The following is a 144,179-nucleotide window of genomic DNA, read 5'->3' on the forward strand; positions in this document are numbered from 1 at the left end:
AATTTCTGACTTTACGAATTTAATTTAGAAATAAAGTCATGAAAATGCACTAAATTAGGAATAATTTACAACTAGATAAACTTTGAAAATACGCCCGCTAGAAAAGTAAATTGTTAAATATTAAGAATTATATAAAACTAAACATAATTCCAAATAACTGCCGTTAAAAAATAGTGATTTGGTAAATAATATATTGAAATAGTTTCTCACAGTGCAAATTAGATTTAGAAATAAACTGATGTAAAATTGACTAACGTAGAAGCTATATAAGACTAGATAAACGTCAAGATAATGGCCGTGAAAGAAAAGTGACCTTTCTTAATTAATGAAAATTATAGGAGAAATGATTAATTTTCATTATGAAAATGGTCTTTCTTTAATTTATTCATTTGGAAGGAATTATAAATAGGATAAAAAATACTACTGCCGTATCCACTCAAAAAGTGACAAAATATCATAAGTAAACAGACAAAAAATGGTTTATTTTAAAGGAAGATAAAAATACTACAGTATTATTTTTATTTACAAATACTGTGTTATTTCGCTGATCACTATGTAAAATATAATCACCCTGCTCCGAGTAATCTGAAATCTGTCCTCGAAGTTACTCGAAGGCCCATTTAAATTTGTATAGGTAATTTATTATTCGTCTCGGAGTCACTTGAAGGAATTCCGTCAAGTGACTCGGAAACAAAAGAAACCAATATAGGTGTGTATTCCGTTAATTGGATTTCATCTCGAGTCACTTCGAGGATTTCCTTCGAGTGACTTCGCATAAATCCTCGAAGTCAGATAGCGAAATTCCTTCACGGAAAATGGCAGACTCGAAGAAACTTCGAGTCGGAGCATTGGTACTCGTTTTGGCCATCCTCCGAGGATCGAGTAGAATGGGGTTTCCGCGTGAGCTGATCTGTATTAGTATAAAAACATCAGCCTACATATTTGTATGTGCGCATGTACTGGTATAAAAACATCTGCGTACGTATTACGTACTACAAATTCTCAACAAAAATATTACGTAGTATAACAACTATTTATAATCTATCACAAGAACGTCCTCTAATAGTTTTACAATATTACACCCTACATACAGCATATGAAACAGGTAGAGCTTATCATAACTGAGCCAATATGAGAAAAGCAGGGTCCTTCGATTGATTCAAAAGAGAGGACCAAGACGGTAAAGTCATTACCATTAGACTTTTAATTGACGCCATTTTGTTTTGCATGAAAACTATATATTACAATAGTTTTCTTATTTTTTACAAAAATATCATTTAAAAAAAAAACATGTTCATGTTAAAACCAAGACGCACGATGCCGATGTACGAATCTTTGTAGATTATAACGATACTTTGGGCTTATTCGTTATTGTGTACAAACAAGTTCTTGTCAGAAGTTCGGACAATTTCCAAAAAAATATGCGAAAGTCAGATTAAATAAAAGGGTGAGACTTTTCTTAAACTGTGGATTATTTATGCAATAATTGTAACAATTCATTTGCTGGGAAGTCGGTGAATAGTTGTTTGCGAGCACGAACGTCAGTTGTAAACCGCAAACAATTTTGGAAAAGAATAAAACGAGACATGGGGATGAAACCTGGATTGAGAGACATTCTCTCGAACTAAACACTGTCTCTCGTTTGAAAGACAGACTGGATTTAGCTTATGTGTTGAAAAACCATGAAATCTTTGTTAAAACATTCGTTTCATTACAGAATTATTATTTATTCATTTAACCAACTTGTTTTTTTCAAATAAATTTTACAAGAAGCATGGTTTCATAAAAGTTTGCTCGAAAAGTATAATGCTTAAATAAAATTCCCAAATAATTTGGATTTTGAAAATTTGATAAAAGAAAGATAATTTTCTACATTTGAAATCAATTTGCGCATTCTAAAATGAGTGTTTTAATTATTCTTTCATTAATTGTCATTGCTTAAGCTAATTTGAGTCTTTCGACCGAAAAACATTTTGTCTTTCGAATGAGATCAAGAGCATGCCTCTCAATCCGGACCTGATAAAATGTGATTGGTTGGTTGTATTATCTTGATCAACACATAATTATGTGTACAATTTTGTGTTTTGTTGCCTGCAGCCTACAAAGAAACTACATTTAAAGCAGTTTCTAGCACGGCTCAAATGATAAGATACCCGCTACAGTAGTGAAAATAAATAGGATAAGTTCCAGTTATTTCTGATTATGTTGAAGCATCCCAATATCTCTCAAAATTATTCAAACTTACCTGCAAACAGCCCATTCTGTTTTACTGGCTACATTATTAAAATGCTTAAAACAAATTTTTGAGCTTCAACATGCATAACTGCCGTAAGGTAACTCAAAGAGTTCTTATGGTGTTTCCGCCAACATTTGAAAGTTGAATAATAAAATCATCATTAATCAATCGATTTCATATTGACCTAATGTTTGTCCTCGGGAAGTCGTATTGGACAAATAACAATCGATTGATCAAAAACATTGTATATTAGTTCGATAGTGATGAGGTGTTCAAGTTTATTTGAACCACTGACGAGTCCGCTTCCTGGAAAAAGAAACAGTGCTGGTATCATACGAGAAGGCGTAGCAGTGACCCAAACTGGGCTCGAACCCACGACCCCCATTATTGAGCGACTGACACCTTAACCGCTATTACATTTACTTTTGGACTCAGTATTGTAATATTTTCTGAACCTTTGGGGTCTGGAGTCCTTTTAATCTTTATACATAACGAAGTTCCGCGTGGGCCGTTAGTAGAGGACATTGTGATGTACGTTAAATTACCTCTCGTGATCAAACTCTTTTGTTGTATAGCTTTGTTACGATCTGTCCTTCCATAATATTACATAGTTTTTTATTGAGTCGGCTAAACGCTGAAAGCGTTTGACGAGTCCTTGCTATCGCCCGATTTCTCATTCTCATTAAATGGCCTCACAACACAGCGAATTGATGTAGTTCCATTAGATTGTCTCTAATTTCAAAGAGTTCATTGATCGGATGAAGTTCAATTATGTCAATCCCATTTGCTATGACCAATATACGATGTAATCTGTCAAATTTATCCATTTGTTACCCTGTCCGTTTCAAAAAATAATCTTTAAAATCATTGCGCAAATAACAAATTTATTGCGCTATGCATTTCACGAATTGCGCAGGCTTACCAAGCTTGCGTAACATCCAGCGAAAGACAAAATATGGTTCCAAAACATACTGCTAGTATTTTCTTGAGTCGGGTACCTCTGAAAGCATTGGAATGTCTCTTATCAAAGAGTTTACCACATCGATGAAATTAAATTATGACAGCTTCATTTTATATGGCCCGAATAAGATATGTGCAGTACGTTACTTCTTCCGCGAGACTTCGCGGATAAATCCTAATTATATTCTGGGCACTTGTCGGCGAACACACGTAACCTGTTTATAACAACGCTTCTACGTCTTCGCGTTTCGGTTCTTTTGCAGTCAGTAAGCGGATAAATTATCGAGAGAAGAAGCTCTTACTGGTTAGTTTAACTACTGATTTTAAAAATGATTTTATTTCTTATTTTACGAGAAATAAACAAATCGGCGAAACATTAAATTGTATTTTCTTGTAGATTTTGAAATCGAAAGTAGATTGTCTATGTTAGACTGCTTTGACGAAACGAAACAATTTTTTTTAATGAAATAATTTAAATAAGAGGTAATTTCACCGTAAACTTCAATGTCAGATACTGCCAATTGCTGCTAAACTGTCTTCGTATCATCACAATTTGTAAAACATATTGCTGAAAGTGGAGGTTTTGGCAGTATAAAGAAATGTGTAATTGTATCCGGATATAATATTTTGGGTAAATATCGAGCTGTGTTATGAACTTTTAACATTAAAGTAACAGACATGATAGATATTATTGTAACAAATGATTCTATAATTTATTTTTATAACACGTACATAGAACCTATATCAGACTTATATTCTAGTCCTGAGGCATGACCTGAAAGTAAAAATATGAAGTGACAGTCATGCATCCATACTTTGGATATTGTAATACTAAAAAGAATCTAGGTAATAGTTAGAAATTGAAACATAACATTTTGAGTTAGAAATCGCACCAAAGGCTGAATCAAGGGTCTACATTTTCAAAATTTCCTATTGGTGATACCCCAAACCCTACTTGCAGGAGGGGGTATCCCCCTACACCCTTCCCCTATATTGCCACTTTACAGTTTGATACATTTGCCCTTTTACCACCTGCCACAATGCCTGTTTCAAAATCTGACTGCAGTTCAAAGCGGGAAGGAACACCCCTCCCCGCACCCACCCTGTTACCGACCACGTAAAAATGGCTCAAACATTTTTCAGCCCTCTCTGGGCCTGTCTGTCTACATGAATCAAAATGGATAATTGAAAGTGCATGGACTTGGGGACTACTGACATGGTTTTGAAGGGGTTAACAGGTCTGAAATAGAGTAAACGATGGTTTTAACTAAAAAAGAACTGCACTTATTAATATCGGTTATCTTTTCCGAAATTGGTAGCTAGTCCGAGTAATTTCCCTTAGTTTCGAATGCGCAATTTTCCTGTCAGTGTAAACATTCATGACACTATGTCTATATCGACACTCATTTACATATCTTTAAACGCAGTAGTAAGTATACTTTAAATTCACATCCCTTATAATATGATTGAACAATACCTAGCGTGTGACACGGTTATCGCCAGGCCCGTTATCTGTAAAATATCTAAATAGTTCTTTCGTCCATCCGTTACAAATTGTATGTGGCAATCCGCGTTGTAAAATTTCAATATACACATTGTCATATTCAAATTTTATCATGTGCAAATATATACCAGCCAATAATTGCCTGTTTTGGTAATGCCGGAGGCAATGGTTTACTAGGAAAATATTTATAGTCATGGGCAGTATCAGCTGTCAAGTAGTTTGTACTTTCAACATTTTTATTTTTTGCAAACCACTCTTCAATTTTAGAGAAATATATTGGGTTTAAATACTTGTATAACGTCAATCAAAGTTTTACTAGGCATCGATTGAATGTCCATTTCATCTATTGTAACAAAATCTCTGTTCAGTTGGGGAAAAAAACTAAACACAAACTGAAACTGGTAGACTAAACTACCAGTACATCAATCATTAGCCGACTCTCAGGCCCTTCAGGCCTTTGATTCAAAATCATGTCATTATTTTTTTTTCAAGAAGTCAACAAGTTAAGATTGAAATCTAACACATTTTTCCGATAATATGAACATTAAAACCGTCTTCTAATAATGGGTAGCATTTTACTGTATTCAAAACGTTGGTAGTTGAAACCCGATATATTATTATCGATTTTTGAAAATCACATGAAGTTCAATTTGTAAACCGCCTAGTGAAGAGGTTAATGTTTAAATTTAAGAACAACAAAACCGAAACTACTCTGTATATGCAGGATATTTGACTGTTCTGGAATTTATTTTTTACATTTTAAAAATGAATATTGCCGACCTCTTTAATAAAGACTCAGAATATGGGAACTTTGTATGTGTCTACTTTGGATTGGCGTATGTAAGTCAGATTTTAGAGCCATACACTAGACATGGACTTGGACAGGTTTATCAGAAGATACAAAAAGTGCTGGCAGGAAAACCTCCATGTGCCGGAAAATGTGGAAAAAATCAACCAGGGTAGGCATTTAAAGTAAATATAAAATAACAATGATGAATACAAAGAAATCATTGAATACCTAGACATTTACAAGTCCAGACAAGTTGTATTATTGGCAAAGTTCAGCGGTAATGTATTTGAAATAAAATAGAGATGTTTTTGATTGTAAGCAATACTACCTTTGTAAATTAAATTAATTTTAGTAGTTAATTGATACCCAGCCCCTAATGTAGCCTTTACGTAGACTGATGATGTATGGAGGCGGGATTCATTGACCCCTCTGATCACGTGTTTCCGTCTTTAAAATCCATTTTATTTTGATGTAACAGACGGAATGCAACGTACAATGAAAAGAGGAATTTACTTCTGAATTAAATTTTCTTAATTCCAATTTACTGCATAAACTTATTTTAAGTATATTTAAAAATGTAGGTAAATTTCATTCAACGTAAATTCCAGTAAACTTTATATATTTCACATTTGCTTGAAATTAAATTTGTCAAAATGTAACATGTACAAAACTCCAAATGTTTACTGGACATTTGACCCAGATAAGAGAAAAATCAAAGCCTTGAAATGTCTGATGGTTGCGGGTTTTTGGTAGATTAATTTTCTGTTTAAATGCGAGTGTATGAATATACATGAATGAGACACAAGTACAAGTTTAATGTGCCTCATATCTAAGATGAACTCTGCCTGACCTAGCTTGTGATGTAACCATGGGCAGGAATACCTTATCATTGATAGATCTTATATAATCAAATGGTCAGTGTGAGTGGATACAGGTTGAATAAGAACTGCTTGTTCATTGATAATTCATCCGCATTGTTCGTGAATGGGACTATTTTGTGTAGCACATGAACATCATTTGGATGTGATTCAGAATAAAATAAAGATGCTATGATGATCAGAAATACACTTTAACTTTGGTAGCGGGATAAACCCGCAACCAAAAATGACTGAATGAATAATCAAATCAACGGTTGATTGATTGATTGATTGATTGACTGATTCAATGAAAAAATGTAGGAATGAATACATGAATAAATGTTTGAGTAAATGAGGTTAAAATAACTTACGCATTCTTGTGGGAACTAACTGTGAAATACGACTAATACATAACTGATGATCAATAAAATTGAAATAAACGTATATAATCAACAAAAGAATAAACAAGCAAACAACTTGAAAAAAGTGAATATGTATATTAACAAAATACCATAATATTCAAAGTCATATAAAAGTTAATTTTGCTAAAGATTCCCCGATTACTGTGAAACATAATTGCAGTTAAATATTCCCACGAGCAGAATTTCTTTAAACTTCGTGAACTCACTAAGAATCGTTTTTAAAACGGAAATATGTATTAAAAATCATAGGTACCCAGGCTTGATCTTGAGTTTTCTGCCCTTGAAAATAAGAAAATACTGAAAAAATCCCATTTTCAAGGGCAGATAATTCAAGATCAAGGCAAGAGAACTGTGTATTTTAATTTTCATTTCTTTTTCAGACTTCATTTGCAGTCAGTATACAAAGTTTAAAGAATGTCGGTCCATGGGAAAGACTAGGACTTTGCGGTATCATTTTGTCATGTTCATAGTTAAGGACATTTGCAGCAGTCTCTATATTGACATTGGGCAAATATTTTCTACAGAAAACATTTATTTTTAAACTTTTTAACTGACAGAATATAAAATTAAGAACAGAAATATGAAATAAAACAAACCATAGGAACCCAGCCTTGATCATGAATTATCTGCCCTTGAAAGTTTGAAAAAAATCTGGGAAAAAAACTACTTTTAAGGGCAGATAATTCAAGATCAAGCCTGCATGGGTACCTAAGATTTTTGATATATATATATCTCCGTTTTAAACTTCATTCAGTATACACACCGTTTAAAGTAATTCACGATGTATTGACGTGAAACACGATGCTATAAAGCGAAAACATGATGCCAAAAATATCGCGTTTTTCACGCTATTAATACTAGTATCGTGTTTTCGCGTTTTCGCCCTTGATCTTCCATCGTGTTTTTGTGTTGGAAGTGTCTAGGGGTACGGATCCGTAGTTTTTCTGACCTTCAGTCTCGGTCACAAACAAGCCCGCGGGCTTCTGCAGACGTTAAACCACAAAACAAACGTGTATTGTCGCTATTCGTGCATAAAAAACATTACACGACGACTTATGTATTGTTTTCATATGTGCTGACTTGACGATTCCGGTACATTTTTAATTTACCATTCTGTTGTTCTTGGAAACGGTAAACGTGTTTAGATAAACGTATTCGGGGCCCAGAAATAAACAACACTATCAAAAGCACATCCTGAAGTTTTTTAAACGATTTTTTTATCTCTCGTTATTGTTCCTTCTCTTGAGAAGGAAAACTTTAATTCAGTAAGTCACACTTGACTGAGCTACTGATATCGAAAGCTGTTGTCATTACAAGCTGACCAATCAAACTCCGTGACCTTAGAAATAACCGCTGACGTTAAACTATTGTTTCCTAATTGAGGCGGCTCTCTGACTGAACGCGCTCCGTGGATTACATATTATAAAACCCGAGGATGATTGATTGATTCTTTTATTTCCTCCATTCTTAAAGAACATAACATATGTACATTCAGTCGACAAGATAGACATATGTCAGCAAATACATGTAAACAACTAAATTTTATCGTTACCTTCAAATGCATGGTTAATATGTGAAAACAAACCCCATTGCGATCCTCTAATTATGCGCAACAAATTCACGCATCGAATCATAATGGATTGACCGGGTCAATGTCTTATTGTCGTATTTACTCAACCGAAAGTGGTAACAGAATTAATTTGTTGTTGGATTTAACAATTTATGTTAAATGACTAGCGTAAATACTTAATTGACATTTTTGGCAGTATAAAACAGACATTGCAACCAAAATTTTACAATTTTTGATCATTATATATTTATATAGATGTGCCCTAGAAGGAACTTTTGCTATGCTATAACTTGTTACAAACATGAAATTACCAATAATTGTTCACATAACTCCACAGTTTGGTGGATGTGAGGATAATTCCATGAATAATAACTTTATATTCGAGTTATGTTGAGTACGGACACAGTTGGAGTACGGATAAGTACGATCTTAGTGTCAAGCTTCCAAGCTATTTATATAAATTCTTCCAGAAATTAGATTAAATGATGCCGACTAGAAGAATTTATATAAACAGCTTGGAAGCCTGAAACTACGTTCGTATTCAGAATGGTAAATAAAAAATGTACCGGAATCGTCAAGACATCACATTTGAAAACAATACACTCTGATTAAAATCTCAGACTTTAAACAAGTTGGCTTCTTTTAAAAAAGAAACATAGGAAAGGTCCAGTGTTGCATCTTTTATAAAGTTATATCAGAGACACAGATAACAATTGTTATCTATGTCTCTGGTGATATGATAGGTTGTGCTACAGGTGAAAAACAGTTTCACTGTTGCAGGTCGCTGTGACCTATTTGGGGTGATAGTCACTGTAACCATGACCTAATGACCTCAAAATAAGTATGTTATCTTCAGGTTATGATCAACCTCCATCAATCCGAGGACTGCATGCCCAAGCATTTCCTAGTTATTGAACTGCATTTAAAAATGTTCAAAAGCTACCACTGCAATAATTGTACACTGGACTTGGCCCTGGTGAAAGCTGTCAAATTGGCATCATGGTTTACCATTTTTTGCGAGAACCTCACCTGATAGGCATGTTTGTGGACTGTCCCTTCGCTTGGGCCCAAGAGAATAGCTTCCGAGCTTTAGAAAAGCTTAGAAGAAAATCCCAATCGAACGGACGTCTGCCGGAAGTGAAAAAATATACCGGTGATACTGCCAAACTTGCTCGGTCAATTATCTGGGACTTATACATTCGTTAATATGAATTTCATTTGATACGAGCACATTTCCCAGGTCCCGAAGAGTTCGTATAAAGCGAGTTTGACTGTATCATTCTTTTTACAATGTATTTTTTCAGAGATTTTTATTATTAATGTGCTAATTGAAAAAGAAATTCGTTCAAGTTTATTACTCAGTTTGTAAGGTTTATATGTCGAATTGCCGCCTTCTTTTGATCACGGCATAAACATCTCCGACTATTGGGTGGAAGACACAGAAGCTCGGAAGAACTCTTCTTATTCCGGCAGATCTTCCGAACGGGGCAAACGAACCCGCCAGATAAACAATAAATTCATTTAATTGAACAAAATACATTTAACGTGTTTCAAGTCATATGTATATCTTTGAATACTGGGAATAAAGAATAGTTAGTATATATCTAGATCTATATATATTTTTTAAAATATAATTGAACCGTTTCCAACATTTGTAACAATAGTATTACATTGTATTTCTTTATTTTAAACGAACAATTATTTTCGTCTTAAAGGATTTCAAAACTTACTTTTGCGCAAGCGCATTGGGGCATTTTAGACTGGCTCACCGTAATTTGCGTTAGAAAGTGAAATCTAACGTCGTAAAGTTAGTAGGTTAGTCATCCTAGTTTGATAGCCAACACCATGGGGAGGTCTTGATAGACCTCTCCAATTAAAAGTATTAAATCAATTCAGTATTTAAATGAAACTGAAAAGTTTAGTATTTTGTAGCACATATTAAAAACAACTGAGTTTTATGTCTAACTGAGTGTGAAACTTGCCTTTGAACTCAGTTTGTTCATTGTAAATTTGCCGATACTTGAAAATGCAGCTCTCTTTGTGGACAGTTAGAAACGCTAATGTCATGTTAAAATTATGTATAGGATATAAGACGAAAACGATCCAATATCATGAATATGTAAAATACTGGACTGCCCGAAGCTCGTTGGTGCTGAAGACCGTCCAGTATTTTACATATTCATTGGATCGTTTGAGGCTTACATCTTACTTAAAATATTGTTTTTATGACGTAACCAATAAAGAATTATGTATAAACCATTGACGTAAAATATTCAAAAATTAATTCGGCTTTTATTCACTTTACCGCATTTAATAACAGTTGCTATATGATTATGAAATACCCTGTAGATCCTCATGACAATTTTTCACACGTTTTTCTCATAATGCACGATTGCGTTTTTCTCGTGTTTCTCGTGTTTCTCGTCTTCGTAATATAGGACTTTCGTTAGGCACTGTCGTCCGTTGTGATAATAACTTAAATAAGGGTAGTTTTGGGTGCACAATTAAAATTCATATTGAAAGCAAGTTTTCCTTAGTTTTCAGCTTCCGCCTCGCCGTTATGCGCCGTGTATTAACCAGTTAACAGGAACGAACATACTATCACAAGTTTGGTTTAAATATATATTTTTTTATTTTAAGTCATTACATGAATAATATACAACAACTGAGATAAGGGAATTAGACAGAAAGCTAATTAGCTTACGGTTGTCCTTTCCCTGAATAAAGATGTACATAAATAAGCATTCATGGCACGACTGTTTACAAGTAAGCAATGTAATTAAATAATCAAGAAATAAGAAAAATTTAGTGGTAAATCGAAAATGAGTTAAGTAATAAAGGAATGAAAGAAAATGAAACAACTTAACTATTATTGTTAACCCTTAAATCTAAAAGAGTTGTGGAATTCCTATGTATATAGATCTATATAAATATAAAAAACATCATGAACACTGGATGTATAGTAAGGGTAACCAGAAAGTTTAAGGGTATTCGTAGAAATACAAATAGGAAAAAAAATAGGAACAGAAGGATGAACAGAAAAACGTGTAGGTAGATGTTGTTAATTTTTGTAGCTAACTGTATACTAATTGAGTTTATAGACTGAAGTTATGACACTTTAAAAACGCACTGGAATGAAGTCTGTTAACTGACTTATAAATTATATCATTACGTAAAACGTCTAGACTCTCTGATATAAGTTTGAACCGCTCTAAATATAGCAACATTGGCTTCTAAGGAAAGCAAATTATTTCCCCGTAGAATGACATCAAGACTAGGGTTGCAATACTGTGACATAGTGTTTAGTAGTTCTATTCTGGATTCTGTATACCTCCGACAAGGGAAAAAATAATGATATGAATTTTCTACCCCTCCGCATACACAAGTGGGGGAATCAGTTATGTTTTTATCATATAAATCGGAAGACAAAGAGCTGCATAGGGTGCGCAGTCTTGTACGAAGTATTTGCAATTTGCGATCCCCTGAAAAGAAAAAAGCAGGGACCGTTGGTATATCACTGTTTAACAGACGTTTAAAGGATGTGAGCGTGTCAGCATTCTGAATGTGATCAGGGAGGGCGTTATAATTCCTAATAACTGATGGAAGAAATGATTTATGATAATGATCTGTATGAGTGAATATGTTCTGTATGTCATTTGCGTTCCTAAGTGGATACCTATGCTCGCTACCAATAGTTGAAGGGACTAGATTTGAGAGGTAATCAGGAGTAAGGTTATTTCTCATATTATAAAAGAGTATAAGCTTATGTTTATAGCGCCTGTTCTCCAAAGACTCCCATCCAACTTCTTCCATAAGTTTTTTAATTGAAACAAGTTTCGTGGTCCCTGTTACAATTCTTGCAGCTTCATGTTGGATTTGTTCTAACTCCTGTTTTTCAAATTGTGTACAATTTTCGAATAGAATATCACCATACTCTAAAATTGGTCGTATGAATGATGTGTATATGATTTCGAGTGACTTTCGATCGAATTGAAATTTTAATTTTTTCATGATATTTATTTTTTTCCATGCTTTACATTTTATATGTTCTATGTGGATAGACCAGCGAAGATCGTGTGAAAGAATGATGCCTAGATGTTTATGGTTACTGACTTCATTTATATGTTGGGCTTGCATTATAATTGGAGGATGAACATTATACCGATGATGCTTACGACATATAAGGAGAGATTCTGTTTTAGACGGATTAAATTTCACAAGCCATTTATCTGCCCATGAGCTAATTCTTTTTAGGTCTGAATTTAAGATACAAGATGCCGTTACTGGATCCTCTACCACAATAAAAAGATTGGTATCGTCAGCGAAGAGTCTAATATTAGCTTGGATGTCTAAAACAATATCGTTGATATATACGAGAAAGAGAAGAGGGCCGAGGATAGACCCTTGTGGGACACCAGCGGTTATGAAATCATCACTAGATTTACAGCCAGGAAGAACAACTCTTTGCTTTCTGTTCTGCAAGTAAGACGAGAACCAAGATAGCATGCGCCCAGAAATGCCTATAGACTGTAATTTAAAAAGAAGCCCTTTGTGCCAAACACGATCAAATGCCTTACTTATGTCACAGAAGACAGCTCTTACTTCTTTACCAGAGTCCACAGCTTTTGCGAATGTGTCATGAATATATGTAAGTTGTGTCACGTGTACCGAGCGTAACTAACTATTAAACTGTTTATATATATAATTTTCCTTAAGCTATCTGCTTTTGATTGGTATAAAACTTGTATAATGAATTTTACTTAAGCTGCCTTGCTTCTGATTGGTTTGACCAATGATTTGTAAATGATTGTTTGAAACATAAATTAACTAAAAATCAAGCAGATAATCAATTTACTATGCGGTCCTTATTGTACACAAGCTGGTTTCCAACAACCTAAATTTATGACCTTTAACCAGCTGTTTCAAACCGTACGTTTCAACACTCTGTCATGAACCACTCGACCTAGAATGAGTATATGGATTGGAAACCCCACAAGTATGAGCATACGCTGCAAGGATGAGGGACTGACCTTTCCACAACCTACCTAGGTCCAAACCTTAACACTATTTCAAACCAAATGTCTCAAACACCTAACAATTTTGTCTTAAACCACTGTTTTAATTCTTGTCTCAAACTATGTTTTAAACCTTGTCTCAGACCTACCAAGGTTCAGCACTATAACCTTAAACCATCAGCTTATACTGCGACCCGGACCACTAAAACAATATAGCTATCAAGAGGACCCAGCAAGGATGAGCCGAAGCTGCAAATATGAGGGTGCCTCACCTAAATTATTTATTACCAAAGTCCCAGTTATAATTACGGCTTATTTATTATAAATTATTTCTCCAATTTCTCTTCGATGTGCACTCTTTGAGCTCCCAGGACGATCTGTCCAAACTGGATGCGCAGTGTGTATTTATATGGCCGTATGACGTCACTCGCCTACGGAAATACCTCTGACTTTTACATAGACTGCTGTATAGTAATACAATTTACCGAAATGCACCTAAAGCGCGAAAGGACCAATTTCGCGACATTTGGTTAACGGTTGAGTCTCCCGGGACAAAGCCAGATTGTAGAGGAGTAAGAATGTTGTTATTATGAAGGTGACTGAATGTAAATTTAAACACAATGCGTTCGAGTACTTTATTTACGGTACTAATTAAAGATATTGGCCGATAGTTATTGACCAAAGAAGGATCGCCAGATTTGAATAGAGGAGTAACATTTGCTTCTTTCAGTTCACTCAGTTGATTCCATATTCCTAAAGGAAGGGACTTTAGTATAGACAGTACTTCGTCAGGAGAGATGACAATATCTTGCAATGGGGGAGGGGGGGGGGGGGGGGGGGCTACGCAAGATTTGGCAAGTCAGGCAGCCGTGTGGCTAGACTTTCGTCAATTTTTGCTTGATTCAAAAAGAACTCATTCAAGAGATTTGCCTTACCAATGTCATCTGTTATGATATCGTTTCCTGAAACAAGCGGAGGTATAGAACGTGAAGAAAAGGGTTTGATGAATGATTTAAGGCATGTCCACCAGCTCTTAGAGGATTGGCTTCCGGACTTTATCTGTTCTGCTAAGTTATTAATGTGTTGTTGTTTCGCCTCACGAAGTTTGGATGTGACCTGGTTTCTGACGGCACGAAATCGTTCCCAGTGATGTTGAAAATTTGTTCGCTTCGCTTTTCGATAAAGTCGTCTTCGTTTTCTAATAAGTTGTCTTATTTCATTTTTAAGCCAAGGTGGTTCGTTTTCTCTTATTAAAACTTTTCTATTTGGGATGCACTTTTTAGAAATTTCTATGATTTTATCAGTTACATTTTTAGCATAGGCATTTATATCATCTCTTTTCAAAGAAGCCCGCCCGCTTAGCTCAGTAGGTAAGAGCGTTGGTCTACGGATCGCGGGGTCGCGAGTTCGATCCTCGGGCGAGGCGTATGTTCTCCGTGACTATTTGATAAACGACATTATGTCTGAAATCATTAGTCCTCCACCTCTGATAATTCATGTGGGGAAGTTGGCAGTTACTTGCGGAGAACAGGTTTGTACTGGTACAGAATCCAGGAACACTGATTAGGTTAATTGCCCGCCGTTACATGACTGAAATACTGTTGAAAAACGGCGTTAAACCCAAAACAAACAAACAAACAAATCTTTTCAAAGATTCCCAATCGCAGTCCGAGGCCATTTGTCTGAGCAGATCATAATTTCCTTTATCAAAAATCCAAATATGGCGATAAAAACATGCTCGCTTTGGCTTTTTTAAATTAAGAAGACCGTAAATGGGACAGTGATATCTGACGTCCTGTTGGAGAAAGGGGTCACCAACTCCACTTGAATAAATAAGATTTCTATTGGAAGTGAATATCAGATCAATTATTGAAGAAGATGTTTCCGTATAATTTGTAGGAGAATCAATTATTTGGTGCAAGGAAAACTGAGTACATATCATGTGAATTGTTCTGAACGAAACGGTATCAGATACGTTTAAATTGAAATCGCCAGTAATTATGATGTTTTCAATTCCCATATCAGATGCTAGATGGATTGAATCAAGAATTAAAGAGTAATGGATAGGATCTGTATTAGGAGGTCTGTAAAATACTCCAAACAAAATAGTTTTATGTGAAATTTTTACTTCGATCCAGATGCATTCAACGCCGATGATTTCAAGGTCATGACATCTTTTATAATGAATACGAGGGATGATCAATAATTACGTAGACTGCCTCTATATCTTTAATACTATAAGAAAAGCATTAATAAAAATATATATCAATAGAAACGTTGTTCTATCCTCTACTACGTCTGTAAATATCAAAAATATCTGTCTCTTCTACATCAAATGACGGCGACTTGAAAATGCACACTATCGCGCTGCCGGTCCGCGTCGTGATCAGTTCGACGACGTCAACGACGTTGTCTATCCTAAATGTGCTCGAGATACGTCTGGTGTGATCTCATTTCTTCTCAAAGGAGGCACCGGAACATTGTAAACAGCGTTCGTGTCTCTTTGGCTATTGATTGAAGATGATAATTATCCCAATAGTACTCTGCCGGGTACTGACGTATCAATGCGTTTGCAGCCGTCTGTAGCTTCCGTAAATTTTCAGATCGGCAACCTTTGAGGTGAGACTTCAACTCCGGGACCCAGCGCCCGTGTACCTGAAAATACATGTACATTGGCTATCAGAATAATAAAATATAATTTTGTGATTTTGAAAATGATAAAAATTAACTGCTTGCGGCCCAACTTGGGACAATTTATAAAATTTTAGTGTTCATCACAATAATTTGTAGCAATTTGAATATTCTCCCATCCAATATTAAAGTACTATTATACTACTGTATATTAAATATCATTGTACAAGAGAAGTGAACACTGCCAAATACCTTCCGCATGTTTAATTTGGTGGTCAGAATGCTGTGTGCGGTTCCATAGCTGACATTGGCAGCCTCTGGCAGCTCCCGTACGGTCATTCTGAAAGTCCGCTTTCAGTTTGTCTTCTGTTGACGTCGTGGCTGGCGGTGGCTAAAGGGATTGTTGACTTCCGTCCACGACCTGTATCGTCTTCAAGGGACTGTCGGCCATCAGAAAAGCATCGAAATCACTTGAATACCAGCGCACGGCAAACGCAGTTTTCTCCCCGTGTCCGCTTCAGTAGCTTATACGTTTCTGATGGTGTTTTGCCTATTTCTTTGCAAAATTTAATGTTTTCGCGAATTTCTAAACATTCTTGTGACGACATTTTTAAATTCATAGCATGCGTCACTGTCGTAGAGCAAAAGTTGTTTATTTTACAATGCAACGGCCGAATGACGTCATATTTTCAGATAACGTGTCGCAAACGTCGTCAAACAGAATCGCGGATTTTTTTTTAGAATTTCTGCGGCTGATATTTATTTTATTAAGGTTTTACTTCAGCATGCGTATGTAACGTTTCAGTGCCACACAAATCCCGTCAGTGAAAAGCTAGCTCATCACCAAAGGTGATTTAATGTGCATATATACTGTCATCTTACTCCAATGACAATTGACAGGTTTACAAATTTGCATATTAATGGAATTACTTCCCTTTATGCATTCAGTAATCATTACATTACTTTCCCCTCCGAGAAATCTCGTCCCGAGATTTGGGCTAGGAAATTCATGGGTAAGGCAACTCCAGTCCGGCAGTTGACTTCATCCCACCGCTGCCACCATTTGTAACGTTTCAGTGCCACACAAATCCCGTCAGTGAAAAGCTAGCTCATCACCAAAGGTGATTTAATGTGCATATATACTGTCATCTTACTCCAATGACAATTGACAGGTTTACAAATTTGCATATTAATGGAATTACTTCCCTTTATGCATTCAGTGTAACGATTACTGAATGCATAAAGGGAAGTAATTCCATTAATATGCAAATTTGCAAACCTGTCAGTTGTCATTGGAGCAAGATGACAGTATATAAGAGCGATAAATCACCTTTGGTGATGAGCTAGCTTTTCACAGACGGGATTTGTGTGGCACTGAAACGTTACAAATGGTGGCAGCGGTGGGATGAAGTCAACTGCCGGACTGGAGTTGCCTTACCCATGAATTTCCTAGGCCAAATCTCGGGACGAGATTTCTCGGAGGGGAAAGTAATGTAACGATTACTGAATGCATAAAGGGAAGTAATTCCATTAATATGCAAATTTGCAAACCTGTCAGTTGTCATTGGAGCAAGATGACAGTATATAAGAGCGATAAATCACCTTTGGTGATGAGCTAGCTTTTCACCGACGGGATTTGTGTGTGTCCGTCCATGTGGATGCCAACACATGGCACTAAAACGTTACACGTATGACAAAACGCCACCTGGGCCGGTAGCGCGTTACTATGGTTGCATTATATACTGTTACTTCGTATAGAGCTACGTCATGCTAATCTAATCAAGTCAGTCAATAAAAAAAGGTTTACTCTTTCAAATTGTACCATTTTCAACATGTTGCAAGTACTGTGAAAAAAAGTTATGCGTCCAGTCTACGTAATTATTGATCACCCCTCGTATAGTCCTTAACATATAGTATTACTCCTCCATAGTTGTCGACACGATCTTTTCTCTCCGGATTGCAAAGGAATTAAGAAGTAAATCAGAAGTTGGGATATGAAGACCGAGCCATGTCTCTGTAAAACACAGAATGTCAAAGTCCTTTAAATCGGAGTAAAGATAGTCCAATTTTGAAGCTAGACTATGAACGTTGTAGTGTACAAAGGAGAGATGCTTAGATAAATCGATGTATTCGGAATCAGAATTTACAGATGATGACGTAGAATCAGGCCCAGGATTTTCATGGACGTCTCCGGACAGCAAGATAACATAATATAAGAACCAGAGTTGAATCAGTATAAAAAATACTACAGTTAAAACGATGAGATAGAGTGAAAAAACAACACTGATTCGGTGTATTCTGCTAGCCGGATGTGAACGACGTTGTGAAGGAATATATATATTTTTAAACGTAAAGTCGTTTTCATTAAGTGCACTGTTAATTCCAACAGGGACAATAAAGTCACAGAGCGATATGAATATCATTAACTGTATGAGAAAAAATCTAAATTTGAAGGGGATGCGAATAACTCTCATGTTGGTCTTGGACAGATTATAATCTACGTTACTGCATTTAGAAGTAGCAAGAATTCAAGCGTTACCAACATGAGAGAGAAATGTTTCATCGGTGCTTTTAATAAGTGTCAAAGTCCGATAACATATAAAAATGATGTGTGTGTTCATCCGAAGGAGAAAGAAAAAAGAAGAAAATGATAACAGGAATCTGAAGAACATTCGTGAAAGGTCTGTTTCGGAAGGAAAACAAAATTATGTGCATCAGATAGGTACAAAAATGTAAATGTGCGAATGGATAATGATAACCATGTACACCGTACACCAAGTGATTTGTAACAGTAAGGTGTATAAGTGAAAATTTTATCACAAATTGATAGCCCTTTAAAAAAAATAAATGTATATATATCTAAACTTACACTACTCAAGGTATGATTTCTTAAAATTTTAGAATAAAAGTGGCAGTGTATTCACGAATTGTTAAATTCTACATATACAATGGGGCTCGTTGAACTTATGTTCTATTTTCACAGGTATTGTGTAAAACTATATGAGGTATTAATTAATAAAGGAAATGATTAACATCTCAGCCGTTATAGGTACAAAATAGAAAACAACATACAAGTAATAATTCAACTTATGATAACAATGTGAAAGAATTAAGCCAAAATAATGACAGTTCTACATCATGTCAAATATAATTCAAGAATAAACAGGCGGCTACTGATAATATTCCTGATTTGTTATGCGCAAAGAACTTGCGACAGATAAACATATATATCGCCAAAAATACCTGTTATGTTTAAAAAGATTGTGACAATGCTTGCAGTTTAAAGGTCCAATACTAAGGAAAGTGAACATTTTAATTTCTTTTAAAAAGCACAGAAACTATTTCATTTTATTGGAAAATGAAAGTTGGTATGTAGAAATTTGAAATAAATCGCAGTATATGTACAATTATTTTTCTATGAAGTATGAAGAAAGTTAAAAAGACCTGGGGGGTCATTCTGTCGATTCATTGAAATTTCAACATAATACACATACATTTCTTTGAGTTCCAAAGACCTTATGTAAATTATGACCTGCCAATCTTCATTATTTAGTGTCTTGCAGAAGTCTATGCACTGGCTATGAAAAAATTGCCAACTCACTTTCCCTTAGTAATGGACCTTTAAGGAAGGTTACCAGTATTTTACTCCATAAACCTACTATAAATTGTTAAACCATAGTCTCTCGAACATTTTAGATACCGCGTATACCTTACATATTAGATTTATTTTAGATTCGCGTATACCTTGCATATAGCGGTTTAATACAGTCGCAGAGCATAATGATTGTAAAATGTATTGACAAATGTAATAATCAAAAAAAGTTTCAACTATAGACTATACAGCAAATTTGGTGTAGAAGCTACCTATTTAAAAAAAAAGAAAAAAAGAAAACAATCAGGGTTTGCGACATCTTCTAAAATACATATTAATATTAAAAAAGAAAATGTTTCTCCACAGCTGCAAGCTGTACTAAATTTGAAGGAAAAATGCATGTACATTTTTAACACACATAGTAATTTGGATTACTGACTTTACTGAAATACATGTACTTTTCAAATGCTCAAGACGTCAAGATATAGATATTCAACAGGTGCAGTTATTCAACAAGATACATGTGTCCGTGCGTAGTACATAGACTATAGTAAACGGTACTACAATCACGTTCAGACCTAACTGTTTGTAAACTATGTTAAAAAATTTTACCGCAAAAAATAAAAATATAGCGATAACAGAATTATTTTGGATCCGCGTACACCTTTCATAAAGTGGTTTAATACTTTCGCAGAGCATAATGCTTATCATACAAAGGTTTGCAACATATACCTATAAAACAAGTTTAACATAGAAGCTACCTGCAACAAATGTATTTTACAAATGCAGTAATAAAAAAATGTTTGAATTATAGACAATACAGCAAATTTGATGTAGAAACTGCCTATTTCAAACCTCAAGCAGTGTTTACGACATCTCCCAAAAAATGTTACTATATGTATATATTCACGACTATATATGATCACTGGCGTGTGAAAATAACGTGGGAATTATGAATATTTCAGATGATGTTATACTATCAAAGTTTTCATAAGTTCAAGATAAATCATACTTCTCATCAAATTGCCATATCCTATTAAATATCCTGCACAAAATTTATCCTCCGAAACGTCTAAAATCACTGCATTTTCAAAGTTTTGATATCCCACGTGCTATTTAAGTATGGTATTTTCGCATTTTCGCCCTACTCAACGCAAAAGCGAAAACACGGAAACACGATGGGAGATCAAGGGCGAAAACGCGGTTTTAAGCCTTATCGCATCGTGTTTTCTCTTTATCACATTATGTTTTCGCATCAATGCATCGTGTTTTCGCAATTTCGCCCAAGGACGACAGCGCGAAACCACGATGGCTCTAATGGAACACCGTAGTATTGGAATAAGGTCAGTAATTCGGTTGAAAATGTGCTTCCGTGGTGTAGTTGAAAGAAGTCGATAGTAAATAGATCCTAATTTTCCCATTTTTTGCGCAAATTCGTATAGAACGAGTGCTTTAAACACACTTTTCACTACTAGAATACATCCTGCATGAAATGAGACGGTTTTCATGTTCATACACTGATCCCATAAGGCAAGTTTTGCAGATCGAAACCGGAAGTAGGTGTTTATTGTGAGGACAAGAGCAAATATGCGCCATTTTTAGGGTAGCAGACAATAAATGACTGGCATTTCATTAGGAACTATTCAACCTACTATTTTCTTTTCATGTTTTCGTTAATTTATGATAGAACTTTCATGAAAAAATCGGTGTAGGAAAAGGTGATGTTCTATAAAGACACGTAAAGACGACACGTAAAGACGACCTGAAGTTGTCATTTTTATATGAAACAAAGAAGGATTTGACTGAATGACTGACCTTCAACCTGTTGGCTGATTAGACAAATTAGTTTGAGAATCTTGAAAGGAATATATCACCATGTCTAATTATTACATGACCTGGTGCTAATATCATGTGGGTACCGTTATATTATCTCCAAGAGCCTGATGATATCACTCTCAGTTTTATATATTCATTTAGACTGTGCAGTAGCCGGATTCATTACGTATTTATTTCTTAAAAAACATAACTTGGAGGAAATTACTTCTAATATTTATATATCTTCTATGACACAATACAGAAACCGTATTATCTATTACTTTTATACGGTATGCAAACTTTACGAGAACCATAGGAATATCAATCCTTAAACTCACGTAAGAGACTTTGATTAGATTTACCCGTGTGGTAACCTCAAACTGGGCACGGACCCTTGTGAGGCATTCCGAACCAACCACACCCCACTTTCCCGCCTTTACATCATGATATTAAATTTTACGCCGTAGACATATTGCGTAAATTATAATTCAATGACATTCACATTTACTTGTGTGAAGACTTCCTGAATTCATATAAATCATCAGATTTATTTTCCTATCGTTTCATTAAATTTAGGATTACTAGTATATGAAATTGTGGTTGATTATATTTCTTTTTATACAGACATGTTGTTAAATTTGGTCAATGGCATTCAAAATTTACTTGCATGAAGTTCCAATAAATTCATTTAAACAGTCAGATTTATTGTCCTAAAATTTCATTAAATTTGGGATTACATATGCCATACTGGTAAATTTTGTAAAATACTTACAAGAAGAACCACTAAATTGAATTCTAATATACTTGTCTCTGTTAATACGCTTAAATGACGTCACGTTAACGTGCGTTGACGTCAAAGTTTTTGTTGCGACCAAGAAAGAGCGCATCTATATCCTCGAGTGTCCATCGTTCGTTACCTTAAGCATTTACACACGCATAAAAATAATTATCGAACTTTAAGATAAACTAAGCACTTACCAGTAGTTAATAGCCTTTAATCCATTGATTTATCAAGTTTTAGCTGCAAACCATTAAAAATAAATTGTCCCCATTCCGCTAAAAACAACACACTGCAGAAAATATCTGTCACATTTTTGCCCCAAGGTCGTTACCCCACCACTTCCTGTGACGTAACACCACAAGAAAGGGAAATTATCGGTCGCATTGCCTTCATTTATTTGTAAACAAAAGCAGATGAACTCTCAAATTCATTTTGAGGATAAAGTTTCTATAAAAATGGGATTTAATTAGAAAAAGCTGCTGGCAGAAAGGTAAAATATTACTTTTTTACATTTTCTTAGAATATAGTGAAAAATAACCTGTTTTTTGCACATTTTGATGCTGTTGTGAGAAGGAACACTTATGGTGAACATGTCTCACTTGACTGAGCAGGTAATCGATACAAGGGTATCATCAAAGGCATCCGAATTCCAGTAGGGCGCCGCCATTTTTTACTCATGCATATTCATTACAAATAGCCTCCTTGCTATGTGTTTTTACGCATCTCTAAGTCAATCTTTAGTGAAATACAACTACGTAATAACAGACCTACAAAAAGCAATAATATAGTTTAAACGATCTAACTCCTAAATCTTACATGTCATAATGTAGAATCGAGATTGACTAAATGAATATTCATCATCTAAAAATAGACTCCCGCCCAAAACTATCGTCTACTATTATTCTTCTCGGCTGCATTCTTTTTAGCTCACCTGAGCAATGCGATAGAGGCTGTATTTTTCAACTGATCTTCATGAAATTTGGTCAAACTGATAACCTTGATGAAATCTAGTCGAATTTGAAAATGGGTCATCTGAGGTCAAACACTAGGTCACTAGGTCAAATCAAAGAAAAACCTTGTGTATGCGATAGAGGCTGTATTTTTCAATTGATCTTCATGAATTTTGGTCAGAATGATTATCTTGATGAAATCTAGGTCGAGTTTGAAAATAAATTATCTGGGATTAGAAACTAGGTCACTAGGTTAAATCAAAGAAAAACCTTGTGTATGCGATAGAGGCTGTATTTTTCAATTAATCTTCATGAATTTTAGTCAGAATGATTGCCTTGATGAAATCTCGGTCAAGTTTGAATATGGGTTGTCCGGGGTCAAAAAGTAGGTCACTAGGATAAATCAAAGGAAAAGCTTGTATATGCAATAGAGGCTATATTTTCCAATTGATCTTCCTGAAATTAAGTCAGAATGATTGCCTTGATGAAATCTAGGTCAAGTTTGAATATGGGTTGTCCGGGGTCAAAAAATAGGGCACTAGGTCAAATCAAAGAAAAACCTTGTGTATGCGATAGAGGGTGTATTTTTCAATTGATCTTCATGAAATTTGGTCAGAATGATTGCCTTGATAAAATCTTAAATTGTGGGTCATCTTGGATCAAAAAGTAGGTTACTAGGTCAAATCAAAGAAAACCCTTTTGTATGCAATGAGGCTGTATTTTTCAACTGAGGTTGATGTAATTTGCTCAAAATGATTGCCTTGATGAAATCTAGGTCAAGTTTGAATATGGGTCATCTGGGGTCGAAAATTAGGTCAGTTGGTCAAATCAAATAAAAACCTTGTGTATGCGATAGAGGCTAAATTTTTTCAACTGATCTTCATGAAATTTTGTCAGAATGGTTGCCTTGATGAACTCTGGTCAAGTTCGAATATGGGTAGTCTGGGGTCAAAAACTAGGTCAAATCAAAGAAAAACCTTGTGTATGCGATAGAGGCTGTATTTTTGAATTGATCTTCATGTAATTTGGTCAGAATGATAGCCTTGATGAAATCTAGGTCAAGTTCGAATATGGGTCATCTGGGGTCAAAAACTAGGTCACTAGGTCAAATCAAAGAAAATACTTATTTATACTCAAGATTTTTGCTCCAATTTTAACGATAATTGGTCCGAATATTTTTTTCCATGAAATCACTAGGTCAAACATGTTTACACTGTTATGGTGTGTTATGGTGTGTTTCTCAGGTGAGCGACCTAGGGCCATTTTGGCCCTCTTGTTATGATTTAATTTTATACCAATTTTATTATTTTGACATTCTAAGTATTACCATCAAAACATACTGTACTAAATAAGTAATTCGAGATTTTTCGCTTGTCTTTGAATGCTAATGCACGATATGTACCGTCACCGGATTACAGCATTTGGTTTAAACTTTATTTCCAGCAAGTTTGACATACATGGTATACAACAATAAATACATGAAATTAATGGATCGGAAAACAAGTTATTTAAAACTTATATAAATTCCTCTCCATATATGAAATAACTACAAATCATCAAATACCATATTGTCAGGAATCATGGCTAGTGATAACTAATTTTATATGACAAATAAGAATTATATAACATGGTTGTAATGCTATCTGTTTCTACTGAATTTTGTAAAATAAAAAGGAGTGTTGCTTGAATCAAGTATATACTCACGGTACCGGGGTGCAAATCGACAGAGCAGGGCCGAATTAGGTAGTAAACCTTTTTGTTGCGAGAATGTAACGCTGAACATCAACGATTAGAGATTTATTCTGCTCGAAAGAAAGCCTATCGTTGCCATTGAGAAGATTGTTTACTGACAATGGACATGGAGTATTTAAGAAAAACCTTTCACGAATTGTTTGATATTTACGACAACGAAGCAGGTAGTGATCGACAGTCTCAGTGTTTCCACAGGTGCAAAGAGCGGATTCAGTTAAAGATCTTCTTTGGATGTCATAATTCAGAGAACTGCACCCAAGACGCAATCGAGTATGTAGAATTTGTCCCTTTCTAGAGCAACAGTTAAACAGAGGAGAAGATTTAGATAAGTTTTTGTTTAGTGCTGATTTGAAAGCTGTTAGGGTAGCTGCTTCTTTTGTCGTTTGTGGTAATGCATTCTAGTCACGGATTGTTTTGGGCAGAAATGAAGAATTGTAAGACTGTGTCCTGGCGTTTACACTTCTTATGTTTCTTAGATTGTAGCCTTCATCGTTAATTTGATCACGACCTGGAATGAGATCAGACATGTAAGATGGAGATTGTGAGCAGAAATACTGGTTAAGAAGTTCTACTTTTCCCTGGTCTGTGGACGCTTCCATGTTGCCTTCGTATAAGGTTGGGATAGTTTTGGATGTTTGTTTGTGTGTAAGTTGTTTTGCTGTTTTGAACCATGATTTGGCTGAAATATTGGATGAGTTAACTTTTTCAATTAATTTATTTTGATAATCTAGTTTTGCTTTGTGTATCTGATTAGTGACCTCGTTACGTACTTGCCTAAATGTAGCCCATGATTCAACTGTATTAGACTTTTTTGCCCTTTTATGTATCTTATTGCGTTTTCTAATGAGTTTACGTAATTTAGTGTTTAGCCATGGGATGTTATTTGGTCGGATGGTTACTACTTTATTTGGTATAGATTCTGATGCAGCTGATAAGATACTCTCTGTAATGTCTTGAGTAACCTTTTCGAGATCATTACTGTCCATCAGAGTCTCCCAGTTTGTTGCTTGAAGTTTTGCTCTGTAGTCATCATAGTTACCTCTGTCGTACAGCCAAATCTTGCGCTTAAATGAAATATGTTTAGGTTTGTCTAATTACAGCATTTCAATTGTATAATGCATTTTTTTCACTTTATTGAGCAATAAAATATTTCGAACTTTGTGATTTTATGCCTATTGATTAATTGTTTTGTAAGATTCAAGCTGTGAACTTTTTGTACGCACTTTTTGCAAATCCATTAGTTTGTTGTTACCTACTTATATAAAAGCCATTTTTCTCCTGGCTTAATCATTCTTGAGCTGTAAGTATCCATTATGCAATGCAATTACTGGCATTTGGCAGAACTTTTCTGACATTGTATTGCTTATTAGAAAGAGGCAAACGTACGACCAAATTCTGATCTGTGCTACTAGGACAGCTGTCGACAATGGTTCCCGAAATTTTGATAGAGTGATGGTCTTTATTATTTTTGTTTCGGCTGATAATATTTAGATAGAATAGCGCATCTAAAGGTGTTTGATTATTATTTAAAGTTAAATAAATGTTAAATTTGTGTGAAATAACTTTAAATATTCCTAGAAAGATAAGAATGCACGTAAACTAGTAAAACACATAGTTCATAATTGTTTTATTAAAGATCCCTTCAAAAGATATTTAATATGCGTTAGAAGGAACCTTTTGGTAAGCTAAATCTTGTTTCATTTGACATTTACTACTACGGTTATAAAATATTTCCCCACGGTTGGTCACGCGCACCTGTAAAATCTCGCGAGACTACATGTCGAATGAAAGGCAGTGACGAATGATGGACACTGTACTATTTCAGATTAACGGCACATTAGAACCGAAATAACAATATTTATACACTCGGGCGGTAATACGTCGTACAAATCATTTCGCACGACGTATAACCGCCCATCGTACATAAATAGTGTTAAAACACTCTTTTGCTGTAAATTATTTTTTAAATAAATCATAAGACTTATTTTCCTAAAATTACAATAGAATAAAAAAATTCATAACATTTGAGAGCAACTTAAATGCAAAGGAAATTTAGGAATTTCATGAAAAATTAAACACCAAGTAAACTGAAAGTAAATTTTGAAATTTAACTGCATTCAAAATCTACATGTAATTTAAATTACATTTAATTTTGTATTAAATCCCAAAATGCATGCGATGGTTATTATATTTTCTTTAGCAGAATTGCCGTGACGCCTCCGAATCCATTGCTATAAATTTATGCAGACATAAAATTATTATAAAGTTTTCCATAGACGCAAGAGGGTCAGGAAGACCCCATCCCTGCCATCTTTTAGCCAATATCTTTTAACTGAGCATAGATGGGAAGTATTAAAGGCCGGAAGGCATAGAACATGTTGTGTTACAATTTCAGGATGTTAAAAAAACACGTTTTTTTTTTACATCAATGCTCTTAATATTACAAGAACCCACATCTGTGAGGGGCAATTGATTCAAAGTGAGCTGCCTTAACTCGGCCACGACTAGACTCGATGACGTTGACACAGGGTTGTTATCATGATTCCTGGTAATAACAACATCAGATTTATGTAGACTGTAAGACCGTGTACATACTGATGTATGAGCATCGGTAGAGAATGCGATCAATTGCCTAGCATTACGACTACGCATTCTTATTAAATATCAAGATGACAGTTCAGGTTTCTTGCAATGACACACTGTCCTCATTTGTCAAAGTATTGCATACCTGGCCATGCAGAAGCACAGTTCCTTCTTTATAACATAATAGTCTTGTATCATTGCTTCTTCCATTATGTTTAGTGTCATTAAGTCTGTGCAAGAGTTATTGTCCGCTATCTTTTTTTAGGAGACTGATTTAGTTCAAGAGTCATAACTCTTGTATACAGGTTTGATATTGTTGATTATTGAACTTGTTGTAGAAATACTGATAATACGCATTTTGTCAGAGTTTGAATAAGTTCAAGTCAAAGAACACCATAGTAATTTTTAACTATAAAAACGTTTAATAAGTTTAGAACAATATCCGCATTTTATAAGGCTTTTAGTGAGTCGTTTTTAAAATTATCTACTGATTCAAAGATATAAATTGTTGATTAATAAAATTTATATAACTATATGTGTGACAGATGGTGTAATTCGTGTAAAGACTGGAAGAGGGAGTTGACGAAATTCAGCAAATCTCCAAACAAGATTGATTGGAAAAATCAGGAATCGTCGAAATGGCCAATATCGTACGAACACATTGCAAGCGTTTTTACGAGCACACCAGAAGACGGAGGACTCGTTAATCTTCGAGATATCTCAAACGCATGTAAGATATGGAAAAACTGCAGCGTATTTAACATTCAGCCATTTGCACGAATAAACGCGAAAAATAGCAGAAACAATTACTTTGCACATAATCCTAAGCTACGTGTTACTAGTGATCAAAAGACAGATGCATTTGATGCACTGAACGATCTTCTAAAGCAGGGAGATGTACAACATTACATTAATAAACAAGAATGTTTAAACGAATTAGAAAAGATTAAAAATGGTAAAAATGATCTCCCAAATGAAATCGCATCAATCAGTGAAAATATTAAAAAGATTAGTAATGACGAAGATAAAATAGTTAAAATTCTAACAGAACTAACTGAAAGCGGTACAGAAGAGAGGAAAGTACTAAAGAGAATACAATATCTGGTTATTGCGCTGCATGAAAGGCAACGACGCGAACACGCGTTTGTCACAGCTCGCCTCGATTTTATAATGAATATCCTACTAAGTATCCTTTTGTCTGCCGCATTTTGCATCGTCGTCGTGAGTTTGCTGGTATATATCTCACCAAGTTATCCGCAAGGCGAAGAACAGAGGCCGAATGTCATCCCGACCAGCATTGGCAGCAAATATTCTGGTGAGTATGTATCATTGACTAAATACTCTCATTTCAGTTCTTAGCACCTGTGTTAATCAAAGTAATGGAACGGCTGGTGGGACGGGGTTTGTAGATGTCGTCTGTTTTATGGCAATGATAGCGTACCATAACAGTACACGTTTACAATTTCTGTGAAGTAGATGATTACTGAATTTACAGTTTGTCTACGAACAGGTAAAAAGCCACACTTACAAGAACAGAACCCAATTTTATTAACTCAAGAAATGAAAAAAAAAATCATTTTGAAATGTTGAGACAAATAAAATAAAACCTGTTTCAAAATGATAAATTATGAATAGCGCAAAACTCTCTGCACTTTTATCTTTCTGAAAAGTTATATAGTTGTAAAGTTATGGTTCGAGCAAAATTTTAAAACCGCCAAGTACAAAAAGGAAGTACTAACCCTAACCCTAACCTTCGAGGAGCATAAAACTATTTACCGATAGTTTATTTATTATTTAACGACATGGTTTATTTCAAAAAAGCTAGATAGAATGTCGCGTATAAAGTGAAGATGCAAGCTCAAACCTCGCAATACATGTATGAACAATCTTAGGCCAGCCGATGTAAATTATAACTATATTTATAATTCATTTTTACAGATAATTCTTATAACTTACATTAAGGGCATTTTGATACCTGCGCATCATTTCTCGAGCTACAGGAAGAGATCGTGTAGTCGAATTTTACATTAACCACAAAGTGATCTGAACGAACAATCTAGCTTTCAGTAACATTTTTAGAATTTTTGTCCCAATTATTACACGACATTTAAAGAACCTTAAAGTGGTGATAATCAGCATTGTGAAACAATATTGACACAAGAACTTTAATTCTGTCTCTTCTTTATAGTAGGTAAATAGAGGATATTTGTTTGTTTTGAGTGAATATGGAATATATCTCACTGAGAAGTGAGAAAATTTCAAATATTTTCACGAGCGCGTAGCGCGAGTGAAAATGTGAACATTTTCTCACTTCGAGGTGAGATATATTCCATATTCACGAAAAACAAACAAATTTTCTTTTTATTTTATGCTCAATTACGTTGAGATGTGCATTTTGCAATTATTTTAATCTCAGCGCGGGAAACAGACGCGCGTAAACAGTCATGACGTCAGACGTGCTGTGACGTTATAAAGACGCATACAACATAAAGTTCCATTTTATTTTATTTTTTGCTGCATAACGTTATGAAATTCTCTTTAAGTAAAATAATTTGAATCGAGAAAATACTATAAAGAACAAAGCGCGACTACAATTTTCATCCTGTTTTAAGCAAATAATTTAAAATTCATACACAATGTAATGAGGGGCGGAGCTATATCTCTCACAGTGTGAAAATATAGATTTTTCATATTTTCACAGTGTGAGTGATGAGATAATAGGGTTATTATAACAGTAGCTCGATCTGGGATGCAGTATTCGGCTCGAGTGGATTTTGCAAGATCGGATCTCACGAGGCGCGCAAGCGCCGAGTGTGATCCGACCTTGCAAAATCCACGAGAGCCGAATACAAAGTCCCAGATCTAGCTAGTGTTATAATAACCCTTTTATTATATACCTTTACCTTTTTGTTTGTTGTTTTGTTCTTGAACGAAATCTTCAATGTTTATCGATATTAAATGGAACTTAGTGAAATTTTTTGTGTGCGCTTTTTATAGTAATGTGTCGGGTCATGCATATTAATGAAAATAGTCCGGCAGCATACAATACGGAAGGTATAATACGGAATTTAAAAGGTACAATACGGAATTTTTGTCTGACTGTTCATATTTAATTGTGAAATACAAGCCGATTTTTTACAGAATTTATATAGGTATATAATAAATGAAAATATTTAACTGATAGAATACAGTATTTCATCAGTTAGCATAAAATAAACCGCATTATTTTTTTCAAATGAATGTCAAGATTGTTTTAATATAAAAACGCATTTATAGATTAAAATATCAAAAAGCTGTGGTCAGCACTTTTTCGGGGAGATAACATCAGGTCCCAATTTCACGACAAAATCTTTAGTAATTACTTAGTTAAGTATGTTATTTTGAAATCGTGCTATTGCTTATGTTAGTAAGTTATTGTCATTTAATGTTGGTTTTTATATAACGAGGAGGTATTCATAACTAAATTATACTACGGTTAGTAGTATTTGTCAGCAGTACTTATTTCAGTCACGCAAATGAGACATTTCTATTCAAGCAAAATATAAAGAACTCTAGTATTTACTTAAGTATATATCTAATTTCTATACCACGTTTTCTCTAAAAATCAGATTTGCTGTGTTTTGATCTATGAAATGGTCATATATGGTTCAGATATAGATGAAAAAGTCAACATTGAAGACGCATAAAGGGCAAAAACAAGCATTTGAATTAACAGACTTAGCTAAGCAATAACTTAAGTTTTTTCTTGATATTGGGCCAGGACCGCTGACGTTCCCCTTTATTATCATGGAACTAATGCATGGAATTCATTTTCATGGAAACACCAGAAACATAATTTAAGGAAATATAGAAATGCCTATGTTCAAAATTTCCATGAAAATTCGCCAAACACTTTACTGAAATAAATAAAATCCCGTGTACTTCATCACTGATATTGTATCGTCAGTCTTCGAATATGAGGAAATAGTTCATTGTTGGCGTACATTAGCGTAACTGACGTTTTTAATTATACTTATATATACCCCTTAGTTTAAGTTTTAACCATAAATATGTTATAAAGAATTTATATAATGCAACATTTGAGTAAATTGTTTTCGGAGCCCCTGAAACAGCCATATTAAAGCGCTTTTCGATAGTTGTTTATTACCAATTAACAGCTTTTTGCAAGTTTATTGCTTATCAACACCTTTTTTATTAGGGGATTAGGGACGATCAGGTCTTTTTATTACACAGATAATAATCTTCTCGGTGACTGCGTAAGAGCATTTTGAAAATTGTAACATGTTTAATGAACGAGACTTAAATACACAATAAATATATTGTTTCATTTTCAAGTACAAATGTTGTTAGATACATAAGATAATGGGACAGTGATTGAGTATTTACTTGTATTTGATTAACAGTATTTTTTCCTGAATACAGGTTAATTGTTCGATATTAAAGTATAGATATATAGAACACGTGTTAAAAGTTCGCCTAAAAGTGAAAATATAGTATAGAAGTTTTGTGACAACATCGCGAAAAATTGTCGTTTATTAATTTATTAGTTTATTCAAAGAAGTATAAAATACATTTTTATTTTTTTTTTATAGCTCTTTGGTTTATTGTCTCCCCTGAAAATTATTATGTACTTTCTCTGCTCCATATTATATAATGCTTTCATTTGCTGTAGGCATTGTATTTATGCAATAAATCGAAATTGAATTGAACTGAATGTATGCACAGCTAATCTCAAGAAGGTATAGCACGCGCTAAAAGATATGAAAAATCTGTAATCCCCTGTTCATATAGTAAAAATATTCGTGATAGTTATTATGAATAACCTTTACACTACATTAGTGTCACTTTATCCTAAATCTTTTCTAAAAGACTTTTTTCTATGGTGTGCTTGTTTTATTCTTAGGTTTTCCACTTTTTATTTTAAAAATCTGACATTTATTAAATCAGTCAGTCAGTCCCTTTTGAGAAACTTGAGAAGTCATAATTCGCACATACTTTATTACACAATGACTGGCTCGGGGGCAAATAGGTCACACTTCCAATTAACAGGCTCTGGTGTCATAAAAAGATACCTTTTACATTGTCAAGTATGTTTGCTAGTTTGTTTTTCTGTTCATTTTTCATCAGTGTGTGACAATATGTTTTTCAAATGTTCATTACATAGCAAAATTAATTTTAACAAGTTAAATATGATTAATAATAATAATAGAAATATTTTTTTCCCTGCTTTCTATTTTTTAAGATAACAGTAGTTTCATGTACATGTATGTTATGCTCGATTTTGTGTATTTATATTTGTTTTTATGTCTCAGTTTCTTTAATGTAGAATATAAAGAAGATAATATAGTGTTGATCATATTTTCATATACTATGCCAAAGAAGTATAAAACATTTTTTTATAGCTCTTTGACTATGCAAAATAAAAGAATAAATAACGTAGTGTCTTCTTTTTTCCGTTCCGTATTTTTACATTATTGAAAAACAGAATTAAACCAAGTTGATGACTATATTTGCTGTTGTTGTTTTACCGGTACTTAAAATTGGTGTAAAATAAATCACCCTTCCCACTACGTTTTTACAGGAGATCTCTAATCTATAATCCTTGTTTTTTTATGATCGGCAACTCCCGTGATACGATAAGCGGAGATAGTCGAACCATAACGATCTAAAAAATATCCGATAGTGATCGATATTTAGCTAGACGGTCGAAGGGAGACAACAAGGTATAGCGTTGATCTCAATAAACAAGGAAAGATAATAGAATCGATTTTTGCCCAATTCTTCAGTATGACCGCTTTGACGTTACAGGGATTACTTGGGGTGTTTGGGCTACAGTTTTCATAAATCATATCGTTCCGATATTTAAAAGAAATATTTGATATAGATGTCGAATGATGCTTATTCAATCAAATTATTTATCAGACAGTGAATTACATTGCAATGTTCGGATACAATTTTAATGCGTATACGTTATTTAGTTTTCAAACATAACGCCGACGTTACATTAATTTCACGGTTGTGACATTTCGGCTAGATTTTGCAATTTTCATGTGATAAATTTAATTTATATTCAACGTTAGACTTATGCATATCAATTTGCAGACAATTGTATGTACTTTCAGACTGTAGTGGCAGATTTGTAAACAAATACATATTTCTGTACATATTTCGGCACGTAACAACTTCGTAATTTTATTTTTTTGCATTTTTTGACACGTGTGACATCGCGGCTAGATTAAAGTATACATATATTAAACGCCATTATCCAAGTTAAAACAGGACAACAACTTACTAATTCAAAAGTAGAATTTATGTACTTTTTGTCAAAATAAATATTATAGAAAGCATACGATAGTTAAAGAAACTACAGAAGTTTTAATAAATCCGGTCGAGGAAAGACATAAAATCTTACGTTTTCAGTTGGAACTGTCTTTCGCTTCCGATTTGTTACAGAAAGTATTGAAAAGCAAATGATTGAAATGACGTTAAATATAGTTGATATCACGTCACCGAGTCTTCTTATTTGACGGAAAAAAATAATTTTATGAATTAACTAAGCCGTTAAATAATGCGCATTGGTAAATTTTGTTACATCTTACATGACGTTTTTGTGTTCTTTTCTATTATACTATGTCGAATTAAATTTTTACTAATTATTTAACGCAGATGCGATCACATTTACTAAGAGGGCGATTGTTTTGCCTTTCTTGTGATATAAGCATATAAACAATCGTATTTCTAAAACGAATTTCACTAAACATTTAAGTGTTAGAAACTTACAAATTCCCGATGTTCGCCAACAACGTACGCAACGTCAGAATTATTTATGAATTTCTTGTAATTTTCAATATGCTTATTTTGGGGATATGCTGATGATTAAAAATAAATCATTTTTATGTCCACTTTCATTCTGTCGAAAATTACAGTAACAACATAGAACATAAAAGATCTATCCGAGATTTTGCTATATATCGTGCATGTGTATTTTCACTTTATGAAAAGTTTGTCGTATACCTTTTTTCTAATTCATTGCCAAAACACGTAGAAGGAGCTCAACAATTACACCATTCTGGATGTACACGTTTCAAAAAAATAAACAGTGCAACTAATATATATAAACATATTTTGTATATTTTACATACTTCTTCTTTTGTTAGACAAAGGTCTATATTTTTCTCTAGACCTCTCTGAACAAAAGAATTCTTGTGAAGAGGTCTAGCTGTTCTGACCCAGACCTGAGCACGCGAAAAAGTGGCGAAATAGCATCAATTAAATACATAAATATGTTTCAATAACATGATTTTTATGGTGATTTTATCATGATTACCTTATAAAATAGTCAGTGGTAAATAAACGGATTTTCAAGAAAAGCGTGCATCATGTTATTAACATTTCTTGTAGAAACAAATCCTAATTTCCACACAAAACAGTAAAGGATGAGAGCAAAAAAAATATGTATGTGAAAATCAAAATGATATCAAAATTAAAATTAAACGGCTCTACCACTGAGGCAGACAAAAAAGTTTTACAATTCGCCATATTCCACTCAAAACATTATATTCAATTGAATAAATTTGAGCAATTGAATTTTAAGCAACACAGAATTTAACAAGCAAATTCAATTAATTGGTATCCCCGCAAAATCGGTTTGTGGTGAGGAATGTCAAGGAAATATATCCGGCAAATAGTTAAGGTATAGGTCCATGTTTCGGAGAAAAAAGTTCGAACGTTTTACTTGAAAATTTAACAGCATATAAAACATTTATATTATTCTACAAAACCGTGGCAATTTACTGATATATGTATTGAATTCCGGAAAGGGACTGCATGAAGGGGCAACACTTCTGGACAGTTCAGCGCCTTTAAAAACTCACCATTTTTTAAAAAGCTGTTACACGTCTTCGTTTTGATGCATTTGCAACATCGTGCGAGTGTTTAAACTTTAAATAACTAGCTAAAACATCGTTTTTGACAATTGTTTACATTTATTTCTTTACAAATGGCATTCTTATTTAAAGGGGGACAACTCATTAAGAATATTTTAATTATCCAACTCTGTGGGACAGAACAGTAAAACATGTATTGGACAGATAAGTTGTGTGTCAAGATGCTGTTCATTCGTTAAAAAATCTGTTGTTTTGTGATATACTGCTAAACCTTAAGAATGTTACTAAGAAGCAAAGGATTTCTTTAGTCAAGATCAATTTAACACAGAAAACGAATTTTTAAGTGTGCATAATAAATGTATGTTAAGTTGATTCTGACTAATGAAATTATTTTGAACGGAATTATAATTACTTAGATTTAGAATGATATATTCACTGGTTGATGCGATTTCCATAGGGAGATGATTAAAATTGTGTTTCCAATACATGTGCTCATTAGATAAATCCTCAATATTTATGTGAAAATAAGGGATGTGTTTTGTATGATTGCAACACTGTGAGTTGCTCTAATTAGTGACAAATGACTGAAACAATAGGAATTCATACGTGATTTGGATAGACAAAACGGCAGCGAGGTAACAATATATTCTTATATTGTTTTTTTTCACGAGTTGTAAGCTACAATATAAAATAATGTGCGTGTAATTAGCAAGAGCAGCCAGAGTTCAGCCAGAGTAGCCAGAGAAGTCAGAACTCTGGTTACTCAGGCTAGCCAGAGTTCAACCAGAGTAGCCAGAACCGTCTGGTTACTCTGGCTGGCCAGAGTAGCCAGAATTCAACCAGAGTAGGCAGAGTTTCTAGATTTTTAGCATGTTCTGGCTACTCTGGTCAGCAAGAGTAGCCAGAGTAACCAGGTCCCGTGTTCGCAAAACATTTTCAGTCTTATAGTAAAGGCCATTTATGGCCAAAATGACAAGTAAAGGAAAAAACTCGCAAAGAATTGATTGTTTTGTGTAAGTATTATTCAAGATGTAAAAAGTGTAGAAAAGTATCATGATGCAAAATGTGTATTTTTGGGGTAAAATGTTAAAAATATATATAAAACTGCGGATTTCTGGAATCAACCCTTAACAACAGAGTTATGCATCTAAAGAGGTCCAAATTTGGCACAACATTAGATTACTATATTGTGCAAAATATTTCTAGTTCTGGATACTGGCTGAACTCTGGCTACTCTGGCTAAACTCTTGCTACTCTGGCTGGCCAGAGTAACCAGAGTTCTGACTTCTCTGGCTACTCTGGGTAGGTTAATGAAATGTTTACCTGTATAGGATCATATTGGAAATAAATTAATTATGTCTCCCCCAGGAGACATATTGTTTTTGCCCTGTCCGTCCGTCCGTCCGTCCTTCCGTCCGTCCGTCCGTCCGTACGTCACACTTCATTTCCGAGCAATAACTGGAGAACCATTTGACCTAGAACCTTCAAACTTCATAAGGTTGTAGGACTGCTGGAGTAGACGACCCCTATTGTTTTTGGGGTCACTCCGTCAAAGGTCAAGGTCACAGGGGCCTGAACATTGAAAACCATTTCCGATCAATAACTAGAGAACCACTTGACCCAGAATGTTGAAACTTAATAGGATGATTGGTCATGAAGAGTAGATGACCCCTATTGATTTTGGGGTCACTCCGTCAAAGGTCAAGGTCACAGGGGCCTGAACATTGAAAACCATTTCCGATCAATAACTAGAGAACCACTTGACCCAGAATGTTGAAACTTCAAACGATGATTGGTCATGAAGAGTAGATGACCCCTATGGATTTTGGGGTCACTCCGTCAAAGGTCAAGGTCACAGGGGCCTGAACATTGAAAACCATTTCCGATCAATAACTAGAGAACCACTTGACCCAGAATATTAAAACTTCATAGAATGATTGTACATGCAAAGTAGATGACCCCTATCGATTTTGGGGTCACTCCATTAAAGGTCAAGGTCACAGGGGCCTGAACATTGAAAACCATTTCCGGTCAGTAACTTGAGAACCACTTGACCCAGAATGTTGAAACTTAATAGGATGATTGGTCATGCAGAGTAGATGACTCCTAACGATTTTGGGTTCACTCTGTGAAAGGTCAAGGTCACAGGGGCCTGAACATTGAAAACCATTTCCGGTCAGTAACTTGAGAACCACTTGACCCAGAATGATGAAACTTCATAGGATGATTGGTCATGCAGAGTAGATGACCCCTAACGATTTTAGGGTCACTCTGTTAAAGGTCAAGGCCACAGGGGCCTGAACATGGAAAACCATTTCCAATCAATAACTTGAGAACCTCTCGACCCAGAATGTTGAAACTTCATAGGATGATTGTTCATGCAGAGTAAATGACCCCTATTGTTTTTGGGGTCATTCCGTTAAAGGTCAAGGTCACAGGGGCCTGAACATTGATAACCAGTTCCGATGAATAACTTGAGAACCACTTGACCCAAAATGTTGAAACTTCATAGGATAATTAAACATGCAGAGTAGATGACTCCTATTGATTTTGGGGTCAATCTATTAAAGGTCAAGGTCACAGTGGCCTGTTCATGTAAAATCATTTTTTGGAAATAACTTGAGAACCACTTGACCTACAATGTTGAAACTTAATAGGATGATTGGACATGCAGAGTAGATGACGCCTATTTATTTTGAGGTCACTTGATCAAAGGTCAAGGTCACAGGAGCCTGAACAGTGACTTGAGAACCACTAGGCCAAGAGTGTTGAAATTTAGCGGGATGACTGGACATGCCAAGTAGATGATCCCTACTGCAGCAAACCATCAGTGTCTCTTTGACTTTCGCTCCTGACCCCTATTGACTTCTTGCCTATAGGACTTTGCATTGGGGGAGACATGCGCTTTTTTACAAAAGCATTTTCTAGTTGGAAGGGAGATTATTAGGACAAAAATGCCAACTTATGCTTGGTAGGCTTATCTATCTTGATATAACGAACTGTACTGTATATTTTTATTTTGTCTCTGTTTATCTATCTTGCTATTTCGATTTGCAGATTAATAATTTTGAAAACGAATGGAGATAATTAAAGAAAAGGGTACTTATTGTTCTTTCTCGCCTGATACGGCTGGCGTATATAATATACTATATACTCAGAATGATATGATTTGTAAACATGTACTACTTATTTATTTTATTCGTTGTATAAGTATGTGATAGATTGTTCTTTATATTTTTGTAACAGTTGAGGACTTTTACGTGTAATATCTGAGCAAGATTCAACTGAGTAGACTTTTTTTAAACTAAAACTACCATTTAGTATTAATTTAAGGTTTAAAAGTAATGATAAGCGTAAGAAATATCCAACTAGTAAAATGATAATTTATTTCCAGTAATATTTCAATCCTTTTTTTTCTCTCATTTCGGGTTAATGTTTGTTTTCTCTTATTTCTTTCTAATTCAATATTTAATATTGCAATGAACTGTGTAACAAGCGTTCTTGAATCGTGCTGTCCCTCATGTACTCCTGCTGCATCTTTGTGTCCCTGCGTCCTGGTCTGTCTTGGTTGTTTTCTGTTAACCATCTTATGCATCCGTTCGTCATTCTTCGACCTCACTACCCTGACATTGTATCCTCATAGGTAACGAATTAGGAGCCTGGAGAATGGCGATCGGATTGCATTACTTTAGGGGGCGTGCTTGTATAAAAGCTGCATTTTTATGCCCCCACTTTGGTTGGGGGGGGGGGGGGGGGCATATAGATTTGCCCTTGTCCGTCCGTCCGTCCTTCCGTCTTTCCGTCCTTCTGTCCGTCCGTCTGTCCGTCCTTTCGAGAATGTTGTGTCGCGCCTAGCTCCAAAAGTATTTGACGTAGAATCACAAAACTTTACAGGAATGTTGGTCAACATGTGTAGTTGTGCACCTGGGGTTTCGCGTCCGGATTCATTCAGTCATGTAGAAGTTATGGCCCCTGACTTTGTAAAAATTGGTCATTTTAGTGTTGTGTCGCGCCTAGCTCCAAAAGTATATGACTTAGAGTCACAAAACTTTACAGGAATGTTGGTCAGCATGTGTAGTTGTGCACCTGGGGTTTTGCGTCCGGATTCATCCAGTCATATAGGAGTTATGGCCCCTGACTTAGTAAAAAATTGGTCATTTTAATGTTGTGTCGCGCATAGCTCCAAAAGTATTTGACCTAGAGTCACCAAAGTTTACAGGAATGTTGGTCAGCATGTGCAGTTGTGCACCTGAGGTTTCGCATCCGGATTCATTCAGTCTTGTAGGAGTTATAGCCCCTGACTTAGTTAAAAATTGGTCATTTTAATGTTGTGTCATGCGTAGCTCCAAAAGTATTTGACCTAGAGTCACCAAAGTTTACAGGAATGTTGGTCAGCATGTGCAGTTGTGCACCTGGGGTTTCGCGTCCGGATTCATTCAGTCGTGTAGGAGTTATGGCCCCTGACTTAGTTAAAAATTGGTCATTTTAATGTTGTGTTGTGCGTAGCTCCAAAAGTATTTGACCTAGAGTCACCAAAGTTTACAGGAATGTTGGTCAGCATGTGCAGTTGTGCACCTGGGGTTTCGCGTCCAGATTCATTCAGTATTGTAGGAGTTATGGCCCCTGAGGGGCATCTGTGTCCCATGGACACATTTCTAGTTTAGTTACAATTTATGTTCGATTTTTGCGAAATACCTGCATTTTCTCTATCGAAACATCATTATTAAGTTACACCTTGTAACTCATCTTGTATGTAACTCGAGTTTGAAATTTTCGTATATTGCTTTCATTTTCATGTACGTGTCTTTGATTGACACTTCCGCTCGTTCAAATATTGATTATTTTGTTGATTCAAAAATGTACCCCCTATTCTTAATCTTAGACAATATTCATTATGCAATGATCATGCGATTGATTATTTTTTTGTCTGGTGATGTCCATCCCAATCCTGGGCCTTGTCAAGAATCCAATGGTTGTTTTTCTGTACTACATAAGAATATAAGGAGTATTCGCAACAAGTTAGATTATATCAAAGACAATTTTCTTGACTTCGATGTTATCTGTTTTACCGAAACTCACTTAACGCAAAATATTTCTGACTTGCAGATGAAACTTGAAGGATTAGAAAATATGTTTCGGAAAGATGTTTCATCACACTATCCTGGTATCCTAGTATATTGTAATTCAGGATTACAGCCAAAACGATTAAATGACCTTGAAACTATTTTACCGGAATCTCTGTGTATTAAAATAAAAGATCATAATTAAAAATTTATTATTGCTACAGTCTATAGGCCATCAAACTCTGCTATCGACTTCTGGCAAAGATGTGATGTTCTTGTTGACCAGGCCATAGAAATATCAGATAATATTATTTTAGTTGGCGATATAAACGAAGATCAGTTAAATGTAACAAACCGTAAATTCAGAGACATACTTATTCTTAATAATATGACAAATGTAATTAATAAACCAACTCGAATAACACACAGTACAAGCACTTTAATTGATGTAATTGCATTAACAAATACTGTAATACCGCTGGATTCTGGAGTTTTTGAAACGCCGTCAGATATTAGTGATCACTTTGGTACTTATGTTTATGTAAAAAGCAGTTTCCAGGCCAGGACATGTTACACCCGCCGAGTGTGGAACTACCACCAAGCCGATTTTGAAAAGTTAAATAACTCGATAAACGCCACTGATTGGTCAGCTCTTAACTCAGACTCTCTAGACGTAGCCACATCTTTTTTCATAAAAACATTTTTAGATCTAGCTTAAACATGCATTCCTACTAAAGTTGTACAAATCCGCCCCAACGACAGACCTTGGTATAACTCATTTATTCGTACTACATCTAGGAAACGTGATCGTTTAAAGCGAATTGCTATCCAGTCCGGGAAACCATCAGATTGCAATGTTACAAGAAAATAAGAAATCGTGTCAATAATATGAAAAAGCACCTACGCGAACAATTTTATAATACTCTTGAATTTTCCATGAATGATTTAAGTTCTACAAATCCTAAACAGTATTGGAAAACAGTAAAAATGCTAGTCAAAGAAAATTCTAAAGCCGAAAAAGAAATTCCGCCCCTTGAAAACGAAAATCATGACACTGCTATTTCTGACGTAGATAAAGCTACATTTTTGAACGATTACTTCGTGTCAGTATCAACTCTTGACGATTCCAATTCTGTTCTACCTGAGTTTGTTGCAAAGTCTAATACAACTCTTTCCCACTTTACTATTTCTGAGCAAGACGTTATTGACGTGTTAGATAACTTAGTTGTCAACAAAGCCTGTGGGCCTGATGGTATTAGTCATAAAATGTTAAAGGGATGTTCGAAAACCATAGCTAAGCCACTTTGTACTTTATTCAATAGATCTCTCATCTTAAATAGATACCCGTCTTCATGGAAAATTGCTAATGTAATGCCGCTTTATAAGAAAGGAGAAAAATCTTTACCATCTAACTATAGACCAATTTCTTTGATCAGTTGCGTAGGTAAAGTAATGGAACGAGTGATTTTTAAGTATTTGTACAATCATCTAAACTCCAATAATCTTATATATAAGAATCAGTCAGGATTTCTTCCTGGACACTCCACTGTATACCAACTTGTAGATATATATATATAACCAGATCTGTACATCTCTAGACGAGAAGAAAGCAACTTGTATGGTTTTCTGTGATATATCGAAAGCTTTCGACCGAGTTTGGCATAAAGGCCTTATATTTAAACTGAAGCAGTATGGTATTTCAGGAAACTTGGTCAATTGGATAACAGATTACCTGGAAAATAAATCGCAAAAAGTATTTGTAGGGCAATCGTTTTCAAATAGTAGGTTATTAACTGCAGGCGTACCTCAAGGATCGGTCTTGGGCCCTCTTTTATTTCTAGTATACATAAATGATATTGCTGATTCTGTCATAAGTACCGCTAGACTATTCGCTGACGATAGCTCACTTGCTATATCTTCACCAGACTCCGTTTATATAGAAGCTGTTTTAAATTCAGATCTAGAAAACATTTCCAGTTGGGCAAATCAATGGCTGGTAAAATTCAATCCTTCTAAAACTGAAGTCATGTTTTTCTCCTTTAGAGATATAGCTCAACCATCGTTAACCGTTGATAATACCCCTCTAAACTTCGTTGACGATCACAAACATCTAGGTCTTACAATAAGTCATGATGGCTCTTGGCATACCCATATAAACAATATCACTTCCTCAAAAGTACTCGGCTCGATGAGAATGTTAAAATTTAAAGTTAAAAGGTCTACTCTTAACAACATTTATTTATCGTATCTAAGACCTCTACTCGAGTATGCTTCAGTTGTATGGGATAGCTGTACTCAATATGAAAAGGGCACTATAGAAAAACTTCAGTATGAAGCAGCTCGCATTGTTACTGGTTTGACTCGTTCCGTTTCCATTCAAAATTTAACTGAAATTGGCTGGGTTTCTCTTGCATACCGTAGAATTATGCAGAAATTAATATTAGCGTATAAAGGAAATAACGGACTACTTCCGGATTACCTTATAGACATTTTTCCACCAACAGTTCACAATTCTAACAACTATGAACTTAGAAACAACACTAATTTTGTAACATTGCCTAGACGTCTCGAAATTTACTCAAAATCAGTTATACCCGATTCAGTAAAACTATGGAATAACCTTGATCTTCCGACGCAATGCTAACACACTTACATCTTTTAAGAGCAAATTGAAGAGTAAATTTAAATCTCCAATTGTTCCGTCTTTTTATCTAATAGGAGAACGATTCTATAATGTAGTTCAAACTTGTATTAGAAACCGATGCAGTTACCTAAACAATGATTTATTTTATAACCATTTACGAGACTATCCCGATTGCTCTTGTGGACATGGTATTGAAGATGCGGAACATTTCTTTTTTAAATGTAGCCATTATGCCAATGCTCGTCGATTGTTATTTATTAATACTCGAAGGTTTTATCCTCTTAGTACTCACAAATTACTTCACGGAATTGATTCACTTACTATTGAGGAGAACAAATCTTTGTTTTTAGAAGTACAAACTTATATAAAAAAATACACATCGTTTCTCTAGCACTGCCTCCTGGTCGTTTGACTATATATCTGTTTTGAAGGCTCTGGGTTGGGCTGGGTGTGGGGATTCGGCAGCGGATGCGATGAGGTGCACTGATTTATTTTACGCTTGTCTGTGTTAGTTTTATTGTTGTTGTTTTTTTCCGATTGTTTTTTTTCCCCTGCTTTTCTTCTATTTAATTTACTATCTTAACTCTTCTACTATATAAGTAAGTTTATATCTGAAAATTATATTTTGTTAAGCATATATTTTTTTCCATTCTAGTCCAAACAAAAATCCGCCATTTAGTTTAATCTAACATTAATTTGACAGCCAGGGACGGACCGATTTCTAATGTTGGCAAAACTTGTGGTCCAACCCCTTTTGTATTATCTCACAAAAGTTACTGAATATTTCTTAATGTACATTAGTAATATATATGTCTTGATGTAATGATAGTTCGCTGTTGTATATATATTTACATATGTATCTGTATATTATTGTCTTGATGTACATTTACCATAATATCTTGTGTGATGATTACAATAAAATATGATTAAACTAAATCTGGCTAAACTCTGGCTGAACTGTAGCTACTCTGGCTACTCTGGCTAATTTCACGCACATGAAAAATGTTTTTGGAAAGAACTGAATATTCTTTGTTTTTTTTTTGTTATTCATCGGAAATTTAAAACGTGACATTACCTTAAATTTGTTTTAAGGTGGAAGTAGGGGGTGGGGATGTGAGGGGGGGGGGGGGGGGGTGTGTCCGGAGGGTACAAAACTTCACATGTTGATAAAATAAATACTGATGGAGAAAAAAAGAAGAAAAAAATGCAGTGGGGTGCATGATCGGGCTGGTGGGGGTGACTAGGTGGAGGAGCGAGTTAGGAAGAGGGTACAACTTTGCGTGATAAGAAATTGTTGGTAGGGGAGCGCGGGAAGAGGTGTGACCAGGGCGGTGGGTTGACCGAGTACACAACTTCAGATGTTGATAATAAATGTTTATGGAAAAATATGAAAGAAGTGTAATGAAATTCTACCAATTGGTTAGTTTGTTATCTTCAAATATGTGGATTTAAAACAGTTAAAGGGCAATAACTCTGAAGTTACTAAAATATTATATGAAGCAGAAATTGCCAAAATTATAGTAACCTATATAGTTACCACTAGAACCTACTAAGGGCCATAACAACCTGACGGGCTCCATGAACTTGTATAATATGAAATTTTATTTAAATATTCAAAACCACTTCCTAGATATGGCTCCGGACGGACGGATCTGTGTGAACTTTGTCAAATTATATCAAATTGTCTGTATGTGTTTTTTGACCAAAATGCGCATAATTTTCTCTACAAAAAATGAAAGTAATTTTTACTTTTCTGAGGTTGCCTGTTGTCTACCGATATCGAAGTACTGTTTTGGTAGGCAGACGATTATTATTCTGCATAAATCTTTCAGGTAATATTTCATAACATACCTTCCCGGCCTTACATGTACACTTTTTCCACTTTCTACATCTATATAAAAGTACGAGAGCGATTATCACGCCATAACTTTACGAATAAACGTAATTCTAAAAGTAACATTAATTCCTTACGTGTCAGGAAAATCTTTCTGTCTTCAAGTTCATTATATAGATCTAATGCCTGATCAGAATTGTAACCGCTGGACATTTTGAGAGAGAAGGAATAACGGTATGTAAGTCGGATATCGACCTCGTACATCGGCCTTTCTCTGTAGAAAAGGCTTGCGCACGGTGTTCACAAGAAGCCCGTTCGGAGGTCTTTCCTATACTTACATTGATGGAACAACGTACTTGTGTATTACCCTTGCATTACATACCTCTTTCACTGTTAGTCAGAAGTCTATATTTTTCTGAGAGACCTCTTTGAACAAAATAATTCTCGTGCAGAGGTCCAGCTGTACTGACCCAGACCTGAGCACGTGAAAAAGTGAGGTAATGGCATCTATGAAACACATAAATATATTTCCATAACATGCTCAAGAAAAACGTGCTTAAATGCACCTTACATGTATGCATGATTAAAATTAGATAAAAAATCCAAATTTCCGCATAAAGCCGTAAAAGATGAGAGGAAAAAATATATATGTGAAATCAAAATAATAAGTGAAAATAAAAACAAAATAACCGCTCTACCTCTAAGGCAGACAAAAAATGTTATAATTCACCATTTTCCAGCATATTCTAACTAAAACATTATTTTCAGTTGAATAGATTTTAAAACATTGAATATTATGCAACACAGATTCTAATAATACTGGCAAGGGATGGTTACGATATGAGCCTTTTCACTTGTCTTCAATGTGTTTTATAACTATGAACATCTCTTATAGTAGTCGCAACTTAACCGCGATGGTTGACCTTACGCCGCTTATTCATATCGATTATTTCATTATAGAAATCAAGGGTGCTTAGGGTAGCCGGGTATAATTTTATGGAATTAGTTTTATGGAATTTATGGAATTGTATAAAGTGCAGTATCAAAGTATATACACTTACATTCGATCATTTAAAACTTTCCAATACACTAATATATATTTACACAAATTTATATTTCCTTTTTCTCGTGCAGCTCGTGTTTTATGTACACTCCTTTTCAGTAATAGGTTGTGCCTCATTGTGTATTATAATGCAAAGGTCAATCATCGGGGTCAAGTTGCGTCCACTATATACTGCACAAGTAATGCTCCATACAATTTTTAAACATCTTTAAAACATGTCAGCTGCATTTATGATACGTTGTCACTGCACACCCTCTTACTTACGTCTTTAAATATTTGAAGTATCAAGTCAACTATTTACGTAGTTTTCTTGTTATACTCGGTACGATCTTTTATACTAAGGAGATATATTTCAAAACTTGAGACAGGTTCTTGAAAACTTCACTTCTTTCAAAGTGTGTGTGTGTGTGTGTGTGTGTGTGTCGGGTGGTAATGGGGAGGAGGGGGGATGAGTCTCTTACATAATTTTCAAACCGGTACCGGACAAACGTCCTACAATTCTCTTGCCTGAACATGTAGACACACATTTACGAAAAGAGAATTAAAACGCTGTTCTTTCAATTAGAGAATCGTACCTTCAACACACTATGTGCATACATTTTCAAAACATTACGACCTTTGACTTACCTTTGATACTGATCTTTGAACTAAAAACCTTGGTCTTACGCCCGACACGTCAGATCAATGTGATGAACACTGAGAAAAGCTATTTTAAAATCCAGCCATAAATGACAAACACCTGGCAAGGAAAGGAAACTGTGTCCCGTTTGTTCTTTGATAAGCTAATCAGAAATGCCTTCCTGGAAAGACTTGCGGCCGTAGTGAATACGGTTGTATGGTGCTAATTGTACACGATACTTTCATTTTTTTTTTATAAATAAACGTCATTAGACGAGACTGAGATTAGTGTGACCTTTGTCAATTTATGTCAAGTTTCATCATGGACGATTTCAGTAAAAAGTTTACACAGTTTTCGCAATGTCTTTTGGTGTTTTGTCACAAAAATGTGCATAATTTGCTCTACAAAACTGAAAGTAATTTGTACTTTTCGGAGGTTTCATGTTGTCTACCGACATCGAAGTACTATTTTGGTAGACAGGTGATTATTATCCTTTATAAACCTGGTAGGTAATATTTGATGGGGTAACATACCTTCTCGGCCTTACACGTACACTATTACCACTATGATGGCATATTTCTGCCACGAGATGGCTAGGTAGCTATCGCGATACTTAAAAAAATAATCTTGATAAAGCAAAGTTTTCTGAAAAGATTTTCTCAATAGTGGAAGATTTCATGCAAATATTATTGCGATAATTTACATTATTTTCTCGAAACCCTTTGTGTTAGTGCCCACAACTGCCATTTATTAGCTAGATAAGCTTTCTCGATACTTTCCGAAATTATCTTGATATTTCGAACTTTTCTGAAAAGTTTATCGCAATAGCCTAAAGTTTCCTGGAAATAAAAAGCACATCGACAAAAAATAATTTATTGCGATACTGTTTTCAGAAAAATGCACAACTTTGTTGGAAAGTTTAAAATATTATCGTTATAATAACTGAGCATCTCGTAACAGTTCGAAGCATTAACGCGAAATTTTGCGCTAAAACCTTTGCAGGAAATAAATAAATAAAAATATCTAGAAAATATTATGTATTTGCTGAAATGTGTTCACAAAAAGCACACATTTCCTGGAAAGTTTACAAATTACAGTGATGGCTACATAGCTATCTCGTGACAGAAATATGCCACCATAGAAAACAATTATCACGTCATAACTTCTACGAATAAACGTATAATTCTAACAGTGACATAAATTCCTTATGTATGAATACTGTGCCAGGAAAACCTTTCTGTATTTAAGTTTATTATATCACCTGTGGTAAAATTTCGTCAGAATCGTAACCGCTGGACATTTTGAGAAGAATTGATGGTATGTAAGTCGGATATCGACATCCTCTGTACGAAAGACCTCGTACTCGGTCGATATCCTATACGTATACATTATACAAAAGAATGTCCATTGCTTACTGATAAAGTGCCAGAAAATCATTTCTTATATGCCAGACAGGATTTTCCAGTGCTTTTCCGGTGCTGGAAAAAAACGGGGAGTAAGATGACTCATGTGCTGATATTTATGAATGAATGCGTAAATTTATTCGCTACTATAATAGCATAGTGCTTAAAAAGAAAATTTTAGTTTTATTTCAGCTCACCTGTCACATATAGTGACAACGTGAGCTTTTGTGATCACCCTTCGTCCGTCAATTTCTTGTGAAGACGATAGAGACCACATTTTACAACCAATTTTAATCAAATTATACACAACTTGTATTGGCATAATATTTCGGTTCCTTTCGAAAACTGGCCAGATCACATCATTGGTTCCAGGGTTATAGGCCCTTAAAAGGCCAAAATTGCTATTTTGGCTTGTTAACACGATAGAGACTACATGTTGTACCCGATGTTAATCAAACTTGCACAAAACTTGTATTGGCATAATATAGATCCCTTCATGGGTTCCAGGATTATGGCTTCTTAAAGGGAGACTTCATTTATGGTTTTATTTGATACAAACTTGCAAAATATCTTAAACAACAATAGATCTTGGATTCCATGATGAATCTATCAGATCTAATCATAGGTCCAGAGTTACTGTCCCTGATTGACCCCTGAAAGAGCCAAAATTTGTTAATTTTTGCTTTGTGAACACGATAGAAGTGACATTTTACATTCCATTTTAGCCATACTTATATTCAGCTTAAGCCACATTAAGATCTTGGTTCCTTTTATAAACCGGCAAGATTCCATCATCGATTCTAGAGTTACTGCCCCTGAAAGGGCCAACATTTTCTGTTCGGGCCCTTTCAGCTATATAGAGGTTTAATTTATGTTTTGATTTAATATAAACTTGCACAAAATATTTATCTTGATGATCTCTAGGCCATATTCGAAACTGGGTCATGTGGAATCAAAAACTAGGTCACCATGTCATATCAAAGGAAAAGTTTGTTAACACCATAGAGGCTACATTTATGATCTTATCTTTATGAAGCTTGGTCAAAATGTTTATTTTGATGATTTCAATGCCAGTTTTAAAACTGTTAAAACTGGGCTATGAAGGGTCAAAAACTAGGCTACACGCTCAGATCAAAGGAAGTCTTGTCAACACTCCTCTTAAGGCCACATTTATGAACCTATCCTCATGAAACTTGTCAGAATATTTATCTTGCTGATTTCTAAGCTAAAATTGAAACTGGGTTATGTGAAGCCAAAAACTAGGTCACCCGCTCAAATCAAAGGAAAAGCTTGTTAACACTCTAGAGGCCATATTTATGCCCATATCTTCATTAAAATATGTAAGAATGTTTATCTTGATGATTCCTAGAACGAGTTTGAAACTAGGTCAAAATCTAGGTCACCACTCAAAGGAAAAGATTCTTAACACTGTTAAGGCCACTTTCATGACCCTATCTTTATGAAACTTGGTCAGAATGTTTATCTTGATGATTCCAAGGCCAAGTTTAACAGGTGAGCGATATAGGGTCATCACGACCCCCTTTTTTACTGTACTAATTGGAGAACATAGCATGCAAGAAAAACCATCTGTCACTAACTGAAAGTGCGGATGGAAATATCTAGCCCTCGGTTTACTGTTTTGCGGTATCGAGGCTCCGCCTAAACCAGATATTTCCATCCGCACCTTCAACCAGTAAAAGATTCTCATAGTCTAGCCATTTACTATCTAAAGTTCCCCTGTGCAAAACATTAAAGGTGTAAAAGAAATAGCCACTTTTCCTACAAAAGTATATATATGGTATGTAAATGATAGATATTTACACAAAAGTACATAACAAAGTAAAACAAAAAGACAACATAGAAAAATGCATTTAGGCGCCGGCTTTGAACAATAAGTGGCAGTGGCAAAAACACCACTTGGAGATTAAAACAGGTTAACTACGCCCAAGCCGCCACCCTTAATATCTGCAGTGATTGAACACCACAAGTGAGTGTTAAGAATATTTACCCGCACCCACTCATACTGGTAACAAAGTGTTCGTGTTAAAAATTACCAAGGAAGTCGTAAGAACCATGTGCACATGTATCTAGTGTCGTTGCATAAAACTGAGAAACAAGAGAAAAAAGGGCCTGACAAAGCCTATCAGTTTTTGCTTCTTCTCAAAATAAAGCGAAAACAAACAAATAATCATTGAAAGGTCCATCTAGGCACGTTGGTGGGTCTGCTATTACACTAGGCAGACCCGCCCGTGTGCACAGACAGCCCTTGACATGAGCAGGAAAAATTTTCTGAAACAGTTTTACTTCTGATCAGTAATTAAGTGTATATATACAAATTGTTACATTCTCAAAATTTATTACATCAAAACCTGCAATACAGGATGAACGTTACTCTTTGATAAATGTAATAAAAATTGACGTCACGTTATTCTGTTTTTGTCAGTTGCGTTAATCAATTTCATATTCAGAAGCTAAACTATATTAATCTAAACATTTTGTAAATATACCACCTATGAATTTGAACGTTTAGAAATGTTTCATGTATTTTAGCTAAGATATGCTATCAATTGCGCTGGAGTTGCGAACATTATTTTCCTAATTTAATTTTGAAATCATTCATGCATAAAACCGGAGAAATTTATTTAAGGTTTATATCACGATTTAATTTCTACAATATATTCGTTATAATATGAGCTCAAAATCCCTTCTATGTCGACCTGTAAAACATTTTGTAAAAAGATTTTGAGATGGATTATGTCGATTTTTTTCCATCTCAAGGCACATCCGGGGATTTTGTTACGACACAAAAAGAAATTTCAAAGTATCACATTCTAAATGGCTGATTTCAGTTTAACACGGAATGACATGTTATTTAGGTGAAATATTTCATAGCGAATTTTTAGGCTCTTTTATTAAACTGATAACAAAACAGCCTTAAAGAAAGCTCTTTTTACTACAAAATGCACGCGTAATGACTGGTTTATTTGACAAAGTTTCAAAAGGCAATTAAACCTACAGAACAACTAAATTTGATGAAAAGTATTCGCTGAATTGATATAAGACGAAAGTCCTTGTTTTAAGGAATTTGTGTCATATTATGACTTTCATTTTTGAGTGCATGCATGTGTCTTTTGAAGCATACAATAAGTTCTGCGTATAAGCATTTCGTCATGATATGATGATATGTAAGTCAACTGTTAGCTATGTAACGTTGTTAGGAAAGTTTATTCGAAACCTAACCCAAAAAAGAAGTTACTTGTTTCAATTCAGTTTTGTAATTCTTAAGTTAATCCGACTATAACTTATTATATCAATTTGCGTGATTCGTACAAAAATAACGTTCGCTTCCTTTCTTTACTTCAGGTTGTCTAAATGAGTCTTATAAGTATCCGTTTCCTTTGAAAGTACCGATGCTAGGGTTTTTACCAACACAGAATCAGCTTGTTGGTAGGGAATGGGTCTTTGATGAACTTGAGAAGAAAATGTTTGAACAGAACAGCAAGTCTAGAGGTACATTGATGATTGCAGGATATGGATTCGGTAAGTCGGCAATTGTTGCACACCTACTATGTGCACGAGAAAATGAGAAAGGTTGGAAATTGAGACAACACATTGTCGCCTTTCATGTTTGTAAGTTCACACACGAAAGTACAAAGAATCCTGTTCAGCTTATAAAACGTTTAATATGGTTTTTATCCATTAAAGACGCAGAATACGGATCACATATTGCTTTGCTTAACGATTCGATTATAACTGATGACGAAAAATGTAAGGAGGAAACGAAGCTATGTTTTGATCTAGCCATTACAAACCCTTTGGATAAATTAACAGTGCCAAATGATTCTCCTTGGATAGTAGTAATTGATGCGTTGGATGAATGTGAGGACGACAATGGACGAAACCGAATTTTGGAGCTACTTGCAGATCGCCTGACCTCTATGCAGCAAGAGGGTCCTAAATGGTTTAAATGGTTAATTACGTCAAGAAATAAGCCTTCCCTTAACAAATTAAACAAATTGGATACAGTGCATCTTCTATACGATGATGAAAGAAATTATGACGATATACGACACTTTATTATCAATCAACTGAATATCATTGATAAGGATACAGTAAAAAGGTTTGTTTCTAAAAGTGGAGGAAATATTTTGTACATAAAACATGCTTTGGGATATATTATTGAATCTGGAAACGCAAGTATACACAATATAGTTGACCTACCTAGCGGTATAGAAGAGATATATGAACTAAACTTTGATAGGCTATTCAAAACTAACAATGACTTTGAAGTAGCAAAATCCATTTTAGAGGTGATAAGCGTTTTTAATGGACCCGTCAGAGATAAAAGACCCATTTTTTACATTTTTAAAGTTATAGAAGTCAACAAAATCACTAATAAAACCGAGTTTGTACGAATTATGGACAAACTGTCAGACTATGTATCATCAGATGGTGCTGTTACGTTTCGTCATAAATCGTTGTATGAATGGTTGTTTAGTGACACCAAATCAAATTACAGACTTTCTCGAAGTTTAGGTCATACGATGGTATCTGAATATATTTTTTTTGGTGTTAATAGGTTAGATGCCACCGATACATCACCCTTTATATATAACAATGGGTGTATGTATAATCCGATAATATTTCAAATGTTAACCTACCACGTTTCCGAATCACAGAACAGTTCTATCCAAAGAAAATATTTTTCCTTTCAGCTTTTACATGCCAAATATAATTATCCATTTGAAGACGTAAATGCATTTTGTTACATAGGAGTTGTAACTTATAACGATATACATTCTATAAAAATGTTAAGTCTAATAGTGAATTTTGTGAAGAATAAAACTGTTGAGAACAACAGGTTTATTCGCTTTATTCATAACGTTTACGAAAATTATGTATCATATCGGTTTCTGTTATTTAACGTAATGGATGCTGTGTCGTTTATATACGAAAACGTAACAAACGCGAAGGACATTCTCAAATATCCTTTACATACAGCAGCAAGGTATTGCCGTGAAGACGTAGCTCTATATCTTATTAATGTTGTGAAAGTTTCGCTTTTGGAAAGAGATAACAACGACATGCGTGCAATTGACGTAGCAGCAAGAAGCCACTGTGTGCCTGTGATAAAACTAATAACCGAAAAGGACAGATCAGTATTCGACTTAGAGTGTCTTATGAATGTAGAATGTATAAACAGTGGGGCAGCTATTGAAATATATAAAATGCTTGAAGCTAATAAAGTAAAACCGACTTGTTTTGATACATCTTTACAGAAAGAGATGCTGATGCGTATCTATTTTAATAGTCCAAGAAGACGTCGGTATATCTTCTCCAATGAAAACGTTTGTACAGAAGAAGAGTTTCAGCCCGAGCTTCTATTTTGTTTAGATTCTTTTGGATATACGCTAGCTTTACAATTTATAACTATTGACGCTCGTTATTCGTTTTTAGCTGTACTTGACAAACATATCAGTGACAAATGTCAACATGTGTCAAGTAGCATGTTATACATGTTTTATCTCATTATGTATAGGTCTACATTAAAAGACTGGTATCCTTCCCACAGTTGGAAGCGTTTGTCTCATAGGCCTATTTGCCCAGAAGGTGCATCAGTTGAACATTTACTAATGCAGTATAAGAGAATAGAAATGATCGACTTAGTAATCGCAAAAGGTCACATAATGAACTGGACAAAAACTGACAGGAAAGGAATGACACCATTGAACTATACCGACCAGATGTTTATTTCGCAGCTGGAATGTCGGTTTGGTGATGTTGACATTCATGTATTATCAGATAAAGATAAACTCGTTAGGTTATGTTTGTGTGACTGGCTTTATTTTTACCTTCTGTTGGTTCTGTACGCTATAGCTTGCTGTATTGCATCTTTTTATTGTGTTGTATTGTATTCTATAGAGACAATTCTGTATAAAGTGGTATTCCTATAAAGTGGTGTGTATATATTGTAATATGGTCAAAACAGTCAAACTAAATTGGAATGCCTCTGTTTTAGTCATTATATTCTCAAGGCATATTCCTTACAACAGTTTTTTTTTTATAAAATACTGTTTATACGAGGGTTGTTTTATTATACATTCTAATATGCCCTTTCGCTGTTAAGGTAGTTCTGCACGTTTGGATCGAAATTTTTTCTACAATGTAGAATTTGATTAAACTCTGATTTTTCAAAACTTCAGAATATACCTAGAAAATTCAGCAAATAAAAAAGATAGGGTCGTGTGCTTGATTTTTTGCTAGACTAATTTGAAAAATTTGGACCTCACGCAATATTTCATAATGGGAGTATATGGGAAAATCATAAATTTCATAACATTTTCGCGAATAGAATTTTTTCTACAATGTAGATTTTGATGAAACTTCTCACAGTTGTAAATAAATATATGGGCTATAATTTGGTGAAATAAAATGTATAGGTCCATGTGCTTATTTTTGAGGTATTTGACCAAGATTAAAGTGAACCGGACTTTTCACGCTAATTTTAAGACATTTTTTGAATTTTTTAACGTGTCATATATTTTAATGTCATATTTTGACTTAAGTAATATAGCAGCAGTGCCATTGTAATAGATTTACTCACAGGTTTCGATTAAATCATAAAATTATTTTCATTTCCGTACGCCGAATCCAGGCTTTATTCTACGTTTTCCGGATAAATGACGTTACGCTATCACTTCCGGTTTATCAAACGTGCAGAACTACCTTAAAACACTCTTACGCTATAATGACGTCACGTTAACGTGCGGTGACGTCAATGTTTTTGTTGCGACCAAGAAAGAGCGCTACTATATTTTATCTACTGTTTTAGATTCAGGGTAGAGAGTCTATATTAGAATCGAAATAGTTCATAGCAAAAGAGTGTTTTTACACTATTTATACACTCGGGCGGTAATACGTCGTACAAATAATTTCACTCGGGTTGTGTCCTCGTGAAATTATTACGCCCGACGTATAACCGCCCGTCGTGCATAAATAGCGTTACAACACACTTTTGCTATAGATTATTTCTTAAATGTTAATGCAAAATGCCAGTATGAACTAAAATTTCCTGATTTGTTACTGGAATTAATTAGTTCTTGTGCGTCACATTTAACTTACTTTCATGACTACACAGTAAATTAGTTTTTGTTTCTGTATCGGATTTTTTTTTTATTAATAACTAAGTCAACCATATATGTGATTAACGGAATGTTTTGTAGATAACGTATTTAGCCACCCGTGTGTGAAAGGTCAGATTTTTTCTACTTGCATGTAGATCTAAAATATTGCTTCATGTGCACGATATTGCATCGACATTTTACCATCGTACCATCGCACCATCGCGATTTTATCATCGTACCATCGCGTTTTCACCATCGTACCATCGTTGTTTCATCATCATGCCATCGCGCCATCGCGTTTTCGTCATCGTACCATCGAGCATCGCGGTTTAGTATTAAATAAAAAGTCACGTTTGTCCAAACGAAATACCGTATTGTCCAAACGGAACACCGTATTTTAGCCTTCTTTGTTTAATAGGAAAATGAATCGGATCGTGTTAGTGCCATTGATACATTGTGTGTCTTAAAAGTCTTATTCTCGCTGTTCTATATTGTAACAATTTTAAATTACACAGTTTTTAATCGTTATTTTGTTATAACTATTTAATGCTACAAGTTGCATCATTTGTAAGACTAACAGAAGAATCCCAGACCTTGATTCATTCGTCAAGTGTCTGAAACCATGCCACACTAAATTCCATTCAACATTCCATGTTCGAAATCTTAACATTTCAGACGCTAGTTGAAATATATAGTAAAACCCTGAATGTATAATGTATCCACAGAAGTATGTGAACAACAGTCAATATTGTCAATCTGTTGTTTATATCTTATTATAAATTTATGCTGTAGTGTCAACGTATAACAGTTTACTACGTACAATTGTCCGATAATTCACTAAGAGTCAATATTTATAATGTTCCTCAACGTAACATATGTCCCGGTTTGAATAAATAAGCATTATTGCAGTACACAGTATGTATCAATATTGTGTTACAAATATGTATGCCCCTCCCATCAGATTAATCCTCAATATATACATGTATTTGAAAATATAAAGGATCATTCTCTTTTGTCTAACAGAATCGTTGTGAATTGCCGGTGAATGGAACAATAAAATTCTTACGATGCTTTTGATACAGGAAAAGGTATTAACTGAACAGTTGATTTATTTTTGTTTTAATTTGTGAGTTGTAATTTACAATATACAAAAGTCATTTAAAGAAAATCGAACTGGGAGGTAGAAAATACAGCAAACGTTTTAATTAGTTATTAGTTAGTTATTAATTAGGTTACAATCCACCGTCACATTTTGTCAAAAGATTTCACGATTTGTCAAAATTTATTTTTATTTCTTTTTTTTATTCATGTGTATTGTTTTTATGCCCCCGAAGAGAGGCATATAGTTTTTGAACCGTCTGTCGGTCTGTCAATCTGTCAGTCTGTCCGCAATTTTCGTGTCCGGTCCATATCTTTGTCATCGATGGATGGATTTTCAAATAACTTGGCATGAATGTGTACCACAGTAAGACGACGTGTCGCGCGCAAGACCCAGGTCCGTAGCTCAAAGGTCAAGGTCACACTTAGACATTAAAGGATAGTGCATTGATGGGCGTGTCCGGTCCATATCTTCGTCATCGATGGATGGATTTTCAAATAACTTGGCATGAATGTGTACCACAGTAAGACGACGTGTCGCGCGCAAGACCCAGGTCCGTAGCTCAAATGTCAAGGTCACACTTAGATTTTAAAGGATAGTGCATTGATGGGCGTGTCCGGCCCATATCTTTGTCATCGATGGATGGATTTTCAAATAACTTGGCATGAACGTGTACCACAGTAAGACGACGTGTCGTGCGCAAGACCCAGGTTCATAGCTCAAAGGTCAAGGTCACACTTAGATGTTAAAGGATAGTGCATTGATGGGCGTGTCCGGTCCATATCTTTGTCATCGATGGATGGATTTTCAAATAACTTGGCATGAATGTGTACCACAGTAAGACGACGTGTCACACGCAAGACCCAGGTCCATAGCTCAAAGGTCAAGGTCACACTTAGACGTTAAAGGTCATTTTTCATGATAGTGCATTGATGAGCATGTCCGGTCCATATCTTTGTCATTCATGCATGGATTTTAAAATAACTATGCATGAATGTGTGACACAGTAAGGCGACGTGTCGCGCGCAAGACCCAGCTCCGTAGGTCAAAGGTCCTAAACTCTAACATTGGCCATAACTATTCATTCAAAGTGCCATCGGGGGCATGTGTCATCCTATGGAGACAGCTCTTGTTTAATGTACCTTGATATCATATTGTAGATGTTTAACGCTACAATACATTTTATTTTAAACTGTTGTCGAGTTCATTGATGCCACGTAAAGCATGCTAATTGCTCCATATGAGGGGTAAAGAAATTGTTATGCTCTTCTTATTAGTAATAACTGAATAATGTCATTTTTGTCATTAGCTGCAAGTCAAGCTGCAACTTGAAAATATCGCCACATAATTCCTGCAGAAATAAATCTGAAATTCGAATACGTTTAGATTACGATAGTGTGTGCTATTTGTTTGTTTAGAATAAGAATAATTTTAATGTACATCCCTTTTAAAACACATTTTAAAAAGGTCTTTATATTCTTATGTTAGAGTTTGTTAACAAAATAAAATGTGGAAACAGACAAACATTTGTTTTAATTTCGTTTTTTTTCTTTTGTACTGAAGCAAATATCTATCTATTTATTTATACTGCAGCACTCCTCTTTGCGAGTATTATGTGCATAAGAAATTTAAAAGTAGAATGGATAGGAGGATAAAAGTAATACACGATGTGTATTGCAAGCATGAATACAGATGATATGTTAAAAACCAGAAGGATTTACAGATAAAAGCAGTTTAAAAACAGGTCTATCATGTTAAGCATTGTGTGCAAGTTTGGTCACACACTGCTTGAACTGGTTTAGGGTGGGAGCTTGCACAAGTTGTACTGGGAGGGAATTCCAAAGCACTATGGTGGCTGGAAAGAAAGAGTACTTATAGTAATTACATGGAGTGAGGATCTGAGTATAGGAGTGGGGATGCATATTGGGTGGACGGATAGCTCAGTGGTTTGCACACTGGCCTTCCAATCCTGAGGTCGGGGGTTCGATCCCCGGCAGCTACTCGGGAATTTTCAGAAACGCTTTTAAGTGTTTCCCACCCAACTAGAGGTGTACTGGTCAGAAACCCAGGCAATCCTTGCGTGTATCAGTGCTATACACTGGGCACGTTAAAGAACCAGGCTGTCTATTCGAAATGAGCTAGGCTAAGTTAGCCGGAAAAGCCTGTATCTGATTTCTGATCTCTCTGTCGTGGGGGCTTTGTCTCACTCTGTCCCTCTGGTCAGATCGCTCTGTGTCTGTACTAGTAGAGGATGAATTATGCGCCCTGTGTGGCTGCATTTGAACTATGTAAAGTGCCTTTGAACGTGAAATTGATCATGAAAAGGGCGCTATATAAATCTGGTATTATAATGATAATAATATTTCTTGTTAAATTGGGGGGGGGGGGGGGGGGGGGGGCGGGGGGGGAGCTGACATAGGGAGGGAGTGGTACTGCAACCAAACCATTCACTATTTTGTAGAACATAAGGAGGCGTGAATCAGATCTCCTATCTTCAAGGGTACGCCATCTCAGCTGACATAGCATGTTTGTGGCACTGCTGTAAGGGGAGTAGTCATGATTAACCCATCGCGCTGCCCTCCGCTGAATCATTTCGATCTGGTAGATATTTTGTTGGGTATAAGGGTTCCAAACACAGCTAGCATATTCTAGCTGTGGCCTGACTAGGGCTTTATAAGCTACTTCTCGAACTTTTGGGTTTTTGCATGGGATATTTCGCTTGATAAGGTCAAGTGTTCGGGTAGCTTTGGACGTGACTAAATTGATGTGTTTATTCCAATTAAGATCTGAGGATATAGTGACACCAAGGTACTTTGCATCAGGAACTGTTTCCAAGTGTGTACTTTGATTTGAAAGGGTTTTTGACCTTGTTATGTTCATAACAGTGCAAATATATTGACATCTTCTAAAACAAGTGATGGTAAATTATATTCCACTACAATTTTTTAGTTACGGACGGCCTTGTGTAAATTTTGTTTCACTTTATTTTTTCCCTTTTTATTATAAATCCATTGTTAATGCTTTGGTATTCTGAATATATATAACCAACAAACCTTTCCTCAAAATATTGTCGGGCTGGGTCATTCTATCGAAAATAAAATGATTAAATGAAACTCTGGTCTGGTCTAAAGTTTCGTGATATTTAGCAATAATAAACCACTGATTTTCCCTTATTTGGAGAAATGGCATTTTATGACAACACTAACCCACTGATTTGCCCTTAATGAAAGAATTGATTTTCGACAATACTAGACCACTGATTCGTCCTTATTTGAACTAGAATGGTTATCAGAAAATACTAAACCACCGATTCACCCTCTTTTGAAGAAATGGGTTTCCTGATAATGCTAGACCACTGATTCCTTCTATTTTTGAAATAGTGGGGTTATATGAATATGTTAATCCACTGGTTTGCCCTTATTCGGAGTATCAGCGTTGTCTGATAATACTAGAATTTTCCTTATTTGGATAACCGTGTTTGAATGACAATACTAGACCACATTTTTGATCTTATTTAAAAACAAAGAGCTGTCGGAGGACAGCAACGCTCGACTATTCAACAGCATTGTCGATTGAATGAATACGAAAGTCGAAAAACTGGCATTATTTAGTAAAAAAGCAAAATAGGGTTATGGAAGCTGTATAGTGCTTATCAGCTCATGACAGTGGACAAGTGTGTGAAGTTTCAATCCATTCCCATTAGTGGGTACTGAGATACCAGCTTACATATAAGAATTTAACCCAAAACTCCCAAGTTGAAAAAGGGGCATAATTTTGTAAAATGCAAAGTTGAGTTATTGACCCTTTGCATTGCATGTCATATCATGACAGTGAACAAGTGTGTGAAGTTTCAATCCTTTCCCATTAGTGGATACTGAGATATCAGCTTACATACAAAATCCTAACCAAAAATTTCTATGTTGAAAAAGGGGCATAATTTTGTAAAACAGCAAAATAAAGTTATGGGACCTGCTTTGTGCATGTCAGATTATGACAGTGAACAAGTGTGTGAAGTTTCAATCCATTCCAGTTAGTGAGTACTGAGATACCAGCTTACAAACAAAACCTTAACCAAAAAAATTCTAAGTCGAAAAAGGGGCATAATTTTGTAAAAAAGTAAAAATGAGTTATGGAACCTGTGCAATGTAGGTCAGTTTATCACAGTAAATAAGTGTGTGAAGTTTCAATCCATTCCCACAAGTGGTTACTGAGATACCAGCTTACATACAAAATCTTAACCAAAAATTTCTAAATCAAAAAAGGGGCATAATTTTGTAAAAAAGCAAAATAGAGTTATGTAACATGTGCATTGTAAGTCAGTTTATCACAGTGAATAAGTGTGTGAAGTTTCAATCCATTCCCATAAGTGGTTGCTGAGATACCAGCTTACATACAAAAACTTAACCAAATTGGGACGCGGACGCGGACGCCGACGCATGGGCAAGTCCAATAGCTCTACTATTCTATGAATAGTCGAGCTAAAAATCTTTGTTATCGGGCGATTGGCCCTTTTATTTGGAGAAACCTATAAAGATCATTTCAACTCTAAAATAAAGTACATATATCAATATAGATACGGTATTATGAAAAAAAGAGACATTCTGGATAACAAAAAATATTTCGATAATTATTTCTATCCAAAGTTATAAATGACTGCATTTTATATATCTGTATATTGTAGTATTAATAACGTCAAAGAAGATTTGTCACGTGATGGTAGTACATGTCAGACATGTTCGGTCTGACAGTTCTATTTGGAATATCTTCCGAACATTTCTTACTAAAGGAATGGTGTCCATTTGAACATCTCTTAAAACTTGTCTGATCGCCGCAAAATCCTCCGTAATAATGACTCGTGTTTTGACGAGGTTCCGCCTGTAGCTGAACAGTTTGTATTTCCATAGCATTTCCAGGATTCAATGAATTATTTTTGTCAGAAAAAGTCTTACTGCCCGCCATGTTTGTTAATCCCGATGACCCCATTTGTCCTGTTGTTGACCAATCATTGCAGGCGTATGAGTTTACTGCAGTATTATTTGACGAAACAACATCCGGTACTTGTGAGGAATAAATGCCGTAAAAAGAGTTCGTTCTATGACGGCATGTCGTTGGGAACGCATTTTCGAATGGAGGTGGTTGGTTCAATGATTGTCCAGAGGAACTAAAAGTAAAATATTTTGAATAATTCGACTGCAGATCGATAAAAAACTAAAATGATTCAGCAATACGGGCTTTTTTTTTCAAATAAAATTCAGGGTAATGTGTATTAGATCTCCGTTAACGTTCTGATTAACAATAACATAGCCAGCAATCTAAGGTTACCGAACAAAAAGTAAACAAACTATTTTATAGTTGCCAAGCCACAGCAGTTTCAACACATTTTGATAAAGCTACAAACAATAAACGATTGGGATAAGTAATATAATGAGAATGTGTCTGCAACGATAATTAAAAGGGTTTCTCTCCATCCATGTCTCTATCGAAGATAACGACTCACCATATCATTCTTTGACTGGTACACATAACTGGCTGTTGAAAACATACTGATTCGTTTTGAGAGTAGTATCCGGAACTTTCTTCGATTTCTGAAATTAAACAAAAAACATGTTTTATTGGCGACAATGTAAAAGTACACCCGAATACTCTGCCACTAATGAGAATGAATATTACAGAAATATGTGAGAATCTTGTTACATTTAGACTGAATTTATTACATACAAGCAACACTATGCATATCATTATGAAAAAAAAAAGAAAGGTCAAGCTCAGATGTTAGTGAAATATATGTGTCTAGTTATAGAATATAAAAAAACTATCTTATTTCATTAATTAGATTCAAGTTCATTTAGTTCAATTGTTTGTTCATGTATTTTTATTGGATAATTATCTGTACATTTGTTTTCAAGAAGTATATAAGAAAGTAGGTCAAAGTCATAACTCCTCCTCTTCCATTTTGTAATAACCCCGGCCTTTTGTGCACCTCGAAAATGTGAAGTTTGGTTAACGTTTGTGTACATGTTAACTGTTCTTGAAACCAGTCTATTACACAGTATTTTAAAATGTCGACTGACTTGTTGACCAGCATTAAACAAGTAAGTTTCAAAAGAACCTAAACTCTGTCTTCAATCTTAACAGAATTCTCTTTTCCTGTTGGCACCCTGAGGCAATGCTTTTCTTTAATTTATCTACACTATCTTTTCTAACCTTATCTGAAAGATACAAATTTTTGATATACCGCCATTTTGGTATGGTAATTCAGGTCCCCGTATAACAGTTGTTCTTTGTGTATCCATCGAGTCGGTCAAAATACTGCTTTTGCAAGGGTATTGTACAGATAGCAGAAGTTCATCTAAAAAATCTGAAATAGTATATATATAAATAAAAACAAAATTCTGTAACTATGACATTTTAGTTAAATAATATAAATAGTTCTAAGTATGTACATGCGCTGAAGTGGTAATACGACATACTTCATAAAGGCCACCCAAAGGTAAATATAACGAAGTCATTTTAGATAATTTACATAACTTATTAAAACAGATACATGTATACATTACCCATTGCTATTTCTCCTTTGACTGCACGCAGTAAGTCGTTTGCCTTGTCATGGTTGTGTATATTTTCAACCATATAGAGTACATACTCATCAAACATGAGATGTAACAGGTGAAATGAACCTGAAAATATGAAGTATGAATTTCGGCGAAACAAATAAAAATGACTTTCAAAAAGCATGTCTTTACAACAAAATTTAACAGAACATTCTAAATGCAAAATACAAGTAAAATTAAGTATTATGTCTTTTAGACTAACGAGAGAGAATGACATATACACTTTTAATACTAAAGGAACAGTCATGTTTAAACAACACAGTCCAAACAAACTAAATTTTAAAGGGAATACGAGCGAGTTGTGAGATGGTAAAAGTGCGAATTCCTTCCCAGCACATCCTTTCCATCGTTTCAGAAGTTTTTCTTCAAAGTAAATGCAAGTCATAATAATTCAATCTATTTATGCAAGCGTCAATGCATTTAGTACCAAACATATAACATATTATTTCTATTTATGCATACCAAAGCTTGGTGCACTATGCAGAGTCATGTCCCGTATCACTCGTGTCCCAACACAACTCCACATCAACAGGAACTGTCTTGCTACCCGAGGAGTACCATCGCCTTGTTGTTTGCATTTCTAATAAACATTTCAAGATAACATATACCTTTTCATTTGTTAATAGCAAAATAAATAATAGTGCATTTCTTGGAAAATCTAACCAGTAACTTTCCATACTCCCGTCCCCAAGCATTCCCATTTGCCGTTTAGAATAGTGTATGAAATTTTTCGTAACATTATGTTTTATTTTCTTTCGTTTTCTTGATATTCACTTTATAGAAGACATAAAAATGAAATTAAAATCTTTATGAATTATATGAAATTAAACCCATTAATATCTGTTAAAAACATAATTGACGTAATAAGAAAAGACTGCACTATGTAACTAGATGTGTGTCCATAGGACACTGGTGCTCCCCTTCCTGTCAATGTAAATGGTTTTCCGACTCTTATAGGATAACTGCAACATAAACTTATGAGCACTTCAGGCGTATTTTTAACTAAGTCAAGGACAATAACTCTGATCTGGCTGAGTGAAAACCTAAACAGAATATCAGGTGAACAACACATGCTTTATAACTATCCTCTAAAATGTTTTATGACCCTAGGAAAATTCTTTTTGAGATACATGCGACACATTTTATACCCTTAAATAAGAATGGTGCTGTTTTATTTTCTGGTCCTTTTAGACAATAGAATCCATTCCATGTTTATAGATAATAGAGTTCTGACTACGCTGTTGCTTGTGGGACGGGGGCGAGAGTGAGCATTAAGGGTGTTGCAAATTTCATTACCTCTCACAAACAGACTCATTTAAAACGAGTATGTTATCATTTTGTTTGGTTGATTGTAGTCTATGCTCATAGATTTTGAACAATAAATATTAGAATGGGATGAAAAATTTTTGTTACAAAACTTCAAGCAGCCCTCACCAATTTCCGTCATTATGACATGAATGATTTCTGGAAATTCCCAGCAGCTCACCTTTGCAACTGCGCAATAGCGTCGGCCCTACTATGCAATTTGAAATAACATCCCACGTTTTAAAATTTAGGAATCGAAATTGTCGAATGAAACGCCGATATTGATATTTAATCTCTCTCATTTTTTCTTACCTTAGAAACACATTGTTCTATCATTCCGTCAAGCCATTCGATGTAGGATTCCAGTGGCGCTTGCTCTTCCAGTAGTATTTCAAAATCCCGCGCAACTGGAAAATGTAAAAATATGATTAAATGAGCCGCGCCATGAGAAAACCAACCTAGTGGATTTCCGACCAGCATGGATCCAGACCAGCCTGTGCATCCGCATCTGGAAGCGAACAGCATGGATCCTGACCAGACTGCGCGGATGCGCAGGCTGGTCTGGATCCATGCTGGTCGCAAAGCCACTATGTTGGTTTTCTCATGGCGCGGCTCATATTATAATTAAATCTGCTTTTCACTAGAAATACGTAAAGTGGCGAAAGAAACACGTTCAAAGACACGTTTTAGTTATGTATTGTAGTAGTCACAAACTCGCGTTAAAGTGCAGTATGTTTGATGTAGAATAAAACCACACTGAACAAAACGCTTGCAGTATTCCATAACATTCAGCTGAATTGTTAGCAGGTTTATGCCCATAGTAACATTTACACGCCTCGGTAGCCTAGTGGTAGAGCGTCCGCTTCGAGTGCGGGAGGTCGTGGGTTCGATCCCCGGCCGCGTCATACCAAAGAGGTAAAAAGTACTAGTAGCTTCCTCGCTTGGCGCTCAGCATTAAGAGGGTAGTGCTAGGACTGGTCAGCCCGGTGTCAGTATAATGTGACTGGGTGGGGTATCATGCCACGTGTCTACGGCATGATATTCCAGTGAGGCAGCACTATAAAGTTGGGCATTGTGCTCACTGCTACAAGTAGACACTGTCGTTTATATGACTGAAAAATTGTTGAAAAAGACGTTAAACCCGAACACGCACGCACGCACGCACGCACGCACACACACACACACACACACACACGCAGAAATAAAGTGTAGAAACATCGGTACCATTGATGCATAAATGAAAAAGGCTCTACAATAAAAATTTGATGAAAAGGCATCCTGCGGGACGAAAACGCTATGGGGGTTTTACGGGGGACACATGGGGAAACAACCAGAAAAAATGCGTGCAACCATGTACCTAAAAATTAAAAGGCATTTTGAAAATTTTAAAAATTTTTTAAATTTTGTTTTAATCTCCCAATTTTAAAAAAAATTTCATGGCGACAATTTGTTAGTGCAGGCAACATATTGGGTACTAATAGTCATTGATGTGATTGTTTTAAAACATTAAACTACATATTGATGTCCAAGAAGAAAAAACAGTTGAGTTGTTTGAAGTTGTAGATAAGACAAATAAATAAAGGTTGTGTTTGTTTTTTAAAAAAGAAAAACCTTCATAGGTTTTGATGTTTTAAATAGCAATTTGACAGAATGGGTTTGTATGAGGGAAACGTTTTTGTTTTTATTTAAAATCGGGCGGGTTTTCCCCAGGGGCATCAAAATTTTTCCCTAGACTTAAAAAAATCAAACAATCCCAAAAATTTTTAAAAACCGATGAAAAGTTATTTTGTACTGTATCGGGGTTTAAAAACCTAAACCCATTCCCGATGGCTTTTCACAAAAAAATTACTTTTATTTAATCAAACAAAATAATTTTTTACATCATTTTTTCATAAAATCCCCATTTGTATGGGAAATCAGTTCAATTTTTGAAATTTAAAAATTTCGCCCCTTTTAAAAGGGGTTCTTTACATTTAGAAAAGTAAATGCTGTCTTTGGGACGCTATCGGGGTTTGGGACGTGATTTGGGGGACTGTTTTTTAAAGGGGGCATTTTTAAAATTTTAAAGCCCAAAACTCCCCCCCCGCTTTTGATTTTTTAAGGCTTTTAAAAAAGGCGTAGCTTCCTCTTCTTTTTAAAATGACGATATTATTATGTTGCGTTGCTCTCGGTGGTAACAGAGTCTGTTTGTTTAATACTGTTGAGGTAAAGGGAAAAACCCAGTCATCAAAACATCTGTGACGTAATTTCCGCGAATTAATCACAGTTCGTGCTGTTTGGCCCCAAAGGTGATTCAGTAAACGTTTGTCTCTTTAATACTTGTAAAAATCGTTGGAAACCCTCAAAAAAATTTTTTGATCGTAACAACTGAAAATTTTGATCAGTTTTCAGAAGTTGTGTAAATTGGGGGGGTTTTAAAAAAACGGGGTGGAAGTTCCAGAAAATTGTTGCCTTCTAAACGGTTTAAAAAAAACCTCTAACCTTTGTTTAAAACTATTTTAAAAAATTTTAATAATTTAAAAATAAGGTAAAAAACATTTTTGACCAAATCGAACAAAAAATTTATTTGTACTGTAAATTTAAATTTGGCCCCCTGCCCTTTTTAAAAACAACATGTAAAAGCAGCACAAATTTTACGATAAAAATTTCACTCGTTGAAAGGGTTTCCGGAGAGAATCTACCCCTGTGAAACCCAAATCATAAAGCTGAACGGGAAAAATTCCGTATAATTTGGTGCAAAATTGGAAATTTAAAAAAAATTTTTAAAAATAAAAAACTATTGTTTGCCCCCTTTTTGGTTTTTAATTTCTCTTTAGTTTAAAAGACTATAAAGCAAATATTATTATCATTCTAAAAAAACCATAAACCTGAAATTTTGGAATTGGAGCTCCCAAAAAATACCGTGATTTTAGTTTTGAATTTATCTTTCAAAAAATCTATCTTTTTTGGGTTTTTTCCCCATCGTAAGTTTGGGCCCTTTTTTTGGGCCCTATTTTCCCTTTTAAAAGTTAATTTTAAATTTTACTTGATATAAAAGGTATTTATAAAAACAACTTTTCCCATTAAAAAATTTTTTGCTAAACCCAAAAAAAAGGGAAAATCAAAATTTTCAAAATTTGAAATTATTCCCCAAATTTCACGGGTTTTAAAATTCTTTGGGCCCATAAAAAATTCCCACTATTAAAGATATGGGAATCTTTACAATTTAAAAAATAAAAAAAGGACCCTGCTCCCCAAACAAAGGGAGTTTTTACTTTTGTTTACATTCAGTTGGACTTCCCAAAATAATCCCAATCCAAAAAAAAAATAACCTGCAAGGGGATAAAATTAAATTATTACTAGTGTTTACTAGTAGTAATAAAATGAAATTATTAGTTTTAAAATTTAAAAACAGTAAAACGAAGATGGCCCGGGTCAGAAAAAAAGTATGATTTTCATCTGTTAGTAAGTCAGATGCTGATCATCCATTATGGGCATCTTGTTGGGAAAATGGTTTAATACGACAATATGAATGAGAGCAACAAAGCTACCAAAGTAGTGCCGAACTAATGGAACTTGCAAATACACTGCATATGCCAACAAAATTTCAAAGGCACCCCAGATGATTTCAAATATTGTGTTCTATTATCAGTTAGATTTTACCCTTTTTAAAAAGTTTTTTTACTTAGAAATACTTAGCCTTTACAAGACAGATTGTTGTGGTTATCTTCGCAAAATGTACCCCCCCGGGGGCCTTTCCCTTTTTGGGGAAAAGGGCTGTAATACAGGGGGCATAGCACGTTTGCAAGGGCTTGTAGAGGAGGGAAGCCCAACACTCCTCCCGTGTAAAAAGGTCTTGCTCTCCAAATGATTTGATGTGGTTGGAAATCCCTTCCCAAAAAGTGAAGCGGGAAAACCCTTTGCCCCTAAATAGGATAAAAAAAAATTTGTTAAGCTATAAAAATTAGCACAAAGTGTGGGGTAAAAAGTGCATGTTTTTTTTCTAAACCCTTTTCCACCCAATGCGGTACGAGTGTTTTTGGTATTTTACACGAGAAAATTAAAATAATTTTTTTTAAATTACCCCTTTTTTAAAGGTTTTAAAAGCTTTATTCCCCTAAATGTCGGTATTTGCAGTTTGGAAATTTTGAAAACTTACCCCATTGGGAAATTGTTATCTTTCCCCTTTTTTAAAAAAAGAAAAAACCCAATATAAAAGGAAACCGTTTCAAATTTTATTGCCTCGTCAAAATTTGCTCTTATTACAGAAAACCCCAAAAATCCTTTGACGTGGGTCTGTACATCATTGGGGAATGTTAAAACCTTCGAGTGAAAAGTTTAGGGAATGCGATCATTTACAGATATATAACCTTAAAAACATGACATAAGTGAATACAGAAAAGAAGACATGGTGCATTAAATTAATAAAATTAGGTGTTTTAAAGTGCACTTCATTCCCATTCAAATTAGATATAAAAAAAAAAAAAAAAAAAAAATAAAAAAAAAAAAAAAAAAAAAAAAAAAAAAAAAACCTTTGTTCTATATTTCAAGTTTTCCCTTAATTTGGATACAACACGGGACTTTTCCCCCCCCAGTTTAGCAAATGTTTAATACGAAAATAGAAAGATAGTACAGTGTATTATTCATTTTTTGATTTTGTGCTTAAAAAAAATCTCTATACATGAGACGTCACATGTGCCACAGTTTGCGACTTTCCCTTACCTTTTCCTGCGCCAGGGTTGGAGGTTTTCTTGATGTTTTGTTTGGGGGAAGCCCGGGGCAAAGTTCCAAGCTTAGACGGGCGAGTATGCAATGATTGAAATAAATGAAAAAATGGTTTGTTTATTGTTTACTTTTTTTTTTAACTATTCTTAGACCTCCTCGGTGGGCCTGATATAGGGGGCGCCCGCTTCGAGTGGGCAGGTAGTGATTTTCGATCCCTGGCCGCATTTTACCAAAGACGAAAACAAATGGTACTATTTTGTTTCCCTCGTTTGGCGCTCAGCATTAAGAGGATGGGTCTGGGATCGTACCCCGCTCAGTGTCAGTAAAATTTTGGGATGGGTTGGGGTTTTCATGTCCTGGGGTTACAGCGTGATTTTTTGGGTTTTGAGGCAGACTAAATTTTGGGCATTGTACTCACTGCTGCAAGTGGGCCCTTCCCGTTTATTAATAAAATGAAAATTTTTTTAAAAAAAAAGGGGTTAGACCAAACACACCACAAAACTATTCTCAGTTTTTTTCACAAACCCAAAAAAGATACCATTTCTTTTTCAAAAGCTCCAAGAGTTTAAAAAAAAAGATCATTAAAAAATAAATTTTTTTTTTAATTAAAAAAATAAAAAATTTTTTAATTTTTTTATAAATCGGGAAAAATACTTATTTGTTTTGTGTTGTTTTCCCTTTAAAACAGCGAACTAAAAGAAAAAACAATAAAAAAAATAAGCCGATGTTTTCTCCGATAGGTTTAAACCCTACATTTGAAAAAGTACTCAGTAAGGGCATAATTCATTTAAAAAATTTCAAACTAAAAAAAACTATTTGATTGCTTTAAAAGGCCTCCACCCCAATAACATTTTTTTACAATTATAAAAAACTAGATCCCCAAAGGGGCAAACATGTCGAGCCCCCAGTGTAAAAAAGGAGGGCCCAGTTCCCACACAAAACCTCTGTCTCACTGAAAAAAATTTTTTTTTTTTTTTGGCCAAAAAAAAACAATTTCCCGGGTTTTTTTTATAATCCCACATTAAATGACGAAGTTATTGTCCGGAAAAGGGTTTAAATATGCCATATTTTATTTTTAAAATTCCCAAGGTGACCTTAACCTTTAAGTATTGAAAGGGGTTTTGCGCGCGACACGCCGTTTTAAAGGTTTGGGTAAAACAATTGTGCCAAGTTTTTTTAAAAACCCCAAATCAATGACAAAGTTTTTTGTTGGACTAGGTAAATTTTATAGCCATATTTAAACTTTTAAACTCAAAGTGTGCCCTTTCCCCTTTAAGATTATTGACACGGGTGTTGCACATGACACTCCATCTACGGTGGTAAACCAATTGTGCAAAGTTTTTAAAATCCCCAAAATTTAAATAAATTTCTTATAGCCCGGACAAAAAAACCCGGAGCAAATACACCGAACAGCCTTTTGGACAACTATGTCTTCGCTTCCTTACGGGTCGACAAAAAACTAAAAAGTGTGTGTGACTACACACAGTTTATAACTAAAAAGGATAAGAAAATTATAAGAAATAGAAAAGTACCATTTCCCATTCAAAATTTAGAATTTCGATTATGTGTTTGCAGAAAAATTTTATGGGGACTGATGAATAAATACTTTTAGTTAACCTGTACAATGCAAAATTACCCATTTAATAAGAAAAAAATACATTCATATTTTAGGTGTGTAATTTCTCTAGCTTTGAAATTAACATTAAATAGACTTTGAATGTAAGGAATGTATGAAACCCCTACTTTAAAAAAGGAAATGGAATTTTTTCCAAAAAATACGGGAAAATTAATATAAACAATTGAAAAAACCTATATCCCAAAAAAATGATTTTTCAAGGTCAAGTTTTCGGCTAACGTACCTTTGAACCCCCTTTCGGGGAAAAGCAACTTCTTTAAATACTTAGAGGGGTTTCCCGTAAAACCAAGGGCCAAAATAATGGTACCTAAAAAAAAAGGGTTTCATATACTAGAAAAATGAAAACAAAAAAGAAAAGGGTAGCCAATGGTGTAATTGACTTATGCCGATTAAACTTGGGGCCAGAACTTTCTTTTCACATCATTATTTTTTAAGCACTTCTCCCCTGGCTTTACATATGTTAAGTAGACTGATTTATGTAAAACATTTTTTAGCTCGACTATTCATAGAATAGTGAGCTTTTGGGACTCCCCCATGCGTCGGCGTCCGCTTTCGGCGTCCGGTCCCGTTTTTTGGTTTTAAGGTTTTGTATGTAAGTGGTATCTCGTAACCATTTTGTGGAATGGATTGAAATTCAAAATTTATTCACTGGGGCAAACTGATTTAAACTTTGAAACGGTTTCATAACTCTATTTGTTTTTTTAAAAAAATTATCCCCCTTTTTCGATTTTAGAAATTTTTTTTTTAAGGTTTTGTATGTAAGCTGGTAATCAGTAACCACTTGTGGGAAGGATTGAAACTTCACCCCACTTATTCACTGTGTAAAATTTGATTTTAACATTGACGGGGTTCCATAACTCTATTTTGCTTTTTTACAAAAAATCCCTTTTCGATTGGGAAATTTTTTGGGTTAAAGGGTTTTTGTAGTAAGTTTGTATCTCAGTTTTTTACAAATTGGGAATGGATTAAAATTTCACATACTTTTTCCCCCTTCATGATTTTCCCATGCACAAAGCGGGCCCCAATAACTCTATTCTTTTTTTTTTTTAAAAATTTTAATCCCCCTTTTTTCATCAATTAGCATTTTTTTTTTAAATTTTTAGTATGAAATCTGAACCCTCATTACCCCTAAATGGAATGGTTAAAAAACCACATTCCCCCCCCCCCCCCCCCCCCCCCCCCCCCCCATGTTCCAATTGATATTCAAAATGCACGGTGAAGGCCCCTTTAAATTTCAAATTGGCATTTTTCCCAAAAATTATCCCCTTTTGACTTGGGGGCGGGTTTTTTGTTAATTTTTTTGTATGTAAGCTGGTATCTCAGAAACCCCCCCCTTCCCCCGGGATTAAAAAACTTCCCCACACTTGTTCACTGTCATGATATGACATGCAGTACAGAGGTTCAATACCTCACTTAGCATTTTCCCAAAATTTTATGCCCCTTTTTTTCAATTTTTGTATTCATTCTTTTTGACAAGGCTGTTGAATAGTCGAGCGTTGCTGTCCTCCGACAGCTCTTGTTTTATAAATTGTCTATATTCCAACATATCTGCAATTTTTTCAAAATGAATACCTTATGATAAATATATGCGTATATGGTATTAATGTTTTCGTATTATTTCGGGTTTTGAAAAAGTAACAATAAAAATGTCTAAAAGTTTTAAAATTAAATTTACATGCATGCATTTAAAAATCTTTTCATTTAAGGGATCGTTAAGTTTTCGATAAAGAAATCTTACTTTAAACTGCCCCGTTTTCCCTAGAGGCCGGGTTGTAACTGGGGAAAAACTGTTGTTGATGATCTGTAATATTTCAAAAAACTGTCGAATTATTTTGTTTCCAGAAACGGATTTAAGAACAATAAATCTACTAGGTTGATGTTTCTCTATTCAAAATACATTTGTGAATGAAAACAAAACTGCGGGTAAAAATGGCGTGCTCGTTCAGATCAGGTCACATAGCATCGTTCAAGGTCTAAATGGTGGACGGAAATCCCCCAAGAAAGGCCCGGGAAAGAAAATTCATGGGGGAACCCCCGACTTCCCCAAACCAGAATGGGGGAAATTGATTCAAAAGCGGGCCATAACCACCCAGATGATGTGTTTTCTTGCAGTATACCAAATTTAAGGTTTTTTTATATATAATTTTTTGATGGTTACGCAAAAATGAAAAGTAAGGGCTCAAAAAGGGTATTGATTATTTTATTAATAACCCCTCACCCAAAAAGGCTTTTTCTGTAAAGAAAAATACAATTTTTTGCTGTATTGTTCCGTTAAGTAAAGTACATGTCTTATTAGAACAGTTTAAATACATATACTCTAATGTATCAACAAAAACCTGGAAAAGAACTTTTTTAACAAATTCCCTTCCCAAAACTAGCAGCTTTTCAGGGGCCCCTGGGTGTCGTGTTTCTCAAATAATCTAGGAAAGGGACTTTAAAATGTATCCGGGGAAATTTACATACCCCCTTGCTATCTCATATTTCTTTCCCAAACCCTGGTTATTTAAGTTATAGTTTTAAAAAATGATTAATTATTCTCTTGTTCGGGTCGAATTATTTGATCTTTGTAAGATATCAGCTATTAAAAACTTATTATAAAATTTTTTGGGTTTAATCCAAACAATTTTTTTTAAAAAATTTAAAGAAGAAAAAAAAATTGGGGAACATTTAACTTTTTTTTTAAAAAAATTCGCATGATTTTAGCCCATTTTAAAAAAAATTTTCCCTAAAATTTTAAAGATACAACAATATGGCGTTTTTATTCAGAAAGTGTGAAGGGTCAGAGGGAAAATTATATTACCATTTTAAATTGAGGTGTAAAATGGGGCTTTAAACGCAGATCTGAGTTTTGGGTATATGTGCCTGAAAAAAAATGGGCTCTTGTTATACTCTTTAAAATTGGGGCCGCCCCCACGGGGGGGAAAAAACCAAAAATAGTGCGTTTGCGCCCGGGCATGAATCCAGATACCCCACGCCCCCGCGCAGTCGGGTCGGACCCAAGTTGTCCGCCTTTCAAAGTTATTGCAATACGGGCTAGCGGACAGCATGGATGTGCCGGGGATTTGCGCGGATGTGCAGGCTGGGTGGATCCATGCGGGGTCGAAATGCACTAGTTTGTGGGTTTCCGGGTTTCAATATTAAGATGTTTATTTAGCCAGGGGCCCGGGCCCCAGAGGGTTATATGAAAAAAAACCGGACAGCGTTCGTTTACTTTACAAATTTTTAAAGGGTCGGGGAAATTTCAGTCAATTTTGAGCCCATAGGGCAAAGAAAAATAAGACATCCCCCTTATGAACGTGTAGGTATGAGTGGGGACCAAGTTTCAGTACGTGGGTAGTTTCTCACTTTGAGAAGAGGTCAAAAAAGGTGCCGGGTGGAAAAGTGTTTGAACTTGGAACAGTTTGCAGTTCTGACCATATCTGGAAGTTTTTAAACCTGTTGGGCCCCCGACACCAGAAATATTTGTTATTAAAATGTTGGTATATATCCTGGATACAATGGTAAAATTTCAAGCTGGGGTTTTTTAGGGTCTACATTGAGATGGGGGGAAAATTTATAAGTTCCTATATACTTAGTACGTTCTAAAAATTTTTGAGACCTGGCACAAAATCTCGCCGTAACGATTTATCTATGATATAAACAAAAAATTTGTACGGGTTCTGGTAAATTTGGGAAATTAGTTTTTCTTGAAAACCAAACCTAAATTTAATTTTAATAAGTTCCCCTTTGGTTCTTCGGGTGATTCGTTCCCAAGGGGAAACTGTTTCCCCGATGTCATCGTGACTTTCTTTGAAATCAGTTTTTTGGCCCTTGGGAAAGACAAGTTCCGGGCCAGCTGTAAATGTACCCCGGGCATTATTAGGGGAAATTGTAACAGATCTGCATTTTTAATCTTTTTTGCGAAATGTTTTTTAAATTTAAGATGGGGTTTTTTAATGTGGATTATTAATTTATAAAAATTTTAAAGTCACTGTACTTTCAAAATTTTTATAAATACTGTAATAACAATGCCTTGTTTTACATGCCAAAGCGCAAAAAATTGCGGCTTTAATTTTTCTGCGATTTTTGACTAGACTAAAATGCAAGTTTAAATTGACAAAGGAAAAGATCCAAAATTTAAAATCCATTTGAATAAAAAATATTTTTCAGAAAGCCTTTTTGTGTTTTTGTTGAGGACTTTAACTTAAAATAGAATATAAATAACACCCACAGGTTAGCGGACATCATAAAATAAAAGTTATAAATAACTCCCATTTGTACCATCAAATACGTTTTTAAAGGGATTTTTCATTTGTTTTTATAGGGATTTTCCCCGGGCCTTTCCCAGGTCCTCCCCGTTTCCCGGTTCCCCAGCAACGGTGCTCGTCCCGTTAAAGGGCAAAAAACAGAAATTTTTAAAAAAACAGTGTCGGAAATTGTTTACGCTCGGGGAAAATGAAAAATTGGGGTTTTTTTGCTGGGGTTTTAGAATAGGGAAATTTTGTTGACATAAAAAAATAAATGTGTCTAAAAACAGTCGCCTTTTGGGCCTCTGTCTTGCTTTTAAAATTTTCCCCAAATAGTTCTCCAAAAAATTTCTAGACAATAGACTGCCAAAATTTTAAATATTGTTGCACTGTTAAAAGTGGCTACCTCCTCGTACAAATTATAGTGTATATTAACCAATTTGGGATCGTTTTTGGGTAAAATTTGCCCAAAAGTTCAGAAATTCCATTTAAAGCTTCCTTGATAGGTATTCAGCGGATGAGAAAAAGGCAAAACGCCCTGCCGGGAATTTTGGTTCATATCAAAAAATATCTTGCGGATGGGATTTATTTAAAATTTTAAATTTTGTCTTCTTGTGGGGGCCCCTTTTAAAAATGTGTGGATTGTAACCACTTGAAAGCAAGCTATGGAAAGGGCATGCAGTTTTAAAAAAAACAAATGGTATATATATAGGTGCCACAAAAAAAACAACCTGTTTTTTTTTTTCGTTTTAAAACCATCAAAATGATTTTAAATACTTTTTTTAATGTGAAAAACGTTCCATTTAGAAAAAGTTCGAAAAGGGTAAAAAAAGATAAAAATGATATGAAAATTTTAAGTTGCCCCAAAAACCCGTTAAACCCTAGAAAGGAATGCTTTTGTAAATCAAATGCAATACCTTTAAAGGGGGCACTATGTTTATTTTTCACTTTTATATTTTATCATCAAAAATTGATTCAGGTTTGACTATCAAAAAATTTTGGCAAAATATTTAAAAAAATAATAAAATAAAGAGCTGCAATTTTTTTTTAAAATGTCTTTAACAATTTTAAACCCCCTTTTTTAGTGGCTTTACATGTTTTATATTTTTGTTCTTAAGAAAAAATAATCCCCTTTATTAAATAAGACTTTTTTTGGAAATTTTAAACAACATAATTTGCTAATATCTTTCTTTTAAAATTTTTTTTACCGTTTGTTCATCGGTACTGTTGTTCATGTCGGCTTGAATATTTTTTATTCTTTTTCATTTGTCATAAAAATTCAGCTCCCCGAATTTGGAAACGTAGGATTTCAGTATAATTGGGGCGTCCCATGAGAAAATCAACATAGTGGCTTTGCGCCCACCCTTGGACCCGACCAGCCTGCGCACCCGGGGCAGTCGGGTTCAGGACCCCTCTTTTCGCTTTAAAACCCTATAGAAAATTACGGGAAACCTTTTAGCGAACACCCTGGATCCTGACCGACTTCGCGGATGCGCAGGCGGGGTCTGGATCCTTTGCGGGGCCCGCAAACCCACTATGTTGGATTTCCCAGGGGGCCCCCCCCCCCCCCCCCTGCTATTTTTGTAGGGTACGTCATTTATACATGCAGTAAAGGTTGTTTTTAAAGACCTTACTTTTCCCAGTAAACTAATTTTTTAAAATTTAAAATATTAAACGGTTACCTTGAGTATTTTAAATTAAAAAATGGATCCCCCCTTGTTATTCCCGGAAAAATTTCGAAAAGATGTGATAATTCCAAAATGCTACAAAATTTACAGATGAACGCTTCTGAAAATTTTAGGTTTTTCGGTAAAGTTGCTGTGGCTTGGGTTGAGATTTTAACCCCCAAAATGTTGCCAAAAAAAAAAAAGAATTTGGGGATTTGGGTTTTCCCTTTGGGAAATCAAAATATTTACTTTTTTTTTTTGTGAATACAAATTTCACAGTATGTTAAATAGTTTACAAAAAACCATAAAAAGTTTAGTTTGAAAATTAAAAAAAAAAATATTTAGAATTATTTTTTATGTTGTAAATTTACTGTTTATACGCTCTACCCCTTTCACTATTGACATAGTTTAGGTAAGTTGTTTTTCGTTTTTCCCTTTTTTTTTGTCCCAAAACCCCTTTTATATTGATCCTTGTGTGAAAAAAAGGAAAATAGCCCAAAAAAGACCCTGGAAAAGCCCTACAAAGTGTTGTCTTTGAAATTTGGGTAATAGGGGTCATTGACTTCTTTCATTTAAAAAACCATTACCATTGACCCCGTTTTGGTGGGGTGTGGACATGTTTTTTGGGGAATGGGGGTTTGTAACAAAATGATGATTGAACTTGTTAAAGATTTTTTGCTTGACTATTCAAAAAATTTGAAAAAGCTATTTGGGGCCCATCCATGCGTGGCATCCCGGTTTGGTTAAGGTTTTTTTATGTAAGCTGGGATCTAGAAACCCATGTTTGGGGAAAGGATTGAAAAATTCCCACTGTTTCACTGTGAAAAAAATGGGGCGTTTTCATTGCAAAAGGTTTTCCAAAATCTATTTTTTCTTTTTTTTCAAAATTTCCCCTTTTTTTTCTTTTTTGAATTAGGATTCTTGGTTACGGTTTTTTATGTGAAACTGGTATCTTTTTTTTTTTTCCCGGGGTAATTTTTTTTTCAGAAAATTCAATTTAAAAGTTACAAACAAGCTTATGGCTTTTTCAAAAATACACTAACAATCACCACTTACTTTCAAAGTATATCTTTGACAAGGAAAGCGTTAAAAAACCCAAACTATGAAATAGCTATTATGATCATTTTAAAAACAAAATTTAAAAATTTCAAAGTAGATATTACTGTTTGATTCTACCCCTACCGATAATAAAAAAGTTGTTATTTTACCCCACTTTTTACATTTTTAGTTCCCAAATTTTCTACATTTCAGTTCCCCAAATTAATCTAATTCTTTAATGTTTTCTATTGTAATCATTTTTTTTTTTATGAGTTCTAACAAAGGGGTTTAAAAAATCTTTTAAAAAAAAAATCAGCTACTAGAGAAAAACATGGGCCAACTTATCACAAGAATATAATTTAAATTTATGTAAAAAAAAATTTTTCTCCAAAATAGTAATTTGTTCTTGAATGGGGAAATTTAAAATTTAAAAATTAAATATCGAACAAGGATCAGTATACCACTTTCACTGGCTTTAAAGGAAAAAACTAAAAAGCCTCCCTTTTTAAAAAACTCTACATTTTTATCAATTTTTGCGGGGGGCAAGTTTTAAGCTTTCCTTAAGTCCATGTAAAAAATGGGTTTTAAAAACCCTTCTTTTACAGAGAAATATGTATCTTTTTTAAATTTTTAAGCCCCAAAAAACTTATAATTATTAAAACAGTTTTTCCTGGATAACCCCGATAAAAGAAATTTCAATTACTGAGTAAAAAAAATTATTTTTCTAAGTTTTGGCAAGTTTTTTTCAAAATTTTTGTGATTTAAGTGTTTTTTATTGGGCCCATTTCAAAAAAAATGAACTAAAGTTTCCTTTTACTTTTACAAAAGGGACAATATTCAGTTAAGTCTTGTTCATTTTGGAAAAACAAAAATTTTTTACCTAATATTCTATGAGAAATTTAGTTTGTTTGCCCCTGTAAATAGTTTTTTCCCTTTCAAAGTCATAAAAACCCCGTTATATATGTTTTTCCATTCCCCATTATCAATATCAAAGATTTACACCATTTTTCTTGAGACGTTTGGGTTGTCAGGGTTTTTATAAAAATTTGTACATTAGTTTTTTCTTTTTCTGTACTTAAAATAGGCTTCATAAAAAAAAAGGGAAAAATTTGGGAAAAAACATAGTCCAAATCCGACATTTTTTCAAGTAAAAAAATAGATTTAAAAGTTGTAAGATTTTCTCTTTTAATTCCTTCATTGTAAAAAAAATTTTTTTTTCAAAACTGAAGTTCTCTTAGGTCTTGTTGGTCAAAAAAAAAACCCCTTTTTTTTTCATAAATCTTTCACATATCTAATACCTTTATCATTTCCATAAATTAAAGAATATAGGGTTTTTATCAATAAAAATAAAGTGGTTATAGTAAAAATGGCATTTCAAGAAAAAATTTTCCACCGTAAAAATATCTCAGATTTTTTTAATCAGTTCAGAAAAAAGCACGCAATTCATTTTTTCCAAAAGCAATTTTTAACAAATTTTTGGCCCTTATGTCTATGTTTTCCCTTTTCCCCAATTGCAAAGTTTTTTTCCAAATTTAATAAATTACCAGGGAAGAAGTAAAAATTTGTTTTTGAAACCCTTTTTTTTCCTTTTAAACCAGGGGAAGTTTTAAAAATTTTTATGTATGCGAAACCCCGTCAATTTATTTTTTAAAAGCATTCTGCATATTTCCTTTACTTTCAACTAGTTTTTTAATTTTTTCCGGCCCTTTTTCCAAAAAAAAGTCCAAAAAAGTTTATTTAAATTTTTTTTAAGGTCTGTGTTTCGGGGGTTTTTGGGAAAGACCTAAAAAGATGTGTCAGCAAAGGTAAAAGAAGAGATTTTCAAAAGGGAAAACCGTCAATCGGTGTAAAAGGGTTTTTTTTTGTTTTCCGACCCCCCCAAAAAAGTTTCTTATTTTAAAAAAAAAAACCTTTTTTTTTTGAAAAAATTTTATGCAATGTTTTAAGGTCCAAAATTTAAATGTTAAAACCCCGCAGTTTAAAGATTTTGTACCCCAGTTTAGTTTCCCCTTTTGTTTTTTTTTGCCTTGTGCTATATTTCAAAAAACCCATCCAAACAACATGTGTTTTTTTAAAATTCACCCTTTTGCCGGAATACATTGCAAAATCATTTAAAAAATCTAAAGTAGAGTGTAAAGAGGTTTTAGAAAAAAATCTAGGGAATAACGATTTTATCGTCTGCAAACTGAAAATTTTTATATTCTACTCCCAAACAATTACAATTCCCTTTTTTTTTCTTATGTTTCTAATTTAAATTTCTAAAATCTCGGCACATAAAATAAAAATGTAAGGAAATTTTTTTTGGGTCCCCCCGACGACAGCCCCGTCTAATGATTTAAAAAAGGGCCCACAAAAAACCGTTTAATTTTAATAAAAATGTTTTGAAATCTGTGTTAAAAAAGTTTTATCCATTTCTTGAACATTGGAAACCAAAAATTTAAAAAACTCAAAAGTTTGTCAAAAATTCCAGCGAAAAGGTATTAAAAAACCTTCCAAAAATTTAATCATCATCAAGAAAACCCGGAATTTCATTTTTTCTCAGTGAAGTTCATTTTAACATAAAAAAAGACGGTATTTTTACCCATTATCTGCCCTTTGGGGAAAACCCGTTTTTTCCCTATTTAATAAGAATATTTTTAAAACCAACCCTTTTGTCGGGTTTTTCTATTTTACCTGAAACTAACTTATAGACAGTGTTTTAATAGTGTGATAGGCCCCCAATTTTTTTTAAATATTGTCTTGGGGTTTTTTCCTTTGGAAAAAGCAAGTAATTTAAAACCCTGTTTTTGTGGGAACGGGAGATGTCCTTTCAAAAAAGCAAAATCGATAGCCCCTTTCTACAAAGTTTCCAAGTTGTAACCAAAAACTTTAAAAAAATTTAATGAAGCCCTCCGAGCGGGACTTTTTTCGTTTTTTAAATTAAAAAATTTTTGTGTTTTGAAAATTCTGCATACGAAAGAAAATCCTTCAGGTCATTTTATTGTTTATTATTTGCTTCGGAATTTTTAGCATTTTTTTTAAAAAAGGGTTCAATTTTTTTTCAGGGATGTATCTCCTTGTTTTATAATTTACTATAAAACAATTCGGTTTTTTTTAAAATGTCCCTTTTTGTGAAACTGGTATTTTTCAGTTCTCCTTTAAAGGGGAAAGGTTGAAATTCCACACTTGTTCACTGTCAAAGATTTGACTTTCACTGTGCTATCCCATAAAATCTATTTGCATTTTTTCAAAATTATTTCACCTTTTTCAACTTAGCGTTTTTTGTTTTAAGTTTTTTTTTGTAAGTTTTTTATTTTTAGTATCCGCTAATGGGAAAGGTTTGCACTTCAACACTCAGTCCTGAGTATCTTTTATGAGCTTTATAAGCCCTGTGAAGGTTCAATAACCCCTTTTTCCCCTTTTAACAAAATTTGCCCCTTTTTTTTGACTTTTGTTTTTCATTCAGTTGACAAGGGGTGTTGAAAAAAAACGAGCGTTGCTGTCCCCGACAGCTTGTTATACAAAATTTTTTAGTGCAAATGGTACAGCTTCTTAAAACCCTGTTAAATTTAGTTTTTTAATACTTTTTTTAAAAATCAGGGGAAAGAAATAAAAAGAAAATATTGACAAAAACAATGTCCATACCAAGTTTGAATTTCCTCAGGTTTTTAGGATTTTTGGGAAATTTTTCACATCATTTTTGTATTATCCGGATAACCCAAAGGGTGCGGATGTTTGTCAGGGAAAAAATCCCTTTTAAATTTAAAAAAATAAGGCAATGTTTACAACACTGAACTGTTAAAATCACCAGTAATAATGGTTCAAATAAAAGTCCTTTTTGTAACTCATATTTCCGTACCAAAAAAGGAAAAGTCCCAAAATTTTTAAAGTTTAAAAAAGATTTTGGGGCCCTTTTGGGGAAATTTTATTTGGGGGATAGCACCATAGTAAGAATGGGCAAACAGTACATAAAAAAAAGTCGAAAAACAGGATCAATCTTTTTCTTTTTTGTAAACAAATTTAAAACTGATTTTAAGCAAAGTGATATATGGGTAGCTTGTATATAAAAATGAATTGTTGAATAGTCCTTTTAATTCTTTTATGGAATAGTATATACTTGGGTTTTAATAATTATTTTTGTTGTTTTAATAACCCTTTCTGTTGTTTATCTAGATGCTTTAATAAAATATGGGAGGCTATAAAAATGTTTTAAAAAGGGATCATTTAGTCACTAAAATTTCGGAAAAAAAAGCCATCCCAAAATTAAAAAATGGGAAACGGGTAGCGCGATTCGTGGTTTGCCCATCCTTTTCTGTCGTTCATTTTTGCATGAACACCGAAAAAAAAAATCATTTCATTTCTTAAATAAAAGGGAATAATGTTTTTTTTTTCATTTTTTTTAATTGGGTTTTTAGATATATCATGCTTTTTACGAAAAATAATATCGACTAGATAATTTAAATTCGTCATGTAATTGTTATTATTATTATTATTATTATTATTATCATCATCATCATAATCATTTCATCGTTTTTTTATTATCATTTTTTATGAAAAAAATTTTGGGAAAACATTAACTTGAATATATTTGTTTAAACTTGGGAAATTTTAAAAAAATTAAATTTTCCGGGAAAAAAAAAAAAATTTTAGCACGAAAAAAAACTAAAACAAAAATTTTCTTAAAAAAAAAATGTTTTTGGGGGTTTCGGTTTTAACTTGGGCAATGTACAAAAAAAATGTAACATTAAGATAACTTCAGTTTTTTTTTCCCGCCCATTTTCTATAGACTTATAGCAAGTCAAGTCAAATCAAAAAATCTATTGGAACATTTATCGTGGTTTTTCGCAAAAAAAGGGGCAAAAAATAAGTGAAAAGTGGGGTTTGGTACCCAAAATAATAAAAAAGTGTAAGGGAAACAAATTTTTAGGTGAATGATACATTTTTTTTTTTATAAAAAAAAATGTAAATTTAAACTTTGGCTTTTCGAAAATATACTTTAATTATGAGTACCCAAATGAAGTCAAGGGACTAGGGATGTATCAAAAAATGGAAAAAACAATATTGGTCAAAATGATTATTGTGCCGGATAGTCTGAATTTTTTTTTTTTTTTTTTCCCGTAAAATTGAAATTTCTTAAGACTTTAAGGCATTACATTGAGTAATTTTTCATACTCTATTTTCTTTTTACAAGTTTTATACCCAAAACTAAGACTGAACTATTTTCTCAGTTTCCGTTTCCACAAATGTATTTTAATTATCAAAAAAAATCTACTTTTTTAAAATTTTGGAAAAAAGTTTCAAATCTTAAATTTTAAAACCCAAAATTTGGGAAAATAGTATATTTATGTTCCCGCCCCCCCCCCCCCCCAGGGGCCCCTTTAAAAAAGGGTATATTTTGGGCATATAAAATGAGAATTATTAAATTCCCAAAGGTTTTAAAATGTTATTTAAAACGGTTTAAAAAGATTATTTCTTTAAAACAGATAAATAAATAAATAAATAAATAAATAAATTTTTTATCAGTTTATGGGCAATCTTTTGAACAGCATTATTTTACTTTCTTTCATTATTAGAAAAAAATATTTTTCTCGCATCCAAGAGACACAAAGAGAATTAAAAATAATAATCAAATAGTTCTAAAAACCTTTCCTTTTCAAGGAAAAAAAAAGTAATATAAAAAAGTTAAAATTTATTTTTCCTTACTTTTTTGTTTTTTAAACTTATTTCCATTTCCTGTTTGCACTTTCTTTGTAAGAATTTTTTCAATAAAAAGGTTAAAATTTAATTGGCTTTTAAATAATTGCTTTTAACGTATCACCTAGTTATATGAAAAAAATTGGGGGTTAAAAAAATAAATCGGAGATCAGAATGAACTATTAAACAATATATTAAAAAAAAATAAAAAGGGAAAGGGTAAATTAGCAAAGTCTTAAAATTAAAAAAAACCATTTTTTTAAAATTTCGGAAAAAAAAAAGTAGGATAACCGCTTTTTTTAAAAGCTATAGTGCATTTTTATTTATCAAATGAAATTAGGTTTTTATGACAAAATGCAGTTTGATTCCTGAAAAAAAAAGAAAATCGAAATTTTACCTGTATGGAAAATATCTGGCTATCTTAATATAAAGTAATACATCCTTGCAAAACATATCACCAAAAATGAAAGAAAAATCTGAAAAAAAAAAAGTTTTTGCGGAAATATTCGGCCACTTGACGTTTGCTAGGTAACCAATTTTATGAAAAACGTCCCGAAATAATTGATAAAAATTTAAGTGTTTAAACACTCACCCTTTTTTAAACTTCGGCAGGCTCCCTTTTTGCAAGCGACCCGAGCGCTCTGGGGGGTACTGATTCCATAGCCCGGAGACATTCACTTAGCCGCGATATAAACCCACTACAACCAAATGTCAATACCGCGTGCAAAAATCAACTATGTTTTAAAAAAAGAGTGCAAAAAAATTTTTTGCAATTTTGGGAAAAACGAAACGTTTATTTGTCATTTTATTTTGTATTAAGCCCTTCGCTGTTTCTATATATGAATGTCAAACGTAATATCCCACTTTTTTGAAATTCGGCTTTTTTTATACATAAAAAAGTATAAATCACAAAAATATCTTTTTCTCTTTATCTTTTAAAAAATCTTAAAAAGGGTTAAAATTTTAAATTAAAATTCATTATTGTAATAAGAAAAAAATGTCACTAAAACATCAGTAAAGCCTTCAATTGAGTGAAAAACTAACTTCAGTGAAGCTGATAAGTGAAGAAACAACTTTAGGGATGTTATATTTCAAAATAAAATCTAAGGTTTCTGACGCGTTTGACATTCGCAGTCTGTTCAAACCTTGTTCATATTTGAATAAAATTGTCATTTATATCATAATTTTTTCACTTTACATAAATTTTCTTTATCTTTTTTTGCAATTTAGCCCTATTTTCCCTTTTAAGTTCTTTTTAACTGTGGAAAATGAATGGGAAAATTTCTATTTTAAACCCCAAAACTGGGGTCAGTTTCCTTTTAAAACCCGTATTTTTACGGAGCCCAAATTTTTAGATACATTTTAAACTAGGATGAATTTCCCTAAAGGGTTCATTTACTATTACTTTCATTTTTTTTTAAGTTGCTCTGATTTAAAGAATGTTTGTTTCAAAAATTTTTTCTTAGATGGGTTTTAATTTAATCTTCGTTTTACAGAAAATCGGCCCAAAAATTTTAAAAATCTTTTGTGAAATAACAGGGGGAAATTTAAAATAAAAATAGATGTAATGATTAAAAAGGGAAAAAAAAAAGTAATTTTCATAAGGGAATAGATTGTAAGATCAAAGGGGGAAAACACTTTCAAAACAAAAAAATCTAGACTTTTAAAAAACCAAAAAAATTTTATACAAAAAACATTTCTTAAAATAGACTGTAAAGGTCGAAAATGGAATTTACGGATGAAAATACTGTAAATAACAACAAAGGTTGTACTGTTAACAAGAGAAATCAAACTTTGAGTAAATTTAGTAGTTATTATTGTAAACAAAACTTGCATTATTTCTAACATATATACGCAAAATGCATCATTTTCAGCGTTGATTAAAAAAATTTTTCTCCCTCTTTTGGCAATTTTTTTTTCCCCAATTTCCCGTTTGACTGTAAATTTTAGAACCTAAAAATTTCCCGTGGTTGTAAAAACCCATTGGATGGTTTCTTTTAATTAAAAAAGCGTTCTTTTTGCTTTTAACTTTTTTTGTTGGGAAAAAATTTGCTATATGCCCACACTTTAGCCACTGAATCTTTTTTTCGTTCAAATGTTTTTTAATTTTCGCTAGTGGAAAATGCGCATTTACGTAGCTGGAAATGCCACTTACTATTTCGCTAGTGGAACTGGGGAATTTTCGCTAGTGGAAAATTGGGGGAAATTTTCCGCTAGCTGGAACTGCCCACTTACTATACGCTAGGGTTGGGAATGGGGAATTTTTCGCTTTCTGGGAAATGGGGGGAAATTTTCGCTTTGCTGGGAAATGCCCCCACTTACATACGCTAGCTGGAACTGGGAATTTCGTAGTGGGAAGAAACCCCCCTTTTCTATTCGTAGGGGGGAAAATTTGGGGAAATTTTCGCTAGCCCGGAACTGGGAAATTTTCGCTGCTGGAACTGGACTTACGTGGCTGGAAACTGGCACTTACGCTGGCCCGGCGAAGGGAAAATTTTTTCCTGATGTTGTTTTTTCCCGTAGAAACCCCTTTTTAAATTTTTAAGATTTTTTTCCTAATTTTGAGTAATACAGGTCGGTTTGTTTCTCAAAGGGAATATCTTAGATTATTTAAAAAGATGTGTCAGATCGATATCAAAAAGGTTAAAAGAATGGGAAACTTTTCAAATTTCCTTTGCAGTAAACCAAAATTTTTTAAAGTTTTAACATGATTTTTGATTTTAATTTTTTTACCCTCATTTTCACGGCCCCCCTTCTGGGGCAGTTTATTTTGTAAGATAAAAAAGGGAAATTTTTTTTTTTTTTTTTTTTAAAAAAAAAAAAACGAAAACACTAGTCGATTAATGTATTGCAAAAGTCAACAAAGTCTTTTGGTTTGATGTGGTAATAATTTTTCTCATCAAAAAATCAAAATTCCCCGCTGAGGCGTATCAAAATTTTTTTGTAGTTTTTAATCACCGGAAGATCACCCTTAGGCCAGTTTTTACCCTCATCCTTTTTTTAATTTTTTGTGAATTAAATTTTTAAGCAGCGTTTAAAATTTGTAATAAAAAATTCGATTTCTCACTCGATTGCATCTTGAGAAAATATTCTATTCACGGGGTTAGATGAAAAGAGGGCCCGGATTTAAAAGCTTGATTGTTTAAAAACAGTCTTTGTAAAAGGGGCGCTGGTTAATCAAGCGTTTTCAGCTCTCATTTTGCCAAAAACCCACAGGGAAAGAAAACTTTGAGGGAAAGAGGAAGACCAAAAAAAAAGTGGGAAAAAAGGGGGGTTTTTTATAACAGGAAACTTGCAAACCCAAATATTTACTTTCACCAAAGTATAATTTTGATACTAGATTTTATTTAAAGCGGGCAGATGTCCCTTTGTAAAGTTAAATGAAATATTTATATATTATAAAAACAGAATTTTTCATACAAAATAAATATTTGCTATATATTTTTTTCAAAAAAAAGTTGAAACAGTTGAGCCCTTTTAAATATTTTACGACTTCACAGGCGTTTTCAAAAATGTATTATAAACACGAAAACACTTTACCGCTTTACCTTTTAAATTTTTTTAACAATTTATTTATAAAAGAAACCCCCCGGGGTTTTTCAAAAATCCATTAAAATTTGGGGGACGGGGATCATTTTAAAAGTACGTTATCTAGATAGGTGACGTTTTCGTATCGTCTTTAAATTAAAAAAAAAATGCAGGATGATAGAAAATTTTTGGTTTTTTAAAAAATCGTTTTTAAAAACGTTTTACTAAATTAATATTAACTGTTTCTTTTAAATTGACCCTATACATTAAAAAAAATAAATTTAATTTTTTAAAAAATGTCGGGTCAGGTTTTAAAACGCCAAAAACAGTGGGTTTTCCCTTAAAAGAAATGCCCATTAAAAATTTCGATAGCCCAAACTTTCATAACAAAATTTTTTCTTGAGATATTTTCTACCCCCTTTTTAAAAAACGGGCACCGATTTTAAATTGAACTTTTTGTAATGTAAAACAAATTTTGGATGTAGAGTTTCATTCAAAAAAAAATCATGCAGAAAAGGGCGGTTTTAAAAAAATTCAGTTTTTTTTTGTGATGGGACACAAATTTATCTTTTTGCTATAAAGGTTCCCGAGTGTGTACTTTTTTAAAAGTTTTAATTTCAATTTAATGTTTGGGGAAAATATTAATTTTTTTATTCTTTTTATTTTTTTTTCACAAACCCCTATGTTTATAATTGGGTTTAAAATTTTTTAAATAAAAAAGGGTCTAGTATACTTTTTAAATTAGCATGAACATTCAATTTTTAAACTTAAGCAACCTCTTTTTGGGGTTTTCGGGTTTACCCCAATTTATTCAAACAGATAGGGAAAAATGGGAAATTAAATTTTTAAATTTTCGGAAAATTGATAAACCCACATGTGGGTTTTGATCAGTGCCACACCCCTCGGCGATTCATCATGAGGGGAAATAATTGTTCAAAAAATGGAAATGAAAAAACAACCATAACAAAATTTCACTTTAAAGCATCTTTGTAATTTTGAAAAAAAAAGCCCTAAAAACCCCATAAAAAAAAAAGTTTCTAAAATATGATGGGGTGAGGTTTTACATAATAATACTAAAAAATACATAATAATAATTATAAAAAAATGGGATCAAAGTTTCATGAAAAAACCCCTTTTATTTAAATTTTTAATCCACGTACTATAAAAAAAACGGCACTTAAATTTTTAAAACCCCGTGCCCCATGTAAAAGGTTAAACTATAAAAGTTCCTGTTCGATATGGGGGGTTTGGGCCTCATTCTTCATGTTTAGGAAGGTATGGAGCGGCCTTTTCAGGGGAAAGGGCGGAGGTTCTTCCAAAGGGGACTTGTTTTTGATGAAAAAAATGCACCTGGGGCCCTTTTCCCCCCCATCCAAAAATGGAAAATCGCCTATGACCTTTAAATTTTGTCGGTGTGATTTAAACCCAACGAAATTTTTAAAATTTAAAGAAAAAGAAAAATCGCTTTTAATAGTCGTATTTTCCAAAATTCTGTGTTTTTGGGGGTCGCAAAGTTTTTGGGGGTTGCTGTATTTGGAGGTCGGTCTGTTAAAAGGGCGCGGTGTTTAGATTCCTGTCTTTAGGAGGTCGCTTTGGTTAGATGTACTGGGTCCAGGACAAATTGTTGGTTTAAGTCAGGGGCAGTTACAGCCACTTTTGTACCTAACGTTCGATGTCTTTTTGCATACTCGGTCATATTTGAATGTGTTAATCACTTTCTGACATTTGAGTTTCATACAATATCGGAAAGTGGCTGAAAATAGGTAACTTTTTGACGAAGTTTTGTCAGACAACACCAAGGGTGTGGAAAGAAGGAAAATTTGTGTAAATCGAAAAGCTCTGGTTTTAGTATTCTGCTGAAAACCGGAAGTGCAACCTAGGTCGACACCCACTGGATAGATGCCATTTCCAACAAAATGTCACTGTCGTGGTCTTTCTTGGCTAAGAAGATGTAGAAGTCATAAGAAGTAACTCACATTGCTGATATGTATCAGTTGGCATTTCTTTCTAGGGTTGTAACTTTTTATTGACGGCAAGTATAATACAGCATCAAAGGCTTTTTTAAATCTACAAAGCGTGCGTATAACTCTTCTAATTGTTACCGGGGTATAACTTCTAATAATTACCGGGGTATTTAGTCTGTCAATGTTCTTAATACAAACATGGGGTTTGCAGTTCTAGCCCCTGGAGTGTGTTATCTAAAACACTATTTCACTTTTTGCCGGACACGGCATTACCGTACAGATGGTTCGCTTGGATCGCCATCTCTGTACACAGTTTAATTTTTAATACAAACAGTGGTTTGCGTGTGTGTTATATAAACTAAAACACTATCGAAACTTTTTGCCAAACACGGCATTACTGTATAGATGGTTCGCTTGAATTGTCACTTCTGTGCACAGGTTTGATATATGACTAGAGTTCCAAGAGATGAGTTATAACCCAGACGTAAGTATCACATTGGCATATATGTCTGACTATATTTAAGCACATCAAATCCAGCGAACGTTTTGTTCTGCAGGGCTTATTTCTTTCAAAGTCATGGAATATTCCAGCTCGTTGATAGTCGAGTTTTTCATGCAGGGCCATTAAGTTTCAATCTATGACCTAATCTTTTACAGAGATAAGTTTCGAGAAATGAATAACCCCTCTGTCTGCAAAAATAGCTGTGTTTGAAACGTATTTGCACTTTGTTTACTTTATACGATTCCAATATACATCATTGTCATACCCTCGAATACCAGAATCATGCAGACTTCTTGAGTATGATTTACATTTACGTATAGCAATTCCCTTCTCATCGTGACCGGCTTTGTTGAGGAATATGCAAGGTAATTAAAGTGTGACACCTTATACATGCATTCAAGTAAAGTGACGCGTAAGAGTCATGAAAATCTCTTAGCATGGTCAGGCATTATGGTAATTATTCATGAACATGGTCGAAAATGTAACTCTAATCTACTGCTAAGCAGTAATCTACTATCCTATTTCCGTCATTCTGGAAGGATGTAATCACCAAATGATTTCACATTTAAAACATGCAAGTTTGCAGAAGCTTACTTGTAAAGAGAATCTTTTCCAAGAGAGTGCAACATGTAAACATTCAGTATGTTTTTATGGAACTTCCAACGGCATAAATGGCAAATATTTGTTGTAACTATTAAAATGACCTTATTTCTCTACTTGTTATGGTGTTGGTATCTTCATATATATATTAAGGAATAATGGAAAGAAACCCATGCCTCCAAACTTCACCCCGCCTCCCTCAGCACAGGATAAAAGAGTTCCATTACAAAAGAATATTGAATGGTACCAGAGGACCAGAAACAACAACAACAATGAATACATATAGAATTTAGAAAAAAAGTGTCACATATACATTTTATATACACTTTTCACAATGATGTATTTGATGGCAGATCTACATTACAATGATGATAATCTAAAGTATTTGTAACCTATTTATGAAATTATAACTCGGAAAATAAGACTGTAAATGGTAAATACCGACTTGATTATTTTCTTTCTTTCTATTCAGTCAAAAGTACATATCTATAGATGGTCTTCAAACAAAACATAAATTATTCGTAACGACCAAGCATTTTCATGCTATTCATATTAATAACATGCTTAAAATCAGTTTTGAAATGTATTTCTTCATCTTTACATCTTCCCTTTTAAACTTGGCATTTAAGATCTTCAGTGACAGTGTGTTAGAAAGGCAGTTTAATGAATGTGCTACTTCTATTTGAAAAAAAGGCACAGTTTCAACATAGTTGCTTATTGTACCTTGATACATCTATAAACAAAATACTCAAAATTAATTTTCACGTCTTCCAAGAAATAGACGAATGACAGTCAAAGTACAGTCACATAAAAATTCGATACCTGAATGGAACGCCTTTCCAACTTGCTATGAAGAAATTTGTTTATTTGAAATTTTGAACAATGAACAACATTAAGAATTACAACATCACAAGGCGTGGTCGCCCAACAAATACAATGAAGCGAACATGAGAAAGCGATCTGCACCGCGCACGGCAGACTGGGGTTGTATAATATCGCGGTACATACTGTTTTACAACTCAAAAGACAAAACAGAACATATTTTATAAACGAGAAAAAAATGAAAGGTTAACTAACATTTAACAGTAAAAAGGGGGAAAAAAACAGTTGTCAAACGTAAGATATGAAATAGAATGCGTCTCCCTATTTACAGATAATGGGTATATAACTAACAACACGCTACGCTATAGAAGTTATATATAGTCTTTGGCTGGGAGATCATAGGTATTTGTCTTTTAGGATTTTTGAAAAGACGATGGTATATCCCATTCGAAAAGAATGGCTAGTCTAAATCCAAAATTCGACGTAAATCTGTTACCATGGTTTCGGCTTCCGCATTTTTTTTTACGTGAAAATTACATATGTAAATCAAAGCATATATAGCGAATAATGACACATGTTAATGTACCGATATCGTTTGTATTGTTTTGCTACCTTTCCATTAGATTACGGGCTTTTTATTGAACAGGCGGTAGCGCCTTCAAAGAAAATAATGATTTTGGATCATTTCTCTTCAAACACATAAATTTACAAGAAATGTTGAAAATGTTATTAATTGTATTCAGACTGTAATTGGCTAATACTAACCCGACGTCATTACTATTTCAGTGGTGTACGATTTGTACATATCGTGAAACCTGCGATACCACAGGAATCAACTATATATATACCCAATGGAGAGCCATGGTGTCATCCCTATGCTCCACGTGGAGTGAAGAAGACTTAAACAGTATGTAAATGATGATAACAACATAATTTCATTAGCTATTATTCCTGCACTAGGGATTATTTCATTTCATACACATCAATATATCAAATGATCCCAAATAATTTCTTTCCTTTTCCTCAAACACACTAGAATCAAGCGATTATCATGATTTCGTAAGAATAAGAACCGTCAATATATAAGTCAAAACTTGTTTTTATATGAAAGAAATGTTGGATACAACAAACTCAAATGTTGAACACGGAAGTACACTTCGCTAGCAGAAATGAAGAATGAACGTCGACAGAAGCATGACAATGGTTGTAATGCTAAATGCGAGAAAGGAAGAACTACCCGTTGAACTTGGTCGATCACTGACGAAGTCTTCTGATTCTGAAAGTTGAAAAATAGAATATGTCTAGAAACGGGTCGGGTTATTTCATCCAAATTTGGAATTTAAGGAAATAAAGTTACATTATTTTCAATGTTTTTAAATATGAGTGTCATCTGAATTACACAGAAGTATTTTCTGTACGGTATTCAAAAGGGGCATAGTTCATGAAATATTTGTGCAAGAGTTATTGCCCTTGTTTCATATTATGTGGAAAATTAAAAAATTGATTAAAGTCTGAAGCAAATCCATCAACTTATAACAGACATAAAGTGAAAGTGCATAAGAACTTTAACCAAGATGCGCACGCGGACGCCGACATCCCCGCCGGGGCGAGTAGAACTGCTCTCCATATACCTTTGTAAGGTACTTCTAATCAAAGCCTTGGGAAGACCGATGGAGGCGGGTTTTGGAAGATTTCTTTCCTGTTATACAATGTATTTCAATGACTGTAAAAGTTAATGGTAGTTGTTAACAGATCAGGTGAAGCAGACAGTTACTGCATTTACATATTGTCTGTTAACAAATAGAATTTCATTAAACATTTCAGAGGACACATTTATCCTAAGAACAGAAACAATCAGATTAAACGCTTAATCTGCCAAATCCTAAATCATTAATACCTCATACCTACTGGAACCATATGAGACCTCGAAGACGGCGAACTCAACCTAATTGTTGATCATGTTACATGACACCAAAAACTTGCATGATCTATACTGCAGTCAGTGATGTACCCGTTGGCTGAACTATTTTATCATTGATAAATCATACATAAATGATCAGTTTGACCTGTATGCAGTCAGTGTTGTAACCATGTGCTGGACCAATACTTTATCATGATAATGCATCCGCATTGCTCATAAATGGACCTATTTGATGTAGCGCAGAGATTTAGATGTTGTTAGGAATAAAGTAAGCACTATCTGATTTCAGAAAGTTAGTTATCACTTTGGAAGCGGGAAAATCCGCCTTCAAAATGTTACAACACTTTTGAGATTAAAAACAAATCTTGCACGAGACAAATTGTCAATATAGTCAACGCAGGAAAATATTTGCAATTTTCTTTAGACATTTTTCGATACAACGTCCCCAAAGACATAAAAACTACTTACTTAAAGGTTTATAGCACGATTATTTAAGAAAAGATAGATACCACTCAGAGTAACAAAGTTCTCTCCATTTCCCTCCGAATTTTCAGCGTAACATCTGTATCTGCCATAGTCACTGCTGTCTATGTCGTGGATGATCAGTTTCATCAGCACGTAGTTAGAACCAAAATAAGTCTCGAATGTATACCTAAATAACAGGTTTAAATTTCAGTGGGTGTGAAATTATTTTGACTCAATTTCTTAATTTGTGATACACCGACTCATTGGACTTCTGTTATAGAAGCTATCAATGCAAACGTCGCAAAGTTGTTTATGTTCCATAACTTTGAAATTGGATACCTTTCTAGAAAGCTTTTCTGGTTTGTTCAGAACAATTTAATTTGGTATATAGAGTGAGTGAGTGAGTGAGTTGGGTTTTACGGCGAATCGACACAAAATGGTCATATATCGCCGAGAAGAAGTCATATTGCAAACTGTAAAGCCTAAACATCGATGTAAAAATGTAAAGCATACCTAAAAACATCCATGTAAAAATGTAAAGAACACTATGAATAATGTAAAACATATCTAAAAGCATCCATGTAAAAATATAAAGCATATCTAAAAACAGTAATGTAAAAATGTATGTACGTGTGTGTTAAAATATCAGCTGCAAACATAATAATATTGCAAGATGTAAATAAAAATAAGAAGTGTTAGATCTTTTGATATATTCCTATCTGCTTTAAAAACGATAAAATATTTCCAACTGAAACGTTGTCAAATAATTCTCTCAAAGATTGAACGTCATAATATGTACTGCGTTGTGTAGCTAGAACAATGGGCAATAATGTTATTTTGGCACCTGCAATGAAAGCCAGCTGCTAAAATGACTCCGCTTTGCTAGAAATAGTTTACTTACTTATCTTTATTATCCAATGGGACTCCATCTTTATTCCACATAATTTGTTTCGCTGTCGGTGGTGGATTGCCCGACACCTCACATTTAATCTCCCGGCTATACCCGACTGCCTGATACACATCCGGTTCTTTAGCTACCAGCTTAGGGGCAACTGTAAGAAACAGTTACGTGTTAAAGTCCTTCTTCTGACATATCCAAATACGACGTTAGTAAACAATATTATGGTAAATATGTAACACGAATGCTTCGCTGAATGAAATACTAACGCCACCCTAAGCAAAGCGAAAATAATCATTGACAGACATGCGGCATGTTTAAAAATACAATGTTCCTGTCTAAAAATTACAAAAATCTCCTCCTGAAAAAAAAAACAAAAAACAACAAAACAAAAACGATTATTTTTGTCGTATCTCCATATTTGGCAAAGCTCAGATATTGGCACCGCTGAATCTGTACTGAAATGTGTCACCTTGTGTACATCCCTTTACCTTTGAAACAAAAATCAACACTTTCTAAAATTTTCAGCCCTGTTTTTAATTTAAAAACAAAAAATCAAACTAAAACGTTAAAGCTAACTGAGATTTAAAGTTTAATTTTCTCCTAAGTTAACACTGATGGTTACGTTAAAATGTGGAATTTGCAATTTGAATTTGGTATTGAGCAATTTCAAATTCGCATTTAGCAATTAGCACGGTGCACCGTCTACTCACATTCTACATTGAGGGCTATCCGTCTGACGTCTCTACCCGCTATATTTTCAGCCACACACTTATAATGACCTTTGTGGTTTCTGTTTACGCTGTCAATTGACAAACTTGGCGCCTGTAAAGTAGATGATTGTGTTAAATATATTTATTCTGTAAAATATTGCAAAACACCTGCTTTTAGTGCGTACGGACTTAATTACAAGTGTCTGCTAGTAATTGTCCGGTACGGTACCGGAAAGAGTTATTCCGTTCATCTGTCAGCCCGTCAAGCAATCTTTCTTGACGGAAACTTCCAAAGGGAAACTATATATATTGGCAAATGATAGCATGAGAATTGAAGAATGTAAAACTATGACTCTATTTTTAATAGTTTTTGAATCATCACCGTTTTCGCATTTAGAAATGTCCGAAGAAAACTTTCAATTTACAGAACAAAACTTGATTTGAAGAAGGTTGTAATAATGATAGGTGGCAATAACAGTAACTGCACAGTGCAAGAACCATAACGATGATTAGCTCCCATTTCTACTTAGTTTTTGAATTTTGTCCTAGCAATTATTTTACCGCTAATGAGGGGAATTTAGAAACTGTCGTGATGATATGTGGCAATTAGCACAAAACCTAGACATACTATGCCTACACTTTTTAATTATCCATCTCTTGTTCTAATGTTCTTTATTTTTTTATCCTGACAATAACAACATGTCGTATGATAGTTAAGAAGTGTTATCGGCAAATTCATGGCAATAAATCCGTGTATGTCCCGTATATTTACGACATATGTGTGAGTATAAGGAAACGTTGCTTCTATTGTGAAACGATATACAGCTGTAAATTGTTTGAAATAATTAAATTACGTATAAAGTACCACATATTCTCGGCCTCCTGTGGGAAGTATACCACCACCAGCAAGCTCCCATTTTATAAGTGGTTTTGGGATACCACTAGCTGCACACTTAAATTCCATCCTCTGTCCTTCCTCTCTTGTAGTGTCCGAAGTTGTATATATATCGATAATCTGTGGCTTTTCTATGAAAAGGAAAAGAAATACTGTGTGTATAGATAACTAAAGCAACTACACGGCGCATGAATACCTGATAAGATTTTCGTAGCTTTTAAAAAAAGCAGCCATTTAATTTCCATGGTATTAAAATAAAATCGGCTATAATGTTGACATAATCTCGTATACTGAAGAATGATATGCATGATCATACACATATTGATATATAGGCCATAACAAAGAAATTTCCTGCCGAATATAAAGTGGTACTAGCAATTATTCAAAATAAAGGAACTGATTTTCTAAACATGGCTGCACATTTCAGGTCGTCATATTTAAAATCAATTTAAAATTCTTTTGACCAGATGAAACATTTTTGTCTAATTTGGACATGTTGTCAGATACAAATGTTCTTAGAGTTTTTGACGAATAGTTATGGTCTGTTTCATTTTAATGAAGAAGAAGAATAATATTTTATTAGACTCTAAACTTAACAGTTTCTGGTCTATAACAATAAACAATCAAATATACAAATATAAATAAAGGTCAAATCAAGATTGACTGAAATAAGTACTGCAGACAAATACTACTATCTATATACATGAGGGTGGATCAACATCTGGCTTCATTAAACACTTTCTCCTACGCATACAGTAGCTTCGCTCATAACATGATAATATTATTAGCAAACTAAATAATACTAATGAAGCTCTTTTCTAATATTGTCCGACCAGATTTACATTGCACCATCAAAACTTCAGTGTTCGGCAATGTACATCCTTATTCCGATGTCTGACTTTACAGATATATTACTTTAATGTACCGTAACGAATGATTCTTGCCACTAACATAGAGCCAGCCTGAGACTTGATAAAAAAAACACATTTAAATCTCCTTGCTCTATTAGTCATAATTGCTTTGGCAAGACTATTTAATTGAGACTTCTATCCTGTGAAATCGTCGAGGTAACAGAACAAGTGTTTGCTTGTAGCAAGTTACTTGTGACAGGCTTGAAAGCGGCATCAAAGAAAACAGAATTTCTGTATTTAAAACATTACAATTCAAAATAATATGGATGAAATGCCGAAACTATTTTCTACTGATTCCGGAAGTACTACTCAAAAAAGTGAACCCCGAAAACTACTTACGTATAACTTTGACCATTCTACTTATGTTGTCCATTTGGAAGCGTCCATGAAGTTGAACTCGACATATATACAGTGCTTCGTCTGAAGGCTGAACATTCTGTATCTTTAATCTCCAGTTATTAGTAGCTGGCTTGTCAAGTTGATATTTGAACGAGTTTTTCGTGTCTGTGTCAGTTGATATTGGAATAGTCGTGTTGGTCTTGTAATTTTGAACCATCCATTGTACCTGAAATGTGATTCAAAAATAACCGTGGTCTTGCTGAAGCATTTTACTCCTACATCGCAGATGTTTTTGATGTCTTTGCTTCAGAGGCGGCTTATTTCTGAAAAGCGAATTCGCTCACCATTTACGATGTTCATTTATCTTATTTCCAAGTTAAGGTGATGATATTGGAACAAACACATGAATGATATGTACACTGGCATATCTGCCATTATCAAAAATACATGTCTGTTGAAAATACGTTGCATTTGTAAAGAACTTAAAACAAAAAACAAGGGAAAAATTCAACACTTAACAGTTCGACTATTCAAATTACCATCATATTGATATCATAATTATCACCACAGGCCCCACCAAAATGACCATCATAATCACATGCAGTTATCATCACCACAACCATTACCAAAATAATCATTATCATTAATGCAAATACCATCAAAATTATTATTATCACCAGAAACACCACGAAAATTAGCATCTTAAGTATTATTTTTGTTGGATGACGAATAAGTACTACTTTTTCCAGTTAAAAAAAAGTTGCATTAATGATTTACAAAATAAGTTTATTTACATCAAATACTTGTAACTCTGTTAATTAGTCATGTCAGCTATGCAATATTTGACATGCTATTAGAAAATACCAAACTCAGATGAACCAACATGAGAAAATCAGCGCCAGTATGAGAAAGCCAGCAAGAGAAAACAGGCAACATGGGCTCCAAACATTTGGATTGGTTCAATTGTTGGGACCAATACGGAGATAAATAAACTGATCATCATTAATGAAGTCTTTACAAATTTGACTCATTACTTGCCCTCATTTGTATTTGCCATCATTCTTCGGCCAGTAAGTCAGCCCTCTGACAAATAACAAGACCAGTATGAGATCATTTCAATAATAACCTTATTTTATTTACGAAAGATATTATTGTATCATATTTATCGCATTACTAATGGTCGACATACCGGCATTCCCTTCGGTTTCTTATCAACAACGCATGCTAGGTATGCATCTTTGTCTTTCTCCACGACCAGGGTCGGGTATCCATCAACTTTAGTGGTGTATGGAAATGTCTGTTTGAGATATACTGTTGGATCGGCACTCAGTACTGAAGACAAGGCAAACATAGGTGTAATACAATAACAAATTTTTTCATGATAAAAATAGTTAGTGTTGTTAGGAATAAACATTATTCTGTCGTTATCTAGGCATGAAAGGGGAAGTGTAACCGAGTGTCCGCCTGAATTTAAACATCAATGTGCTTACAAAGACAGTGAGACATAACTTAATTTCCCCAAAGTAACTTCCGGCTATTGTCACAGAAAACAAAGACACTGATGTTCTAACAATGCATGATTATAACCAAAATGTTTAACCGTGTCATCCATGTCTTTTCTTTTTTATATGTTCATATTAATCTTAAACTTGATAACATACCTGAAACAAATCGAAACTACTATAAACAAAGTGTGTATATTCAGCCAATACATTCCTCCGTCTCTATAAGACAAATTATGAAAAATATAAAACATTTGAATTAAAAGATACATACCTATCTGAACAGGTATCAGCAGAATGAAAAATCCGACAAAAGACATTTCCAAACGCCGAGAGAAAAGATTCTAAATCAAAGCATTTCTACCATTTATGTCTAAAGTTTTGAAGTATGATATTATTATGATAGGCGGCCGTTATCTGACTAACTTGCAAGCGCGAACTCTAATCTCGGCGGCATAGCGGGTCACTGTGAGATAACGTTGTAATCTTTACGTTACTAATTTAAGGTCATAGATAGATAACCGCGACTGTGATGTTACGATATTTATTGCCCCTTATTTAACAATGGATGACCATGTTTAATACAATAAATATAGATATAAAAAGTAGTATAATATGAATATTTACAGATGGGAGCTCTAGGGTATAAAAAAAATAATCATTTACTTATTGTTCACACGTATGTTTCTCTTAATCCGCTATAACTTTTAAGACATCAGAAACAATCTGTGGAAGCAACGTCATTTTAAATGAATGAAACGACTTATTTCTTTAGTGAAACATTCTAATGTTAACCGTCGGACAACACAGCGCCACCACTACTGAATAGCGCCATCACTTATGCGATAGCGCAACCAATTTAGAAAAAAAAAATACATAAAAAAACAGGCATTCTTCTTAGGGAAATTTCATTGATTCTAATGTTTATCTGTGTAAGTATCAGACACATTGAGACCATTGGCCTACACGAATATGTGCTTATAGTGTGTCTATGCATCGAAATGTAGTTGGAATACAGATGTCAAAATGTACAAACGTGCTAATCGGGAGAAAAGACCTTGACATTACGGTATACACGTAATATTTTAACGAACTCAAGTCAACCTGTAGTAAAAGTGTTCTTACACAGCACTACATTCTCCGGAGTTTTTTTTAAATACATTCTATAAATAAAAATTATAGAATAAAATGTAGATTTTACGTACCTGCCAGTGACAGCTGCACCTCGGAAATGCCGATAGCTCCTTTCCTTATTAACACTTTTTTGGTAGTGGCGCTAGGGTTTAGTAGCCATGTGATACCGATAGTTAAGTAGTAAATTTTTGATCTTTAGAAGAAAAAAATATTACAGTCTAAACTGATTGCAAAGATCTGTCATATGTAAGATGGACATTTATGGATGCTAGAATATTAGTCCAAATAATGCCTGACGTTTTGGGACATTATAGTAACTTTTGACTGTCGCTGTCCAGGGATGACAACTATAGGCGGCTGGAATATATGACTTATTTTACATGACTAAATATTAGTGTGGTTCTGGGTGCTAATAAAGTTAATCTCACTACAAGTTTGATTATGAAAATCATTAAGTAATGGATCGACTAAATAGTTTTCTAATCAGTGTAGCCAGCAGAATGCTTCTTACATGTGAAGCTAGACTTCAGAATTTTATCATATTTCTACGGAAACTTATATAATATCATGATAACTTGTTTGGTTATAAAATTTTCAAAGTCTACTTATTTTCTAAATCCATCTTATAAATCTAACAAAAAGAAATCATTCCCTACATAATTCTTTCCACCAGTTTGCGCGGGATGTATTTTATTGTTAGTTCATATCTACGCGTAGAATCCAATGCTTCTTCAGTGCGTTAAAATACTCCCTACACATTATCTTATGCATACAGGTGAACACTGCTTTAGGGATAATACATCATCTTCAGCTCTATTCTTTTTAAGTAAGACATTTACCCGTATAATAAAAACAAAAACACAAAAATGTTACGTATGTTTTGTTTCTTCAAAAAAAAAAAAAACCAAAACAGGTCGAGTTCGTAAAATGCTGAAATTATATAATTGCAGTTCGTTTTGCTGGAATTTTACTTAAAGGATATTATTGTTCTTAAAATGTTATTGTATACACAGATACTGACAAAATATCAAGTGCTCCGTTAAGTGTATTAAATAGGGCGGATGTTGATAATCCCGAACGCCGGGATAATTCCGAACACATTTTTTTCCCAACGACATATTTGTAATCTTGTAAGGAACCAATCTAATCAACGGCATTACATGAATGATATCATCACATTTCGTACCATATTGCAACAAATGCGAAATTTCGGGGCACATGTTTTCAAAATAACAGACTGGTATTCTACGACAGTTTGCAAGTAAGTTGTTCTTACCTGTGTAAGTAATACGTAATGAGCCAAAAGAATGGCTCGCTCATCTGCAACACATTCAAGGTGAAATCTGCGCCCACAATTGGTGCATATATGGATTTTCAAATGCGTAGCAGTTACGTACCCCTTGTCGTGCAGAGTTGTCTTTGGTACCAAAAATTTGCTTGCAGCTCTTGACAAGCTCATGCTATTGCTTCTCACACGATTCGCCGCCTCCTTTAACAGAGTCAGATTACACTGCAGATGTTTAAAACTAGCCTTTAGCACGCCAACATGAATGAAAGTAAATTGAACCGATTACGAGTTTTGCCCTTAGACCCAATAGTATCACAAGCTATTGCCTTTGACCTACCGACTTATCACGAGTTTTGCCCTTAGACCTATTTAGTATCACAAGTTATCGCCTTTTGACCTACTGACTTATCACGAGTTTTTGCCATTAGACCTACTTGGTCATCACAAGTTATTGTCTTTTACCTACTGACTTATCACGAGTTATTGCCATTAGACCTACTTGGTCATCACAAGTTACCTGCCTTTTACCTACTGACTGATCACGAGTTTTTGTCATTAGACCTACTTGGTCATCACAAAGTAATTGTCTTTTGATCTACTTACTTATCACGAGTGTTTTTCCTTAGACGTACATGGTCATCACAAGTTTTTATCTTTTGAACTATTGACTGATCACAAGTTTTGCCCATAGACCTACTTAGTATCACAAGTTATTGCCTTTTGACCTACTGACTTATCACGAGATATTGCCATTGGCATACTTGGTCATCAAAAGTTTGTGATAGATTCTTTTTCTTGCATACCATATTCTTCAATTAATATTTGAAATAAAATAAAAAGAATGCTTTTCTTTTAAGTGCTATTTCATTATAGTAGCATATAAATTTATGCACTTGTACATAAATTACAGGACGTAAGTCATCTTACATCTCGGATGTAAAGCAAGATTTAATCCAGCATCAGCAAAAACATGGGAAAATCCCATCAGGCAAGCAAGAAAACTGTTTTTTTCCCATCTCATACAACCATGAGAATTATCTTTATACCTCGGATGTAAAATCGTTTTATTTGAGGGAATTAACAACAAAACAACTTGGTATGAGTAAATAAGAAAATATTTTATTTGTGTATAAAAATGATAATACACCAGAAAAAAAATATGGCATACATATTTACAATAAATTGATATGATTTTGTTACACAACAAATAATGAGGATAAAACAATTACTAATTCTTGTCAATATCAAGAAATGAAAGAAAGAAAAACCCAGGCACAGCTTAAGAGTTGTTAAATAATTTCTTGTAAACACACACTATTTTTAAAATGCCAAAATTAGTATTACATCTAAATACACAAAATGTGTACAAAGAATACCAAATTTTGGTAGTTTCTTGATCAAATCCCACTTTTGTAATTAAAGATGAATCCACTTTATAGACTGAACCTAGGGATCTGTTTGCAAAATTCAACAAACATCCATGATTCAAAAGTATTAAGAAATGTACTTTTTTGTAGTCTAAACAAAATGACTGTTTTAACTTTAGGCAATTAATGAAAATGTTTAGTGTAATCTACTCGTCCCAAAATCAGGAATCTGTATAATAAAATCTTTAAGAAAATCCTCTATAAGTAAAGAATGCAACCCAGCAAAATAACAGCGTACTCAGTTTGATCGAGTACGTACAAGAAAAATGTACATAAAATTTAATTTCATTTCCTTAATATACATTACTATATGGACGTATAAAAATGAATTATGCTATAATACAATCTCCATACAGTGAAAGAATGAGATTTCTAAGAAATTGCTCTGGGCTTAAATACCTGTTAAGACACAAGAAAAATAAGACCCTTTACAAAAGACGGACATAAACGTAAAATAGCAAGACAGAAAAAAATCCCCAAAACTTCTTATGATAAATAGAGAAAAAAAATGTTTCATCTTTCATATAAGCATATTCCAATGATGTTAAATCATAGTGCATTAATAATTCCAAAAACCTTTTCAATGTTCCCCTTCACTGGCTTAAACAGGTAATATGACATCATTTTTATACATAATCTTTCAGTTAAATTACCTACTTGCCTACGCTTAGAAAATTACGTGGAAATTGTTATAGAATAAACCTAGCGATATTTTTCTGATTTGTTTAACCTTTGACTAAGATATTGAATAGTCAATGGTCACTTTCCAGTCATACATTCTCACAATATTTATTGTCAGAAAACTGCTGTAAAGGCATGTTTTTGGCCTACAAAACAGTGGAGAAAAAATCAATTATATCCCCTTAAACAAGGAAGTTGTTTTATCCAGATTGCACTGCAGTAAAACTATTTGAACAAACATTTGAGCCATGCCATGAGAAAACCAACATAGTACATTTGCAACTAGCATGGATCCAGTCCAGCCTGCGCGTCCGCACAGTCTGGTCAGGATCCATACTGTTCGCTTTCAAAGTTTTGCAATTCGAGTAACTGTTAGCAAACAGTATGGATCCTGCGGATGTGCAGGCTGGTCTGGATCCATGCTGGTTGCAAATGCACTAGTTTGGTTTTCTCGTGGTGCAGCTCATTTAAATGTTAAAAAAGTAAGATTCAGACTTTGAGTATAACAATTTAAAAGCACTGTAAAAGTGATATTAATAAAATTTTAAATGATATGTTATTTTCCTATCTACACAATGAAATATATATAACAATGATATGTATATAATAATCCTGGAAGGTCCGGCAGAATGTATAAAAGAAATGTATATACAATACATACAAGTTTTCATTAAATGAAATGGAAATATTTACAAATGAGGTGAAACATCAGAATGACAAATCAGCTGTTCAATCAAGATGATATCAGAAAGAAAGTGAAAATATCACCCTTCCACAAAAGAGCAAATTACAAGTAAATATTGCTTAACTGACTCCCAAATTAAGGTGTTAGAATGTATGTTTTCGCAAAATCAAAAAAAAAAAAATTATGGTGCTGAATGCCTTTGTGCTGTTACACATTTATTGGCTATCAGCATATAAAAAATACCTCTGGCCTAAATATTAAGGTACGAAAAATGAAATCGAAATAGTTTTAGAGAATTTGATTATATTGCCGATGAACCCTGAATTATTTTTACATAGTCTGACAATGTAGCGAAGTAAAATCTTGCATATGTATACCACTCCTACTTCAGAAGTGACAAGTTTCATAACTCACTTACAACTGGTATAATTAGAACAGTTAAAAACTAATTCATAGTAATATGTTAACTGTTTTGATTATAAAAAGTTTTGTCTAAATCATTTCTTCTTCAATAAGGTACGATTGACTAAGCATCTAAGTATTTATCAGCAAAAGCATAAATACAGTAAATATTAAATCTCTAAAATGCATTCTTAATAAAATTATATGAATATTTCATTCAGCAAATTTGTCTATTTTTAGGGTACCAGAATATTTTTTTTCAGGTTGTGTCTCAATATCTTTATAAAGTAGGCACCAGGCTTTCAGGTTGTAATAAAAATTCTCGAGCCCTTTAGGTAGAAATGTTGATGTATATAAAATGTCTTTGTAGCCATTCTAGCAACAATGCAGCAGTGCTGTGACAACCAGCATGGCTATTGTTGTTATGCTGAACGTGAGCATGGAGGCTCCACTGAGTCCTGGTCGTTGCACAACTTCTGAGGCAGATTCTGAAAGTCATAAAAATGGAGATTTTTAAAACAAATGTACATGTACATCATTACAAGATAAGAGCCACTTTTCACACCTTCAGATTTACGGTGACTAAACTCCAAGATATTTACATGATATTTTACATATTAAAAAGAAAGCTAAATTAAAGGCTTCCTATTTCCACAAAGAGTTTGAAATTGTGCATCATTCTAACTAATACCCCTGAAATTTATCCAGCACAGAAACTTGTATACATTCAATTTCATAAACTGTGCATCTGCGCAGTCTGGTCAGGATCCATGCTGTTCACTAACGCACTATGTTGGTTTTCTCATGGTGTGGCTCATTTGGATTTCTGTATGACATTCACAACATTAATGGCGGGACTAACTTTTTTACTGTGTAAACAAACATATAAAAGTTCGCAGGGCATCATTCCTGCACAAATGAGCATCTAGGTTAATCAATCAGCTTTCCAAAACTTTCTTCCCTTTGATATTACGGAATAAGGCAGAATGACACGATAAATAAATAGTAGCGGGTAGGAAAAAGATAAAATTCATACAATATATCTCATTTTTATATAACTTTTAAAACATGAGCAATGCCTATGGTTCCCATGGCTTGTCTGCAAGTGCTGGACAATATGTAAGAAGAGTTATAGTTCAAATTTTCTAAGTACAACAAGGGCCATAATTCTGATAAAATGCAGGTTAGAGTTATGGTTCTTGACCTACATAGTCCCCAAATGATGATTAAAAAGTGTGCAAAGTTTCAATGCTGTAGCTCTTCTAGATTTTGAGAAAATGTGACCTAAACAAAAATCAGATGAGCTAAGAAAGTAATTGTCACTGTGAAGGATATCGGAAACATGCCTGTTTAAAGCTACCAGTACTTACGCTGGAGTTCAACAAATGCATTCTCATTTCCCTCAATATTTTCAGCATAACATCTGTACTGTCCATAATCACTCTCGGTGATATCTTTCACAATCAGCTTCATCAAGACATAGTTTGAACCAACATAGTACTCCTCAACAAATCTACAAAACATAGTTATATATAATTATAATCAAGTGCAAGACAATAATTTAACTATGTAGAGTATTTTGTGCAGAAGAAAATACAACAAAACACTGCTGAATAATATTCCTATAAAGTTTCATAATCCTCAGTCAAATACTTTTGAGATACATGTGACACAAACATTTAGTCCCTTTTAATGCTTATTTTTGACTATTAAAGACAAGTCCGTAACTCTGGTATGGCGAGGAGAAATCCCAATTAAAACATCAGGTGCACAACTTCACATGCTGAATAAAAATTCTGTGAGGTCTGATGGTTCTGGGTCAAATTTTTGAGATAAGCACTAAAAAAATTCCGACAGGACAATGGCAAATGTTACCTAACCTACCAACAAAAGTATGTTGGGGGTTGGGGGAGGTGCAAAAAATTATATATAAATTTTGCTTCCTACAAAATGTCAATAGAAACTGCTTACTTATTTCTATTATCTAAAGCAACTCCATCTCTTGACCAGTACATCTGGGACTCTTCAGGTATCGGGTTTCCGGCAGCCAGACAGGTAAGTTCACTGCTAAAACCAACCGCCTGCCGCACAACGTCCTCTTTCGCCCGTACTTGTGGCTGGACTGAAACAGATACAGCATTTAAAATATACACCATATAATACAGCATAAAGAAATTCAGCTTGGTCAAAAAGCTGTTTGCTGAAGTGAACAAAAACCATAAAAGATAAGAGCATTGCAAAAAATGTTTAACATTGATAATATTTATTTACAACTGGCTTCAAAAGAAAATATGTTGTAAAGAAAAGTAATGATGTAAGTTTTAGATATGTTGGGTAATAACACTATGCGATTTTAAGATTTTCAGCTGAGCCCATGAACTTCTGTGTCCTTTTGAAATACTGAAAACTTCCAATATAATATTCTACTCTGAAACCATGGAAACAGCTAGGTACTAAAAGTAATGACAATCATGCAATGATCAAAATAAGGTGCTTTCTTTGTATGGACACAGGCTATCTCCGCTTGAATTTCCAGCTTCATTCATGGATATCTAGAATCTAGATAACTCTTTTATTTGTGGATATCTGAATAACTGTTTAATCTAAGAATAACTGGATGACTGTTTTATTTATAGTTATTTGTTTAATTCATAGATACCTGGGTAACTGTTTTGTTTGTGAATATATTCACAGATATATCTGTACACTTAAGCTGTAACTTACTGAGAAATGTTTTATTCATGGTTAACTAATATAAAAGAAGCTGCAACTCACTGTTAAACACACATGAACATATTAAAGAACGGATTGTGTGAGCAGTTTGTGTTTGTAAACTTTGTCTCTGTAATTGATTTTGACACTTTCCAATTATTACATGGAAAACGGGTTTGTACAAGCTACATTAACAGTCAAAATAACATATCATATTGCAGTTTTTTATATGTTATTTAAAAAGTTCTAAAGCGAGAACCAAAGACATACAGTTATATAAAATAGCAGATTATTTCTTCAGACTTTATAACAGCAACGCTAGCAAATGTGTGCGTATCCTACATTCCAGGCATTATAGTTTATTTATTTTCTACAGTGGTTGCACGCTTATCATACTAAATGGGCATGTCTGGAGTCTCAGAAAACCCAACTGATTGACACCGAGGTTTAACAGCATGATATTCGTTGATATGTTTAAGTATGAGGAATGCAATTGCAATTATTTCAAATGATCTTCTAGGTTTTATTGCTTGCAGTATTTATTTACCTTTTATGGCAAAGTAATGTATACGTATTTGCGTATGAATTTACCAATGTCATCATTAGTCTGTTACTAAAAATACTTACACTGGACATTGAGATATATAATGCGGATGTCTGCCCCGGCTATATTCTCTGCTTTACATTTATATGCACCTTTCATGTTCCTGTTCACATTGTCAATGGTGATTGAGGGGGCCTGAAAATGTAGGGTTAGTTTGCTCATTTTGCAACAGTATTTTCCAGTTGTTTGTCCATTTTGGAACAAATCTGTACTTTCAACATATACTATTATGCCTTTTGTATTTCAATAACTACTATTATATCACACAAACTTTTCTCTTCCAGCCAACAAAAGGAAAGCAAACCATAATGGCCCAAAACTGTGCAAGTTTACAAAAGTCCATGAAATTACTCAATTTTATGTCTGATGTACTCTGAAGAAATATTAACAAAATACAGTTAAAAAATTCCAAAGGTAAGAATTTAGTATTCCTGACAAAAGGTACTTACCGTAAGTTCTCTTCCTCCAGTAGGTAATACACCACCACCAACCATAGTCCAGCTAATCACTGGTTTTGGGATACCACTTGCATCACATCTCAGATCTAGTGGATCAGTCTCCTTCTTGATGGTGTTTGAACTGGTTTTATAATCAATAATCTGTGGTGTCTCTGTAAATGTATGATCGTAATTAAATTCAAGCGCAAATGAACAAGATTATGTACAGGGTATCAATTAAATGATTTGAAAACAGACATCATAATATAGAAACAGAAGGGTAAACAGTACTAAACACCATGAAATTGTGGGGGGTCTACTTTTTGTGGACTTCATCCCGCAAGATGAGATCCCAATGAACAAACTAAATTTTTATTTATTTAATTTTTTTAATTTCAAAAAAAGTTAATGTCTGCATAAAACAACCAATTTAGTAGAAACCACAAAATTTTATGTCAAGAAGTACAAGATTTGCAGTACTGAGCAGATTTTTCTTTACTATGTTCCACTTCAATCTTTTTACTTTGTGCAATTCATACTTGCTCTCAGTATATAGTCTAATTTCGAGATTTCCAGCGCAAAAATGGTTGCCCAAGCTTGACATTTAACTTTTATATATTAATTATATTATATATATCTTTCATATTACATCAATAATATGTAGCTGTACTACTGTTTTCACCAGAGGATAAAATCTTTAAAATATTAAATTATTACACCTCTTACAACTAATAAATAAAACCTGCATTTGATTAATGTACTTACGTATCACTTGGATCATTCGACTGTCGTTAGCATTCTGTTGCCCTCCCAACTGGACCCTACAAATATACAGAGCCTGGTCCGACTCCTGCGCATTCTGAATCTTTAGTCTCCAGTTGTTTGCTGCTGGCTTATCTATCTGATACTTGAAAGCATTCTGGGTGTCAGTGTCTGTGGAAATAGGAATTGGTGTGTTTGTTCTAAAATTCTGCACCAACCATTGCACCTGGAAATAGTTATAAATATTGCGGCTGTTAAACAATCATTTCCATTTAAAATGAAAGAATTCTAAATGCGGTAATCCTAAGAAATATTTCAAATAAGTCCAGTCAGTTTGTGGTGATGTTTACTTCAAATATAACAAGAGCTGTCCGTAAGACAGCCAAGCTCGACTATTCGAAATATTGTCCCAGAAGGAGGAAAATATTACCCAAAAAGGTTAAATATCAAAAGAATTTTAAGTTCAAAACGAGGCATAATTTGACCAAAATGCATATCAGTTATGCTACTTGCTGCTATCAACTAGTTTTATAACCCCGAAGGCACATGTGAAGTTTCAATTCAATATCTGCATTAGTTTTGGAGATAGAAACTCGCATGTAAAACTTTAACCAGAATTTTCAAAGTCCAAAAGGGGGCATAATTTGCCCAAAATACATGCTAGAGTTATGGGACTTGACCTAGTGAGGTTGGTTATTGATCTAGAAAAAAAAAAAGTTTCAAATCTATATGCCTTTTAAAAGTTTTTGAAATTGCTGTATGTACTTGCACGCAAAACTTTAACCAGGATTTTCTAAGTCCAAAAAGGGGAATAATTTGCTCAAAACACATGTAAGAGTTATGGGACTTGACCCAGTTAGGTTGGTAATTAATCTAGAAAAAGAAAAAATAAGTTTCAAATCTATATGCCTTTTAGAAATAGCTGTATGTACTTGCATGCAAAACTTTAACCAGAATTTTCTAAGTCCAAAAGGGGGCATAATTTGGCCAATATGAAGGTCAGAGTTATGGGACTTGCCGCCATCAACTAGTTTTATAACCCCGAAGACACATGTGAAGTTTCAAATCAATATCTGCATTAGTTTTGGAGATAGTAACTTGCATGTAAAACTTTAACCAAAATTTTCTAAGTCCAAAAGGGGGCATAATTTGCTCAAAATACATGTCAGAGTTATGGGACTTGACCCAGAGAGGTTGGTAATTGACCTAGAAAAAGAAAAAATAAGTTTCAAAGCTATACGCCTTTAATTAATGGCTGTATGTACTTGCATGCAAAAACTTAACCAAGGTGTGACGCCGACGCCAGGGTGAGTAGAATAGCTAGACTATTCTTTGAATAGTCGAGCTAAAAAACTTCCTGAAGCGTTTAGAATGGCCTCTAATAAAACCCTGTGAAAAAAAATAAATGAAACTTTTCTACTATAGCTTATACTGGTACTTAACAAAATAAAACTCAACTAATGCTTTAACATATATTTTCCACACATTCTCAATTTGTCTAGCAATCTTAAAGAGATGTTGTACACTGCTTTGAACTTATTGTACTCTCCTGTTTTGATGCTTTATTTACAAAGAAAACTACTGAAAATTTGCATAAATCTGAATGCAGGCCGCCTCTTTAAGATATCTTTAATATACCTTCTTTTCAGCTCTTTTATTATCCACAATACAAGCCAGGAGACAATCTCTGTCCTTTTCCACAACCACTGTCTTGTAGTTATTTCTTACTACTGTCTTTGGGAAGGTATACTTAATTGTAACTTTAGGGTCAGCACACCAGGCTAAGAAACAATCAGGTTCATGTATCATTATCAACAATGTTTTACTGTATACATGAAATTCAAAACTAAATGTAAAACTTGTCATAGGCATTAAAACATGGCCTGAAATGGATGATTAGGGGTTGGGGTGGGGATATAATTTGGTTGGGAAAAATTAAGGAGTGGCTATTCGTAGTGCTCTCCCATACGAATAGTGGCAGTTTTGTATTACATTGTACTGAAGTCATTCAACTGGTATATTTCAACCGATTTCGGAAATGACATGTAGTCACATTTGGTCATCATGTTACAAATAAAATGTCAGGTCTGAATTGATGCAAACATGTCAAGCTGATGTGTGACAAACGTCAAGTACATGTATGAAACTAAATTTAAGGGCTTGGTATTCTTTTCAATAAATATGTTTAGATAATCCTATGACCAATTTAATATTTGGGTCCTTACTAGATTATGCCATTAATATATGTTAAATAACCACTGATGCCAATCCAAAGTGGTTATTTAACATAGATTATAATATACAATAAAACATATCACATGCAACCATATTTATTTTTTCGTTTTACATGTCTACTATAACCATACTGTACACATCATATGTTAATAAAGACTATTTTGGTTGACTTGATGCGTTTAAATACGCAGAATTGCAGAATCTGCAATAATACCAACTTCCATTGCTAATACGCACACAAAAGGGAATGGTACGTTAAACTTTAGTACGAGATTTGTACTGTTGTGAAAAATTGCACATGTATACACGAATCATAGATCTATAATTCTCTAACTGCTTTAGTTGAAAAGTGCCAGAAAACACTAAGTCAATATTTTTTAGTGTTTCAATATTAATAACGTATGTATTTAGAAGACAAATTTCATTTAAATAAGTATTTTACACTTACGATAAATTCGTTGTATTGTTTGTTTATGATGTAACAAACAGTCAGGGGTGTAACTGTTTCAAGTTATCACATTTTGTAACCCATTTGAGTTATTGCTTATTCTTTCATAACTTGTTTCAGTTATCATGAAATATTACAAAGCCCTCCTGTGCCAATTCCTCATTTTGAATGGGACAAATGAAATTATTTCCTGAATCCTTGAACTTTTATCTTTCCAGCTATGCAATAAATTTTTTTAGGCAAGGCTGATAAAGTTTTACACAAAAGCTATAAATCTCTTAGCATCCCATTATGCTTATCAGGTCATGATCAGACTAAAAGAGAATTTGATTTACCACAGTTTGCTACTAATTTCACTTTTAAGGTCACTTTGTGAGAACAGCAAAAAGACTTTTTTTGAATAACTTACCTGAGTTAACTTTATTTTATAACTAGAGCTGCTTTTGAGAAAAGCGAAGGTCTCCCACAACTGCCTAATCATCTAAGTCAGTCTTTATATACTGTTTACTCACTACAATTCAAGGGCCAGAACTCCAAAATGCCTGGACCGATTTGGCTCATTATCGAACTTGTTCGAGGTCTTATGGTCAAACAAACTTTGTTCAAATTTGGTGAAGATCGGATGAGAAATGTTCGACTTAAGAGTGCGGACAAGAGTAACAAGAGCTGTCGGAGGACAGCAACGCTCGACTATTCAACAGCCTTGTCAATTGAATGAATACAAAAGTTGAAAAAGGGGCATAATTTTGTAAAATGCAAAGTAGAGGTATTGAACCTCTGTACTGCATGTCATATCATGACAGTGAACAAGTGTGTGAAGTTTCAATCCTTTCCAATTTGTGGATACTGAGATACCAGCTTACATACAAAAACTTAACAAAAAACTGCTAAGTCAAAGGGGCATAATTTTGTAAAAATGCCAAGTAGAGTTATGGGACCTTCACAGTGCATGTTAGATCATGACAGTGAACAAGTGTGTGAAGTTTCAATCCATTCCAATTAGTGGATACTGAGATATCAGATTACATACAAAAATTTAACCAAAAACTGCTAAGTCGAAAAAGGGGCATAATTTTGAAAAAAAAGAGAGTAGAGTTATGGGACTTGCTTAGTGCATGTCAGATCATGATAGTGAACAAGTATGTGAAGTTTCAATCCATTCCCATTAGTAAGTACTGAGGTACCAGCTTACATACAAAACCTTAACCAAAAATTTCTAAGTCGAAAAAGGGGCATAATTTTGTAAAAAAGCAAAATAGAGTTATGGAACCTGTGCAATGTACATCAGTTCATCACAGTGAATAAGTGTGTGAAGTTTCAATCCATTCCCACAAGTGGTTACCGAGTTACCAGCTTACATACAAAACCATAACCAAAAATTTCTAAGTCGAAAAAGGGGCATAATTTTGTAAAAAAACAAAATAGAGTTATGGAACCTGTGCAATGTAAGTCAGTTTGTCACAGTGAATAAGTGTGTGAAGTTTCAATCCATTCCCACAAGTGGTTACTGAGATACCAGCTTACATACAAAACCTTAACCAAAATCGGGACGCGGACGCCGACGCATGGGCGAGTGCAATAGCTCACTATTCTATGAATAGTCGAGCTAAAAAGGCAGATTTTCCGGTAATTCAATGGCAGTAACTCCAAAATGCCTGAACCGATTTGGCTAGTTATCGAACTTGGCCAAGGTCTTATGGTCAAACACATTTTGTTCAAGTTTGGTGAAGATCGGATGAGAAATGTTTGACTTAGAGTGCAGACAAGAGTAAAAAGGCCGATTTTTCGGTAATTCAAGGGCCGTAACTCCAAAATGCCTTCACTGATTTGGCTAGTTATCGAACTTGGCTGAGGTCTCATGGTCAAACACATTTTGTTCAAGTTTGGTGAAGATCAGATGAGAAATGTTTGACTTAGAGTGTGGACAAGAGTAAAAAGGCCGATTTTTGGTAATCTAAGGGCCGTAACTCCAATATGCCTGGACCGATTTGGCTAGATATCGAACTTTGCCGAGATCTTATGGTAAAACACATTTTGTTCAAGATTGGTGAAGATCGCATGAGAAATGTTTGACTTAGAGTGCGGACAAACTTTGTGACAGACAGACACACACACACAGACAGAGTAAATCAATATGTCTCTCACACCACTGTGTGGTGGGAGACATAACTAATACAGGTTATAAAATGCTTGCAAAAGTAACTGAAATAGGTTACATAACTTAAAACAGTTACACCCCAGACTGACAAATGGAAGTAAGAAAATGTGTTATAGTACGGGAAATCACTTCCCGTTTTTTGTATTCTCTGGATGTGCGAATGAAAAGTAAAGAAATCGGGTTAAATTACATCAGTTATACGAATTCAGTACAATGTGTAACACAAAACTGCCGTACGAATAACCACCTGTAGGCTTTTTCACTATTCGTACACGAGAGCCGTATGAATAGCCATAGCCACTTCCAAAAATTAATCCTGAACCTGTGATTAGTCTGCCGACACAAGTCGAACAGCTTCCTGAAGTTCCTCTTTTATTCAAAAGGCAGTATCTGATGGGCCATTTTACAATGGCGTAATCTGAATGATCCTATTGATCTATTTTCTAGAGTGCTTATGTTGTATTGTTATTTGTCTTGCCTACTCAAAATAAAATTTATCTTATATTATTTGTTACACCTGGTTTTCTACCTGAATTTGTTGGACTCGACTTTGTTTACATGTTGTTAAAGTAAAATCAACACTGAGCAAGAAATACAAGAACTTTACATAATTTTTATACTACCTGTAGAAACGAAAGTTAGCAGAATAATGTGTACTAGCTTATTCATTCTGTGAAGGTGAGCTTTTTAAGCTTGTAAACCCCGGAAGTGAATCTGAGCATGCGCAATGACTCATACATGTATACGTTAAATCAATTTCAAGAAGTTAAATAATTTGTTTTGAACGAAATATATTTATGCGGTATTGACTTGATCTTGATCTTGATATTTTTACGGTGATACATCTCATCGACATTTTCTCACCGCGCCTGCGCCAAGTGTTGGGAACTTAAAATTAGTCCAACTTTTTGATACAACTAATAAATAAATCCACTGGTTTTTCTGAGGTTCTGTAGCTCTGAATGAGTTGGAGTGGTAGAGAATTCCAATCGCGTAGTGTATTAGGTATGAAACTATACTTATAAACGTCTGTCCTGGCATATATAAGGTTCAAATGTTCCTCGTGTTTGTTTTTAGTGACACGTATAGGTTTAACTAGATGGTCCACTGGTACTGACGCGGTGTTATTTAAACCTTTACAGAATAAGATTAGACGACTCTGTTTTCTTCTTTCCTTAAGAGGTTTTAGCTTTAAGTCATTTAAAATTCCGGTCATGCTTCCTGGATCGAAGTTGTAGTTTGATGTGATGAATCTAGCTGATCGTTTTTTGTACCGCTTCGATTTTTTCTTGTAAATATTGTTGATGTGGGTCCCAAATTGTACTTGAATATTCTAAAACTGGTCTTATTAAACCTTTATACGCTTGAAGTTTGACATCCTGAGGACAAGCCTGTAGATTCCGTCTTAATAATCCCAATGTTCTGTATGCTTTATTACACGTTTCTTCAATATGTTTATTCCAAGTAAGATCACATGTTATATTAACCCCCAAATATTTGATTGACTTCAGAAATTCCAGGGGAGTATTTTTAAGGGTGTATTGATATTTTATGATTGATTTTTTTCTAGATAAGGTCATCATATTACATTTCACTGGTTGAAATCTCATCCCCCATGTTGTTGCCCACTCTCCTAATTTATCAATGTCTTTTTGTAATTCAAAGCAGTCGTTGTCAGTTAGTATTTCCCGATAACACACACAATCATCTGCGAATAACCTGATATTTGATGCAATATTATCAGAAATGTCATTAATATGTATTAAGAATAAGATAGGTCCTAACACTGTTCCCTGTGGTACTCCAGATAGAACTGATGATACGTTGGATGATTCACCATTAACAATTACACACTGACTGCGATTTACCAGAAATGAGTCAATCCAATTTAAAATGTTGGGTCTTACACCGTATTTATACATTTTAGATTTTAGAAGTTCGTGAGGCACGGTATCGAACGCTTTTTCAAAATCCAGAATAAAAATATCCACTTGTTTGTTTCTGTCTACTGAATATGCCCAGTCGTTAATCACTGTTGCTAGTTGTGTTTCGCAACTGTGATGTTTCCTAAATGCATGTTGCCTACTATTAAGTATATTATGGGCTTCAAAATGCTTCATCAAATTTGAACAAATAATGTGCTCTAGCACTTTACAACAAATACAAGTCAATGATACAGGGCGATAGTTACTGGGTAAGGATTTATCCTTCTTTTTATATAATGGGCATATATTTGCCATTTTCCAGTCATCCGGTATTTTACCTACATTAATTGATTGTTGAAATAGATGTGCCAGAATATCTGCAATGCTTGGGCCGAGCTCTTTTAACACTCTTGGATGTAACGAATCAGGTCCCATCGCCTTATTTACATTTAGTCCTATTAAAAGTTTTTCTACCCCTTTCGATGTCACTATTATGTTTTCCATTTTAACATTACCATCCTTAAAAGATACAGGTACTGATGAATATTCAGTTTTTGTAAAAACACTTGTGAATTGTCTATTCAATGCATTTGCTTTGTCGCTATCAGATTCAACTGTCCTGCCATCTTCTGTTTTTAAGGGAGGAATTCCAGATTTTTCTGATTTTTTACTATTAATATACTTCCAAAAAGGTTTCGAGTCGCTCTTGATGTCCCCGATAAGATTATTTACGTATGAATCATGCGCGGTTTTTACTTCTTTTTTTACTGATAGTCTAATTTTTTGCCATTTATTTTTCAGTCTGGTGTTGCCTGTTTTTTTGAAACTTGAATGAACACGATTACGTTTTTTAATAAGTGATTTAATCTTGTTAGATATCCATGGTACTGACTTCGCTCCCTTACTTCTTTTGCTAGGAATGTTTTTCTTTATAGATTCTAATACTGCAGTTTTGAATAGGTTCCAGTTCTTTTCTACACAACGATCGTTCTGATATCCATTAAAATATTTATCATTACTAAAATTAGTCATTTCATCTCTCATTGTACTATAATCCCCTTTGGAGTAAACTAAAAATGTTCTCTTTTGCTGTTTTTTATAGGGTTTAAAATTTGTAAATGTTCCCATAATAACATCATGATCACTAAATTTATCAGGTGAATTAATGTTCTTTATCTGGTCAGGAGTTGTTGTAATAAACAAATCTAAAGTATTATTTTCCCTGGTTGGAAACATAATAACTTGCTCCGCACTATTCTCATTTAAAATGTCTATAAGTATTTGGCCGTCACAATCACTTAAGCTTGACCCCGTTTCTTTATTAATTTTCTTTTCCCAGTCAATCTTCCTAAAGTTCAGATCCCCGAGTATGTGTATATTTGGTATTATATAAGATTTAACTTTCTCCTTAATTTTAAGAAATTGTTCTCTTAACAAGTTCATATGTTCCACTGGTGAGCTTGGTTCTCTGTACCAGCTTCCGAAGTAGTGATCTTTCCCATTCAGAGATACTTTAGACCAAACAGATTCCGATTCATTTTCTAGAAATTCTAACGGAGCTGAATTTAATGTTGTCTTAATAAGTAGCATTGTTCCTCCCCCATATAGATTCCTGTCATTTCTATAAACGTCATAGTTCAATGTTTCCGGTATAATTTCACTTGTACTAATTGATGAATCAATTTTTGTTTCTTGTATAGCAACAATATCTGGACTTTCTACCTCTAAAAATGATTGAATTTCTAATTTCTTTCCGCGTATTCCATTTACATTCATAGAAACAATTTTTATGGAATTTGCCTTAACAGTTTTCTTTTGTGGTCTTTGGTTATTTATTTTACTTTCTGAGAGTATTTCATACTGATTTCTCGTTTCAACACTAGACGTAAAACTTGAAAAAGATGTCGACAGATTAATTACATTGCACTCAGGACACGACCAAGAGCAGTTAGTAGCCTGTATTACCATGTATTCCGCTTCCGACACTACGGCACAAGAATTGTGAAACCATACCTTACATGCATCGCACTCGATAGCGGGGTCAGAATTATAGACACCCTCTGTACATATACCACACGGAGATACACAGTTTTTGCAAAACCAATTTTCAGATGAAGTCTGTAGTTCTTTATATTTATCATTACTTATTCCTGCACATTTAGCATGTGACCATTCATCACATTCATCACATTGTACAGCCTTGTCAAGCCTCTTGACAATACGATCACATTGATTACAACAACTTCTGGTGGGCCCAGGGTTACTTTCAATATCCCCTGCTATGATTAATATCAGTTTAACGAATTTAAGATTTGGCTTAAAAACAAAGGGTATGTTCCATCTTTTCACGTTTCCATAGTTAGTAAGGTTCAAAAATATATGCATTGGGCTGTTCTGGATAGTGGGTGGGGTACTCGCTACCATGTGGCCTTCTAATTCTGCTTTCCATGCATTTTGTCCTTCTATAGCACAGCATTTTGATAAGACAGTTAAAAATAAAACTATGAGGTTGCTCCAATACATGATGAATGATGCCAGTGATTAAAAATCAAATTGTTAAAAATAAAATTCAAGATGGCGCCGATTACACATGCGCTTGCTAAAACTTTAAAAGTTCTAAATTTGGATAAAAAGACGAATTCCTCTAGAAGATAATGGTCTTTCCGCATTTAAGTCACACTAATGTTTTAAAATATTTAAGAAGAATTGTTAAAAACACTCCTGTTTCACTATAAAACACTAAAAAAGGCATAAAATTCTTCTCCGAGAAATTTTCACGTCCAACACTTGACGCATGCGCACTCTCCCTTGTAACTCCCTTGACTCGCACACATTTAAAAAATCTACATAATAAATATAAGATATGCTGTCCACATTGACATTTCAACAACGGTGCACAAGATAAAGAACCAAGAGAAAATAAAAAGGCGGATGGTGCAAATAATACGGACGGGCAGAAATAAGATAATGACCCCATTTCTTGTCGGTATTTACTGGCATGCGAGTAGTCCCCGGACAGAAATCGCATATATATTTCATCCTCAAAAGCTTAAACAATACCAAGAATAAACACGATTAACATATATACATACCTTAGTTCCGGTATTACCAGTTTAGGGTTTTTCCTGTGAAATGACGTCACGTTCGCGGGGTAATTGCGACGAAATGCTCTTTCCCCTTCCCCCGGTCGAAGTCGAAGGCCCGAAAAGGGGTATGTAGAACGTCAAATTTTAACATGCTCGATAGTACAGTAATGTCCGGACACCATTTTTTCGAGAATATATTTATCGGGAACTGCCCATATGAGCTGGAATTAAGAAAAAGACAAATGATATTTTATATAACTGTGAAAAGGTCACAAGTTTGCGTCATGTATTTATTTGTGCCAGCCACAAGAAAAATTGCAACAGAAAATAGAATAATTAAGCTTATGTCACAGATATCTGGACAATGCAGTGTTATAACACCTCTTTAATATTTTGGCAAATTAGTATTGTTGTCACAAAGAAAATAAGTTTTCTTCTTGAAAGTGTACAGTATGTATTGTCTGCTAGTCGTGAAGTAAGACACGCAGCCTTAATTTTAAAGGCAGTGGCTAGAGAACCGGAATCGGTTTCCTAGACTGCGAACTTATTCGTCCGGAACTGGTTCTCTAAGCAAAATATATGTATACCGTGCATAGGCTAATGATCCGGAATTTTATTTCTATGCATAATGCTGCCGATATCCACTTTGTTTCTTGGTAAGTGTCATGCATATTATCATCTTAATTAATTTGACCATGCCCTTGCATTTAACTGCGTTTACTGTCTCCAAACATGTACTCGCCGCATATATACCGTGTCTGCCGTATTGGAATGATATAAACTAGTACGATTGAATGCGTGAAAACTACTTCGCAGTTTTTAAATGTTATTAAATTTTGCTTTAAACTTGTACTATATCTAAATTATTTAAATATAAAATAATATTGGTTTGTATTTGCTTCATATAAACAAATTAATTTAATTGCCCTTAATTCATACAGATTATTTGACCACTTTAAAGGCCAAGATTTTGGCAGTGGGCCAAGGGATTTCTGTCTTTACCAGCACAGTCGGGGGCTAATGACCATCACAGTACGGTTCCAATAAACAATGGTCAATGTTTATTGGAGAGTCAATCTACCTTACAAATGTATCAATTAGTGAGTGGGGGGGGGGGGGGGGCACTTATATAGTAGTGAATCTAGGCCTTTAAATACTGGTCTGTAACACCTCGGCATTTCACGTTCAAAGATATGTAATCAATACTAATTAACAGAAATTACTTAATTTGTTTCAATCGTTTCTTTTATTGTCTTACACCTTTTAAGTTTAAATTTCAAGTTTATTTCGGCTCCAGTGTCGACGATATCGCATTCATTCGTACTAGTTTATTTTATCATTCCAATATGGCGGACAGTATGCGGCGAATACACTTCTGGAGACACAGTAAACACAAATAAATAAAAGAGCATAGCTTGCTGAAATAGTAAAATTAATTAACTTATTAAGATAAGAACATGCACATGATACTTACCAAAAGAAACAAAGCGAATTAATATAATTTCGCCAGTTTTATGCATAGAAATAAAATTCCGGTTCCATCAGCCTATGCACGGTACTTCGGCTAGAGAACCGGTTCCGGACGAATAAGTTCGCTGTCTAGGGAACCGATTCCGGTTCTCTAACGAGTGCCAATTTTAAAACCCTCCAGAGGGACCTCTCTTGCGCATGCGCAATAAAAGTGAAATCACCGCCAGTGAAAATGTAAACAAGTAACCATGCGGTAGGATTTCCACGATTATTATACTCGCATGATTACCTGTGAAAAAATGAACTTGATAAACTTCTCTAAAACAAGCGTTTGTATGATTAGGCACAAAAATATGTAGACGAATCACGAAAACAGAGTGTAGCGGGAGCGTGGCCGGGGACTACTGCTGTCCGGGGACTACTAGCGTGCCAGTAAGCTTATTTTTCCCATATCGACGACTTCTCAAGAAGACTATAAGTTTTAGTTGGAGGATAGTGCAAGATACGATTGCTGATATCTCCTCTTCCCTACTAATATACAGAGCCTGGCCCGACTCCTGCATATTCTGAATCTTTAGTCTCCAGTTGTTTGCTGCTTGCTAATCTATCTGATACTTAAATTTACAGCGTTCTGGGTTACAGTGTCCGTGGTAATTGCGACGAAATGCTCCTTCCCCTTCCCCCGGTCGCCCCTCCTCCCCAACACTTTTGCACAGAATTCACCTGCTCAATTAGACCAAGGCGCACTTAATCCAACTCCAAACTCATTACAAAAATGTTCATTTAGAAACACAGAATAGGGTCATTTGGACAAAGTAACTGTTATAACACTTTGTTTTTTTAAAGAGTGCGGAGACGCAAAAACGTTAGAAATCCGAAGTTCGTGTTATCTACAATTTTCGTTCATGAGTTTCAAGATACACAGTACCCAATTTAAAGCGTAACACTCCGTATAAAATACTTAGTTGAACGAAAATAAGAAAGCACTCCTGTGCATAGTATTTAAAACAAGAAATATCTAAATATATATAAAGAGATGGTCGGCAAATTGTAATAAGGCAGGAAGTTTATGAGGTTTTCATATCATTGCATTATTCTATCATCTATCTAACATTTTTCAAATAGCAAAACTAAACACCATACTTTAATTATTTAAATGGTTCTCTTTTAATTTTTCACAAAGGTTTCGTAGGGGTACAATTTTGTTCCGTTTATCCTACGACGAATAATTACAGCAGTGGTCTAGAAGACACTTCTCTACCTAGAAGACCGTAAAATCGATCGGCTAATCACACCCTTATAATGTGATACGCAGACCGAATTAAGCTTTTTCTGTAAATTGATATATGTTGGTATTTGAACAGGTTTTTAGCTCGACTATTCATAGAATAGTAGAGCTATTGGACTCGCCCATGCGTCGGCGTCCGCGTCGGCGTCCGCGTCCCGATTTGGTAAAGTTTTTGTATGTAAGCTGGTATCTCAGTAACCACTTGTGGGAATGGATTGAAACTTCACACACTTATTTACTGTGATAAACTGACTTACATTGCACAGGTTCCATAACTCTATTTTGCTTTTTTACAAAATTATGCCCCTTTTTCGACTTAGAATTTTTTGGTTAAGGTTTTGTATGTAAGCTGGTATCTCAGTACTCACTAATGGGAATGGATTGAAACTTCACACACTTGTTCACTGTCATGATCTGACATGCACAAAGCAGGTCCCATAACTTTATTTTGCTTTTTTACAAAATTATGCCCCTTTTTTCAGCATAGAAATTTTTGGTTAAGTTTTTGTATGTAAGCTGGTATCTCAGTATCCACTAATGGGAAAGGATTGAAACTTCACACACTAGTTCACTGTCATGATATGACATGCAGTGCAAAGGGTCAATAACTCAACTTTGCATTGTACAAAATTATGCCCCTTTTTGAACTTAGGAGTTTTTGGGTTAAATTCTTATATGTAAGCTGGTATCTCAGTACCCACTAATGGGAATGGATTGAAACTTCATACACTTGTCCACTGTCATGAGCTGATAAGCACTATGCAGGTTCCATAACCCTATTTTACTTTTTTACTAAATTATGCCCTTTTTTCGACTTTCTTATTCATTCAAACGACAAGGCTGTTAAATAGTCGAGCGTTGCTGTCCTCCGACAGCTCTTGTTATTATATTTAATAAACTTACTTAGTACTCAGTTTTTAGATATATCAATATTCTTCTAAATATACTGAGCGAAACGTAGCTTTAAAACTATAAACAGCGTCAAGGACAGACGCATCGTCTGTCATTTCACTCGATCAGCATTGCACAATCAGCAGAGTGAAAAAAACACTCTCGTCCAATCAGGCAGAGTGTTGCATAAATCTTTCATTTTGATAAGTTATCTATAATGCGTTGTCAAGTAGTTTGATTTGCAAACTTCAGTCACGTGGCATGGGTCAGTCCAGGTCACGAATTGGTTCGTAGACGGCATTCGCCGAAAAATAACCAAATACACGATATTCTCTTTGAAGAGTATAATTTCGTCCCAAAAATATCGCTACAGCATTTCGGGATATTAGTTGTGGTGGCTGACGTAAAAGGGATACATTCCATTATCTGCCAAAAATGTCATAGAGTTGGCATATTAGGCAAACGCATGCATATATATTGTACAAAATTAAGGAACACGACTGATTAGACATTATCACGACACTGTCGTCACATGACGTCTATTGAAAGACATTAAATTTTGTATTAACTTCAAAAAAGTTACAAGATATGGGTACATCTCTCGGAAGCACAGAGCACAGAAAAACACAGCCAGAGTCATACATCGCAAAGTAGGCCCGCCCAAATAGAAATGGTAGTGAATACAGCAACGACGTGCTTCAAAAATCTAAAACAAGTAAATTTTAATTAAATGCATGATACAAAAATGGGGAGCAGGTAAAAAAGGGATGGGGCGTTTGAGGAAAGGGGAAAAGACAAGGATGAATATTCAATAAGGAAAACCAGCATCAGAAATGTAGCCTCCCTAGACCACACACCACATTAGTGTTTTGAAGCAACCCGTCTACTATTTTCCGTTACATTTTCTTGTTGTTGTTGCGGGCCTACCTACTTTGCGATGCATGGCTCTATGTCTGTGTTTGGGGTTCTCTATGCTTCTAGGAAATCTACCCTTCCCTCTTATCTTTTTTAGCATGGACGACCACACACACACGGACACACACCCATCCCCCAACCCCACACACACATACGCGGACGAAATGAACAAATAAAGAAACACAGTGGAGCACCATCTTGGAATGTTCAGAGGCAAAAACGCCACTAAGAGCATACCAAAATCAAATAACTAACCTTCTTCAATAATATGTATGCGAAACGCTTCTAGCAGCTGTCTCATTAAAGGGAAGTTGGCAGTTACTTGCGGAGAACAGGTATGTACTGGTACAGAATCCAGGAACACTGGTTAGGTTAACTGTCCGCCGTTACATACCTGAAATACTGTTGAAAAAACAAAAAAAACAAAGAAACTTATAACGGATTACGTGGATTCAGTCAAGTTGACAGAAATATAATATCAAAATTTCCTTTCACCTCGTTTTGCTCACACAGTGCAAGTTTATAACAGTCTCCCGGTGACCGTTCATAGGGGCAGTCGTAGCAAAGAGGACCGCGTTGGTTTCGTGGTACTAACCCTAAATAATAGAGGAAAATATATCTGTAAATATGTTGACTTCTTTTGAAGTTTTCCTGAATAATATGTTTTCAATGATTATCATTCAAAACCGGTTACTGAAGGAGCTTATATCCTGTTGTAAGGACCCGTTTTAGCTTATGTCTTATTGGTATATTAATATACTTGTTGCGATTTAATCTCCTTTTGGGTCCTTTCGGTTCTGCACATGGAAGAAGAAGGTCGTTTGCAAATAGGTGCCAGGGTTGATTTTGCTTCTAATCGAAGGAATCCTCGATTGTTTATACTTGCTGATGTTTAATATGTTAATAGTAAAAGTAATGTATTCATACAACTGTCTTGAGTTGTTCTTTTTAATATTATTAATTGCTGTGCCAAGCTATCTTCAGTAACCATTCTAAGTTGATATGTTTATAAACAAACATTAATTAAATGGTATATAAAACTGAGTGTGTACAATTTGATAGATGGATAGCATTCAGCTTTTAAGGCAGCAACTTTAATTAAGACAAGATTGCAAATTGTATGGTGACAAGTCATTTGTTTTCGTGTATATTCAAAATACTTTTGGTCGAATGAACAAACTGCAATATTACGAGACTATTAACAAGCAAACGAGATGAATGTCTTTTGAACTTTAATCTTTTTATGTAATGTTTTCACCAGTTGTTGTCATAACTTAATGCGAAATGCCAATATATCATTGTGATCTTTTTAGAAACATGTAATACTTCAGTCTATTGGTATTTGGTATGAAAAATCAAACATGATGAAAATAAATGTGACATCAAAAATGGAACATTATAGACTTTGCAATTTAATACGTTTACACGCATCTGGAGTAAATCCCTATATATAGCATAAGTAGCGTGTGCTAAAATTGTCCGATAACCACTGCAGCAAAATTCATAGCACAATTCTTTGCTAACCTTTAGCCTGATCGCGGCAAGTGATTTTGCCTTTGCTACCAGTGCAGACCTTACAGGCTGATCATGATCTGCACTGTTTGCTACTCAATCAGTGAATTTTCAGTGAACACCCCTTTGAATAATAAGTGGTGCTGCCAAAACTAAATGATGGGTCCGTCCATTTTAGAAATTGAGCATGATAAAAGTTAGTACAGCTCTTGGAACGTTCTGAAGTTTGACTACAGATGTTAAACGAATGCGTGATCTTTTAAGTCTTTTGAAATCTCAACCTCTCTTATAATACCGTTATCACCACATCCTTTATGGTTACAATAATGTTCTGAACAGCACTCAATACATTTATCCGGCAAATGTTGATAGGAGTCCATTTCTTGCAAACACATCTGAACAGAAAGTAATAACATTTCAGACGTTAAGTCAGATTTATATTGGTCTACATACACGACTTAATGCAAGACTTTCGCCTACTTCTCTGCAATACCCCCTTAAGCCATGACTTCTTATGATAAGACTCTATCAAACCAAGTTTGAAGTCATTTTACAAGGTAGCATTCTATGCCTCTGTGATCTTTTTATAAATTTTATTAGCTTTCACAATAGTGATCTATAAGAAGTGAAATGTCTATCTCTCTAATTTTTCTAAATAAAAGAGGAAACTTTGCGATTAAATACAAGAAGGCTGAACAAAAACATTGCAGTGTCTCAAAATAGTCAGGTAGTCTTTTTTATGGAACATTTCATAATTTACTTGAATACAATACAAAATCTGATACAACTAATTTTAAAAGCAGGTGTTAGAACAAGGAGCGTTGTATATTTCATTACCTCTCAAGAAATGACTTACTTAACTGCTATTATTTTGAGATTTCTAATCATCTGGCATCTCTCGTAAAAAGCAAAATAATATAAAGACATTTTTAAATGTGCAAATGTTCTTTAGATAATATGTTTACGATGTTTTCACTTACGTTTGACTGCATACATCCCGACCTGTATAAATTTCGTCCAAATTTCATGTAATTCTTCAGGTAACAAAGCTACAAGTAAAGATGAAAACATCTCTATTGAAGCAAGTCATGCTTTCTAAATAGTATATGTTATCATCCTGATGATTAGCTTGGAATTGAAAATAGGGGATCATATATACATGCATATCTGGTCATGGTATTTTGTATGTAATTCGATCTGTGTAGTATTCAATTTTTTATATAACTAATAAAATGTATTTTTCGCCATTTTAATTAAAATCTTGATTGAAAATAAAATAATCATAAAAATAAACCTCATTAACGTCACAGTGCTTGACAACGTCACACAGTTCAACGTAACTAAGGTCATCACAAGAGTAACACGTTACATCTGCGTTATAAAATTCATAAGACATTGTGAAATGCATGCAGTTACATTTTAACTTTGTCACAAACAATAAGCTAAACGAAAATAAAAATCTTTTTTTTTTAAATAATAATTTCAGTTTACTTTTGAACAAAAAGACATTTTATGCTTAAGATTATACTGATATATTATAGAAGCAAACAAACTTAAGTTTAAATGAAATGAAACAGAATTTTACATCATATAACTTCACTTTAAAAAAACGACATTTTATACTGAAGAAAATATTGATTCATAATAAGCAAGTTATATATCTATCTGGAAACCATGTTGTTATTTATATTGAAATGTAATTTCTTTTTTCAAGGTAACATTGATTTCCACATCTCTTGAATCTAAAAAGCATACGTGAACTTGTATAGTGTATCATTATTCAAGTTGAAACTTTCATTCGGACTCGAAATTTGTCTTTTAAGTATGACAATATTTTGTTTCTAAAATTCAAATTCTTTTAACATGGGAGAATGTTATAGGTGATATGTTTCAAATTTTTCATATTTAGAATGCTTTTGAAATAAATCAGTTATAGAAATTACTGCTACAAAAAATATAAATAGCTTCACTCAAATGTTTTGTTATAAAATGCTCACTCTTTGAAATCTGCGTTGGTGAAGTAATAAGTTCTGCAGGACGCGCATCAGATGTAGTGACTGTTTCCGGTGTCGTAGTTGGTTTATACACTGGAGTAGTTAGGGTCTTTTCTAAAACAAGACATACACCTTTTGTTACTTTATAATACTGTGATGTCAAAAACATACATATTTTATACAAATGTTTCAGAAGAATGTGAACTCAGGAACAAAATGCTATGTTACAGAGCCGAAGAAGTAGGCCCAGCATTTAACAAAATTGGAATTCTGTTGCAGAATAACAGTTTATGCATGCTGCATTTTGCATTTTTATAGTTGTTCCGAGATCGTTTATGTCTTAAACTTAGGAATAACATATAAGACAACGACACCTAATTTCATCACGCTTTAAACTAGTTGCCTATGGTAATTGTAATAGAAGGAAAAACAGATGTTACCTAACGAAAATCCAAATCCGACTGGAAAACCATATCCAATAAGACTACCTAACCCGAAAGCAGTCACTCCAAACACAACGTCAGTATGGATATGATTCAGTTCATGGTAACCAACAGTTACGGGTATAATTAATACAGTATAGTTGGAAAACGGATCCGGAACTGAATACGATTTCGCTGAAGTCAACTGTGATCCATCTAAACGAAGACCTCCAGCTTCAGTAGAAGGAACAACAATTGACAAGCGGTTTGTTAGTGAGGAATAAATTCTAGGAATGAAAAAGTAATAGCTATTCAGATAATTGCCTATGCCTGGAATCACAGTCATAAATTCATCAGCATCGATTTGATCGTAGTCCTGTCCAACACCATACTGCACAACACTTATTGAATCATTCGAAGTAATAATTACTGGACCGGTTCCCATTAAATATTCTTCTTTCTACGACTGGTTACAAAGTGTTGTTGAAACAGTTTTTAAACAATATTTTGCATTATTGGCAGAAAATACTTTAACAAGATATCCTAGTTTGGGGAAGATAGGAGGAACAATAAACATTGTATCCCAAGCCGACGATACTGGAATGATTTGTTCCAAAAGCATATCGCAGTTACCAACGTCATGCGGAACAAAAGCACATGATGTTCCCGATATAGTAGCAACTGGCTTATCTGACCAAATAGCTATATTAGAAATGTCTGTTTGACTTGACAGTTGATGAACATCTTGACAATCTAATCTTACTATAGTGATTCTGTTGTTACCATCAGTCACATTAACTGTTGTATTATCATATGCACCGATTATCATCATTGTAGATCGGTCAAGGCTACAATCTGCTGACGGGGGGGGGGGGGGGGGGGGCAAGGATCATAAGAAGCAACAGTGTATCGTGTTCCTAATGAAGACAAAGGTAATGCTAAGTAAGTATCCGTCACATAACTTACAGCTTTCCACGTCACATAAACAGCCACGGGTACATCTGCACTCAAGTATATACCACGGTTTTCTATAAATGTTCCCCCACGAATTAATGCATTGCTAACCGTCAGAGTGGTATCTCCTTTTGACAAGCTTTGGTTCCGATGTATGTTCAAATGTGGGATGTCGAGGTACATGTTCCCCTTTTCTTTTGATGCAATATCGATTTGGAAATCTGGTGTCCATGTACGACCAGCAATCATCCCGATATAGAATTCCTTTCCATAATGGCCTAAAATAAAAGAAGTTCTTTTAACTAGATCTCATTCATAAGTTATACTAATATTATATTACATTCTTTCACAAGTAAATCAAACATTTTTCCATCAAACATTTTTCTAGATAAGTTTGTGTTAATTAATTTTTTAAATGCTGCTGTAGATATTTAATTCAGCATACAAGTACCTTGTGTATAATCAATTTATTTTAATCCATTAACATTTACAAAACATACCACAAAAATGCTGCAAAGATAAACATTTTATTGTTTCACGTACTTACTTTTTGGCAATGCAGCATTAGCAGTAAACATGTATAAGAATCCCTGAAAATATATAAAACAAACTCTTCAGGTCTTGTATTTATTAAGTGAAACCCGTGTTTTCTCACTTACTAAACCAAGTCTTGTACAAATCGGGTATAAATCAGAATTCTTGAAATGTTTTTGAAGATTATTAATTTGTCGTTTGTTATTCCTGAAACCTAAACTTATGAACACACGAAACTCCTGTGATACAACGACTCTGTTAGAAGTAGACATCCGTTATGCCTTGGACAATCTGATACTAACATACGCCCTTTCCACATGCCTTAGATTTTACCTTCACGACAAATATGATTGTGGTTATAAAAATCTAATCTCTGCAAGTCTCAAATACGTATTAAAATGGTCTTAACGAGAATACAGATATTATGAAAAGGAAAGGAAAACTTGGCATATTGGTCATAACCGAGACTTGACTTACTTTTGTGTATACAATAAAAAGCTAAATTCAGTGATAGATATAAAGATATTATACAATTGACATTTCTAAGTGGTTGAATACTACCTGAATACTACCAACTCCTCTAATATTTCAATGATTACCCTACTATAATGTTGGCTGATTTAGGATATTTCATTCTGTCGCACTGGCGTGCCTGAACTTACGTAGCAGATTATTGTTGTGTTGTCCTTACGCACGCGCCAACGCGCCATATCGAATTTCGGAAGAAAAGTGGTCAATTAAATAATTTCGGGGTTACTCTTTATAGAAGTAAACTGAAAAGAATTAAGAAAAATTCGGGAAAATGTTGTGCTTCAACTGTCGCTAATTCTTTTACAAGGATATGAAGATGACAGCAGCTAAATCTTGGCATCTTGCATTGAAAAGCAAGAACCGTTTCTGCTAACAAAACCTAAGTGCTGTTAAAATGATGCCGAAAAGTAAGTAAAGTAGCACTCTTACCAAAGCAAAACACAGGAACATATTTGCCATATTCCAAATATATATTCAGTTTATACCCATATAACTTATAGGACTTCACTTTAAGCTTAATTGGATTTGTTATCTAACCTACAAAACAACGACCTAAAGACCCAGATAAGCGTTACAAAAATATTCGTTCTTGTAGATTAAAATCTGTGTACGAGGATTTATACAGGTATGTGTCAAATTCAAGTTCTTTTTTCTGTAGACTGGAATGTTTTTTTTCATATGTTTTTGTAAATAATACTTAACTCTAGAGCACTCTAGAATACTTTAGAGAATTCATTTCCACAGCACTGTAGTGCACTATACATAGTGTACTTCAGTGTCCTTTGGAATACTCTAGTGTGCTCAAATGTTACTGTAGAGCACACTAGAGTGGTCTAAAGGACACTTATCTAGAGCACTCTCGGGAAGTCAAGGATTCTCTAGAATACTCTAGAATATTCTATGCTAGAACACTTTATAACACATGAAAGATTGTCCTTTAGTGTACTTTAGAGCCCTTTAGAACACTCTAGTGTTCTCTAGTGCACTCTGTTGCACTCTAGTACACTCTAGTGTTACTTTAGAGCATTCTGGAGTAGCCAAGGGTACACTAGATTACTCTAAAGTAGTCTACTTTAGAGCTCTTAAGTGTATTGTAAAAAGTGTCGTTCAGTGTACATCAGTTTCCTCCAGAACACTCTAGTGTTCTCAAATGCACTCTAATACATATAGTATTACTGTACTCTATAGTAGTGTACTCTAGTGTACTTTAAATAGTATCCATTAGAGCACTTAAGTGTTCTCTACTGCTCTTTAATGCATTCTAGAGTTACCAGAGAGAACTTAAGAGTAGTCTGGGTTATCTAGATTATTCAAGATTAGTTTACTCTTGTGCTATTTAAATAGTACCCTTTTGTGTACTATAGTGTCCTTAAGAACATTCTAATTTTCTCCTGTTAACTCTAGTGTAATCTAAATAGTATCCTCTAGTGTACTTTAGTGTTCTTTAGAACACTTTAGTGTTTTCTAGTGTTCTACAGTGCACTCTCATACACACAAGTGTTACTAGAGAGCACTCTAGAATGCACTAGAGAACATAAGAGTGCTCAAAAGGACACTATTTAAAGCGCACAAAAGTGCATTAGAATAGACTTCTCTGGAGTACTCTAGAGCAGTCTACTCTAGAGGACTTTAAATAGTATCCTTTAGTGTATGTCAGTGTCCTTTAGAGCTCTCTAGTGTTCTCTAACGCTGTTTTATGCACACTAGTACACTCTAAATTCACTTTAAATAGTGTCCTTTAATGATTTTTAATGTCATTTAGAGCATTCTAGTGTTCTCTTTTGCACTCTAGTGCACTCTCCTATTACTCTAGACCACTCTAGAGAAGTACAGGATACTCCAGAGTACTCTTGAGTAGTCTACTCTAGTGAACTGTAGTGCACTTTAAATAGTGTCCTTTAGTGTACTATCCTTTAGAGCTACTCTAGAGCAATCTAGATTAGTCTAGTGTACATTAGTGCACTTTAAATAGTGTCTTTTAGTATACTGTAGCGTCCTTTAGAACGCTCTTGTGTTTGTTTTACAAAATTTCATTATGTTTTTTTTATGAAAACTACCCATTCGCCGATTTTTGTTTCAAGTATTCAACTAGAATACTCATAGGGTTAAACTAATAATATATACTTATTGACTGGATTACCGGCCAAAAGTCAAATCTATTGCCCGAGGTTCGAAGATAAGTGTTTTATTACATGACATCAGAAATCAATTTTCAAAGTTTCATTTTTAAATTTTTGACTTAATTGGTCGACAAAATGTACGATCGTTAAAACAGCGAAACCACGATGGTGAAAAGTCAAAGTCAAAGTCATGATAGTGAAAGTACAAAATAATGTCGACATTTTACCATCGCAGTTCCTTTATTTCGACGTTTCGTGTTTTCATCATCGTAGTTTCGACTTTGCGCCATCGTAGTTTCGTTATTTCGATTTTTCAACATCGTAGTATTGTAATTTCGTTGTTTTGAACTCACAATACGCGGAGATGGCTCTAATAGAACAGCGTAGGTATTTATGGTCTAGTGACTTGCAACTTTATTTATTTTCCTGTCATGGATAATGATCCTGCTGGTGGAAGACCAGGAATGAAAAGCCTGGTTTGAAGTCTGATTCTTTGAAAATCTAGACAGAAACTGCTGATGTGTTGTTACTTAAATGGGTTGCAAATTTTCCTATACATGTTTTATTCTCATAAAATATTGTGCTTGTGATAGAATTTTTATTAGATGTTAATTGCATTTTTATGACAAATTTCAATTAAAAATGCCAGGTCCAACAAAACGCAAAGAGATTGTTTGTTTTAATTACATAACCTAGATGTGTGTCCATAAGACACAGATCCCACCCCCACTACTTTTACTGTACATGGTTTTATGACTCTGGGTGAAGTATTTTCTAAGATGTTTGCAACACAAATTTTTAAGAACTTTATGTGAACTTTTCACTAAGTGAAGGACCATAACTCTGGCTTAGCTGAGTGAAATCCCAAAAGAGAACAGCAGGTGCACAAATGTTTTATAACTACAGGTCAAGTACATTTTGAGATACATGGAGCACAAACTTTTTATTTTTTGAGTAAGGCAAGGCTGGTCTTGCAGAGTGAAAAAAAACCCCTCAAGTGCACAAATTCACATTCTTGATAATATTTCTACATGGTTTCATGACTCTAAATGAAACATTTTTTAAGAAAAGACTTCCAGTGCATGTAGGGTGGTTCTACCAAAATGGTGCTGATGTTCATATAAATGTATCTATTGAAGCCCGGTACGCCATGCTAACTGCCAATTGCTAAATACCAAATATTAAAGCCAAATGACAAATACCTTATGCAAAAAGAAATGACAAATATCACAATGGAAGGCCGGTGCACCATGCTAATTGCCAAATGATAAATAGCAAATATTTTAATGCTAAATGCCAATTACTTAATGCTAAATGCCAATTACTAAATGCAAAAATGCCAAATACTAATACCAAATGCTAAATGCATATGGAAGGCCGATGCACCTTAGTGATTGCCAAATGCTAAATGGAAAATCGTTAATGCAAAATGTTTTTTACCAAATGCTTAATATCAAATATTGACAGTCAAAAGGTAATTGTCAATGATAAATGCTAATTGTTAAATCAGTAAATGCAAATTGCTAAGTGTTTATTGAAATAAAGGGCTGAATATGTCAGTCAGTGGATAAATGCAATCGTTATATCATCATTGGCCTTCGCTCTGTTAAATATTTGAAGCAAACAGTTTACAGTAAAAGTTACGGTTCCATGTCCCCGTAACAGGTGCAGCATAATATAGCTTCAAATCGGACTGATAGAACTTTTTTTTCGAATGAGTAAAAGTTACAATCATTAGTTGAAAAGATAAATATTATTAATTAATAAATTTCAATAATTTGAGAATTACCATTTATCATTTGGCAATAACAATTAGTTCTTTTATGACATTTGGCATTTGACATTTACAATTTAGAATATAGCATGTATAATTTTGTATGTAGCATTTAGCATTAAGTATATGACATTTAGCAATAAGCTATTAGCATTTAGAATTAGCTATTTGTTTTTTAGCATTTGCCAATTATCATGGCGCAATGGTCTTTCACTAACAGCGCAGGAATAATGCCTTGATTGACTTAAGCCCTCGTGATATGAAAACAGAAGTTCGTCAAGGATTTAAGATGATGTTAGATGATCGAAATATTTTGGCCGCCATCTGTTTTCGAAACTCAATCATCAGACATAGTCACAGAGCGAAGGAAGCTAAGGGTTTGATAAATCTCTCGTCATCCATATCTTGTACCATTTTCGATTTTTTTTTCTCGATGCAAATTGATTGTAAAGTGTGCATATTGATAAGTACCGGTGCTGGTGTACTAAGTTGCAATAAAGAATTAATTCTAGCACTGAGACGTCTAGAATTTGTTCAAGCTGCTCAAATTGAGTAAGAGGGGATGGGGGCTGTCCGGAATTTGGGCACCCGGAGTTATTCATTAACACTGAGAATTCGCCATTACGCGTAGTCCCAAACCAGCTTTCTGTTTGCTTCTTAAAAGGAGATTATAGTATATATGTGTTTTCGTATATGTAAGTCATCGTGGTAAAAAGATCATTTGGATTTCTTTTTTTTTCATCTTGTCTATATAAAGTGTTTTTGTATAAAAGAATACCTAACAAGAAATATCTTTAAAAATGATGGTCGGCGAATTGTAATAAGGAAAGAAGTTTATGAAGTTTTCATCTAACATTCATCTTTCATCTAACATTTTTCAAATTGCAAAACTAAACACCGCACTTTAACAATTTAAATGGTTCCCTTGACGTTACGCTCATTGTTGGCGTACATTAGCGTAACTGACGTTATCGTCGTTTTTAGCCGTTTAGACGTTAAAGGGATTACTTGGGGTGGTTAATTGGACTACAGTTTTCATAAATCATGTCGTTTCGATATTTAAGGAAATATTTGATATAGATATACTATATAATATTTATTCGATATAATTATTTATCAGACATATTATATTGCGGTTTTCAGATACAATTGTAATACGTATACATTGTTTAGTTTTCAAATGTAACGTTGACGTTACATTAATTTCACGGCTGTGACATCTCGGCTAGATTTTGCAATTTTCATGTGTTAAATTTAATTCATACTCAACGTAAGACTTATGCATATCAATTTACAGACAATTGTATGTACTTTCAGACTGTAGTCGATGTTTTGTTAACAAATACATATTTCTTTAAATATTTCGGCACGTAACAACTTCGTAATTTTATTTTTTGCATTTTTTGACACGTGTGACATCGCGGCTAGATTTAAGTATACATATATTAAACGCCATTATCAAAGTCAATATACGACAAAAACTTACTAATTCAAAAGTAGAATTTATGTACTTTTTGTCAAAATAAATATTATAGAAAGCATACAATAGTTAAAGAAAATACATAAATTTTAACAAATCCTGTCGAGGGAAGACATTAAATCTTACGTTTTAAGTTGGATCTGTCTTTTGCTTCCTGTTTGTTACAGGAAGTATTGAACAGCAAATGACTGCAATGACGTCAAATATAGTTAACGTCACGTCACCGAGTCTTCTTATTTGACGGAAAAAAAAATAATTTTATGAATTTACCAAGCCGTTAAATAATGCGCATCGGTGAATTCTGTTACATCTTACATGACGTTTTAGTGTTGTTTTCTATGATTCTATGTCGAATTAAATTTTTACTAATTGTTAAACGTAAATGCGATCATATTTACTAACAGGGAGATTGTTTTGCCTTTCTTGTGATATAAGAAGATAAACAACCGTATTTCTAAAACGAATTTCATGAAACATTGAAGTGAACGAAAATGAAAAATTTCCGATGTTCGCCAACAACGTACGCAACGTCCTTTTAATTTTTCGCAAAGGTTTCGTAGGGTTGCAATTTTGTTTCGTTTATCCTTAGACGAATAATTACAGCAGTAGTTTGATGAAGCGGTTCATGAGAAGAGGTCATTAAACGTGTTTATATTTTTAGCTAAATCTGTCCCTATCCCCATTTGTAACAAAATAGCAGGAGACCTTACGATATTGTTACACATCGAGTTTGATAAAAATCCATTACATTTTAGTGGTTAATGCGAAGAAATGCATATCTACTTTTAGCTATAGTGGTCCCTAATAGGGCCCAAGTTCCTATATAAATAAATTTGGAAGAGGACCTTATAATGATGCTCCAGACCAAGTATGACAAAGATCTACCAAGCTGTTCATGAGACGCTGTATAAAGGCATTTCTAGTTTTAGCTCTAGCAGCCCCTAAAAGGGGTCAAATGTCCCAACTGAAAAAAGTTGGCTGCGGGCCTAATAAAGATGCTACACATCAAATTTGATTAGAATACATGAGAAAAAATCAATTAAAGGTTTTTTTATTTATTATTTTTATTTATTTCTAAAATAGGCCAACTGATCCCGCTTTAACAAATGCATATTCGCTATTCATGAATCTTTGGACAATGACGTCACACCTATAAAAAAGTGAAGGTCAAGCAAAATATTCAATTGTAATTATTTCAACATTTCTGTTTCATCAGCAAAGTTTGATCGTAGTCATATCACATAGATAAACTGTATGCAGCGTACCTTCATTTCATTTCATATAGCATATATATAATGAAACAAATTTCAACTGAGTTCAATATTTGCATACCATACTAAAGAAAAATATTCATATATAATAAATCAGTTAAATAATTTATAACAAATATATCAAAGCAAACAAGTATTCATTTTAATATGCAATCTGAATAAGTCACAAAAGCAAGAAACCTTTTCATATACAGACGACAATTGTAATAAGGAAAATCTTTTAAAAAGCACATCTCTACATAAAAGACTCTTATCACACCCTTATTCATGTGATACGCAGACCGTATCAGCTCTTTCTTTAATTTGATATATGTTGGTATTTGAACAGGTTTTTATCATATTTATTAAACTTACTTATCATTTTGAGATATATCAATATTCTTGCTAAATATACTGAGCCAAAGTTAGCTTTAAAACTGTGAACAGCGTCGTTTAGGATAAACGCTTTGTCTACATTTCACTCAGCGTAGCACAATCAACAGAGTGAAAGAAATTGACACTCTCGTCCAATCAGGCAGAGTGTTGCATAAATCTTCCATTTTGATAAGTTATCTATAATGCGTTATCAAGTAGTTTGATTTGCAAATTGAAGTCACGTGGCATAGGTAACGAAAACGAATTTAGACGGCGTCGCCGAAAAATTGCGAATTATTGAAGTAACGGAGCAGGAATGAAAACGTTTAAAGATAACATTTACTGACCGTCCTTTTGCAAACTGACCCTTTTATTGTGACCACGCATAAACATGAACACGTACATTGACATATAGATATTGTCTTCGTAACCTCATGTAGAGGATGATTTTGCTACTATATGAAAGAAATATCAGAAAAGCTGTAAATACAGACATACTTTTTACTTTTTATATCAAAAACAGCTTATATCCCTTTGATTTCCCTATTCGGGCTTTATAGAAACTATGAAGTATACTTGGTAACATACCAATGGTGATGATATCTCCTGAAAGTTGATTGCATAATACGAGATATCAACAGAGTCACAAAAAGTGACCCTACCCCAAAATAAAAATTAACGCAAAACATTATTACTACTTAGCGAATTTAATTGTTCATTCCTGACAATCGTTTGCAACATGTGCATGTGCACGTATCCCAACCAAACTGATTCGAATTACACGTTCACAGATACTTGGATACTTGGATAGGTGATAAAAGAGCAATTGCTGAAAGTGCCCTTTTCAGTAGTTTTCAGTGTGCGAACGTATTTACAAACCCATTGACATTTTAGTTTATACTAATTTATTTTAGCTCGATTGTGGTGACCGCTTAATGCTTTTTTGAATGACACTCGAGTCCGCTTCCTGGAAAATCCAGTACTGGAGCCATATAAGAAGGCTCGATCGTGTCCCCAGTAGGGCTCGAGCCCACGACCCCCGGGTTGAGCGGCCATTGACATTTATATAACAATTTACGGTACTTTCAGCACAGATTTAGTGTTGAATGAAAATTGTTAATTTGTACAAGCCGTTCACGTTGTACAGGACTTATGATATGCAGTTTTGGCTGTACCTGTTGGATATTCATCCTTGTTTTATATAATAGAGAGTTAATTTGAAATTTGCGCATTTAAAACTCTCTAGTAAAATGACTCATTAATGTTGTAATACAATGGCTACATGTTTTCCAATAAAATAACTGAACATCAATTTATATCTGTGGAAACTGTACTATGATATTATAGGCATGCGATTTACGTTCTATTTTACTGTTTTAATACAATAAGCGATAACATGATCTTAGTCTGCAAGTGAGTTAGCAGCATCCATCAAAATATCAAAAAGAAGAAAAGAAAAGAAACTTATCTACACAGATGAAGCGTGCATCCTCTGAAATGAATATTTTAGATTTTTCAAGTGGCCGCCATATATTTTAAGTGTGCTGTGATCAAATGTGAAAGAAAAAACAAATGGACTGGGAAACAATTTTAATACGACATTCTTTTCTGTCAATTTTAATAGAGATTTTGGCATAAACAATTAGCAGTAACATCAAATGACGCTATACAAAACTAACTTTTTAGAAGAAATCATTAAAAAATAAAATAATAGTTATGCACATGCCAACTATATAATTTTGCACCTGCGCCCCAAATTTTGGTCATTTAGATAGTAATCACATATGTTAAATCTATGTGATAGGTACTGATGTATTTACACCCATGTCAAGTTTCACTGAAAAATATTCAGTCGTTCTCGTTTAAAATCAGATTTTTGAAATTGACCTGTTTCATTAGCCGTTGCCATGGTAACGCTCACCGCTACATTTCTACGACCGATCGTAAAAATCAGTTCTTTCTTTACTCAGTTGTTTTAACATAGTAAAATAACATAGTAAAGAAGTTTTGTATGATGGGTAAATTAATTGTGGCAGATATTTTGAAAGATTCTCCTTATAGTAAGAATATGCCTGACCTACATTATATTTTAACTGCCGGAGAGCTAAAGAATATCTTTTTTGACCTGCATGAACATAACGATGTCGCTAATCAAATGTGTAGTGTTGAATCTTTCGCTTTGTGTGAAGCAGATAATTATATTAACATAAATTTCAAAATATTCTCTTTGTGTGTTTTCTTTTATAAAAAAAAGATCTATCTACAAGCCCTGTTTATTTTGGCCATGTTACATAACATAATGGCCCAATGTCGATCACCTGATGTTGACTATTTTACCTCGAATACGTATGACCCGCTATATCATGAACAGTATTATCTGTGTTTAGCATACAAAAGCATAAAACAGGTCAAGTACCCCCATTTGAACAAATTTGTTGAAGAATCTTTAAATGATTCTACAACCAAGTTTGACCGAGATCCATCAAGAGAAAAGTCGTTTAAAGTTGTTTTTTTTTTTTTTTTTTAAAATATTTTTAGCTCTAAAGGGGCCAAGTGCCCCATTTGAAAAAATGGAGAGTGCCTTATAATGATGCTACAGATCTAAATTGATGAAGATCCATCAAGCAAGTCATGAGAAGAAGTTGAATAAAGATTTTTCTATGTTTACCCTAGCGGCCGTAAAAGGGGCCAATGTCCCTATTTGAACAAAATTGAGAGAAGATCTTACAATGGAGCAACTGACCAAATTTGATGAGGATCCATGAAGCTGTTCTTGAGAAGTTGTTTAAAGATTTTTCTATGTTAAAATCTAGCGGCCCCTAGAAAGGGCCAAATGTCACCATTTGAACTAATTTAAGAAAGGACCTTCCAAAGATGCTACATACCAGGTTTAATAGGGATCCAGCAAACGGTTCTTGGAAGAAGCTTTTGAAAGTGTGTTTTTACTAGTTTTAGCTCTACTGACCTCTAAACGTGGCAAAGTGCCCCCATTTGAAAAGCAGTTAGAGAGGACCTTACAGTGATGCTACAGTTTGATAAGATCCATCGAGAAGTCGTTTAAATGTACATTGTATTTCTATTTTTAGCTCTAGCAGCCCCTAAAAGGAGCCAATGCCCCCTTTTGAACAAATTTGAACTGCCTTACAATAATGATACAGACCAAATTTGATGAAGATCCATCAATCGGTTCATGACAAGAAGAAGTTAATAGGTGTTTCTATTTTTACCTCTAGCGGCCCCTAAAAGGAACCAAGTGCCCCCATTTGAACAAACTTGAGAGGGGACCTTACAATGATGTTATAGACCATGATGAAGATCCATCAGGCGGTTCATGTGAAAAAGTCGTTCAAAAGTACTTCTATTTTTAGCTCTAGCTGCACCTAAATGGGCCAAGTGCCCCCCATTTTAGCAAAATTCAGAGAGGGCCTTAAAATGATGCTAAAGACCAAGTAAAATTAACATCCATCAAGGGGTTCAGGAGAAGAAGTCGTTTAAAGGTATTTCTATTTAAGCTCTAGCGACCCCTTAAAGGGGCCAAGTGCCCCCATTTGAGCAAATTTGGGGGTGGATCTTACAATAATGCTACAGTTCAAGTTTGATGAAGAACTCGTTTATAGTTTAGGAGAATAAGTCGTTTTAAGCTTTTACTATTTTTAGCTCAAACGGCCCATAAAAAGGGCCAAATGCCTTTATTTGTACAAACTTGACTGAGTACCTTGCCAGAATGCTACAGACTATGTTCGGTATAATTCTGACCATATTAAAGGAGAAGAAGTTTAAATTAAAATGTTGACGTAGGACGATGGACGATGGACGACGAACGCTGGATCATCCACCTATTCTAATGGCTCATCCTGACCATAGTTCAGGTGAGCTAAAAACGCATGCATGTTTTAAACACTATATTCTCAATTTCACATGTATGTTTTACCTTCAGAGATACATGTACGCTTTCGTACAATTATTTTTAGTAGAGATTAATTTTTAAAATGTATGAGTTTCATTACTTTTCGCAAATGGGCTAGAATCGATCAAAAGAGTAAGAACCAATAATTAAAAGCCCATATCCTTGTTATCATACTGTTACCTAGTTTATTGTCGTATATGACCAAATATCGAAAGGAACCACCAACTTACCGAACAACATTCATGAAAAAAAAGCATCAGCAGTACACAAGGTAGATGTATGGTTTTTTTCTCTTTGATTGGACCTGATCATCTACTTTAGTTCCGCAAGAACGAATCATAACCATCCCCAATAGAGGACAAAGTGCATCATATTTAAAACCTTTTGCGGGGAAGAATCCCGTGCCCCAACCAGCGGGAGGTGTATAACGGGCCTTAATGACGGAGTATACCCCACCCGCAATTTCTCCCGCAATACGCATATGCTTTCTTTAAAGCCTTGGTACGCCCTTGTAAAAGACAAGTAACCAAATAATAGCAAACTTGACTCGGTTTGCGAGTTTATTTCTTAGACTGTAGAAGAGTCTAATTGCATTGATGCGACGCCGGTCACGAACAAATGGCGAAACACTTACTGAAAATATGGGAAAGAACATTTGATGCAAAAAGTAATGGGAAGGCTTTTTTCAATGGAAACAACTGAAATAGGACCAAATAGGAAACCGTACAGGATCGGGGTTTCCCGTCATACTTCATATTGTTCTTATTTACTGTCCAAAATGTGGGTATTTTCTACTTTTGCACCGTTTGAGGTATTTCTCCTGGGACTGTTGCTTTGAAATAATGGGACGGAATTCGATTGAATATAATTACTTGCCTTTCAAAAGTTGAGAGATAAGCTTCCTATTGATTGAAATGATCATATTCTCTTTAACAGATTACTTTTCATTCTTTTCAACCTTACATAATTTCGCATTTACTTCGCAGAATATTTATACTGAAAAGGAAATGTATTTTACTCACTCTCATGTCGTGAGTAAATCAATTATTCACTAATTTCATGTTCCTAACTACAAAAACAACAAACAAAAATATAGGATACAGGTCTTAGTATTTGACAGCATTCCAATGTACAAAAAATACGAATATATTTGTCTTGCAAATGTCAGACGGTACGATGTTGTGCGATGTGTTGATGATCGACCAGTAGAAGTGGGGTAAATGTGGTTATCTTTATCTTTGTACACCACTCAGCCTGAAAACATACTATCAAAATTTAAGGCAAACATACAATCAGATGTACATGAAAATCTAAACTGTAAAAATGTGCTTTCTACTAGGTCCCGAATGAACCAAATGTAATAACTTGAACTCATCTTATCTAGAATAGTTAAACCGCATATAAGATGGCAATTCTGGTCTCTCTCAGCTTCGTTGAATAACCACAAAATAAGAAAAAATGTGCAGTGTGTAAAACATAACATTCTTTCAAGGTAAAATAAAAAATACAATGAAAACTAGCTCAAAGAGGATAACGGCAATTTCCATTTGATAACGAAAGAATAACATTGCATGGGAAAAAACAGCATAAAATATATATAGATATAGAATTAAATGCGTACTTGTGAATGTTACTTTTCTAAATGTAGATACCGAGTCTGGCATGAAGAATTCAAATGTTCTTATATAATGTTAAATGTATATCTGCCTTCAAAGTTCTAGTAATACATGAATACTCAACAGTAATAATTAACAAGGAACTGTTCATGTCTAAAGACCCTTGAAACATAAGGTACGTAACTGTGAACCTTATTTTCTATCAGAACATAAAGGAGACGTAATGTCTGGCCTAAGGAATCTCTCTAGAACTAAATGATTACTCTTGTTTAAATCACAGTCAAAAAGTCAAATCTGTCTTTGATATTCGAATAAAGCTACAAGACATCAGCAATAACTATTAAGAAACTTGAAATGTTTGTTAGGGTGGGTGGGAGGGAATAAACAAATAATCAAAATACTTGTTATGCTGTCAAATATTCAACCTCGAGTGGAGAATATCAATTAACAATCACTTATATAGTGCACTGAAAACATGAGAAAATCGTGAATTGCAAGCAGAAAACGCGGTAAAATAACTACCGGGAACTGGAGACAAAATAGTTAGCAGACGATGAAAAACGTGAATAATTTTATTTACTCACTCTCATGTCGTGAGTAAATCAATTATTCACTAATTTCATGTTCCTAACTACAAAAACAACAAACAAAAATATAGGATACAGGTCTTAGTATTTGACAGCATTCCAATCGAGCTAAACAAAGAAGGTAATTGTAGTGTAATAAATTCAAAAGATTTTTTTAGAAATATCCAAAGTTTTCAGAACGCTAGCCAAAATAAACGCAGCACGGCCTAATATTCATGTATCACAGACAAAGCATTCAAAAGACAGTCAAAGCAATAATGCACGACTAAAATTTACAGCCCATGCTTCTCAGCACAGCCAAAGCAAAATAGCACTTTTTACAGCAAACGCTTTCACAACACGACCAAACGGTCACTTTTTCGATACAGCGTACGCTTCAACAGCACTACCAAAGTAAAACAGTCATTTTTTCCAAACACCCACCGCTTTCACAGAACAGCTGAAGTAAAATAGACACATAGCTTGATACTCAAAAAGTATACTTATCTTTCATTGCAGTTCTCACCAAGTTTTATATGAATTACATATCCATCTTACTATCTACATTAAGCTACAACTTGCACACCATCTGAAAATATTAATTCACATATTAAATATTTCATTTGGAAAGAACTCGGCAAAAATAAATTACAGACAACATTTCAAAGTTTAGCAGAAATGAAACGGCTAATGTTTTCGCATCACGGACTCGAAATATAAATAAACAACATCATGTCTTGTTATCAAAGTTTCGCTAAAACGATATACGTTAAACTATTCGCAACATCTAAAAGTAACACTTACTGCAGAGTTTAATATAAACAATTGTTTGGCTAGTCAGCTCTTTTGCGTTATAACCAGTCAAAACAGTAAAACCTTTTACAGTACAGTTAAAGCAAAACGGACATAACTTCCTTAGCAAATTGAGCTTGAACAGGTAACACTTAGCCGTACAAGCACAATGTAAAAAATCAGGCCTTTCGCGTATCCTTTTAAATTAAGTTTGAAGCGACTCCCTATATTACAAATGTATACTTATCTATTCATTGTTGTTCTTAGCTCAACAGAAATAAATATCCACCAAACAAGGTAACACTGATCACTACATCTGAAAAGAACATAATAAGATTAACGATTGATCTAGATAAAAATAAATAAATAAATATATATATTATATATATATATATATATATATATATATATATATATATATATATATATATATATATATATATATATATATCACAGCACAATTAACGTTATTGAATATGTCAAAAATGAAAAGACAAAATCACTGTCGTTTTTAAAACAACTTCATTTATCAAAATATAATAATCATTCATTAATGCAGTACCCAATGCTGTAGCTAATGATTTCACAACACAGAAATTAAACGGTCAACAAAATGATACACGACAAAAATAAAACAGCCAACACTTCCATAGCACAGCCGACGTAAATTACAATACCTAACGTTTTCACAACACAAAAATGTAAAAGCAAATGCATCATAGCACGGTCTTTCTTTAAAACAGCTCAATATACCAAAACAATATTTTTCACAGATGTACTTCTTTTTGTAGTTGAATTTATCAAACAACTGCAATAAGACAGTCAACACAATAATGCATGACTTAATGGCAGAAAACGTACTAATGCACGAAAGGCTAAAAGCAACATAGCTAACTCAGTAATAAATTGTCTCAAAAAACCATAAAAGTACTCTGAAATGACTAGTGGTACAAACTTATAGGCGTAAGAGTTTTGCAAGATACTTTTATAAATAACCAAATATATTGTCAGAAAGTATAAAACAGTTGGAACGCTTTTGAAATAATGCACACATTTTACATTATTCTTGCATTTTTCCCAATATCTAACTTTTACTTTCACCCACTTCATTTTTCAGTGTCATATGCAAAACATGGCAGAAATGAACATATTGAAAATTTTCACCTACACTATGGCCGAGTAGTCTTAAAAACCAAATTTATCTAAAACATATACTTATCTATTCACTGTAATTTTATTCTTGAAAACATATTCACCACGTGGTCTACAATTAACCAAATCAAAGCTTCTGTGCTAAACACAACATCACACGATTCAAAATCAACATAACTGACGTTTTGGTGACTTCATCTTACAACTAAAATATAAGAACAAATATTAAATTTCTATCACAGTTCTAATCAATTCTGAATACTGAATTGTACATCAATAAACGATCTCTATGTTAAGCAGATCATCTCTAATAATTTTTCTCAAAATTCCATAACAAGAGGGTACTCTGAAGTGACTAGTGGCATAAGATTTTTTGAAAGATACTCTTAAAGACCCACCACGACCTAGTGACCTAACTTTTCACCAACAAAATCTTCATGAAAATAATTCTTAAAATACAGCTATACCACAAGATTTTAGGTTGACAATTTAGGCCTTTCCTGAATAAATGTGTTTTGACAACTTCATCTGCAAACTTA

At 34.2% G+C, this 144,179-nt stretch overlaps 6 protein-coding genes across 6 annotated transcripts; 1 reads left to right on the forward strand and 5 right to left on the reverse strand.

Annotated features, from left to right (window-relative positions):
- Nucleotides 1-5,368: 5,368 nt before the first annotated feature.
- LOC123561553 (uncharacterized) lies at nucleotides 5,369-57,710 on the forward strand. Its single transcript, XM_053553095.1, has 3 exons — nucleotides 5,369-5,659; nucleotides 28,004-28,773; nucleotides 51,334-57,710. The coding sequence occupies exons 1-3, from the start codon at nucleotides 5,466-5,468 to the stop codon at nucleotides 53,922-53,924; spliced, it is 3,555 nt and encodes a 1,184-aa protein (XP_053409070.1). The 5' UTR covers nucleotides 5,369-5,465; the 3' UTR covers nucleotides 53,925-57,710.
- A 2,859-nt stretch (nucleotides 57,711-60,569) lies between these two features.
- On the reverse strand, nucleotides 60,570-64,534 carry LOC128546332 (transcription factor RFX4-like). Its single transcript, XM_053516743.1, has 6 exons — nucleotides 64,422-64,534; nucleotides 63,267-63,384; nucleotides 62,751-62,870; nucleotides 62,429-62,551; nucleotides 61,691-61,778; nucleotides 60,570-61,354 (listed from the first exon to the last, which is right to left on the reverse strand). Exons 1-6 carry the CDS (start codon nucleotides 64,443-64,445, stop codon nucleotides 60,886-60,888), a joined length of 942 nt encoding a protein of 313 aa, XP_053372718.1. The 5' UTR covers nucleotides 64,446-64,534; the 3' UTR covers nucleotides 60,570-60,885.
- Nucleotides 64,535-91,007: 26,473 nt separating this feature from the next.
- LOC123561551 (protein amalgam-like) lies at nucleotides 91,008-98,574 on the reverse strand. The gene is made up of 8 exons (XM_045354007.2): nucleotides 98,388-98,574; nucleotides 97,801-97,943; nucleotides 96,612-96,837; nucleotides 95,332-95,492; nucleotides 94,467-94,578; nucleotides 93,757-93,907; nucleotides 92,900-93,042; nucleotides 91,008-91,745 (listed from the first exon to the last, which is right to left on the reverse strand). Exons 1-8 carry the CDS (start codon nucleotides 98,431-98,433, stop codon nucleotides 91,630-91,632), a joined length of 1,098 nt encoding a protein of 365 aa, XP_045209942.2. The 5' UTR covers nucleotides 98,434-98,574; the 3' UTR covers nucleotides 91,008-91,629.
- A 3,058-nt stretch (nucleotides 98,575-101,632) lies between these two features.
- LOC123561549 (protein amalgam-like) lies at nucleotides 101,633-113,861 on the reverse strand. Its single transcript, XM_045354004.2, has 8 exons — nucleotides 113,710-113,861; nucleotides 109,884-110,026; nucleotides 108,249-108,471; nucleotides 107,496-107,656; nucleotides 107,070-107,181; nucleotides 105,702-105,852; nucleotides 105,101-105,243; nucleotides 101,633-104,218 (listed from the first exon to the last, which is right to left on the reverse strand). Exons 1-8 carry the CDS (start codon nucleotides 113,753-113,755, stop codon nucleotides 104,106-104,108), a joined length of 1,092 nt encoding a protein of 363 aa, XP_045209939.2. The 5' UTR covers nucleotides 113,756-113,861; the 3' UTR covers nucleotides 101,633-104,105.
- A 12,064-nt stretch (nucleotides 113,862-125,925) lies between these two features.
- LOC128546333 (uncharacterized) lies at nucleotides 125,926-127,442 on the reverse strand. The gene is made up of 2 exons (XM_053516744.1): nucleotides 126,608-127,442; nucleotides 125,926-126,281 (listed from the first exon to the last, which is right to left on the reverse strand). The coding sequence occupies exons 1-2, from the start codon at nucleotides 127,032-127,034 to the stop codon at nucleotides 126,100-126,102; spliced, it is 609 nt and encodes a 202-aa protein (XP_053372719.1). The 5' UTR covers nucleotides 127,035-127,442; the 3' UTR covers nucleotides 125,926-126,099.
- On the reverse strand, nucleotides 127,050-129,116 carry LOC128546418 (uncharacterized). Its single transcript, XM_053516917.1, has 4 exons — nucleotides 129,038-129,116; nucleotides 128,091-128,133; nucleotides 127,474-127,821; nucleotides 127,050-127,387 (listed from the first exon to the last, which is right to left on the reverse strand). The coding sequence occupies exons 1-4, from the start codon at nucleotides 129,065-129,067 to the stop codon at nucleotides 127,050-127,052; spliced, it is 759 nt and encodes a 252-aa protein (XP_053372892.1). The 5' UTR covers nucleotides 129,068-129,116.
- Nucleotides 129,117-144,179: the final 15,063 nt, after the last annotated feature.

The sequence above is a fragment of the Mercenaria mercenaria genome, chromosome 10 (assembly GCF_021730395.1).
Source record: "Mercenaria mercenaria strain notata chromosome 10, MADL_Memer_1, whole genome shotgun sequence".
NCBI lineage: Eukaryota > Metazoa > Mollusca > Bivalvia > Venerida > Veneridae > Mercenaria > Mercenaria mercenaria.

Excerpts from the sequence above, each read along its gene's own strand:
- LOC123561553 (XM_053553095.1), top strand. The coding sequence starts at position 5,466 with ATGAATATTGCCGACCTCTTTAATAAAGACTCAGAATATGGGAACTTT. Across the intron at positions 5,660-28,003 it reads TGTGGAAAAAATCAACCAGG|ATGGTGTAATTCGTGTAAAG; the intron begins GTAGGCATTTAA and ends TATGTGTGACAG. Across the intron at positions 28,774-51,333 it reads CATTGGCAGCAAATATTCTG|GTTGTCTAAATGAGTCTTAT; the intron begins GTGAGTATGTAT and ends TCTTTACTTCAG.
- LOC128546332 (XM_053516743.1), bottom strand. The coding sequence starts at position 64,445 with ATGATAGAACAATGTGTTTCTAAG. Across the intron at positions 61,779-62,428 it reads ATTACCATACCAAAATGGCG|AAATCGAAGAAAGTTCCGGA; the intron begins GTATATCAAAAA and ends GTTTAATTTCAG. Across the intron at positions 61,355-61,690 it reads ACCAGTCAAAGAATGATATG|TTCCTCTGGACAATCATTGA; the intron begins GTGAGTCGTTAT and ends TTTTACTTTTAG.
- LOC123561551 (XM_045354007.2), bottom strand. The coding sequence starts at position 98,433 with ATGTCTTTTGTCGGATTTTTCATTCTGCTGATACCTGTTCAGATAG. Across the intron at positions 95,493-96,611 it reads TAGAATGGTCAAAGTTATAC|AAAAGCCACAGATTATCGAT; the intron begins GTAAGTAGTTTT and ends TCCTTTTCATAG. Across the intron at positions 93,043-93,756 it reads CCATTGGATAATAAAGATAA|GTATACATTCGAGACTTATT; the intron begins GTAAGTAAACTA and ends CCTGTTATTTAG.
- LOC123561549 (XM_045354004.2), bottom strand. The coding sequence starts at position 113,755 with ATGAATAAGCTAGTACACATTATTCTGCTAACTTTCGTTTCTACAG. Across the intron at positions 107,657-108,248 it reads TCGAATGATCCAAGTGATAC|AGACACCACAGATTATTGAT; the intron begins GTAAGTACATTA and ends ATACATTTACAG. Across the intron at positions 104,219-105,100 it reads TGCATTTGTTGAACTCCAGC|AATCTGCCTCAGAAGTTGTG; the intron begins GTAAGTACTGGT and ends TATGACTTTCAG.
- LOC128546333 (XM_053516744.1), bottom strand. The coding sequence starts at position 127,034 with ATGGGAACCGGTCCAGTAATTATTACTTCGAATGATTCAATAAGTGTT. Across the intron at positions 126,282-126,607 it reads CGGATTTGGATTTTCGTTAG|AAAAGACCCTAACTACTCCA; the intron begins GTAACATCTGTT and ends GTCTTGTTTTAG.
- LOC128546418 (XM_053516917.1), bottom strand. The coding sequence starts at position 129,067 with ATGGCAAATATGTTCCTGTGTTTTGCTTTG. Across the intron at positions 127,822-128,090 it reads TAATGCTGCATTGCCAAAAA|GCCATTATGGAAAGGAATTC; the intron begins GTAAGTACGTGA and ends CTTTTATTTTAG. Across the intron at positions 127,388-127,473 it reads TGTTGCTTCTTATGATCCTT|TTAATGTGACTGATGGTAAC; the intron begins GCCCCCCCCCCC and ends ATAATACAACAG.